The sequence below is a fragment of the Ovis canadensis genome, chromosome 1 (assembly GCF_042477335.2).
Source record: "Ovis canadensis isolate MfBH-ARS-UI-01 breed Bighorn chromosome 1, ARS-UI_OviCan_v2, whole genome shotgun sequence".
Lineage (NCBI taxonomy): Eukaryota > Metazoa > Chordata > Mammalia > Artiodactyla > Bovidae > Ovis > Ovis canadensis.
In genome coordinates this window covers 249,202,923-249,324,818 of record NC_091245.1, presented here as the reverse complement: position 1 = coordinate 249,324,818, position 121,896 = coordinate 249,202,923, and the positions used below count along the sequence as shown (strand labels likewise).

Sequence of the window (121,896 nt, the reverse complement as noted above, 5' to 3'; positions counted from 1 at the left end):
GAGTACGTCAAGGCTGTATATTGTCACCCAGCTTATTTAACTTCTATGCAGAATGCATCATGAGAAACGCTGGACTGGAAGAAACACAAGCTGGAATCAAGATTGCCAGGAGAAATATCAATAACCTCAGATATGCAGATGATACCACTCTTATGGCAGAAAGTGAAGAGGAACTAAAAAGCCTCTTGATGAAAGTGAAAGAGGAGAGTGAAAAGTTTGGCTTAAAGCTCAGCATTCAGAAAACAGAGATCATGGCATCTGGTCCCATCACTTCATGGGAAATAGATGGGGAAACAGTGGAAACAGTGTCAGCCTTTATTTTTTTGGGCTCCAAAATCACTGCAGATGGTGATTGCAGCCATGAAATTAAAAGATGCTTACTCCTTGGAAGAAAAGTTATGACCAACCTAGATAGCATATTCAAAAGCAGAGACATTACTTTTCCAACAAAGGTCCGTCTAGTCAAGGCTATGGTTTTTCCTGTGGTCATGTATGGATGTGAGAGTTGGACTGTGAAGAAGGCTGAGCACCGAAGAATTGATGCTTTTGAACTGTGGTGGAGAAGACTCTTGAGAGTCCCTTGGACTGCAAGGAGATCCAACCAGTCCATTCTGAAGATCAGCTCTGGGATTTCTTTGGAAGGAATGATGCTAAAGCTGGAACTCCAGTACTTTGGCCACCTCATGTGAAGAGTTGACTCATTGGAAAAGACTCTGATGCTGGGAGGGACTGGGGGCAGGAGGAGAAGGGAACGACAGAGGATGAGATGGCTGGATAGCATCACTGATTCGATGGACGTGAGTCTGAGTGAACTCCGGGAGTTGGTGATGGACAGGGAGGCCTGGCGTGCTGCGATTCATGGGGTTGCAAAGAGTCAGACACGACTGAGCGACTGAAATGAACTGAACTGAACTGAACACATATATTTGGAATCTAGAAGAATGATACTGAAGAACTTATTTACAGGGCAGCAATGTAGAAACCGACATAGAGAATAGACTTATGGACATGGGGAGAGGGGAGGAGAGGGTGAGATGTATGGAAAGAGTAACATGGAAACTTATGTTTCCATATGTAAAATAGATAGCCAACAGGAATTTGCTGTATGGCTCAGGAAACTCAAACAGGGGCTCTGTATCAACCTAGAGGGGTGGAATGGGGAGGGAGGTTCAAAAGAGAGGGGGTATATGTATACTTATGGCTGATTCATGTTGAGGTTTGACAGAAAACAACAAAATTCTGTAAAGCAACTATCCTTCAATAAAAAATTTTTTTTAATTGTTTAAAAAAAAAGACAAATCATTGCCATCTATTATTAACCACAAATCCCATCAATGGTTCTAAGTCTTCTGTCAGAGATGTCAGTGGTATAAGTAGTCTGGATTTCTTTTTACCTCATTGTGACTCCAACCTGCTCTCAGAAACCTATGGAGATATTTCCACTGGTTGTGAAGGAAGCTAATGGCTGCAAGCCTGCTACCTGTGGTACACCAATAAGAAGTTTCTGTAAGAAATGCTAAAATGTTTAGTAATTGCTCCCAAGGTCCCACAGCATGCATTCTTGAAAGGTAGTGAGCTGTCTAGAGAAGGATGGAATCTATCAGGATTCCACAGTTAAATCCTGGCTGCTAGCAGCTGCCCTGTGCCCTCTGTGGGTTGAGAGGGCTTTTCTAGAAGGTGGCACTGGCTCGGGAAGCCGCCATCAGCTCTTCCAGTTCACCCACTTCCGCAGCTGGTGAATTCCCTGGTTGGTGTTGTCTAGTTGTTAAGTTGAGTCCGACTCTGCAATCCCTTGAACTAGAGCCCTCCAGGCTCTTCGGCCCGTGGAAATTCCAGCAAGAATACTGGAGTGGGTTGCCATTTCCTCCTCCAGTGATCTTCCCTACCCAGGGATCAAGCCTGTGTCGACCCACATCTCCTGCATTGGCAGGCGGATTCTTTACATCTGAGCCACCAGGGACGACACCCTGAATTCCCTGGTACTGATGGTCATCCCACCGGGAGAGTTTAGGAATGATCCCTGACCCTCAAACTAGCCCACATTCATTGCTTTCTTGTGCTCCCCTAGCTGTCCAAGCAGGATTCTTCCTTTTGAATTTCCATTTTCTGCTCTTGGAGTGTCTGGTCACGTCTAGGGCTGGGAGTTATTATTTTTACCCAAAGGAGTATATTCCCTTACTTCTAAAACATTGCTTCAGCTATGGGGGACCTTATGACCCAAGTCGGTGTTTATCCCTGGTATGCTTTTTACCTTCTTCGGATAGGTACAGTTATTTCCTCTTCTGCAGTTCCCGGCCAACAACCTCCTGAGGCTGGTTGCCACACCCCTGGCAGGTACGGCTGTGTTTTAAGTAGCTCTGTACACGACGGGAGCCCTTTTATAGTTCTTCCTCTCCTGGGTGAGTATAGATTTTTTAAAGGCAGTGACAGAATGCATCTCAATAGATAAACCCTGACCCAGTTAACTAGGGATGAACAAAATAGCGCTGGGAGGAGCTCTTCTAATTTCTGTGCTTCTAATTCAGGTCCTACAAAATGACTAATTATGATTTAGGCTAGGGAAACAAAGGCTGAACTCTGCAAGATGAGAGTTTTCCTTTGGGGCAGAGAAGACCTCTTCTAGTGGCAGGAAGGGCACTGGGTTTGAACTTAGGACTTCTAAGCTTGATTGCCTGTTCTGTCTTTTGGGAGGTGTGTGCTCTGGACAAGTTACTAAATATACCCGAGCTTCCATTTCTATTACAAAGTGAAGGACCTGAACGCGATTCCTGAGGGACATCGTTCCAGCTCTCAATTCTCTGGTTCTGCAGAAAAGAATTTTAGTCTGTTTACAGGACTGAATCCAACTGGTTCCTGTCGTCCTTGGACTGCTCTTTTGGTGGTGGTGGTTTAGTCGTTAAGTCGTGTCCGACTCTTGCGATCCCATGGACTGTAGCCTGTCAGGCTCCTCTGTCCATGGGATTCTCCAGGCAAGAATACTGGAGTGGGTTACCATTCCCTTCTCCACGGGATCTTCCTGATCCAGGAATTGAACCCGGGTCTCCTGCATTTCGGGCTGATGATTTACCAACTGAGCTATGAGGGATGCCCCTTGATACAAGGACAACTTTACAGGTAAATATCAGGGAATATCCTTTTCATAGTGTTACACTTTTTAATGAAAAATTTTAATGGCAGTTATATAATCATTTAAAAATATTTTATTAAGCACTGGTTTTAAAAATGCGAGAGAAGAATATAACACCTCAGAGCAAATGCTTGAAGGTAAAACAAATATCACTATAAATATTGCACGTATAAAAATCTCTTTTTTACATCTTCACACAACTCATTTCTAAAATATCCTTTTACAGAGATACATAAATAAACTGCTTCCAAACTGTCAACGCTTGATACATTTAGTCTCATCACCCCACTGAGTCTGCAGGCTTCCAATCAGATATCTGCTCCTCTTACGTGCAAGCAACAGAACTTCCATCAGCAACACCTGAGCTCTCCTACCTACATCCTGTGAAGAGTAAATCTCTCTGAAAGCTCAATATTTCAGGTTATAAATTTTCTTTTCCTACTGAGAAAAAAAAGATCTTTCAAAGGCAGTGACAGAATGCAGCTTAAATGGACACAGTGTTAACATTGCTTGTTCTTCAGGGCGTCCAGGAGCTTCTGATTCTTGGTCTTGAACATCATGATAAAGCTGTTAGGCATGATCTTGCCTCGCCCATCTTCACCCACTTGACCCATAATTATGTAATTTAAACCTAAAAGAAAATGTAAGATTAATTTTTTTCTCTGTGTGTGTTGGTTTGAAACAAGACTATAACTTACCTCCAGATAAATGTTTTACAAATGGTGTAATTAGATATTTGTTCTTTCTAGCATAAAATCTTGCTTAAGGCTCTCATTGAAAAAAAAAAATCTAACTTTGACAGAATAGAATGTTCCTGCTCTGGTTACATTAAGAAACTGGATGGAATGATTAGACCCAGTCAGGTCCAGCTCTGCATAAGGTCTAGTATTTACTGAGTGTCCTCTACAAACACTATTCCCATGAAAAGCTCTCCTTCCTCAAGGGGCTGTCTTCAGAAGGCCCCTCCTGGTCCCACTAGGCTTCTGGATCTCCCCAGGCATTTGGAAACTATTGATCCATTGTCTTCCATTGTTGTCTTGAACTTTTTATTAAACCCTCCAACATTTATATTATGCAAGTTTCTGAGGGCATGGTTGGACCATATACTTCTTTACATTCTTTTAGTCCCTAAAAAGATATGTACTAAAAAGTACTTTTATCGTTGTACTATTTTTTTATATATCTGTGTGTCTGGCTAAGGTAAGTAAGCCTAGACTGGAGCCCACACTGAGGTATGTCGGGTTCAACTCTGAAGATTTACATTGCTTCAGAAAAACGTATGTGTTACCACCTCCTTTATTCTCCCTCTCCCCCTGTGTGTCATAAGAGACATTTCCCCCCTGTATAAGCCTTCCTCTGTGGTCCGCCACTATAATCGTAGTGGTCCTGAACCTGTGAAGGCTCGGCAGGCTGGCCGGGCAGATGCCACTGCAAGAGAGATGACAGTAGGTATGAGATCTGATGAGATGAGATCTGACAGTATCCAGTATCTGACAGTATCCAGACCTGGATTATTTGCTGTTCCGGATACTTCTGGAAAGAAAGTGTTACCTTTTACAGAGCCTTTACTATCCCTTCTTAAGAGTCAATGGAATTATTATTTGGAATTTATGTGGTTTACATGCATATTTGTTCTCATCTCTGATTATTTCTTCAAGAAACTACGTTTTAGAGCATAATTTCTGAGCAACAGCATATGAAAGTTGTACTATGTTGCTTTTTCAACAAACTATAAGGTGATGTTGGTCTTATTTTTCTGATGTTCACTTTTCTTAGTAGTGAGGTACAATGTTACTGTATTAATTCATTATTTATTCTTGATTATATCCTTTCTACATTTTGCTTTGAAGTTACCAATTATTTTCTGTTCAGAAATCAAGTCCTTAATACTACTTAAATATTATCAACCTCTTATCCATTGTGTTTTCAAAAATTACTCTCCCATTTTATTTATCATGTTTGTTTGCATTTTAATCTAGTTTACAGTGTTATATGAAGCTCTGAAGATCAAATCTGTTATGATAAAACTGATGAAAATTTTCCTTTCTGGCATTTTCCATTTTATTGTAGAAAGATTTTCTCACAATATATAAATTTTTTCAAAAATACAGTCGATGTGAGGCTGCTGGCCTCTTGACTTTTCTGAACAATCTGAATTCATAGTAAAGCTTTCTTAATGTGGATATCTGTATTTCTGTATGTGTGGTAAAGGTTTGGCTTCTTTTGATTGTGGAAGAGGTTTGTAATAAGACTGAGAAAAGGAACAAGCTGATGTCGGATGGGAAGTCATGGTTCATCACACAGCGGAGCGCCAGGCATTACTGCCATTCCAAAGAAAGAGAGCTGTGTATATGCTGTTGATGGAAAGCTGTCCACACATACATCATGTGGAGGGAAGGTTGAGCAGAATATGTGTAGAAAGATCCCATTTGTCTACATGTGTATGTACATTTTTACACGGACAGAACCTTCTGGAAGGAGCTTTTCACTGTGCCTCTGGGGAAAGGGAAAGGGCTTCCCTTTTTATTTTAAATCCTTCTCTACTTAGTTGGCACTAGTGGCAAAGACCGCCTGCCGATGCAGGAGACATCAGAGATGTGGGTTCAACCCCTGGGTTGGGAAGATCGCCTGGAGGAGGGCATGGCAACCCACTCCAGTATTCTTGCCTAGAGAATCTCCAGGGACAGAGGAGCCTGGTGGGCTATATAGTCCACAGGGTCACAGAGAGTCAGACACAACTAAAGCGACTAAGCGTGCACTACTTATTTAACTTTTTCAAAAACCACAGAACATACATTACTTTTATATACCTGTTTTAAAAAATTACGTGCCTCTGGCTCTAGGGTAACTTTCCTCTTCCTAAAATTTATCTTAATAAACTCACTCTCACCCATGAATTTAATAATCTCATATCTACAGATGAGCCCCAGATCTTTTATTCTAGCCCATAGATACCTCTCTCTTCTGAACACCAGCTCTGAATTTCCTGTTCCTTTTTTAAAAAAATGTTTTTATTTGGCTGTACTGGGTCTTAGTTGCTGCTCATGGGATCTTCAATCGTCACTGAGGTATGTGAACTCTTAACTACAGCATGTGGGATCTAGTTCCCTGAACCAGGAATTGAACTCGGGCCCCTTCCATTGGGAGTGTAGAGTCTTATTAGCCACTGGACCACCAGGGAAGTCCTTGAATTTCCTATTCCTTGATAGATATTTTCCTCTACACATAGTAGTGGTACTTTAAGTGCAGTAACTGAAAATCTCTTTCTCCTGAACCTCTTTCTTTGTCTGTTCCCTATTGATCCAACTTCAAATGCTTCTTGAACTCACTGACCATTTCCATTATCCTGTCTTCTTCCACAAGTTACAGGAACTGAGACTGGAGCCCAGTTCTGCCTGACTCCAAAGGCCCTCCTTCTCCATCAGAAGTGGGCAATACATGAGCCACGACTTGACTTCTCTAGACCAGCCATGGCATGGAAAGATCCATGACTTGCTTGGAGAGGCTCTCCTTTCCCCTTCTCTGCCCTTGAGCTCCCCCGGAAGAAAGCCGGGAGTTTTCTTGCTGCTCACCTCTTCTGAGGAGTGGGCACTGCTTGCAGACCACAATGACCTTGGCGCTCATGTTCTTGCCGGCCTGCTGAATTGCCAGATTGCCCTCTTTATAAATGTTGATGATCGAGACCGTGGCATGCAGACTCCCACCTCGAGGGATGGTGGTGATGACAGTGCCGGCCAAGACTGCAAAAGAAAACATTTTTAAAATCATAGGACAGTGAAGACCAATGTAAGCGAACTGAAAATAGTTGTATTGATACATTCCACTAACTTTCAGACGGGAAACATTTTAATGTTAGAAAGAAGGGCTTAATAAGAGTCATTAAATTTAATTCTGTATATCTGTCATCAAAATACAGGTTGAAAAACAGGAGTCATGGGGTACCACTGTATATTACCCTAGCTGTTAGGTATTGAAAAAAACTAAAATAACTACCAAACTGCAGTCAGTTGCTGAGACAGAGACTTGTTTCAATGTTTTATCCAACTTGTGGATCAATTACCAAATGTGGTAATTGCACCTCTGCTTGTTAATACTCAACAGGACCGTGTAACTTTAAGGCAGTGCCATAATAAGAAGTTGCATGATGGAGGTTTGAGCCATAAAGATCTGAGTCCTTGTGTCTGTGTGGGTGAGCACTTACCTTTCTGTATCTCCCCCTGGTTCCTCTCTTTTTATTTATTTATTTGGCCGAAGCTGGGTCTTAGTTGCCACATGCAGGATCTTAGTTCCTTGACCAGGGATCGAACCCAAGCCCCCTACATGGGGAGCTTGGAGTCTTAGCCACTGGACTTCTGGGGAAGTCCCTCTGGGTCTTTCATATTCTCTTTCTTATCCATCCTTTTTATCTCAATGAACAAGTCAAAGTATAGAACTGAGGTATAACTTTAAACATTTCCTTGGTTAGAAAAAATTAGCAAAATTCCATTGCTTTTCATTACGTAACTCTCTCTTCTTACCATGTAACACTCAGAGAAGAGTCTTCCGAGCCATGTAAAGAAAGACACAGTGTTTCACAAAGGCATGCTTCAGGCATTTTTTTAAGAGGGCGTATTTCATGTGATGCAGGACTTGGACTGAATGACTTTTTGATAATCCTGTCTTTATCCAGAAAACCAACTGCAGCCCCCAGTCATTGTGAAATCAAAACTTGCCCCTAAAGGGATTTCCTTGGTGGTCCAGTGGTTAAGACTCCATGCTTCCACTGCAGGGGGCATAGGTTCGATCCCTGGTCAGGGAACTGAGATACTGCATGCTGCATGATGTGGCCAATTAAAAACAAAAACAAAACCCTGCCCCTAAAAGAGTGTTACCAAGGCTGCTTAGGAACCAACAGGCCTCCTGTGATAGTATTGGGTCATTTTGCCGTGTAAGTCACAATGGAATGGATGGAGTTTTGGACTTAATAATATTACCCCTTCAGGATAAAGTGAAAACTCACTGCTTATGTGGTGTGCAAAGCTCATCACATCAGAATTCTTATTACGCCTTACTTTGATTCCCAGTGATGAGTGATTCTCTGCAAAATGTCAGTCGGCAGTGGAGTGGAATCGGATAGCTCTGAAGGACTGGGAGGAAGATTTCCTTAAGCACCTGTTACAGGAGATCACACTGGATGTGGGAACAATGACACCTGGTGCTACTAGTCTTCATTTTCATGCCAGTTATTTGCATTTTGGCATGCAAACTCCAGATACATTTAGGGCCCTAGTTTTTTTTACTGGCGTATAGTTGCTTTGGGGGCATCCCAGGTGGCTCAGTGCTGAACAATGTGCCTGCCAATGCAGGAGATACAGGAAACTCAGGTTCGATTCCTGGGTTGGGAAGATCCCCTGGAGTAGGAAATGGCAACCCACTCCAGTATACTTGTCTGGGAAATCCCATGGACAGAGGAACCTGATGGGCTCCACTCTGTGGGCTCACAAAGAACTGGACACGACTGAGCTGCTGAGCATGCAGTTACTTTATAATGGGGTACAACAAATTGAATTAGCTATGTGTTTGTGTGTGTGTGTATGTACACTCAATCATGTCTGACTCTTTGCGACTCCATGGACTGTAGCCCACTAGGCTCCTCTGTTCATGGAATGTTCCAGGCATGAATACTAGAGTGGGTTGCCATTTCCTCCTTCAGGGCATCTTACCGACTCAGGGATTGAACCCATGTCTCTTACATCTCCTGCACTGGCAGGCAAATTCGTTACCAAATGCACCACCTGGGAAACCCCAAATTAGCTATACGTATACATATATTCCCTCCTTCTAGAGGGCCCTCGATTCTTTACTGTCCTCACATCTTTACCACAATATGGTCAATCTGGGCTGCAGTTATCATTTGAAGGCATAAGGAAAAGCAAGCAAAGCTTCTTCTGGGAGGCCCTCTGTGTTAGGTAACCTATTTAGGCTGTAGCAACTTTCTTTTCCTGATAAGACTTTTCTTCCATATTCCTTTCAAACATAAGCAACATAATTCAACTTGGGATCATTTGCTCTTAAGCAGTTTTCACAGAATGTGCAAGATTTTTAAAAAAATTTTATTTATTTGATGCAGGATGCAGGATGCTTGGGGCTGGTGCAAGATTTTTTTAATTGGAAAAAAACTCTTTAGGAATTCTGATTCATTAGGTAATATCTGCCTGATATCTTCCAGTTTATAAGAGTTTCCAAATGGATTTCAGATTTCCAAGTTTTAATTTCATCCTCTGGAGGGACACTGCAGAGGAAATATTTGAATTTCTTCTGAGAGAGGCCAGCTTGTTTCTGATTTATTTAAGTTGAATTACAGATGTGTGAAAAAATACTCAGTACATGAAAACTGTGAGAAAAAAACAGGATGCAGGGTTTTTTTTCCTGGGGTGGGGGAAACACTGGGCTATACAGAATACACAGAACAGCAGTGTCATGTACCAGAGGTCAAATTATTAAGTTTTAAGTTTATGTGAAAAACGTGTATTTTCTGCTCACATTTTTCTCAGTTGTGAACTCTAACACTTCGAACAGTGCAACACACCTTAGTGTGGAGGAAAATATTTTCCTGGGTAGATGCAGAGTGTAACTGACCCTCTACCATCCCATTCATGGCAGTTCCTTTGAGATTAAGCGTGCAGTTTCGGGTTTCTGACTGAAGAGGAAAGACGGTTTTCTTTCTTACCGAAGTTGCTTGAGCAATAATTGCTCTCCAGAGTCCCCGACCGTCCACACTTCTGCTGACACAGGGCCACGGTGGGCTTTAAACCTTCATTCCAAGAAGAAATACATAAGATTCAGGAAAATGAATGCATATATAATTGGTGTTTAGGTCTGAATCAGTCAATTTAAAATTCTCATTTATTTCTCTGAGCCCCCAATCTGTCACTGCAATGAAATAATTAAAGAACCTGCAAAGGATATTCCTCATGTTACCAACTTCTACTCTTAATTTCCTCAGGGTAACTCAATGCCCTCTACTGAGCTTTAAACCTGAGATCAAAGATAACCCGAATTTAGCCCTATTCTCTTCTTCCTTTATATATAACTAATGCTGTATCCAAAAATAGATACAGTCTCATGTGCCCTGCTTACCAAAAACCCAGAACAACAAATAAGAACACAGGAAATATAGGTTAACTCTTCACTTCACCAAAGGAACCTTATGGGGTTCCCCTGTGAGTGGAGGGAGTTTTCTTGGTGCATTTGAAATTCACAATTATCCAAATGTTAGCATCACAGGTTTTGGGGAACAATGCTCATGTGATGAAGTGTGCTGTATCTGTACTCAGATGCAACTCATCACTAAAACATTTCGAGCCTGTCATTGCCTGTAAGGATCTTAAGAACTGAGAAGTAGGCAAATTTAAAAGTACAGCTAAATAGATAAACATAGTAGTTCTCAATTGGGGGTGATTTCTCCCACTAGGTGATATTTGTTAAACTCTGGAAATATTGTTGGCAGTCACAACTAGGGGATGATACCAGCATCTAGCATGTAGATAATCGGTGATGCTGCTCAACATTTCACAGTGAACAGGACAGCCCCCAACAACAAAGAATTATCTGGCCAAAAATGTAATTAGTGCCAAGGTTGGAAAGCTGTGATATGATGATAATATTTAATCCTTATGAAATGAAATGAAAATATTTAATCCTCATTTTCATCATTAAAAATGTTTCCAAAAGAGGTGGCAAGAATACACGGAAGAACTGTACAAAAAAGACCTTCAAGACCCAGATAATCATGATGGTGTGATCACTAATCTAGAGCCAGACATCTTGGAATGTGAAGTCAAGTGGGCCTTAGGAAGCATCACTATGAACAAAGCTAGTGGAGGTGATGGAATTCCAGTTGAGCTGTTTCAAATCCTGAAAGATGATACTGTGAAAGTGCTGCACTCAATATGCCAGCAAATTTGGAAAACTCAGCAGTGGCCACAGGACTGGAAAAGCTCAGTTTTCATTCCAATTCCAAAGAAAGGCAATGCCAAAGAATTCTCAAACTACCGCACAATTGCACTCATCTCACATGCTAGTAAAGTAATGCTCAAAATTCTCCAAGCCAGACTTCAGCAATACGTGAACAGTGAACTCCCTGATGTTCAAGCTGGTTTTCGAAAAGGCAGAGGAACCAGAGATCAAATTGCCAACATCTGCTGGATCATGGAAAAAGCAAGAGAGTTCCAGAAAAACATCTATTTCTGCTTTATTGACTATGCCAAAGCCTTTGACTGTGTGGATCACAAGAAACTGCGGAAAATTCTGAAAGAGATGGGCATACCAGACCACCTAACCTGCCTCTTGAGAAATCTGTATGCAGGTCAGGAAGCAACAGTTAGAACTGGACATGGAACAACAGACTGGTTCCAAATAGGAAAAGGAGTATGTCAAGGCTGTATGTTGTCACCCTACTTATTTAACTTCTATGCAGAGTGCATCATGAGAAACGCTGGACTGGAAGAAACACAAGCTGGAATCAAGATTGCTGGGAGAAATATCAATAACCTCAGATATGCAGATGACACCACCCTTATGGCAGAAAGTGAAGAGGAGCTAAAAAGCCTCTTGATGAAAGTGAAAGAGGAGAGTGAAATAGTTGGCTTAAAGCTCAGCATTCAGAAAACGAAGATCATGGCATCTGGTCCCATCACTTCAGTAGAAACAGTGTCAGACTTTATTTTGGAGGGCTCCAAAATCACTGCAGATGGTGACTACAGCCATGAAATTAAAAGACGCTTACTCCTTGGAAGAAAAGTTATGACCAACCTAGAGAGCATATTCAAAAGCAGAGACATTACTTTGCCGACTAAGGTCCATCTAGTCAAGGCTATGGTTTTTCCAGTGGTCATGTATGGATGTGAGAATTGGACTGTGAAGAAGGCTGAGCACCGAAGAATTGATGCTTTTGAACTGTGGTGTTGGAGAAGACTCTTGAGAGTCCCTTGGACTGCAAGGAGATCCAACCAGTCCATTCTGAAGGAGATCAACCCTGGGATTTCTTTGGAAGGAATGATGCTAAAGCTGAAGCTCCAGTACTTTGGACACCTCATGCGAAGAGTTGACTCACTGGAAAAGACTCTGATGCTGGGAAGGATTGGGGGCAGGAGGAGAAGGGGACGACCCAGGATGAGATGGCTGGATGGCATCACGGACTCGATGGACGTGAGTCTGAGTGAGCTCTGGGAGTTGATGATGGACAGGGAGGCCTGGTGTGCTGCGATTCATGGGGTTGCGAAGAGTCGGACACGACTGAGTGACTGAACTGAACTGAACTGAAAAACATTTGGTAATGATTCCCTTATATGCGGCAACATGTTAGGAAGAACTAAACAGAACCACTATCATAGAGCTGTACATATTGGGTAAGAATTTGCCCTTCTAATATATTCTGCTAACCCTTCTGTGAATTTACTCTTAATTTGTATCCCTGCTTATCTCCAAAAGGATCTAAAGTGTATTACAATATTAAAATATACACAGTTTAATGTTAAAATATACATGATAGCATATATATATGTATATTATAGAGAAAGAGCTCAGAAAGCATTTAGAGGGAATATTGCTCTAAAAGTTGGGGACCTAAATTTATCTAATTCACTGAGTCCAAAGCTAAGTGCCTTAGGGGTTCTCCTTAGAGCATCTTCTTATGTGGACCACTTGGAACCAGCTCCTTCTCGGCCTCAGGACATTAGTCTGGAGGTTGGGTGGGTGGCCCACCTGGACACTCTTCATCTTCCTGTCTGCTCTGTGCTGCCCTGCACACTCAAGCGTGGCACGGGGTTTTCAGCTTTCCTCTTCACGTGCTCCCTCAAGCATCTCAGTGGGTCCTCCCTCCTTGGGGACGATTGCTCTCTGGCTGTAGCCTCAACACCCCCTGCCTCTCAGATGTTCCCTCTGGTCCATCTTCGCCCCTCAGTCCCAAGCTCACGTGTCCTTCTGCTGAAGTCTCATCACCAATCTCTCATCCTTCATCCAACAGAACCTCCTCTCCTTTCAGTTCAGTTCAGTCGCTCAGTCTTTCTGTCTTTAGAGGTTCAATACACTGACCCCTCTCCTATTTCTCACTCCATTGCCCTGGCCCATCTTAATTCCTTAGCTTCTCCACGTAGTTTTCATGGTCCATTAGTTCAGTCACTTTCTTAACAACACTTACACTCCTGTTCTGCTCTGCCCTCTGCCCTTTAGAAGTCCGGTAGGAGACTCTTTTCTCTTTCTGTGTCTGCTCACAGACAGCTGAGAACACAGACAGACCCTCATCCAAGTGACAAACTGCCCCACAACCCCCAGGGCGCCTACCTCCCTTCTTGTTCTCAGGGGGTGACCTTGCCTATTTTCTGGTGAGAACAAAGATCACGGAACAAAATGTCCTCCACCAGACCTCTGAGCTGTCTCCATCTGTTCCCTCACTTCCTTCCTCCTCTAAGAGAGGAGGCTGCCTACCTCTGGCCTAAGGTCTGTCCTGCACGCCCTCTGGAGGCCAGCCCCTGCCATCTTTGTGGAAATTTCCTCCTCACTTATTCCCTTGCTCCGCCCTTCTGTTTTCCCTCTTTGCAAGCTGCTTCCCCTTAGCTTTACCACGTTCAAACACTCAGGCTCTCTACCTCCCTTCCTCAGGGCTGAACCCTCAGACTGAGTTGCTGGACGTGGTGTTCATTTCCTTGCCACGCTCCACATGCCCCCTCGCCCTTGTCCAGCTTCTACCTGAACCACTCGGCTCACACAACCCCTGCCAGGGTGTCCGGCAGCCTCCACATCACGAAATCAGATGGTACCATTCTATCCCTGCTCTTGTTTAAAGTCTCGTCAACATCTGAGTGAGGTGAATTCTCAACATTAAGTGAGAATCTAATCCTGAACTTTGCTTAAATCCACCAACAGCTTCCTCCACACTTAGGATAAAATCCCAAATACTTAGAGCATAAGGAGCAAGGTGGTAGAGCCCAAAGATGAAGCTAGAAGGAGAGGCCCCAGGGACAAAGTGTGAAGGAGATTGGCCCCTGCGCTGTCCTCTGGTCTGGCCGCTGGCCACAGGAGGCTTTTTAAATTTAATAAAGTTAAAAATTCAGATCTTTAGTTGCACTAATCACATTTCAAGCATCTAAATGTGGCCACCGTATTGGAAGGCATAGGCGTTGACAACAAATTCTGTGGGGGAAAGACACAGTCTGCGATGTTGGGGGTCAGGGGAAGGGGCAGGGCATGCTGTGGGGAGTTAAGATAGAGGAAGTCAAGGGAACTCTAGGAGTGTGGCTACAGATGCTGTGGCCCAGGCTTGAGAAAACAGGTGGAGAAGCAGAAATGAGACAGAAATGTGACAGAAATGAGTTAAATCTGATATATTTTCATTTCAATGTCTAGCAGTTGCAAACCTGTAGGAGATAATTAAAAATTCATGTTTGCAACTTCAGAGAAAGTTTAGGATGGATATAAAAGCTGGAGAACCACATGGGTGTAGACAGATGATTCACTGGAAAGAGTAAGGACACCAAGGTCCACTGAGAGAACTGGAGAAATATTGCTGCGATGTGCAGCAGTACACTTCCGGGCCACAAGGTGGCACACTTGTAGAGTGCTCAGAAAAATTAGCCCTTCTGGAAGTGCCTGTACTCAGGACAGCCCTCTCTGCGAACTGGCAGAAAATGGTGGGCAATAAAGCTGGGCTAATTTCAGCCCAGTTCATGTCTTAACCTTAGATTCCCCCTTCCCACTTTTTTCTCCTCCCTTTTAGATTTTTGAGATCTGAGGCCTGAAATGCTGGAGGGCTGTGCTGACAGGGTGTAGAGACAAGAAACAGGATGCTCTGTTGCCCTTGGACTTCTGAGGTCATACCCAGACCAGAGGTCCCCAACTGGTGTCTACAATACATAGAATATTTTTTGTTTGATTTACTCCAGTTTGAAAAAAATAATATATTTTGTATGGCACATTTTGGATCATACCCCTCCTTACAACAAAGTCCAAATACTGGCAGAAATGAAAACAGGCAGGAATCAGAGCCCTGAAATTTTAACCCAAAATACTACAGTTCTATGTAATAAAAAGGAAAACATGATTTTATAAATGCCAAGAAAGAAAAATTAGGCTTGTTATGATCTCTACTTATAATAGGGTTCCTAGTATTTTTAAGTGACCATAATTTTCTTGGATAACATTTTAAAATTATCTTATAAGCATTCTTATATCTTATACTTTTCTTTCATTCATGGAATCATATTATTCTCTTATGTAAGTTTTTGTCTTATTTAACTTACTTTAGTTTCAATTATTTTCCTCTTAATCAGGTTTTTCCCCCCTCACTTCAGAATAATTTTTCTTATACTCCTTAAGTCTGAGTAGAAATTTCAAAGCAGGCTTACTTGTAGTCGCTGGAAAGGTGGTGGTTACAGGCAGTGCAGTTGTTGTCGGCAATTTTTTGGGCCTGAATTTATAGTGACCAATAAATCCATCTGCAGTTAAACTTAAATCTGATAAAAACTGAATGAGAAGTTCGTTTCTCTCAGATACAATTGGCCTAAAAGGGAAAAAAAGTGTTTTAAAAATGCATATATATATATATATATAGATAGATAGATAGATTTAAAAGTGTAAGGGACACCTCTGAAATGTAGAACTAACTTTCCTTTAATTTCCAACAATAGATTACTGTCTGTTTAAACCGAAAAGTTAAAAGACTTAAAAAGATGACATTCTTAACCTGCTCAATATTCATGCAAATAGCTGACATTTACTGAACGTTTGCTCAGTTAGGCACTGTGCTTTTTGCAAACTGTTGAATTGTGCTTTCACAACCATGTATTATCCCCTTTTTATGGAACAGGTGACTGAAGATCAGCGAGTTCAAGTGATTTGCCCAAGGCCCTCTGCTTGTGTGTAGGAGAGTCAGGATTTGAACCCAGGACCAGGTGCCACTGGGGACAATGTAAACACTGAAGCTGCAGCTGGTGCTTCATAAGCGCTTTAGGGTCTGGTCTGACTCAGCAACCGCACAGCCTCTTTGAACTAAGACTCAGTTCCGGCTGGCCTGGGGAGCTAGGGATTGCTGGCCATGGGGAATCAGATGGAGAAACCTGGTGAACAAATTTCCACACCTTGTGAAGACACTATGAAAGGGATCATCTTAGCGAGGTGGTCACCTAGGGATAAGAAAGCCACGCAGAATTTAATGGGACTTTCATTTCATTGTTAGTAAGAGTTCTCATGCGTGCCTGAAATGGAAACCTTTCTGTTTATAATCTGGGTAGCAAAATGCTCTTAAGGAGAAAGAGAAAGTGATTGTTTTGGTGGTCACGAACAACCTCATTAAGAATCTAATTTTAAAGCAATCTTAGGGGCGTGCTGGTTAGTTGGTACTAAAGATTTAGTGGCGATAATTACTGAGGCTCAGAAGCTCCCTTACTTAAATCTTAGGGGATAACTATGTTATAAAAGATGGTAGTTTCATCTGATCTTTTGCTATTGTTATTTAAACAATGGTTTAAAAATGCTGTTTGGCTAATTTCATTTTAAAACTAATTCAGAAGTGGAAAAAATTAGTTATTTAACCAAATTAATTGGTGGCTTGTCTAAACTCCTTTTTTGAGGCATCTTCTCAGCCGAACCACTTCTTAGGCATCTTGGACAATAAATAAATGAGGCAACTCTTGTTTTCCTTCACCTATCAGCTACTTTGAGTTGGAAGCGTGGAGGGGAAGGTAGATCTAGGTTTGACCACCAGGGAGAAACAGGGCAGGGTCTTCTCTGTCCTGAAGGTTATTGCCTTCCGAGCCAAGGGATGAACCAAACCTAAGAACGAGCTCTGACACCTCCCTTTTGCCTTCCAGTCACAAAAATGGGACCAAGGTCATTTAAATAATGCTTCTGAGCATCAAGCCACAAACGCGAATATTTAATCCTGCTTCTGAAAATATTCCATGAAATAAACACAGCGTGCATGAAACACAGTTCTCAACTACAATTACAAATAAGACATGCTAACCTTGTTTAGATGATAAAATTACAAAAAGCACTTCTTGCAAGCAGCAAAGAAAACCTGAAGATCCAACCAAGCCAGCCTTATGGGCACGATGTTATAATTATAGTGATCATTCACTGCCTCTTGTATGAACTAATCTTGGAAGCACTATACTGGAAGCTGGATTTTCTCAAGGAAGAGTATTTTTGTCACCAAGACATATTTCAGCTGTGCTGCTACTGAGCTTTAGTATGAATGTGACAGAACTGCAGTGCCATAAATGTACTGAGGGCCAAGTGTTGCATTTGCAAATTAACGTTGCGAATCACTCGAAAGGCAAGGGGATATCTCATGTGTGCCCACTCCCCACTAGCAAATCCCAGGACTGGATGAAGGATGCTGACTGCTGTCTTACAGAACTGGCTATGAGAACAGTCTGCAGCCAACCAACCACCATATTTCTTGACCCACCTCCTCGTCTTCATCTCTACCACCCTTCCCTACCTCCTTGTCTTGACCTGGACCACTGCCACAGTCTCCCCCTTGCTCTTGTCTAGGAGGGGGTTCTAGGGGCACCAGTCCGGTCATTTTCCCCACCCGCACGGGGAGGGCCCCCATGTCTGCACGATGTGGAGTCCAACTCCACTCTCAGCCTCCTCTCTCTCTCCCACTCAAGGTGTAGGCTCCAGAACAGCACCCATCTCCTCTGTGTATCTTTACAACCAAACTCTGCTTGGAACGAATCCTCTTTTCTGTATCTAACTTCCACTCTTCCTGCAAGACTCAGCTTCAAGAAGCATAATTTCCCCCAATCTCCCCACTACTTGTCCCTACTGGACCAAAGGACTCCTTGTCAGAAATCCACCCAAGACTTTTCATTACCAATTTACCTGTCTGCCTTGTTTCCACCCCTCCTGCTACTCACCTCCGTATCTTTTATTAATCTTGGAGTTCCAGGTCCCTAACATCATGCCCACCACATGGCTGGGGTATATATAGTACCATCTGAACTGAACTGAATCCAATGGTACTGATACTGCGTTGAATCAGGCACAGGGATGCTGGTGATGTCCTGCCAGTCACAACACCCCTCCTCCTAGTCACACATCTAACAGGGGAAAAGTTCCCCAAATGGGTTTTCTCACTTTCTGTACTGCCCCACCCCAGAAGTACTCTGACTGTGGGGAGACAGTCCTCTGGTCCACGTGCTAGTTGGTGGGCAGGCAGTCCAGCTCTTCCAGGCAAACTTCTCAGGAGGCCAGGGATGCTCAACAGCGCCCCCATCGCCTCCACCCACCCTCAGTGGAGGCAACCACTACCCTGAGTTTGTGCTCCTTCTTTCCCTTCCTTTATCTACAGATTTACTTATATAAGCTATGGTTTGTCCAGTAGTTATATGGATGTGAGAGCTGGACCATAAAGAAGGCTGAGTGTCAAAGAATTGATGCTTTTGAACTGCAATGTTGGAGAAGACTCTTGAGAGTCCCTTGGACAGCAAGGAGATCAAACTAGTCAATCCTAAAGGAAATCAACCCTGGATATTCATTGGAAGGACTGATGCTGAAGCTCCAATACTTTGGCCCCCTGATGTGAAAAGCCGACTTGTTGCAAGAGACTCTGATCCTGGAAAAGTCTGAGGGCAGGAGGAGAAGGGGGGTGACAGAGGAGGAGATGGTTGGATGGCATCACTGACTCAATGGATGTGAGTTTGAGAAAACTCTGGGTGATCGTGAAGGACATGGAAGCCTGGTGTGCTGCAGTTCATGGGGCCGCAGAGTCGGACACGACTGAGTGGCTGAACAGCAACGGTCTGTATCATGAATCCATATAACCTACAGGTTTGTATGCTTTTAAACTTCATATAAATGAAAGCGTATAGTGTGTCTTTTTCTGGTTTTTTTTTTTTTCCTCACCCTCAACATTACAACTGTGAGATTTATCCACTATGTTCATAGCTATAGCGTGTGAACTGCAACAGAATCTGACTATTCTCTTGCTGATAAACTGTTTACTCTCCCTCCGGAACAAACAACATTAAAGAGAACACTTTTATGTCCTGTGACGCACGAGGACAAAAGCGTCGTTAGTGGACACACCAGAAGGTTAGGGTATACACTCTACACCAGGTTAAAGGATACAAGCTCGTGCTCAGTTTTAGTAGATCTTGCCAAACTGATTTCCAAAGTGACTGTACCAATTTACATTCTTCTCAAAGATGTATTCACTGTGCAGCTTTCTTCTTCTGGGAATGCCTTTTCATGTCCTTTGCCCATTTTTCTTAATGAGTTGTTCCTTTTTCCTTATTCACTTTTAAGAATTTCTTGATATGTTCTGGAACCTAGACCTAGGTCTTTGTCAAGTATATCGAATATTTTACAAACATCTGTTTCGGTTTTGTGCCTTCTCTTTCTCTCCCTTTAAGGTGTGTTTTGATGAGCAGAAATTCTCATTTAAACTTCTCATTTAAGTTCCACCTGTAACCCACCTGTAATTGGCTTTTGTGTGACATAGATATGAACACAATTCATGTCCCCATGGAAGCAAAAATGGTCCCTGCCTCCATTCTCAACAGGACCAACCTCTGGCTGCTGACCTGTGGGACTCGAATGTGCCCACTCTGCAGAGACACGTGGGTGTGTTTCTGGCTTCTCTGGTGTTTTCATTAGTCAATTTTTCTACCTCTCTGTTAAAACCACACTGGCTTAATTACAACAGCTTTCTGACCTTGTTCCATCGTGGTAGGTTAAATCTTCCTGCCAGGTCTTCTCCTTCAGAACTGTTCCCTGATCAGGGATCAAACTGCTGTGGTGCCTGCACTGGGACCGTGGAGTCTTAACGACTGGACCACCAGCGAAGTCCTGAAGTGTTCTCTATTTATCCATTAGACCAAGCCTGTTGGTTTACAACCTTCATTTCTACTTTTTTTAAAGAGGTTACCTCAATTTACCATCCATACTTACTTCGGCATATTATAAAGTTTCACAATATCTTCACCCGATTCTCAAACAATACAGAGACCTGAGAATCCTTCAACTCTATATCCAATATCTTTGCTCAGTGCTGGTTCCTGCATTTCAGTCTTTTTATTCTGTGGTCATTACCTTCCTGCCTGATTTAAAGTTATAATGCAGTTTCTTCAGTTTGGATTTGTTGGTAGTAAACTGTCTCAGCTCTTATTCAACTAAAAATGTCTGTATTTCACCCACATTCACAAAAGAGAAGGTTTTCTGGGTAATTAATTCTAGAGTGTCAGACTTTATTTTTGGGGGCTCCAAAATCACTGCAGTTGGTGACTGCAGCCATGAAATTAAAAGACGCTTACTCCTTGGAAGAAAAGTTATGACCAACTTAGATAGTCTATTCAAAAGCAGAGACATTACTTTGCCGACTAAGGTCCGTCTAGGCAAGGCTATGGTTTTTCCTGTGGTCATGTATGAATGTGAGAGTTGGACTGTGAAGAAGGCTGAGTGCCGAAGAATTGATGCTTTTGAACTGTGGTGTTGGAGAAGACTCTTGAGAGTCCCTTGGACTGCAAGGAGATCCAACTAGTCCATTCTGAAGGAGATTAGCTCTGGGATTTCTTTGGAAGGAATGATGCTGAAGCTGAAAAACTCCAGTACTTTGGCCACCTCATGCGAAGAGCTGACTCATTGGAAAAGACTCTGCTGCTGGGAGGGATTGGGAGCAGGAGGAGAAAGGGACGACCGAGGATGAGATGGCTGGATGGCATCACGAACTCAATGGACGTGAGTCTGAGTGAGCTTCGGGAGATGGTGATGGACAGGGAGGCCTGGCGTGCTGCGATTCATGGGGTCGCAAAGAGTCAGACATGACTGAGCGACTGAACTGAACTAATTCTAGAGTGACAGTTATTTTGTGTTAGCATTTTGAAAATATTTTTCTAAGATCTAACTTTCATTGTTGCTACAGAGAAGTCAGTTGTTAGGCTCTTTGTGATAATCTGTCTTTTCTTCCTGGATGTTTTTAACATCCTTCTTTGCTTTTTTGTGGTTTTACTATAATACATGCAGGCATGGATCTATTAAAATATATATTGCTTAGGCTTTATTGACTTCTCATATTTGATCATTGATATCTCTCCTCCATTTTGGAAATTGCTCAGCTAGTATTTCTTCAAACATTAAATTTCCTACATTCTGTATTTTTTCTTATGGAACCTTGGTTAATGTATATTAGGTTCCTTCACTTTAGCTTCTATAAATCTTAACCTCTTTTTCATATTTTCCATCTGTCTCTTTGAGCCATGTTCCAGGTAATCACTTCGTGCCTATTTCTCATCTTAAATCCTTTCTTGAACTATGTCATATCAACTATTTAACATATGTATTAATGTTCTTGTTTAAATTATTATATATCTCAGTTCTGGAAATTCTGTTAGACTCTTTGTTAAATCTATTTGATCATTTCTAAAAGTCTCTTGGTTCTTACTCATTTTCAACAGTCTGTACCTTAAAGGCTCTAAGTAATATATTTTACATGAATTTCTTTGCACATGCTTATTTTACATTCTGTATCTCATAATTTTACTATATTTTACTATATATAGTAATTATGTAGTTAATATTTAATTAATATATTTAATTTATATTTAATATAAAATTAAAATATGTATGTTTTAATTTTACTATATTTTTACTGATTACTATAATCAGGCCTCTGTAGGTCTGATTATAGCTTGTTTCTGCTGCTGATGGTTTATGTTGGCTTTTTCTTCATGTTTCATGATTTTTTTGATTAGTACTTGTATTTCTTGAAACTTTATTTATAGGAATTCTTAAAGCCTATGTTAAGATGCATTCTTTCAGCGAGGATTTGTGTTTTCCTCTGTCATACCATGTGGGCACTCACAACTTGGAAATTCTTTAAGTTTCTGACTGCATTTTTTGGGGAATAGTCAGGTAGTGTAAATTATAACCTCAAATCCACATGTGGACTGGTTTTTGGTTAAGAATTCCCATCAGAGACTATTTTTCCTTTCTTTCACCAGAAGCCAAGGCCAAAACCAGCCAATTTTCCTTATTATCTCCCTTGGGGTGGGGGTAAAGAAAATTAATTCAACCACATTGGTGTCACATAGCCATCTCCAAAGCCAAATCTGTGTATAGTAATTCTGAAAGTAATGGCAACCCACTCCAGTATTCTTCCCTAGAAAATCCCATGGACAGAGGAGCCTGGGGGGGGCGCTACAGTCCATGGGGCCACAAAGAGTCAGACATGACTGAGCGACTGATTACATACACGCTTAAATTACTACTAACTTGTGCATATTCAAATTCTTAATATTATCAAACTTAATAAATATAAATGAATCTAAACTGGAAAGTAACTTGGGACTTTCCTAGTGGTCCACTGGCTAAGACACCATGTTCCCGATGCCTGGGGGGTCGAGGGAGAGGGGGAGGGTTTGATCCATGGCCAGAGAACTAGATTCCACAGGCTGCAACTAGGAGTTCGAATGCCACAACTGAAACCCGGCACAGCCAAAGAAATAAAAATAAATTTAAAAAAAAGAAAGAAAATGCTGTGCTTTAATTCTAATGTGCCTATGGGAAATCACAGAAATTCACTAAGATCAAGTGATGCAGATACTCTCATTAGGTTGAAGAACAGGGTAAGAAAGACTTTTTTTTAAGAAAGACTTTTTTGTTTAGAAAGACTATTTAAATTAGCACAATGGTGATTTGCAGGCAAGCAGTAGTCATTTAAACTGATACCTTTACCAGTATTGTATGCGAAGGTGTGATATGTAGTTTAGTCGCTAAGTCATGTCCAACTCTTGTGACCCCATGGACTACAGCCCACCAGGCCCCTCTGTCCATGGGATTCTCCAGGTAAGAATACTGGAGTTGGTTGCCATGCCCTCCTCCAGGGGATCTTCCCAACCCAGGGATCGAACCCAGGTCTCCTGGATTGCATGTGAATTTTTTACAGTCTGAGCTACTAGGGCTTATTCAACGAGAATTTGGGCAACCATGTGAGGAAGCATAAAGCTCCCAAAGGTCCAGGACAGGCCTCTGATCAGGTAAAATCATCTGCATCCAGCTAGCCTAAGCTTCCAGGTTTCCTCACCTGGATTCTCAATAAACAGCCCCCAAATTTTTCCTTGGAATTTTCCTCATTCTGCTATGACACTGGAGCTCCCCTCGCAGGGCAGTGAGGTTTCCAGGTCTCTGGCTCAGCATCTGCGCCTGGGGCATCACCAACTCTGCTTCTGTGTATCTATTCAGCTGCCCAGGCCTCTCTGCTGCTGCTGCTGCTGCTAAGTCGCTTCAGTCATGTCTGACTCTATGCGACCCCATAGATGGCAGCCTCTCTCTTGTTAACGCTGCCTTGCTCTCTGGGTTGGCTATTCTTTGTGTTGTTGCTGTATGGGACTCCACTGGGAAGGAACCCAAGAATCTGTGAACAAAACAACACAACATCTTCCAGAAAATACAATATAATTGGGCAATTTTAGGGGACGTCCCTGGTGGTCCCATGGTTAAGACTCCCCCTTGCAATGCAGGGGACTTGGGTTCAATCTCTGGTTGGGAAACTAAGATCCCACAAGCGGCAGAGCAACTAACCCCATACGCCCCAACTACTGAGTCTGTGTGCCACAACTACTGAAGCGCACTTGCCACAACTAGAGAGTCCGTGTGTACAACAGAACAAAGATCCCGCGTGCTGCAACAAAGACCTGACGTAGCCGAATACAGAAAGACATGCTTAACAAATATATTAAAAAATAATCAGGCAATTTTATAAGAAACAAGTTTAGAGCCCCTAAAATAAAACAGGTGCTACTTACGCAGGGGGGCTGTCGCCACAATACTTTCCAATTCTTTCAGCGTCGTTGATCTCCCCACCGTTAAACACAGCCACGTAATCGTACCGGCAGTAGTTATCACGCTCAACATCAAATTTCTCAAACTTTAATTCTATAAGCTTTAGTGAAAGCACAACATTAGAAGGGTCAAAGGGGTAGTGCAGAATAACCTCAAACAGAATTCTTCCTCTCCTCAGGTTTGTAAGGGTACTGTGTTTTTCCTTCCTAAAAAAAAATGTATTTACCTTGTTTAAATTTTTTCTTATCGTTTTCAAACTTCTTCTTTAGTTAACAACATATTCTCTTGCTTTCATTTTTAATTATTTCAAAAGATCACTTTAAGCCCAGATCAACCCTAGTTAGGATCTTTTTTTACTGTTTTTTTAAATTGTGGTAAAAGTCCCATAATATAAAATGTACAATTTTAATCACGCTTCCCTGATAGCTCAGTTGGTAAAGAACCCACCTGCAATGCAGGAGACCCTGGTTTGATTCCTGGTTCGGGACGATCTGCTGGAGAAGGGAAAGGCTACCCACTCCAATATTCTGGCCTGGAGAATTCCATGGACATATAGTGGCACTTACATTCACGTTGTTGTTCAACTCTCACCGTCATCCATCTCCTGAATATTTCACCTTCCTAAATTGAAACTCTGTCCCCATTAAACTCCAAGTCCCCATTCTTCCTCCCCCACCGCTAGCCCCTGGCATCTACCAATATACTTTCTGACTCTATAATTTGATTATTCTAGGTGCCTCGTATAAGTGGAGTAAAACAGTATCTGTCTGCACTTACAGAATCCCATGGACAGAAGAGCCTGGTGGGCTATAGACCACAGGGTCGCAAAGAGCCAGACACGACTCAGTGATTAAACAACAACTGTATATTAGAATGCATTTTTAAGGTTACCGATTTAGGATCTTAAACATGGGAACTCTGTTCACTTACAGCTAAGAAAGTACAGAAACACTACATAATCCTAGCAATCTGTATTAAGACTTAAATTGGGTTTGTATTGGAGTGGAAATTGGGGCTATATACCAGCTTCATTCTTCTCTAGAGGAAAACTAATAGAAATAAAAAGTATTACCTACAATGTCCCCCGAAGTAGTGTATGTTGGGATGTGGTGCTTGTGTTCGTGTTTGGTTGTCTGAGATGGGTGGACACAGCAGTTCTACCTCAAGGGAAGGAGACTAATATTCCCATCACATGCAAAGAACTCAAATTCTTCAGGACCAGAGGTTCAGGGAGGTGGGAACTGACTCTGATGTCTTCTGGAAGTATGTTTTTAAGACTGTATCTGCCAAGCACAGTGTGCTTGGTGATCTGGTTGATTTTTGAAGAGGCTGCATAGAAGCATGAATGCACAAAGTCAGTGTTAGATTTCTGAAGTTTTTTACTTTTTTTTGGCACTGGTACCAACAATAGTGTCCTAAAATACTCAAGTCAATAGGAAGTTTTGATTTAAAAGCAATCATTCCCCTTATAAAAGCAGATCTTTCGAGAGTACCTCTACCGTATGAATCAAAGGAAGTCTCACTGGGTTCATAAATACCCATGGCACCCAGAGACTGGTCCCTATTCTTCCAGGGTGGGCAGGCAACCCTCCCTAATGCTTACGGAAGATAATAGGTGTTAACTCATGTTAGGACAGTCACGATGCTATTAGCCGTTAGCTAGCGAAGACTTGGACAGTAATGTGGGTGAAGTTGTAACACCAGTGACATCACAAAGAGACATAAAAGTGAAGTTTGGTTTTGAACATGATTGCTGCATATCCACACATTTATCCACTTTTCAAAAGCACTGGGAAAGGGTGAATAATAGCTTATTCATACTCAACACTGCTTTAAGTTACATTAAAATATTTCCCCTTTGGGCCCTGTAACTTTTCATTGGTCAGAAATAAAATGCATTCCAGGTTACTAAAAAATTGGCTGAACTTTTTCTACTTAGAAATTGGTTACAAATTTTGGGAGAGAAAATAAAAATAAGGAGGATAAAGTGGAAAGCTATGATTTTTTTAAAAGATGTCTTTTAATAGAAGAAAATGCCCAAAAATTTACATAGAAATTACTTGACTTAATTTTCTCATATTATTTTTCTCATTTGGACAGTTTCCACTGATTTCAGACACTACAACTATGACTAGAGACTCAATTGGCTAAAGCCAAAAATTAAATAAATTAAATCTAAACGTAATTTAAATAAAGAGAAAAACTTGGGGAAAAGATGCTAAATTGTAATCTGCAAGTATAATTAAATGAAAGTCACTTAATCTAACATATTTACAAATGACACAAAGAGGAAAAATGATCAATACAATCTCAAGAATTACATAATAGCTTAAATGTTGGATAAATTTAATTTTTAAATGTTATATTAAACTATAAAATGTTCAATAGATTTACAGAATCCTTTATTATCAAATAAATGAGTAAATTTTTCATTTAAACATAAAACTGAGTTTTAGGATCATGATCAAAGTATGTGTGTGTGTGTGTGCACTCAAATTACTGACTTGCATAGTATATTTGCCTGAATAATTTCCACTAAGGAAATGAATATATGGCAAATAGTATTTGTGTAAACAAAAGATCAAGTTAGAAAAAATTTTTTTAACAATATCGTAATATTCACCATACCGTGTTTGGATTAAAGTCTATAATATTTCCCATAATAATAATTTTTAAAAGTTATTTTCAAAATTCTATAGCAAAGAGTTGGTTTATTCTCATGCTAAGTTCTGTCCTGAAATTAATATCTGAAAGTGGTCCCCAGAAAGAGTAAAAATTTATATAACCACAAACTAGTAAACACTGGAAAACTAGATCTCTGTTGATTGTTTTAGAGCAATGAATAGTTTTGTGGGGAACCTGCACAAATTTTAAACAACAACCAAAAGAAGAAAAAGAAAAAGCACCATGGAGCACAGCAGTTTTCATGTCAGAGACCTTGTTCTTAGAAAAGATGATGTGATGTGCTTGCACTGGCTTGGCTGAAGTGAAGCATTCTGGCTGTTCTGGATTTGGCGATTTGGAGGGCTGTTACCAGGACATGATGCTCTGTGAGCAGATGGTAACCTGAGGTGTACATAAACTTGGGGCTTTGCTGTCCTCCTGCAGTTGGTCACTGCTGCTCATAAACCCGTGCTTATAACACCTTCCACAGTGTTTAAACAACCTCATGTGGGATTTGCAGGCTGTTTGTATTTTAAACCTGTTGAAAATTGTAATTCTCTAATGGGAAGTTAAATCCATGACTTTGCAAGTCAAAGAGCACAAAGGCAGCTTTAACCTGGGTCTCTGCGTGAAGAAATGCTGTGTCCAGCAGGGCCTTCCTCGCCTGTTATCTTTAACAGTCCACACTGGGCAATTCACACATGCATACTTTCTTCATGTTTTCAGGGAACCTCACCTGATTCTTCGGGGCTACGATGTGCCACACACAAGCGACTCCTGCCGGGTAATCACGGTCTGGCCAGTTGGGGGTTTTGAAAGAGCCGGAAGGTCTTTCAAGGAGGCCTCCACAATACTGATCACCTGAAGTTATTAAAAATGAAAAAAAGTCCACGTGTATGGCAATGCAACCATATGGAAATAGGAACTCGGAATATTGATAGTATAACAAAGGCAGTAGCAGATGCTCTTAGTTCTTCCCTTAAAAATGGTTGTACAGTCTCCTTTAAACACACACACACATACGCACACACAGAATGATCTCGAGGTTACCTGACAGATCACACCAGCATAAGACAGTGAAGGAGAGAAATGAGGGCTTAGACTCTTTTCTTTTCCCCATTTTTTGGATGAGACAAAACATTTGGGCTGTTACTCATTCAAACACCATGAAGGCTCAACCAAATCTATACATTTAAGAACTCAAGGCAGAGGTATTTATTAATAAGGCTAAAATTCAGGTCCATGGACAAAGTCTGAATGAGTTATTATAGACAACTCTTATTACGAGTAAACTGTTTATAAATCTTTCACAATTTTCAGGAATAATTTTGTCAAAACAATATATGTTTATAACACTGTCAGCGATACAGAAGAGCATTAAAGGTAGGATTGATTTCTAGATGGGCCTGATATCGGGCAAGCTCTCTCCTGGTCTGAGAAAAGTGACTGCTTCAGAAAAGTCTGCCGGATTAACAGGCACAGGTGTCGCGTTGGGGTGGCTCCGCGCCTCACAGCTAACCATGCCGCTGTACTTGGTGCCGGGCATGCGCACTTCTGCTCTGAATGACGTCAGAACAGAACCAGGATGGCTAGCCCCCAGGAGCCTCAGAAGGGGCAGTTGGCGGCGCCCTCACACCACATAGCACAGGCCTGCATGGTTCGACAGGGGCTGTGCTGCTTCACCCTGCGTCCCTCTGCTGCCCTCTGTCCCCAACCCTCGGTTCCTCCCTCGCCTGCACACTGAGATGGCCTTGTGTTGGGGGATGAGACCACCCCCCACCCATTCCTCTGTCTCTCCCACCCCAGAGCCTAACCTAACGTAGAGCCCAGACTCAGCCGTGCTGAAGGGTCTCCCTTTAGGCACAAATCTCATTATTTCACTAGGAGGTTCCGGAAGTTTCACCAGAGCCGGACTCAGCAGTAGTTCTGATAGTGAGGGTACTAAGGATGAAGGTTTGGTTTCAAACTTGGTTTTCAAGAGAATATTCTGCAATGCTAGCTTCCTGGCCTGTGCAAATATTAGCCTCACTTCCCTGGGACTGAACTGGGTTTCCTGGACACATCTAGACTCTTAGCAAAGCTGCTTATTCCCTGTGGGGGGTGGGGAGGTATTGAATTTGGGGTAAGATTCCCTCAAATCCCACCACTTAAAACTAGCCACAATAAGTATGTGACAAACGCATTTCAGATATCTCTATGCATATGAACCAAAGGGTTAATTGAAATAATTTTAGAAAGATATTTCAAAACAAGTTTTAATTTAATTTTACTTGGATTTAACCAACAAAGAAAAACTGAAACTAATTCATATACTTTAACAAAATATTTGACACAGAAGCTAATCATTCTTAAAAAGATTCTTTAAATTGAAGACAATGTATTATAAAAATTGAGGTTGGAATAACTTCTACAACTTTTTGTTTATGGAAAACTCCAAGCATATGCAAAGCAAACAGACAATATAATGAATCTCTATGTATTCGTCCAGTTTCAACAAGTATCATCATTCTACTATTCTTTTTTTAAATGTCCTTTTATTTTTATTTATCCTTTTTGGCCATGCTGTGTGGCATGGGGACCCTTGCTTCCCCAGCCAGGGATTGAATCCAGGCCCCTGCACTGGGAGTGTGTGGAGTCTTAACCACTGGACCACCAGGGAAATCCCATCATTCTACTATTCTATCAATATAGCTAGCCAATGCCCACCACTTGCACTATGATTATTATTATTACTTTATAGGTTTGAGGGAGGTAAATTCGATACTTTGAAATGCACAAGTCTTAGCTGTAAAAAATTGAAAAATGGTTACACCTGTGTGAGCCACACTCCTACGATGTATGTATCCAAAATTTCTGTATCCTTCACTAGTCAATTTGCTGGATCTCCACATCACTTTTCTGAAAGATTCCACTGTAGATTAGTTTTATTCTAGAGCTTCATATAAATGGAATCATATGGTGTTCCTTTTCTGTGTTTGACTTCTCTTGCCTGGCACAATGTCTGAGATGCATTGCTGTGTGTATCGGTAGCTTGTTCCTTGACATTGCTGAGTAGTAGTCTGGGGTGTGGAAACAACAATTTGTTCACCCATTCTCCCGTTGATATCCATTTGGGTTGCTTCCAGTCTGGGCTACTGTGAATGAAGATGTTATGAACATTTTTGTACAAATCTCTTGGTGGACTTGTATTTTCATTTCTCTTATATAAATACCCAGGAATGCAATTGCTGGGCCAAGAGTAGATGTAGATGTTTAACTTCTTAAGAAACTACCAAAATATTTCCCCAAGTGGTTTTACTATTTTATGCCTCTCAAGGGATGAGAACTTTGGCTGCATCACATCTTTGCCACCATTAAGTGTTGTCAGTTTGTTTTTTTTTAACCCAACCTGGTGGGTATGTAACGGTATCTCATTGTGTTTTTAATTTGCATTTCCCTGTTAACTAATGACACTGAACAATTTTTCATGCACTTATGAATCATTTGTGTATCTTCTTCTGGAAAGTAAAAGTTCAACTGTTTGCCCATTTTTATATTTATTGGGATCTTTATCTTTTTACTGTTGAGTTATATAAGTTCTTCATATATTCTGAATACAAGTCTGTTATGAGGTATTTTTGCAAATGTTTTTCCTATTCTTTAGGCTATCTATATAAAATTATCTTTTTATAAGCATTAGTTTTCACTTTAATGAAGTTTGCATGGTACATATTTTTCCATCCTTTTATGTTTAGCCTGTTTTGTCTTCATATTTCAAGTGCTTTTTTGTAGACAATATGGTTGGGCTTTGCTTTTTAACCCATTCTAATACTTACTGTCTTCTAATTGGAGTACTTAATCCTCTATATTTAATGTATTTATTGATATGCTTGGATTGAGTGTGCCAATTACTATTTTGTTCTATTTGTCACACCTTTCTCTTGTTCCATCTCTTCTTCCTTTCCTGCCCTCTTTGTGGCAGTTAAATAATTCTGGTATTTATTTTAATCTTTTGGCTTTTGGTTAACACAAAAAAGGCATTTTTAATGGATTCTCTAGGGACTGCAATATGCGTCTCTAACTTATCACAGCCTTTTAGGGTTAACAGAATGTTTCTTCATGTGTTGTATATTTCCACTTGCTTCTCCATCCTTTGTCCCATTGTTGTTATATGTATTATATCATATATTATACTTGCCACAATACGCACGTAGGCTTTTTGTTTTGTTTTGAACAGACAGATGGTAAAGAAATGAAGAGAAAAAAATAAAATAACACATAGTCTGCTATATTTACCATTTCCAGTGGCCTTCAATCCTTCTATTACCTTTTGGTTACCCTGAGGGGCCACTTCCCTTCAATTTAAGAAACTTCCTTCAATATTTCTTGTGACATGGTTGTTTATCTGAAAATGTCTTTATTTCACTTTCATTTTTAAAGTCTGGTTATAGAATTCTGGGTTGATGCTGTTCCACTGCCTTCTGGCCTCCACTGTTTCTGATTAAAAGAAAGCCATCCTTCATACCATTGTTTTTCTATATGTAATTTGGGTTTTATCTGATTGATTTTAAGATTTTCTCTTTATCTTCTGATTTCTTTAATCATGATGTGTCCAGGTATGGCTTCATTTTCTACACATCTCATTTGGGGTTTGTTGACCTTCCTAGCTCTGTAAATTGATCTTCTTCACTAAATTTGGGTGGCTCCAAGCCATTATTTCTTGAGATTCCTTTTTTCTGCACTTTTGTCACTCTCTTTTTCCTCTGGGACACAAGTTACATATATGTTAGACCACCTGAGATTGTCTCACTAGTCTCCAAGGCTGTCATTTTTTCCTCTTTTTCCTACTGGGTCTTCAGATTGAATCAGTTCTAATCAAAACCACTGCATTTTTCTTCTACCATCTCCAATCTACTTGTAAGTCCCTCAGATAAATTTCAGAATTCCATAGTCTCTATCTTTCAGCTCTAGCATTACCATTGTATTCTTTTCTGAGACTCTCAGTTTGTTTTTTTACACATATATTTTCCTTTAAGTCTTTAAACAAATGTATAATAGCCGCTTTAAAATGCTTGTCTGCTAATGGTAACCCCTGGGCTAGCTGCAGGTCAGTTTATTTACTTATCTTTGGCCGTGCTGGCCTTTGTCGCTGCACTGGCTTTGCTCTTGTTGTGGTGAGCAGGGTTGTGGTGAGCGGGGGCTACTCTCTAGTTGCGGTGTGCCGGCTTCTCACCGTGGTAACTTCTCTCGTTGCTGAGCACAGGCTGTAGGGTGCATGGGCTTCAGTAGTTACGGCACGTGGGCTCGGTAACTGTAACTCCTGGGCTCTAGAGCACAGGCTCAACAGTTGTGGTGCATAGGCTTAGCTGCTTTATAGCATGTGGGATCTCCCCAGATCAGGGATTAAACCTGTATCTCTTGCGTTGGCAAGCTGATTCTTTATCACTGAGCCACCAGGGAAGCCCTGGGGGTCAATTTTTATTGACTCCTTTTTCTGTTGTATAGAGACACACTTTCCTGGTTTCATCATATGACTAGATACTGGACATTATGAATACAATATAAAGTATATACATGTGTATATGTATATATGCATACATTATGTATATGTGTATACATTATGATACACTATAAAGTCTCTAGATTCTACTGTGTTCCAATGAAAAGTGATTTTTGTTCTGGGAGGCATTCAACTTGGCTAGATCCAAGCTCGAAGTCTGTCACCCTGCTAATGGGCAGCAGCTGTATCTTGGATCGGTTTCTTCATATTCCAGATGATGCTTTTGTGCCAGGCCACCTGGGCTCTCCCCCATATATGCAGAGTTTAGCTGTTAGCCAAAGATTTGGGTGGATTTTATATGTATATTTTGTGCCTCAGTTCTTCAGAAGCTCCCAGCCAGGATTTCCTCCCAAGTGTTCTGGCTGCTCTGTCAGCCCCAGATTCTGTACTCTAATATCTCAAGGCTGAGCTACAGTCCAAGGCAAGAAAAGATTAGGCAGTGCCTTTAGGCAAAAGGCTGCAGATCTTGGCCATTGCAGCTGTCTTCCAAGGACGGAGGTTTCTACCCTTGGGAGATCACATGTACTGATGTGAAACTACTCCAACTTGTAGGGCGAAGCAAAAAGAAAAAGCTGTGAAACAATATGAAAGCATGATCCCACTTATACATTTTAAAAGTTATTGCAAAAGTACAAACTAATAAGTAAGTGCACAAACCACGTATGGGACCCACCAGCCATGCATGGCTGTTTCTAAGAGGGGATTACCATGGGGCGAAAAGTCTCTATATATATGCAAGGTTTCACATTTTTTACTCCATGAATTTCTACATTTGAATTTTATAAGAATATATATGGGCTTTAAACAAATACTGATTTTTGTATATGGTTTATCTCAGAATACATGAATATAATTCCCTGTGCCATACAGTGGGACTTGTTGTTTAACCATTCTATATGTAACAGTCTGCATCTGCTAACCCCAAACGCCCAGTCCATCCCTGCCCATTGGCAAGACTGATTTTTTTTAATGGTCTCTTGATGGTTTGGTGGGCTCAGAGGTAAAAAATCTGCCTGCAATGCCAGAGACCAGGTTCAATCCCTGGGTAGGGAAGACCCTTTGGAGAAGGGAATGGCAACCCACTTCAGTATTCTTGCCTGGGGAATTCCATGGACAGAGAAGCATGGTGGGCTATAGTCCACGGGGTCGCAAAGAGTCGAATATGACTGAGTAACTAACACTTTGATGATTTGGTGGTATTTATTAGCTCTCTGTTTGAGAAGAATTGCTCTTAAACTTTGGATTAAGTGCCTAGAACAGTGCCTGACATAAAGGAGGCATTCAGTAACTATGGGCCCTTATTATTGCTGTAATGTGGGAACAATACCTCTTTCATTTGGTTCCGCAGCAGAGAACATGGCCATGAAACCATTCCCAGCTGTGTTGGCGTCGGAAATCATCTGCACCATCATCTTGTTGCTGCTGGACACGAGGGCTCCAGGCCGGAACGTGCCGCAGAAGCGCCCGATGCGCTGGCCGTTGGCGTGGCCATTGTACACATCCACAAAGTCATAACGACACAGGTTGTCACTCTCCAGGTCTATGAATCGGAAATTGAGAACTACCACTTTTCCCTCCGGAACCTGCCAAGAAAACGGCCAAGGAGAAAACTGTGTCATGGAAGTGGCGTCTGAAGCCTTCATGTCTAAGCCAGTTACTGAAATGAGCAGAGAAAAGTTTAATACCCCAGATCATGCTTTTTCCCTTCAACTCTGAATGAGGCCACAAAAGGCATTCTACCATAATGCGTTCCCAGTAAAAGATGAGCATTTATTATCTTTTCACAAATTCCACAATTATCTAGGGTACATGAGCTTATTCTTAGGGAGTCTGTCTCAAAGTTGCAAACTATTGGATCAGTCTTACTTTTGAAAATTAATTATTAACTTGTTTGGCTGCACTAGGTCTTAGTAGCAGCATGCGTTTTGGGGATTTTTTTTAGTTGCAGCATGCGAACTCTTAGTTGAGGCATGTGCGATCTAGTTGCCTGCCCAGGGATCAAACCTGGGCCCCCTGCATTGGTAGCACAGAGTCTTAGCCCAACACCACGAGGGAAGTTCCAGGATCAGTCTTATTAATTTATAAATCATAGCTTACAAAGAATACCAGGCCCAACTGGATCTTAGCACACATCTCACATCTGCACATTCTAAAGCACAATGGCACTCAGACATAGTGCTCAGCAGAGATACATTTGAAATGTCAATTCTTACAAATAATACAATAGGACAATCTCAAGACATAGAATGTTTCTGTGAAAGTCAAACTCAAAGGGTGATTTGGCAACTGTGTAGGTAATTTATAGATAATTAACTTTGGGTCCTCAAGAGGCCAGATCAATTATCTACACTGATTATATTGATTAATTGTTGAATCAGCTCTTCTCAAAGTCACTAAGTTTTTGTTTTCCAGGTGAAAACGATATACTAGGCAGCCTTGAAACATAATACACTGATGAAAAAGATGCGTTTTCACCTTCTCCACTTTCTCATAAGACTTTTTCACCATAATTTCCTCCTCCCTCCTTGTTCCCTGACTAAGTAGAGAAAAATGGCTACAAAAGTATTTGGCAGGATTCTTACAAAAGCCCCATTTATTTCACACTATCTTTTAATTTCTTCATACAAGCTGTTTAGTCATAAAGTCTTGATAAGATTTGTTTCACACTCGATAGCATAAGAATTTCATTCTGTAAAAACCTACAGATGACAAAGATCAGTGATTTAAAAACAGCAAAGATACACAAGCAACACTGTTCGCTTCATCTTAATTAACCATCTCAGACTTAAGGATCAAAGGACGCCATCACATAAATGTGGCTTCCCCATGTTGCTAAGCTCCTCATACTGGTAAGTGACATGAATTTTTTTTTCCTATAATAAGAAGTGTGTCAGTGCCACTTGCCTTTTTTAATCAAACACATAACACCCAATGGAGAAACTATAACCCAGTAATCACAAGAAGGGGGATATTTTAGCTTTACCATCGTTGCATTCTAATTGCTGGAGGCTTATCTTAAGTATGAACATCAGAAGCTCTAAAGCCACAGTCTAAGAAGCTGACAGCAGAAAACACAATTTAATTTTTAAACATTCTCACTGAGATATTTGTTGCAGAATGTCCTTGGTTTTGTTTTGTTTTGTTGCATACAGTCTCTCTTTATCCCATGATCAGAAAATTATTACAATGTGATGCCACATCTGCTACCTTGACTATAGGCAAGCTCTCCATGAATCACTGAAAAATTCCCAGTTAAGAAAAACATTTGGAACTAAATTAATTTGGATTGTCCTTGAGTGAATAATGACTATTTGCGTAAATGTATAAACCCTATGGAGGGCAATTCAAAGCTATGATACTCATCCACCCACAGAGTGAGTGTAGATTAAAAAGGAAAGAGGTCTAAGGATGGAGTCCTGGGGCATTCCAATGTCATCGTGTCTCCAAGATGAAGCCAAACCACCAAAGGGACTGAGTCAGTAAGTAGGAGGCAACCAGAAGGAGGATGTGGTGCCCAGAAGCCAGACGAAGAGAGTGCGTCAAGCAGGAAAGGCTGATTGGCTGAATCAGGCGCTGCTGTTTAGTCAGTAAGATGATGACTGAGATAAGACCACTAGGTTTAGCAACCGGAGGTCACTGGTGACTCTGACATGACTGTTTTGCTGAAGCAGTAGGGATGAAGCCTGAGAAGAGAAGGATCAAGAGAAAATGGAGTGAGAGAAATTGGTGCAAATGAATACAGACAAGTCTTTCAAGGAGTTTAGCTGGAAAGATGAACAGAGTAAAAAGGCTGTAACTAGAAGGGGATGTGCGGTCAAGACAGGATATTAAATGGGCTGAATTAAGGCATGCTTGCTTGCCAGTGGGAATAATCCCGTAGAGAGGGCAAAACTGATGAAGTAAAAGAGAGGGAGAGTTGATTGAGCAATGCCATTAGCAGGCCGGGGAGAGCTGATCTAAGATACCGTGGAGCACGGATGGTCTGCCCAGTGAGAGGAAGGCAGGCAGATGCAGGGAGGTTGGTACACGAGGTTGTGGTGGCATGTGAAACTTTTCTTCTGATCACTTTGCTTTTCTCAGTGAAATAGAGTATGAGGTCATGAGCAGCAAAAGAGTGGATATGGGAGGAGATACTGGGAGTTTGAGAACAGATGAATAGGTGTGTAACAGATTAGGGAAGTGTAACAGGGCTGTCATGAGTGCTGAGGGTCCACTGGAAATAAATGAATTAAAAGTGAGTCCTCTCTACCGTATGATCCAGCAGTTCCACTCCTGGGTACATATTTGAGAAAAACAAAACCAGTAATTCAAAGACACCTGCACCCCAGTGTTCATAACACCATTATTTACAAAAGTTAAGATACTGAAGCAGCCTACGTGTTCATCAACAGATGAATGGATAAAGATGTGGCACATATATACAATGAAATATTACTCATAAGAGAATGCAATTTTGCCATTTGCAACAACATGGATGGACTTGGACTCTGGGATTCCCTGGTGGCTCAGACAGTAAAGAATCCTCCTGCAATGTAGGAGACCTTGGTTCAATCCCTGCGTGGGGAAGATCCCCTGGAGGAGGGCACGGCAACCCACTCCACTATTCTTGCCTGGAGAATCCCCATGGACAGAGGCCTGGCAGGCTACAGTCCATGGGGTCACAAAGAGTCAGACATGACTGAGCGACTAAGCACAGCACAGGATGGACTTGGAGAGTATTCAGGTCAGTTCAGTCGCTCAGTCGTGTCCAACTCTTTGCAACCCCATGAATCTCAGCTCGCCAGCCCTCCCTGTCCATCACCAACTCCTGGAGTTCACTCAAACTCATGTCCATCAAGTCGGTGATGCTGTCCAGCCATCTCATCCTCTGTCATCCCCTTCTCCTCCTGCCCCCAACCCCTCCCAGCATGAGAGTCTTTTCCAATGAGTCAACTCTTTGCATGAGGTGGCCAGAGAACTGGAGTTTCAGCTTTAGCATCATTCCTTCCAAAGAAATCCCAGGGCTGATCTTCAGAATGGACTGGTTGGATCTCCTTGCAGTCTAAGGGGCTCTCAAGAGTCTTCTCCAACACCACAGTTCAAAAGCATCAATTCTTCGGCGCCCAGCTTTCTTCACAGTCCAACTCTCATATCCATACATGACCACTGGAAAAACCATAGCCTTGACTAGACGGACCTTTGTTGGAGAGTATTAGGCTAAGTGAAAAAATTTAGACAGAGAAAGACAAATACTGTATGATATCACTTAAGTGTGGAATCTGTAAAGTACAACAAACTAGTGAATATCAAAAAGAAGCAGGTTAACAGATACAGAGAACGAGTCAGTAGGGAGAGGGCAGGGAGGAAAGGGAGCAGAGGAGGAAAGTAAAAACTATTATGTACAAAATCAACAAGACCTGGGTTAGATTCCTGGATTGGGAAGATCCCCTGGAGGAGGGAAAGGCTACCCACTCCACTATTCTGTCCTGGGGAATTCCATGAACATCATAGTCCTTGGGGTCGCAAAGAGTTGGACACGACTAAGTGACTTTCACTTTCACAAAATAAGCTACAAGGATATAGTGTACGACACAGGGGATATAGTCAATAATTTATAATGTTAATAACTATAAGTGGAGTGTAGCCTTTAAAAGTTGTGCATCACTATGTTGCATCCGAATAACTTACATAATCTTGTACATAAACTATATCTCGTTTAAAAGGAAACAAGTGAGTCCGCTGGGGAGTCTCTTTCTCCCCAGCCATGTTCAGCTCCCTAGGTGGAGGTCCAGAGTGGGCAGAGTTGAAGTAAAGCAGTGTTGTGGGTGGAGGTTGGGGAGGTGGAGGGATATTTGCCAAGTTAGGACGATGAAGGGAGAGAGGACATAGGCGGGGGAATGACCACAGTGGTGGGCTACGGAATCCACGCTGGGTTATAAGGACACAAGTCAGGACTCAGTGGGGTGAGGACAGTTGTTCTTGTTGTGACTCTGTTCAGTGGCTCAGTCATGTCAAACTCTTGGCGACCCCATGGACTGCAGCACGCCAGGCTTCCCTGTCCTTCACCATCTCCAAGAGCTTGCTCAGACTCATGTCCATGGAGTCAGTGATGCCATCCAGCCATCTCACCCTCTGTCGTCCCCTTCTCCCCCTGCCTTCAATCTTTCCCAGCATCAGGGTCTTTCTAATGAGTTGGCTCTTTGTATCAGTTGGCCAAAGTATTGGAACTTCAGCTTCAGCGTCAGTCCTTCCAATGAATATTCAGGACTGATTTCCTTTAGGACTGACTGGTTTGATTACCTTGCTGTTCAAGAGACTCTCAAGAGTCTTCTCCAACACCACAGTTCAAAAGCATCAATTCTTTGGTGCTCAGCCTTCTTTATGGTCCAACTCTCACATCCATACATGACTACTGGGAAAACCATAGCTTTGACTTGCCAGATCTTTGTTGCCAAAGTAATGTCTCTGCTTTTTAATATGCTGTCTAAGTCAGTCACACCTTTTCTTCCTAGGAACAAGCGTCTTTTAATATCATAGCTGCAGTCACCATCTGCAGTAATTTTGGAGCCCAAGAAAATAAAGTCTGTCGATTGTGGTGGAGGCAAGGATAATGACAATGGATGTGGGTGACTAAGAAGCGATGGAGGAGGGAAGCTAAAAGACCCAAAGGGATCATCTACACAGATGTTGAAATGACTGTCAATAATGACAAGTCTGGTGCTGAAAACAGTGACCATAAGCCAGGGCCTAAAGTTTATAAGAAACGAGGAAGGCTGTCCTGAAGTCTTCCAGTGACTGCAACATGGAGGGACCCAGGACACGATAGTCTTGTTTCACTGGTGATTTCTCAGTTCTCTGTCACTGAGAAAATACCGTGACTGCAGTGAGGCTGTTGAAACGGAACCCAAGCTTTGGAAATTCATTCCCTATGGGATAAATCATTTCTTCTCCAATGTTCTTTACTTGGTCTGGATGCAATGAAAAGTTGAAGCTTCTCTGAGAATGAGACACAAATATATTGGTAATAGAAAATGGGCTACATTGTGTAACTCTGAACACAAAATCCAACAACCCTAACAAAAATTCTTTGGAGGGAAGATTTCAGGGGAGACTGGTATTCACTGTGGGTCTCCTGGAACTAGATAAATGCCATCTTGCACTGAAGGCCAAGAGAAATTCTGTTGCAAGTGAGATGCACGCTGCAGTGAACCCCTCACTATAGCACAACACTGTTCATCTTTATATGAGGAACCAAGATTGATGCCCTGTGATATGAACTCTGCTAAGAGTTCCTGGATTATCATTCGAAAGGATTTTGGAAAGCATCTTCTCTGAAGATGACCTTCCACTTCAAGAATCTATAGTCTGTACCCTTGGTTTTTCTTTGTAAGGAGTATAAAAAAATATTGAAACATACATAAAGTAATATACACTTGGATACCAACAAGCCAGAATTGATTATTGTTAACATTCTTTAAAGTCTCTTCCAATAAAGTAAATAAATAATTTCAGATGAAATAGCTTTCTTTGTCCTCATGTACAGCCTTATTCCTCTGCCTTTCTCAGAAGCAAACACTCACAAATTTAGTGAGTTTCCTTCCATGCTATTCAAAAAGCTAAGTTAATATACCTGTTATGTATCCATGCAAAATCCATAATTGTGTTTTTATGTCTGTTTTAAAAATGAATGAAACTGGGATAATGCTGTACATATCACTTTCCAACCTGGGAGTCCTTGAATTTTCTCAACGGTGAGGAAGAAGAGAAGCAGGAGAAATTAAAACAACAGGGACTTGGTAAGCTATTTCTTCTGCCTAGAGCACTTTTCCACTTCTGCCCTTCTCTTACTCAGGCTCAGGGTCTCAGTTTCAAGGTCACCTCTTCCTGGAGGTGCATCCAGACCCCTCCCATGTCCTCCTCTCAAGATGGGCTCTGCCCACAGGTCTCCGAGCCCTGGAAGGCTCAACTCACTTACTTGGCCCCTGTCTGTTTTCCCTGAAAGATGGAGTTCTAGAAGGTAAGGATCCCCATGCCTTGTTCACTGTTGCATTCCCAGCTTCTGGACAATCCATGGCCCCAAGCAGCTGTATCATAAAGATTTACTTAATGAATGAATCCATCAAGAGCTAAATGGACATTAAGTTCTTTGCACAAATCCTGGACAAGGTACCTCCTGGGTGGCTCTGCCTCTTTGAGTTTTAACATCTCATACCCCATCCAGCAGCAAAAATCTAGAAGGCCTCTCTCTTTTCTAGGTCATTCTTTAAAAAAAAAAAAAAGAAGAAGAAGACATATCCTTGGGGAAACTATCTTTCAAATCTCCTGTAAATGCTAACACAATGCAGAAACTCAATTAAGACACTTTCTTGGGGTAACATATTAGACAAGGCCACTGATTTGTGAGATCAAATTGACCGGGGGATAAATTATCTGCCTGTAGAAAAATAAATCTGTATTTGTGTTTTTCCCTATCAGCAGCTGAATCCTTCATCGGCCAAAGCCTGGCGCTGCAATAATGACCTCAGCTCACCCCACAGCGCCTGGGATGTCCTCACGGTCACAGGCAAGAGTGCCAAGTCGCTCAATGCCAATGCCAGGGCTGCTGCCAAAAAATGAACTGGGAATTGCATTCTAGGCTGGTTGTTTGTATTTTCAGGAAACTATAAGCAAGTGCAAATAGAAGTCAGCTTCTTTTGTGTGGAGGAGTAGATTTCTGCAGAAATGGGAACGCTCCTTTGTATCTACAGCTTTTCTTTCCCCAAAACACCGTTTACTAATTTAAGCAAAAAAAAATCTGTTTCTAAAGCCTGAGATTTTAAAAAGCCCTTGTTTTTCATTCCTTTTTATGACTAATACCAAGCTTCCCAGGTGGCTCAGTGGTAAAGAATCTGCCTGCTGATGCAGGAGCTGCAGGAGACATGGGTTTGATCCCTGGGTCAGGAAGAACCCCTGGCAACCCACTCCAGTATGGGAATTCCAAGGACAGAGGAGCCTGGTGGGCTACAGTCCACAGGGTGACAAAGAGTCAGACACGACTGAGGATGTACGCACATATGTACTATATATCTTTATCCATTCATCTGTCAATGGACATTAGGTTGCCTCTCTGTCCAAGCTCCTGGGGCAGGAACTGGCAACCCACTCCAGTGGGTGGACTCTAGTCACTGAGTGACTAGCACACGCACACGTCCCGGCTCCATGTGCTGGCAGGCTATACTCCATGGGGTTGCAGAGTCAGATACAACTTAGTAACTGAATGAACCGAATGAACTGTGAGAACACTGGGGTACATGTGTCTTTTTGAATTAAGGTTTGCATAGGTTGCTTAGCTCAGTGTTCTGTGATGACCTAGAAGGGTGGGATGGTGGGGTGGGAGGGAGGCTGAAGTGGGAGGGGATATATGTATACATATAGCTGATTCACTTCGTTGTACAGCAGAAACTAACTAAACATTGTAAAGCAATCACACTCTAATTTTAAAAAAGAGAAAAGCCCTTGTTTTAATCTAAGATTCTCCTGTTCCACAAACAGACCTTGGGGAAAGCGTGTTCTAAAACACTGACCACAGTTTATTTATGGAAAGTTCAAGAGGCATAGCAGCTCTGTTGTCAACTCATTTATATCCCCAAATGTAATCCAGGGCAATGTACATACAAATTATGTACAAATATTTGGCGATGCCTCAAGAAGGGGATAAATCCAAAGCTTCAAGATCTTATTCATGTATATTCTGTGTCTATGTAAATACTCTTTTGAAAGATTGAACTGTATAAGCATTTGGAAACCAGAACACACATTTTGATTCATGGAAACAACATGTGATGTTTAGAAAAGAAATTTTTTTGGCTGGGGATTGAAAAAAAACAACTCTATTTACCTGCATGTTTAAAAGGAGGGTGGAAACCCCCAACTACCTCAAGCCCAGGCCATGAGAATCAGTCGAAATGGAATGATACGCCTTTTTTGAAAACTGTCCAAAAGCTTTCCCATTGAGGTAGGAATAGAATCCTCACTGTACCTACAGTCACACACCTGGGTAGTGTGTATTAGGTGCCAGATATTTTTCTAAGCACTTTACTCATATTATTCCATTTAATAACAGCAAACCTATGAAGGTGATGTTAGCCCCATTTTATAGTTTACAGGTAAGGAAACTGAGGCACAGAGAGGGAAAGGCCTCGTATAATATCCCTGACTCTCCGGCCTCATCTTTCTCTGTCATGCAACAATCTGGCTGTTCAAGGAACCCCCCAAGCTGGTTTGCCACCTCAAGGCCTTTGCACAGTCAGGCCCCTCTGCTCAGCACACTCTCCTCCCTGATATTCACACATCTGCCTCTACCTACCCTATCATTTAACACTCAGCTCAAGTGTCATCTTTCCAGAGGGGCCTCTCCTGAGCCCTTCAGTTGCTTTAGATCATGTCATCCACATAACCATGCTATTTCTTTATAGATTTTCAACTGTCTCTCCACCAGAATGTACAATCAAGAGACCAGAGCTTGTCCACAGCTAGTCCAATACCTGGCTATTACAGGAGTTCAAAAAGTAACTATTGAATAAATGACTGAGATCCTTATAATCTTTTTTTAAAGAAATTTTATTTATTTATTTTGCTGTGCTGGGTCATAGTTGGGACACGTGCGATCTAGTTCCCTGACCAGGGATCAAAGCCAGGCCTCCTGTATCGGAAGCGTGGAGTCTTAGTCACAGGGCTACCAGGGAAGTCCGCAAACACTCCTAATCTTAATTTTTTAAAAACAAAGCAGACCACAGCTCCTATAACTAGCACATTAAGTTTATGTAACAATGTACATTAACTAATGGGCTTCCTTGGTGGCTCAGTGGTAAAGAATCTACTGACGCAGGAGACGTGAGTTCAATCCTGGGTCAGGAAGATGCCCTGGAAGAGGAAATGGCAACTCACTCCAGTCTTCTTGCCTGGGAAATCCCATGGACAGAGGAGTCTGGCGGGCTACAGTCCACGGGGTGGCACAGAGTTGGACACAACTTGGTGACTAAAAATCGACAACAAACAGGTACAAGGCAAGTGGCAGTGGCGCACTTCTGAAAAGGAAGAAACTGCCTGGAGTGGTTGTGATGACTTAGAGGCACCCAGCAAGTCAGCAGCAGAGGCCAGGTCTCCTGACTCCTTCCCGGCTATGTTTCCCATGGCCTGATACAGGCAGAGGCTGAGGAGGTGCTTACGATCTCAAGTCCTCTCCCCAGCCCCACAGGAAGCTGACATGTCCCAGCCTGCACTGCGGTTAGGTAAGGCCAGATGCCTGGGTCCTGATCAGTGGGATGTAGTGAGGGAAGTCAGGTACCCGTGTTGAGGCCTAGCCATAAATGTCTCTGCCCAATCCTTTCAGAGTTCTCTTTTGGCTCTAAGGAGGAAACTCAACAGAGGAAACAGGAAGGTTCTAGGAGAAGGCAGAGTCACACAGGAGTTAATGCTCAAAAGAGCTGTCCAGGACAGTCATCCAACAGCACTGGACTGTGTCATAAGCGAGAAATCACCATCTGTTCAGACTCACAGACACAGAGTGCTTCACGACGGCGCTGGTGGTAAAGAATCCACCTGCCAATGCAGGAGATGCAAAAGATGCAGGTTCGATTTCTGGGTCAGGAAAATCCCCTGGAGGAGGAAATGGCAACCCACTCCAGTATTCTTGCCTGGAAGTCCCATGGACGGAGGAGCCTGGCGCCCTACAGTCCATACGGTCACACAGAGTCGGACGTGACTGAAGCGACTTAGCGTGCACACACAGACCCAGAGGAGGCTGCCAGAGGGAGGGAAGGATTGGGAGTTAGGGACGAGCAGATGCAAACTCTTCCAAATAGAATGGATAAATAACATGGTCCTACTGTATTGCATACCTGTTATTTACCTGGGCCAAACTATGGTGGAGGTAATGAAGATAATGGTGACCTCCTTCAAAAGATCCCATGCATGCACTGCTACACTCAGTGCCCCCAACTCTGCAGCAGGCCACCACCAACCCATGCCTCCGCTGGAAACTCCTGGACACTCACAGGAGTGAGTGAGTCTTCACACCCCAGATAATCATGATGGTGTGATCACTCACCTAGAGCCAGACATCCTGGAATGTGAAGTCAAGTGGGCCTTAGGAAGCATCACTACAAACAAAGCTAGTGGAGGTGATGGAATTCCATATATTTCAAATCCTAAAGATGATGCTGTAAAAGTGCTGCACTCAATATGCCAGCAAATTTGGAAAACTCAGCAGTGGCCATGGGACTAGAAAAGGTCAGTTTTCACTCCAATCCCAAAGAAAGGCAATGCCAAAGAGTTCTCAAACTACCACACAATTGCCGTCATCTCACACACTAGTAAAGTAATGCTCAAAATTCTCCAAACCAGGCTTCAGCAATACATGAACCATGAACTTCCAGATGTTCAAGCTGGTTTTAGAGGAACCAGAGATCACATTGCCAACATCTGCTGGATCATGGAAAAAGCAAGAGAGTTCCAGAAAAACATCTATTTCTACTTTATTGACTATGCCAAAGCCTTTGACTGTGGATCACAATAAACTGTGGAAAATTCTTTAAGAGATGGGAATACCAGACCACCTGACCTGCCTCTTGAGAAATCTGTATGCAGGTCAGGAAGCAACAGTTAGAACTGGACATGGAACAACAGACTGGTTCCAAATAGGGAAAGGAGTATGTCAAGGCTATATATTGTCACTTTGCTTATTTAACTTATATGCAGAGTACATCATGAGCAACGCTAGGCTGGATGAAGCACAGCTGGGATCAAGATTGCTGGGAGAAATATCAATAACCTCAGATATGCAGATGACACCACCCTTATGGCAGAAAGTGAAGAGGAACTAAAAAGCCTCTTGATGAAAGTGAAAGAGGAGAGTGAAAAAGTTGACTTAAATCTCAACATTCGGAAAACTAAGATCATGGCACTTGGTCCCATCACTTCATGGGAAATAGATGGGGAAACAGTGGAAACAGTGAGAGACTTTATTTTTGGGGGCTCCAAAATCACTGCAGATGGTGACTGCAGCCATGAAATTAAAAGATGCTTAGAAACTAAAAAGCCTCTTGATGAAAGTGAAAGACGAGAGTGAAAAAGTTGACTTAAATCTCCATTCAGAAAACTAAGACCATGGCACCTGGTTCCATCACTTCATGGGAAATAGATGGGGAAACAGTGGAAACAGTGAGAGACTTTATATTTTGGGGCTCCAAAATCACTGCAGATGGTGACTGCAGCCATGAAATTAAAAGATGCTTACTACTTGGTAGGAAGGTTATGACCAACCTAGACAGCATATTCAAAAGTGGAGACATTACTTTGCCAACAAAGGTCCGTCTAGTCAAGGCTATGGTTTTTCCAGTAGTCATGTATGGATGTGAGAGTTGGACTACAGAGAAAGCTGAGCGCCAAAGAATTGATGCTTTTGAACTGTGGTGCTGGAGAAGACTCTTGAGAGTCCCTTGGACTTCAAGGAGATCCAACCAGTCCATCCTTAAGGAGATCAGTCCTGAGGGTTCATTGGAAGGACTGATGTTGAAGCTGAAACTCCAATACTTTGGCCACCTCATGCGAAGAGTTGACTCATTGGAAAAGACTCTGATTCAGGGAAAGATTGAAGGTGGGAGAAGAAGGGAACAACAGAGGATGAGATGGTTGGATGGCATCACCGACTCAATGGACATGAGATTGGGTAAAATCGGGGAGTTGGCGATGGACAGGGAGGCCTTGCCTGCTGCAGTCCATGGGGTCGCAAAGAGTTGGACATGGCTGAGCGACTGAATTGAACTGTATAGCACAGGGAACTATATTATATATCCTGTAATTAACCCATAATGGAAAAGAATATGAAAGAGAATGTATATATATGAATAACTGAATCACTTTGCTGTACAGCAGAAATGAACACAACATTGCAAATCAACTATACCTGAATAAAATAATTTTTTTTAAGAAATTACCATTTGTTGTGCTAGGCCACTGAGATTTGGGGGACTTGGGGTACAGCTTTGCACTTTAGGTTAATTATCCTGACATAAGTCAGTTGTCCTGACCAAGCAGTTCGGTGACAGGCAACTGGAGAGATGTCTTTGTTGTTTTTTGGTGCCTGTCAAGGCTATGGTTTTTCCAGTGGTCATGTATGGATGTGAGAGTTGGACTGTGAAGAAGGCTGAGCACCGAAGAATTGATGCTTTTAAACTGTGGTGTTGGAGAAGACTCTTGAGAGTCCCTTGGACTGCAAGGAGATCCAACCAGTCCATTCTGAAGGAGATCAGCCCTGGGATTTCTTGGAAGGAATGATGCTAAAGCTGAAACTCCAGTACTTTGGCCACCTCATGCGAAGAGTTGACTCACTGGAAAAGACTCTGATGCTGGGAGGGATTGGGGGCAGGAGGAGAAGGGGACGACAGAGGATGAGATGGCTGGATGGCATCACGGACTTGATGGACGTGAGTCTGAGTGAACTCCGGGAGTTGATGATGGACAGGGAGGCCTGGTGTGCTGCCATTCATGGGGTCGCAAAGAGTCGGACATGACTGAGCGACTGACCTGAACTGAAGTTCTATACAAATCAACATTATAACATGGCCAGCGAAAAACTGGGCACAGTCTCAGGTTGTGTGACTGGTGAGAGAGGGGACAGACAATTTGGAGCAATCAGGAAAGTGAGTGAATTCAGCAGGCGCCACTGAGGTAGGTACGTGCTGTAAATTCAGCGGCTCCTGCAAAGTCTAACTGGCACCACCATCATGAGCCCACGATGCCTTTACCTGTGGCTGGGCAGTGAAGGTGAGAAGAGGGTCAGCAGCCAGTGGGACTGCTCCAGCTGGGAAAAGAAATGGATTTAACGACTGAAGACTTGGCTTAGTCCGCAAGGGAAAATTCTGGTGGGAAAAACTTGAAGAAGCAATAAGGCAGAACCCAGGGCAACAGGATCTGAGGAAATTCCAGTCAGGATGGGGAGACAGGCAACTGGGCAACGAGCTGCTGGTTTAGGTTTTGCTTGGGATAGAAGAAAGAGTCAGGTATAAATGCAGAGTATTCCTTTTTTTTAAAATTCTGAATGAAGTTATTTTATTTTATTTTTTATTGAATTATAATTGATTTACAAAGTTGTGTTAGTTTCTGGTATACAGCAATGCGATCCAGTTATATATATATATATATAAAATATATATAAATATATATAAATAAAACAGTTATTTATATACATATATGTGTGTGTGTATATGTATCTGGGAGTTGGTGATGGACAGGGAAGCCTGGTGTGCTACAGTCCATGGGGTCACAAAGAACCGGACATGACTGAGCAACTGAACTGAACTGAACTGAACTGAACTGGTATATATATGTGTGCATGTGTGCACGTGTGTGTGTGTGTGTTTGTGTGTGTGTGTTAGTCATTCAGTCGTGTCTGACTCTTTGCAACCCTATAGACTGTAGCTCATCAGGCTCCTCTGTCCATGGAATTCTCCAGGCAAGAATACTAGAGTGTTTTGCCATTCCCTTCTCCAGGGAGACATATATATACATATCCTGTTTCAGATTCTTTTCCATTATAGGTTATTATAAAATATGGACTATAGTTCTCTGTGCTATACAGTACATTCTTATTGTTTACTCTCTATATAGTAGAGTGTATATGTTAATCCCAAATTCCTATATTCCTCTCCCCCTTCCCCTTTGATAACAAAGAATTTGTTTTCTACGTCTGTGGATCTATTTCTGTTTTGCATGTCAGTTCATTTGTATCTCTTTTTTTAAGATTCCACATTTTGTCTGATTTACTTCACTTAGTGTGATAATCTGAAGGTTATTCATGTTGCTGCAAATGGCACTATTTCCTCCCTTTTTTATCTCTGAGTAGTATCCACTCCAGTACTCTTGCCTGGAAAATCCCATGGATGGAGGAGCCTGGTAGGCTGCAGTCCATGGGGTTGCAAAGAGTCAGACATGACTGAGCGACTTCACTTTCACTAGTATCTCACTATATATCTACCACATGTCCTTTATCGATTCATCTGTCAATGGACACTGAGGTTGCTTCCATACCTTGGTGGTTGTAAATAATGCTGCAATGAACACTAGGGTGCATGTATCATTTCGAATTACAGTTTCTCCCAATATATACCCAGGAATGGCACCCCACTCCAGCACTCTTGCCTGGAAAATCCCATGGACAGAAGAGCCTGGTGGGCTGCAGTCCATGGGGTCGCGAAGAGTCGGACATGACTGAGTGACTTCACTTTCACTTTTCACTTTCATGCATTGGAGAAGGAAATGGCAACCCACTCCAGTGTTCTTGCCTGGAGAATCCCAGGGACGGGGGAGCCTGGTGGGCTGCCGTCTATGGGGTCGCACAGAGTTGGACATGACTGAAGCGACTTAGCAGCAGCAGCAGCAGCATGGTAGCTCTATTTTCAGTTTTTTAAGGAAACTCCCTACTGCTCACATCTCTTCACACTGGGGCCTTGTCTGCTTTTCCTGTGGCTCATGACATCACTAGTACCCTACTGTGGATGTAAGTGATGACAAATCTGAGCAAGTTAGGCAATTCATCATCACCTTTCTTGAGAACTGGAAATTCATTACTTAATTTTTCACTAAATACAAGCTGCCTTTTTGGCCATTTGTTCCTGAAAGGATTTACTGCAAAATAAAAAAAATCATTACCCAACAATAAAATAAAAAATCACTACCATACAATAAAATAAAGATTTATAAAACAAAGAGCTGTAGATTTATACCAAGCAATAAATAACAAAACCATTCTAGCAAGAGCACTCAGACTATTTTAAACAGAACAGCTCAGCCTTTGTTTCCCAGCACACATTTCATGGACAATGAATCTATACTTCCCATGTTGTCCATGGGACCAGCCCACTGGAAGCCTGGTGGCCTCATGTGTCACTGGTGCCATGTGGCTGCAGGGAGCAGAAGCATAAAATACTTATCCTTCCACCACCTAAGACTGAACACAGTGGCTGAAGTCGAAGCTATCTGATGTGATCACTGTGTGTCCTGAATACTGCCCTTGAGAGGTCTTAGCTGTGTTGGGAAAAAATAGACAAGTTCTCACGATTTGTCTTTCTCATCTAACCACAAGTTTAAGAGAGAATTCTGCACACTGCATATGCGTAATATGTATTTCTAGACAAGATCTCGGCAGAAGATGGAACCACCAAGGGAAGCTCTACCAAACCCATCTTGGATTACTATAGCAACTCTTAGGAGTAATATGCCTTTTAAAACAATGAAAAATCCACAACAAATAGTAAACTACATGAGATGCCCTGAATGACAGGTACACATCAGAATGGTCTAGGACAAATGAGGACATCTGGCTATCCTGGCCTCAGGGCATCTGGGTCCTTCCTCTAAAGCTTGAAGCTGTCTCATTAAAAACCACAGGTTGAGAGACTCCCCTCATGATCTGGTGGCTAGGATGCTACAATTCCACTATAGGGGCCTGGGTTCAATTCCTGGTTGGGGACCTAAGATCCTGCAGGCCAAATGGCATGGCCAAAATAAAAGTAAAAATTTAAAAATTTAGAAAAAGGATTTCCCTGATGGTCCAGTGGTTAAGACTCCATACTCCCACATTGCAGGGAGCATAGGTTCGACCCCTGGTTGGGGAAGTTCTACAGGCCACCACGGTATCAGTTCAGTTCAGTTGCTCAGTCGTGTCCGACTCTTTGCGACCCCATGAATCGCAGCACACCAGGACTCCCTGTCCATCACCAACTCCCGGAGTTCACTCAGACTCACATCCATTGAGTCCGTGATGCCATCCTGCCATCTCATCCTTTGTCGTCCCCTTCTCCTCCTGCCCCCAATCCCTCCCAGCATCAGAGTCTTTTCCAATGAGTCAACTCTTCACATGAGGTGGCCAGAGTACTGGAGTTCCAGCTTTAGCATCATTCCTTCCAAAGAAATCCCAGGGCTGATCTCCTTGCAGTCCAAGGGACTCTCAAGAGTCTTCTCCAACACCATAGGTATCAGGAAGCCATTCTTTCACCCTTTTATCCATTCAGCAGCTCTTCATTTAGTCAACCTATGGTTTTTATTTTACTTATGTATTTATTTATGTATTTATTTATTTACTTATTTATGTGTGTATGTTTTTATTTATTTATGTACTTACATAAATAGATTTATACCAACACACATAAATAAATACATACATACATTAAAAAATATACAAGTAAAATAAAAACCATAGGTTGACTAAATGAAGAGCTGCTGAATGGATAAAAGGGTGAAAGAATGGCTTCCTGATACCTCGAGAATGGAGTCCAAACTCCTTAGAATGTGTGAGGCCCACCCTTCTGACACTCTACCCATCCTCGAACATACCCAGCCTCTTTCCGTTTCCACCTCTATGAAACCACGTGTGCATCCCCTGCCTGGAATCCTTTCTTCCTGTCTCAGACTATCCACTGCCACCCTGATCCCAAATTCTGGGCCAAGCGGCACCTTTCTAGGAACCCAGCAGCCTCCCAGTCCTCCACCAATGCCCACACTCAGGGGGATGTTATCTTCCCTCTTTCTGCTCCGGGAGCCCACTCATCTACTGTTCTCCCTGCTCTCTTGGTAGATCCCTCAGCATCTACGGGGCCCACAGGGTGTGGGGTGTTCTCTGCCTCCAGAAGGACTGTGAACCTTCCACAGACAGGACTGTTTCATTTTGATTCATCTGTGTCTGAGTCTGAACCCACGGGCAGCTGGAGGCCAGGTATCAAAAAAAGTACAGTGAAAGTTTGTTAGGTAGGAGATAGATGGCTCCTGGGTTGGACAGCTGGTGTTTGTCAAGTGGATTAAAACCGAAGCTTTGTTTTCACCCAGACACTCCAAGGACAAAGCTAGTGGCAGAAACTGAGCTCTGCAGAAGTAGAGAGATAAGATGACCACTCCTGGGCTCAAGGAAAACGTCCCCGTCTGCACACGTGCAGGAAGGTTCCTTGGGGGTCAAAAGGGAGGGGGCACCACCCTGTAAGAAGTGTGGGCTTGCACCCACAGGCCTCTGCAATAATAGACTCCATCTTAGCAAAATATTGCATATGCATGTTGGGGAGGGTCCTAGAACAGGTCAGGTGTGGGAAAAGAAATGAGACAATTGGCCAAGGTAAACAAAGACCCGGGCTTCCCTGATAGATCAGTTGGTAAAGAAAATCTGCCTGCAATGCAGGAGACCCTGGTTCGATTCCTGGGTCGGGAAGATCAGCTGGAGAAGGGATAGGCGACCCCACTCCAATATTCTTGGGCTTCCCTTGTGGCTCAGCTGGTAAAGAATCCGCCAGCAAAGCAGGAGACCTGGGTTCAATCCCTGGGTTGGGAAGAACCCCTGGAGAAGGGAACAGCTATCCACTCCAGTATTCTGGCCTGGAGAATTCCATGGACTGAATAGTCCGTGGGGTCTCAAAGAATTGAACACAACTGAGCGACTTTCACTTTCAAACAAAGACCTGGAAGAACTATATAAGTGATTTAAATCACCTCTTTTCTGTGCTCCTCTTTCAGGGCACACACACACCTCTCTGGGTGTGTATTTCTGCCTAGCTTCTGTCTTAAATAATAAACTGCTTCTCTGTGTGCTCTCCCATACCTTGTCCTGTTTTTACAACTTTTGCCTCCTTGAAACATTTCCTGCTTTCAAAGGGAGGACCCCTTTGCTTCTAGCCTCTAGCCTGGGGTGATCTAGTGGGTAGAACTCCTGGTTTTCATCCAGGCCACCCAGGTTCAATCATGGGCAGAGAACTATGATCTCTCTTCAGGACAGCTCACTGCTCTCTCCAAGATCATTAGAACGGAGATGGGGAACAGTTTCCAATCTTCACTTCAGTCTCAGATCTGTGAACGGTTTGGGGAATTTCTATGCCATTTGATTATTTGTTCTGCAAATCAACAAGTATTTGTCAAATACCAGCTGCTGGCACAGCATCATACATCAGGCTGGAGAAAACAGACTCCGAGGTTCCCTGTGACCCGACAGTGCCTCCCTGGAGCAAGCTGTGCACGCTAAGTCGCTAAAGTCGTGTCAGACTTTTTGCCACCCCATGGACTATCGCCTGCCAGGCTACTCTGTCCACAGGGTTTGTTACTGTCTGAGCCACCAGGGAAGTTGCTTGGAGTAAGTTAGGGCTTCACTAAGACATGTGAGAGAAGTTTTCCTTGACCTCAGGAGAGAGAAGTTGATTTGTAAGAGCACCCATCCCAAGCTGGCTGCTTTGTTATACTTTCTCAATCTGCATGGGATTCCCAGGTGGCACTAGCAGTGAAGAATCTGCCTGCCAATGCCAGAGATGCAAGAGACTTGGGTTGGATCCCTGGGTCAGGAAGATCCCCTGGAGGAGGGCATAGCAATCACTCCGGTATTCTTACCTGGAGAATCCCATGGACAGAGGACCCTGGCAGGGCTACAATCGCAGAGTCGGACACGACTGAAGCAACTGAGCATAAACATATATACTGCTGCTCTGGGCCTCAGTTTCCTCATCTACAGAGTCCATGGGGTCGCAAAGGGTTGGACATGCCTTAGCACACACGCACTCTCAATCTGAATATAATGGATTATGACTCTTTACAGTAAGGATATTCATTGCTTCTTCTTAGCTGTGTTTCAGCAGACTGCAGGTAGGTCACAGAGATTAAAGCTAGCCAATTTTTTCATGCCTTCAAAATATGGAACAAGGTACTTAAGTCATTTCAGGATATGTTTTCAATTCTCTAGAAGCTGTCAACACAAGTTAATCCAGAATGGGATAAACATGATTGGTGGAGATTCTTGGAGAAAATCGTTTCTACCCTAAGCCACTGTTTCATGTTTTCTGAGAGCGAAGCTTAATGGTGATGGATACAAAAGCCAGGGTTGTTCTTTGCTAGTGAGGGGCCTTTCTGTCATACAGTACCTGGGGTTTCCTCCTTAAGAACATGTGGGTGTAATTTTTTTTGAAAGCTTTTATAGGACAGCATTGATTTTTATGCAGTGACCTAAGGAAAAAATTCTGAAATATTTTCAGGAACATAATTTTGTAATCTGTGATTTCATCTGAGAAATCTGTAACGGCCCAGGAATACAAAATTCTACTATTTTACGAGGAGTGAAACAGAAAGCCCTTCCCTTCTGGGATGAGAGAAGTCACAGGAAGGTAATAAACACATTTCAAGCAGAACAGATGCAAATGTGAGCATCCAATGTTCTCCTCAAGGAGTAAGAAATGGGGTTCACGTGGCCGCATTAGGTTGTTACAAGAAAGAACTCAAGTTGTTTTTAAAACTAATTCCTGGACTTCCCTAGTGGTCCAGTGGTTAAGAATCTACCTGCCAATGCAGGGGACACGAGTTTGATCTCTGGTCCCAGAAGATTCCATATGCCTCAGGGCATCTAAGCCCATGAGCCACAACTACCAAGCCCAACCAAGTTCTAGAGCCCTGCGCTCCACAACAAGAGAAGCGACCACACCCCAGCTGGAGAGGAGCCCCTACTCGCCGCTACTGGAGAAAGCCCATGCAGCTTTCTGAAGACCCAGTGCAGCCAAAAATGAATAAATTTTAAAATAAAAATAAAAATGTAATAAACCTGATTCCTTTATCCAAAAAAAATTCATGCTATTTTATAATTTAAAATAGCACTACAAGACTTTAATGGAAAATAACAGCCCTGACTCTCTTCCGATCCCTGATGTCCACTACTCAGGGACAACCAAATTAACTCTTTGTCTGTTTTATCTGGCCTTTACCTCCTACTTTTTAACAAAATGCTTGTGTTGCTATTTCTTGACTTATCCTTTGAAAACTTCATCTCTTTACTCACTACTTTGCCCCTGTTCCTTCATCAAGAAGTGAAAGTGTTAGTAGCTCAGTTGTGTCTGACTCTGTGTGACCCCATGGACTGTAGCCCACCAGGCTCCTCTGTGCACGGGATTCTCCAGGCTAGAATACTGGAGTCGGTCTCCATTCCCTCCTCCAGGGGATCTTCCCAACCCAGGGAATGAATCCAGGTTTCCCTCACTGCAGGCAGATTCTTTACCGTCTGAGCCACCAGAGAATCCAATCATCAAAATTCTGGTTAAATCAATATTTAGAATTTTCAGTATTATGACCACATACATATTACTCACTGCTGAACTAAGTTGTTACAGTTCTTGTATAATTTTTTGTTTTTCTTAGGTTAATAAGTTGCCTTGTTCCTTAAGTGTCCTTTGTTTGCCTCGTGCCTGTCACTCAAACCCCGCACACAATAATGGGCAGGCACTTCCCTGGTGGCTCAGACGGTAAAGCGTCTGTTTACAGTGCAGGAGACCTGCGTTCGATCCCTGGGTCGGGAAGATTCCCTGGAGAAGGAAATGGCAACCCACTCCAGTACTCTTGCCTAGAAAATCCCATGGACAGAGGAGCCTGGAGCAGGCTACTGTCCATGGGGTCGCAAAGAGTCGGACACGACTGAGCGACCTCACTTCACTGGTGTCCTATCAATTCCATTTTCCTCTTGGAAACAATGATTCTGGAAGCTTCTACCTCCCTGTCCTCTCTTTCCAGTCTGGACTGGCTGCTGAACAGCAGCGAGGCTGGGATTTCCTTTTATCATCAACTCAGGAAATCCCCACAGGGCTCCTATGTCTCCTTTCTTGTTTTCCTTATTCTCTCATTGTGCTGGAGCTCGCCCTCCTATAGTCCTCTTACAAAGGGTACACAGAGATGAAAAGTCTCAGATCTTGCATTTCTGGAAACACCTTAATTCTGTGCTCACATTTGTCTGCCAGCTTGGCAGGGTATAGAATTGTAGCTTAAAATACTTCTCATCAGAATTTTAAAGGCACTGTTCACCACTGTCTTCTAGGTTCCAGTAAGTTAACATTCCTTTCTCTTTCTACGTGATTCCCCATCCTCCAGAAAGGATTTTCTCATCTGTGTTTAACAAAGATGTGCCTTGGTGTTTATCTTTTTCCATTCATTGTGCTGAGTATTATTTCTTTGATAGTTTCTTCCCCTTCATATTCTGTGTTTTTTTTTTTTTTCCTAGAACTCATCTTGGTCATACAGGGGTTCAATAATTTTCTTTTCTCTGCAATATCCTACCTCTTCTCCTTTTGTTCTACTTTTTGAGAGTGTTCAGGTTTATCTTCTAGCTTCTCTATTGATTTTTTTCATTTCTACCAAGTTATTAATTTCCAAGAGCATTTTGCTTATCTTCTTGTTTCTTTTTCTAAGTATCCTATTCTTATTCTACAATAATCTTTTTGACCTCTCTGAGATAACAATATTCATTTTGAAATTTTCTTCTGCCCTCTGTACTGTCTGTTTCTTTGGAGTTTCTGGTTTTTGTCTGTTTGGGGCTCCACTCTTTCAGGTAAGAGGTTTTCCTCAAATATCTAGGGAGCTTCAGCTGTCTATTCATATTCAGAACTGGGGCCAGGCTGACAGAAAGCCCTGTGGCAGGACTGATCACCACAGTGTGGCTGAGGACATACTGGCTTTTTCCTTGAGTCTCCCAAAAGTCAGTGTCTGGAGGGCCTTCCTTTGGGGCCATTCATTTTCTCTGAGATTCTTCAATGCCTTGCCCAAAGGGTAAGGACCTTGCTATAGCTTTCATGAAAAGAGCAGAGAGTAAGGGGATCAGGAGGGCCCCCCCCTTTCCATACGCAGACTTTAATTACCCAGTTTTCAGTGCCACACCTCGGCCTGACCCCTTCTGCTGGGCCTGCAGTTCCCAGGTCCAGAGTCCCTCTGCTTCCTGAAGAAGCAGCCCTACCATGATGGAGGCAACAGGCAGGGGAGGCGCCCCATGCTGCAGGGAGTGGGGAGGGAACTGAGGTGGTTAATTGCTCTTATGTGTGCATGTTAAGTTTCTTCAGTCGTGTCCAACTCTGTGCAACCCCATGGACTGTAGCTCCCCAGGCCTCTCTGTCCATGGAATTCTCCAGACAAGAATATAGGAGTGGGTTGCCATGCCCGCCTCCAGGGGATCTTCCCAATCCAGGGATCGAATCCAGGGATCCCAATCCTGCGTCTCTAATGTCTCCTGCATTGGCAGGCGGGTTCTGTACCATTAGCACCACCTGCTACTGCTGCTGCGTCGTTTCAGTCGTGTCCGACTCTGTGCAGCCCCATAGACGGCAGCCCACCAGGCTCCCCCATCCCTGGGATTCTTCAGGCAAGAAGCCCAATCACTTTTAAAACACTTTCAACTATAACTCCAGTTTTTAACCTCCCCTCCTCTGCTGTCTTCCAAGAAATCTGGCACCTCCAGTTCCTTTCAGGGATTCTGTGGCACAAATCAGCTTGCTCTGCTGTGGCTCTGTCCCCCTCCCCTCTGGCAGATACACAATATTCATTCTCTCTCCTTTGCTAATTCAGTTACCACTGATCATCTGCTTTCTTACCCTCCAAAATTTTGTCAGTATCTCTCATCTACTGTTAGTTCCATTCCAGTGCCCTTTGTCCTTGTGGGTTTAAAGTTTTAAATTTCCTTACCGTAATTTTTGTGGGATCTTGAGAGAAGTCAGAAATAAACACAAGCATTTAATCTATCATGCTTAACCAAAAGTCACTAAGGTGATTTTTATAAAGACTAACATTTATCTTATCCCTTTCCTTTTTTGAGTGCTTCCCTGGTGGCTCAGATGGTAAAAAATCTGCCTGCAATGCGTGAGACCTGGGTTTTATCCCTGGGTTAGGAAGATCCCCTGGAGAAGGGGAAGGCTACCCACTCCAGTATTCTGGCCTGGAGAATTCCATGAACTGTATAGACCAAGGGTTCACAAAGAGTCGGACACAACTGAGCGACTTTAACTCTGTCACTTTTCCTTACTGATAAATATCTCTCTTCCTCCTTCCTTCCCTCATTCCTTTTTCTTCCTTCCTTCCTTCCTTTCTTTCTCTGTATCATAGATAAAGATAAGTTTCAAGCATGTTCAATAGAATATAATAAGAATGATAACACTGTATTCTAGGTTATTTGTAAGACTATGCTATGTATAACATTATAAAATTATGTATAAGAATACACTTAAAAACAAAAGCCAGATTCTATTAAGCACTTGGAATAATGCTTCTTCTATTCTATTAAGCATTATTCTTAAATACCAAGAACAATGCTAAATGCTATGGAGGACTCAAAAGAACTAAAAGACAGCTATGTTATCATTTTTAATGGCTTTATTCTAGTGTATGTCTATACTACAGTTTATAGAAACAATCACATCTTTTTCTCCCTTTAGTATGTTTCACGGGGCTTCCCTGGTGGCTCAGGCAGTAAAGTATTTGCCTGTAGTGCAAGAGACCCAGGTTTGATCCCTGGGTCAGGAAGATCCCCTGGAGAAGGAAATGGCAACCCACTCCAGTATTCTTGCCTGGAGAATCCCAGGGACAGAGGAGCCTGGAGGGCTACAGTCTGGGTTGAAAAGGGTCGGACACAACTGTGTGATTAACACATGCCAATATGTTTCTAATTTTTCATTACTATATGATCACAACTATGTAAGTCTTCTTGTGTTTAAGGGAATATTTCTGTAGGATGAATTCCTAGAAATGGCTCGGTCAAGTTAAGGAGTATGGGCATTTTAGATGATTACAAAATATACCCAACAAAAATGCATAGTCTCATATTTCACACCCTCAGCTACACTGATGCAATCAAGACATACCAATCTGGTAGGCAAAAAATGACATTCCACTGTTGATTAATTTTACAATGGGCATCTGGAGGGGACACCTAGGTTCACTTAAGGTGGTAGAGATGAAAGGGAGAATGGCAGGGAAAAGAAACTTCTCTAAAGATGACCTCGAGGTTTCAGGCCCACAGGTACCATCCGCATTGGAACAGTGAGACAGAGAGAAAGCTTTTGTTTTGTTTTAGAGGAAAGCAGGATGGACGGAGAGAGGGTGTCACAAGTTTGCTTTTGAACATGACAAGTATAATATATCAGAGGTATAATTTCAGTATCAAAAGGCAGTTGGAATGATGGTTGGAGGGAGGGGAATGATTTTAAAAGGTGTCGTTCTCTCAGGAAAGAGGACATGGAAAACTTTTTTACAAGAGAAAACAGTCTGAGGCCAGAGATGACTCTTACTCTAGCCACATGTCTCCCAAATGTGAAGCCACAAGGTGAGGGTAAGAGAGGAGGGTGTGTGCGGGGCTGAGAGATGCCAGGAGCCACAACCCAAAGGCCATGTCCTTGGTACGCGGTTAGGAGCGTAAACAGAGGCAGCTTCTCCGTTATTTCCACTACTGTCTTCCCAAGACCAACAACCTCGCTAACTCTGCTCATAAATTCTCCTCCCCTCTGAGCCCCACTCCCCAAGGAAGCTTTTCAAAAAACATAAATGAAATTACAAACACAAGTGGATAGACGAACATGCTTTTTAAGAAAAACCTCAGGACTCTCAGAGGAGAGTTTAGTCAGCAGGAGAAAAGACACTGAATCCTTTTGCTCAGATGGTGTGACATTTAAATTAAATGTTCTGTGACAACAGCACATTTAGGGAAAATCACAAAAAGAAGGCACTCGTGGATGGGAAGAAGAAAATTGGAGAGAAGCTGAGAACGAACTCAGTAGTCCAGACGGCGTGTAATTGGCACAGATGGTTTGAAAAGTCACGGCAGGGCGGAGGTCATCAAACACGGCCTGGCATGGGGTCCTGCCCCGCCTCTGCTCTGTCCCCTGTCTGTTCTTGTTTCTGCAACTGCAAACCTTGGTCTTATTCATAAAATGGAAAAAAAAAAATTTCACCCTTTCCTCAAAGCTCTTGGCCGCCTAGAGGGATGGCTGATATCGAGGTGAGGTGTTATCGTGTGGGTTTTTCATTCAAGAAAATGATTCTTGAAACTAGAGCCCTGTAGTGCCAGACAGCGGTTCTGCTTTTATTAGTCCCACTAGGACACAGGTGTCAGGTAGGGTTTTAGTGTTTCTTTAGTATCTCAGACCCCATTCCAATTCTGAAAACGTAAAAAAAAAACAAACAAGAAACTTCACTGAGGTAAAACTTACAAACCATACAACTGATTCCTCTTAAGGATACATGAGGTAAAACTTGCAAACCATACAACTGATTCATCTCAATGATTTTTAGGAGATATTTAGAGTTGGGCAGTCATCATCACAATGCAATTTTTATACGTGAATTTATTTTTACTTCTAAATTAAATTTTTTTTGGCTGCACCATGCATCTTGCAGGATCTTAATTCCTAGACCAGGCACTGAACACAGGCCATGGCAGTGAAAGCACTGAACGCTAACCACCAGACCCCAGGAACTCCCTCTTGATCCGATTTTCTAACATTGTCATCCCTTCAAAAAGATCCCTCAAGCCCGTTCAGTTATTCCTCAATTCCATGCCCAGCCTCGGACAACCACTAAACTACTTCCTATCTCTATAAATTTGCTTTTTTGGATATTTCATATCAATGGAATCATACAACATGTGGTCCTTTGCATCTGGCTTCTTTCACGTAGCATGGTGTCTTTGAAGTTCATGCATGTTGTAGCATGGACTTCATTAGCACTTCATTCCCTTTTATGGGCAAGTAAATTTCATTGTGTGACATACCAGGTATTATTTATCCATTCATCAGTTGGTGGATATTTGAGAGGTATTTACTTCTTGGCTATTGTTCATAGTGCTTTCATAAACATCTTTGTGCAAAGTTTATGTAGATGTGTGCACCTAAGAGTGCAACTGCTGGGTCATTTAGTAAATGTTTAACTTTAAAAGAATCTGTTTTGCAAAGTGGCTGTAGTATTTTCCATTCCTACCATCTGTATACAAGAGTTACAATTCTTCCACATCCTCAAGAACATTTGTTAAAATCATCTGTTTTTTGATGATAATTATCCTAGTGGAAGTGAAGTGATAGCTCATTGTGGTTTAGGGTTGTATTTCCCTAGTGACTAATGATGCTGAACATATCTTCATGTATTTATTGACCATTCATATATCTTCTTTGGTAAAATGTGTATTCAAATGTTTTGCCTGTTTTTCTAAATTGTTAACTCTAAAATAGTTTCAAATTTCAAACAGAAAGCATCAAAACTTAATGTGTAATAAAGATGAGCATCTGAGTCAAACTGTAAAACCTGATTTCACACATCGATTTCATGATAAGAGGAGAGTGCAAGGCACCCCTAACAAGTTTGGTTGATGAAGTTATCACACAGAAAATGACAGTGAGTTGACAACAGTACCTTTTAAAGAATGTGTTTGTTAGGAACACTGGATTCTCATTTTAATTTCTCAGTCATCAACAGTTTCTACAAAACATGTTGAAAAACTGAACTGGAAATCCACACAGAAAAATACGAACCTTGACTCCCACCTTACAATCTCACAAAATTAATTAGAGATGGATCGTAGACATAAACGTAAAAGCTAAATCTATAATACTTCTAAAAGAAAATATAGAAGAATATCTTTAGAACTCTGGGTAGCAAGAAAGCACTAACTATAAGAGTAAAAACTGATAAACTGGACTTCAAAAAATCTTCAGTTTTTGGTCATAAAATGAGAAGATAAGCCACAGATGGTAAAAAAATATTTGCAATACATGTATCTAACAAAGAACTTATATCCAGAATAAATAAGGAATTCCTACCATAGGAAATAGATGGGGAAACAGTGGAAATAGTGTCAGACTTTATTTTTTGGGGCTCCAAAATCACTGCAGATGGTGACTGCAGCCATGAAATTAAAAGACACTTACTCCTTGGAAGAAAAGTTATGACCAACCTAGATAGCATATTGAAGAGCAGAGACATTACTTTGCCAACAAAGGTCCGTCTAGTCAAGGCTATGGTTTTCCCTGTGGTCATGCATGGATGTGAGAGTTGGACTGTGAAGAAAGCTGAGCGCCAAAGAATTGATGCTTTTGAACTGTGGTGTTGGAGAAGACTCTTGAGAGTCCCTTGGACTGCAAGGAGATCCAACCAGTCCATTCTGAAGGAGATCAACCCTGGGATTTCTTTGGAAGGAATGATGCTAAAGCTGAAACTCCAATACTTTGGCCACCTCATGCAAAGAGTTGACTCATTGGAAAAGACTCTGATGCTGGGAAGGATTGGGGTCAGGAGGAGAAGGGGACAACAGAGGATGAGATGGCTGGATGGCATCACTGACTCGATGGACATGGGTCTGAGTGAACTCCGGGAGTTGGTGATGGACAGGGAGGCCTGGCGTGCTGCGATTCATGGGGTCTCAAAGAGTCGGACACGACTGAGCAACTGAGCTGAACTGAACTATCTTATAATTAATAGTATTTTCACATAAACAAGAGGCGTGATTACAAACTGTGCCAATGATAAAAACAAAGTTCTACTGTATAGCACAGGGAACTATATTTAGTATCCTATGATTAAGCCATAATGGAAAAGAATGTAAAAAATAATATATATATATATGACTCACTTTGCTGTATAGCAAAAATTAACACAACATTGTAAATCATTACACTTTCACAAAAAAAGTGTACCAATACATTTTATAATAGTCCCAGAGGCAGTCAGTTTTATTTTTCATTCTTGTCTCTAAAAGTTAGAAAATACTAAGAATCATAGGGTGTCAAGAAAGGCAGTGAGCATTTCCTGGCTCTGTCAGAAAGTTCTGGTGAGTCAAATCAAATCAGGATCCAGAATAACAGAGTGACTTCTCATTATAAATGACAGGGTTCTGTAAAATGTCAGATTGATGGGTTTATCACACTCCAGGCCTAGAAAGCTGTTTCAATTTGGGCAGGAGCAGTGAATGGGTTCCTGATTCTGTCTATGATAACATTTAGCTCTAGAAAGTATTTTTTCATGTTCTGCTGCAGCATTTGGGTGTGGTTAGAAAATATGTCTATTATTAAGTTATTGATTTATGTCTCTGAAAAGTGAAGGAAAACATCCAGTGTTGGGAATATGCCAAATTCTCAGCAACTACAACCTGTGTACCCCAATTCAATCTCAAAAGGTTCTAATTCCTAATTTTTAATGTAAAATACTGACATTATGGATCTGAATAATAGGTTTACTCCAGGCAAGAAATAAGATTTATTGCAGTCATACACCAGAGCAAGTCATTTGAAGTAAAAGAAATGTCTTTATTATCATTCTCAGTGAAGCAAAGCTATTTTTTTTAACTCTATATGCCACTTCATTTCAAAAACTTGTATGAGCACACTTATCTTCAGCTGCCAGACACCTAAGCATATCCTTTACTGCAGCCAGTCCCTTGAACTGCAAGTTTTAAAGACAGGAGCTCGCTGATATCATGTGATAATTTTTGTATTTTCCTTATTTTCCTAAAGCACTGATTCAGTAGGAAGCCAACTGTTAACTGCCACCTGTTCTCTTTCCGAGTTAAGCAGTATTTGGAAGGACATTTTGGTGTGGGGTCTGATGTACACTTCAGCTTAACATGTTGAACACCACCCCTGATCACCCCGGCAAATCTGCTCCATCCCACCTTCCCTGCCACACTTGGTCTCACCCTTCCGGTATGCTCAGGCCAGTAACTTTGAAGCCATCCTCGGCTCCTTCCTGTCTCTTCCACCCCACATTCTGTCCATCAACAATTCTTATTGGCTCTACTTTAAAGTATATCCAGAAACTAATAAGCTCTCCCCTACCCCTCTGTGGCTTTCATGCTGGTCCAAGCATCATGACTTCTTGCCTAAATTGTAGAAAGAGCCACCTAACCAACCTCCCCTCTTCCATCCCTGCCACACCCCCCATGCTCTGCTCTTAACACAGCATCCAGGGATCTATTACAAACACTGGTCATGTTGTGTCACTGCTCCCCCAGAGCTCGGCACTGGCTCTGGATGGTTAGTTTCAGCTTGGCTGGCCTGTAGCACCCAGTGATTCAATCTCACACAATTAGATTCTAACTGAATCTAATTAATTAGATTCAATTAATCTAGGTGTTGCCGTGAAGGTATTTCACAGATGTGTTCACATCTACAATCACCTTGTTTTTTTTTTTAAATTAATCTCTTTATTTATTTATCTGATTGTGTTGGGTCTTAGTTGTGGCATGCTGGATCTTTCCATGCGGCTAATAGATTCTCTAGTTGTGGTGCTCAGGTTCCGTAGTGGTGGCATGAGGGCTGAGCTGCCTTGCAGCATGTGAGATCTTAATTCCCAGTCCAGGGATTGAACTTGAGTCCCCTACAAAGTGGATTCTTTACCACTGAAGTTCCTACAATCACTTCATTTTAAATAAAGATTATCTTGATAATGTGAAAGGGCCTCATCTAATCAGCTGAAGAGCCTTAAGAGCAAAACTGAGGTTTTCTTGAGGTAAAGAGAGAACTCTGCTTCAGGACTGCAACATCTTCGACCTCGACTGACAAATGCTAGCCTGCTGACCTGCACTACAAATTTCAGATTGGCCAGCCTCCACAATCACATAAGTTGATTCCTTGAAACAAATCTCTTTACATATGTACTTCTGTGGCACCTGCCAATGCAGGAGACACAAGACTCGGGTTTGATCCCTGGATGGGGAGATCCCCTGAAGGAGGAAATGGCAACCCACTTCAGGATTCTTGCCTGAAAAATTCCATGGACAGGGAGCCTGGCAGGCTACAGTCCATAACATCGCAGAGTTGGACATGACTGAGCGACTGAGCAGGCACACGCATGTGTTGGTATATGTGTGTATGTATACGTGTGTATATATTTATATGTACGTATGTATATATGAGGGCTTCCCCTGGTAACTCAGCTGGTAAAGAATCCACCTGCAATGCAGGAGATCCCAGTTCGATTCCTGAGTTGGGAAGGTCCCCTGGAGAAGGGATAGGCTACCCACTCCAGTGTTCTTGGGCTTCCCTGGTGGCTCAGATGATAAAAAAAAATCCGCCTGCAATACAGGAGACCTGAGTTTGATCACTAGGTTGGGAAGATCTCCTGGAAGAGGGCAGGGCAACTGACTCCAGTATTCTTGCCTGGAGAATCCCCATGGACAGAGGAGCCTGGCAGGCTGTGTGTGGTCCAGGGGGTTGCATGGACGAATGAGCTACCAAGCACAGCACAGCACAAGTATACATGGATGTATATACGTATGTGTGCATGCTAAGTCACTTCAATCATGTCCAACTCTTTGCAACCCTATGGACTGTAGCCCACCAGGGTCCTCTTTCCATGGGATTTTCCTGGCAAGAATACTGGAGTGGGTTGGCATTTACTTCTCCAGAGGATCTTTCCAACCCAAGGATAGAACCCTCGTCTCCTGTGTCTCCTGCATTGCAGATTCCTTACCCACTGAGCTAACTGGGAAGCCCGTATATACATATACATGTTGCATATTTATATGCACATATGCATATGTTTGTATGTGTGTACATGTTTATCTAGCTCCTACTGGTCCTGTTTCCCTGGAGACTGCTGATGCAGGTTCCCCATGTCCAATGCCTTCCATTGGCCCCTCTGGATCCATTCTCTTCCCATCTCCACCCTACTCCCCTTCCTGGATGGTTGATCTGGATCCGTGTATCAACCATTGTCTTCAGGGTGCTGGAGCCATGGGAAGCCCCAACAGGAAACTGAAAATAGGAAGAGTGAGATGGGGATGTTAACTTCCCTGGTTCTTTCTGAGGTCATCGTGGGTTGACTCCTGTGTTCTAATAATGTCTCCCTCCTCCAGGCTTCCCTTAGCTTTCTAAACATCTTTGTAAACAACACCCACCCTCCATCATCATAATCTTTTGAATGTGCTGTTTTCTATGGAGACTCTGATTGATAAGACTACCTTGCTCACACTGGTCTCCAGGCCTTATATGATCTCCTGGTGGCTCAGATGGTAAAGAATCCACCTGCATTGTGGGAGACCTGGGTTGGGAAGATCCCCTGGAGAAGGAAAGGGCAATCCACGCCAGTATTCTTGCCTGGAGAATTCCATGGACAGAGGAGCCTGGAAGGCTACAGTCCATGGGATCACAAAGAGTCAGACACGACTGAGCAACTTTCACACTTTCACTTCCTTGTCTGAACTCAGGATCTGCTTCTCTTCGTTTGGTTCACACCACAGGCCTCTTCACTGCTCCCAGCACATGCCAGGCATGCAAAGCTCCTCGAGGGCAAGAAGCTCTGTCTGCAAGGTTCCTTGACATATCCCTGGTCCTCAAACAGTGCCTGGAACACAGTTGTTGTTGTTTAGTTGCTCAGTTGTATATGACTCTGAGACCCCAAGGACTGTAGCCTGCCAGGCTCCTCCGCCCATGGAATTTTCCAGGCAAGAGTACTGAAGTGGGTTGCCATTTCCTTCTCTAGGAGATCTTTCCGACCCAGGGATCCAACCAGCATCTCCTGCATTGGCAGGTGGATTCTTATCACTGAGTCACCAGAGAAGCCCCCCTGGAACACAGTGCTCAGTAAATATTTTTTGCATAATTCAAATAAAATCATTTCATCAGTCTCCATACTAGCCTTGTTCCCTATTGTGTTCCTAACAGATGCTGCGTCTTGTGTCTTTATCATAGCTCACAAAATAACACCAAGTGGAAAGAAAAATCTTGTCTCTTGTTGCCTGGATTTGTAACAGAAGCCACCATGTCTGTTCCCCTCATAAAGGTCCCCAGGATCACTAAATACATATCTTAGGAAAGTGTGAAATCACTATTCACCCAGAAAGAAGTATCATCATCAACAAGATGACAATTTAACTGTTAATTCATCCTCACAAGACGCGAAGAATTCCCCTCAAATGACTTGTTTTTTTTCCCCAAAAGACGTATGGCGTAAATAGAATGAAATATGTAAATTTAAATATAACACTTAAGGTGTTGTGACTGGATGTTATAAACACTCATTCACCAAACAATTCTACAAATGTTAAAAATGATACTATAATCTAATCCATTTCATTCAGCTCTGTATCACTCACGTTTTTGTAAGACTGGCTGGCTTGAAAAGTCAACAACATTTTTCCCAAAGTGAACTAGCTAGTAGAATACACTCTTAACTTATATTAGCTGTTCATCGACTTCTCTGTTTTACTATTTACAGATTCCAATCCCAAATGGTTGCATGCGTAAAGCTGCAGCTTTGAAAGTCACCACGAATAGTGCAGCCTATACTTTGTACTGTCGCCTATACAAAATGAATACGTACATGAGTACACGTATCCTAACACTGCGCAGTGGAACAGAAGGCAAAGAAGAGCTTCACTCCATGATGCATCTAAGACTGCTCACCCATGCTGGCAAGGAAAGTAAACATTCAGAAATCAACATTCAATCCACAGGGTGTGTTGTTCGCTCATGTCACTGATAACGCAAACTGACTGGCAGTCACCCGGTACAATCATACAGTGACTTATAATGCACGAACCCCAGGGGAAGTGCAAACAGCACACATGTGTAACACAACTAGACACAAGGGAGGCTGGAGGAAGGGAACATTTCGTTCAGCAGCAGCATTCTGCAGATTATGAACATCTTCAGACTGTCTCCTTCCCCAGAGATCTTTGGCAATAAACAGATATTCTTCGGCAGGGATCTGTAGCTTCTGTGCTATTCTGCCTAAAATCAGGTTTGGTCATTGAATCTGTTCACTCATTCATTCACTCATTTATACATTCATTCTTTCACTCAGCTGCTACTACATGTGTCAAGCACTATGTTAACTACTAGGAGAACAGGAAACTAAAACAAGGATCTTGTCCTCAAGAGCTTTGCAGTTTAGTACAGAAGACAGATTAGTAAACAGATGACCAGTGATCAGTGCTGTAATACAGATATTCCCCAGATGCTATGGGGTCACAGAGGAAGTATATTCCAGTCTTCACTGCGGGACAGAGAGACAGCCAGGAATGTTAACCGGGAGCTCCTTTCTGACTTAGTAATTCTATGATTCATTTCTCTAATAAGAAATACAGCTTCATTATTTTCAGATATATAAATAGCTAAGATTTGTCTCTATAAATTGTCTCTACACCACTGTAATTCCTAAATACAATGATGCAAGTAATGAAATAATATATGTATTGCTAAGATTTATATGGATAAATACATATAAGACTTATGGAGAATAATAAAGCAAGTTCATTAAAACTGTAACTCACAATTATAATAATAAAAACAAGTATGTTAGACAGCTCTTAGGGTAGCTGCCTGACTTCTGATAAACCTCTTGCTCTAAAAATTTTTTTTCAGCTACATATATGCATCCCCCAAACAATACATGCTTAGCTGTAATCCCTAAAAACAATGGTGCAGGTTCATATTAATGTGATGACTGTGCCAGAATCCCCTCTAAAATCTCAGTTGTTTTGGAGTATCCCAAAGGGATATCTACACAGGCCCACAAAGCAGTCTGGCTCCCTAGTGATAGTATTCACAGGTCTTTCTTCTCTTACTGCTGGAAAATAAGTTGCGTGTGTGCGTGCTCAGTTACCAAGTGTCTGACTCTGCAATCCCATGAACTGTAGCCCGCCAGGCTCTTCTGTCTGCGGGATTTTCCAGGCAAGAATACTGAAGTGGGTTTCTATTTCCTTCTCCAGGAAAAAAAAAAAAACTGATGGCTCCTGAAAAAGCTGAGAATTACCACATGATCCTGCAATTCCACTCCTAGGAGTATGCCCAAAGGGATTAAAAGCAGGAACTCAAACAGCCACTTGTACATCCATCTTCGCTGCAGCATTATTCAAAATTGCCAAAAGGTGGAAGTAACCCAAGTGTCCCTTCACAGACAAATGGATAAACAGAACGTTCCTGGTGACTGATGTGCCATCCAAGTTCCCTGAACAGGCCGATAAAGAGGAAGCCTCTATCTATTTCAAGGGTGCTATCTCCTGATGCTCCTAAGATTCTGCACTCCCCCAACCTCCAAAGGTTGCAGAAACTTGTGAGCTGGGATGATGAGAACACCTACCTCCCATTCTGCATCCCACTGAGTCACCTGGGACCCAAGGCAACACTACTCACAAAAACCGACCCTTAAGCTCCACCCTCCCTATCTTCTAAAGCAGCTTTCTAAAGTAAACACCAAACAACTTAAACAAACATAAATAGACAAAGAAGCAAACCAAATCCACTACTCTCTCCATAGGAGCTAACCTTAATTCGTGAGTAAGGCCTTTATACTCATAATCATCTGGAAGATATTTCGTATTCACAAAGGACAAGAAACCTCAGAAGTTGCTGAATGCCACATACCAAGTCATCTGCATTCAGAGCAGTGATGACCTCGCCATTTCTTCAGGGAACATCAGTGGGGAAATGCTTTGCATCATTCAGGTTTCAGTTCAAATGTCACGTCATCAGCATCAATCTCTATTCTTTTACTGTCTTCATGGTACCCACTCCCATCCAACAATCAGTGATCTATTTTATTGTCTCTCTTTCCCTCCAGAAAGGAAACACCATCAATGCAAGAACCTTCAGTACTGTATCTTCAGAATATAAAACAAGGCTTGACACATACTAAGCATTCAGTAATTATTTCCTGACTGAATAATATCTTTGTTTTAGTATTTACCACATGGTAACAGTATTTCAGTATTTACCACTGTTCTTAACACTGTACGTGCAATAGCTAACTTAATGTTCAAAGGGATCCTATGAGGTAGGGAGTATTAGTAGCCATAGTTTATAGATAAGGAAACTGGGGCATGGAGGAAACTAACAAATTCCAAACTCAACCTCATACAGCTAGTAAGTTACAACCCCAAAATTTGATGACTTGAAACAACAATGTACTCGTTTCTTTTAATAATAAATTTTATTTATTATTATTTTATAGTAGATCCTTGTTGGTTATCTATTTTAAATGTAACCAGTGTGTTGTTATCATTTAGTTGCTAAGTCGTGTCTGATTCTTTGCAACCACATGGACTGTAGCTTTCCAGGCTCCTCCGTCCATAGGATTTCCCAGGCAAGAATACTGGAGTGGGTGGCCATTTCCTCCTCCAGAAGCTTTTCCAAATCCAGGGATCAAACCTGAATCTCCTACATTGGCAGGTGGATGCTTTCATGTACTCTCAATTCTTATGGTTTTGTGAACTCACTGGTCTCAGCTGGGTGGTTCTCGCTTGCATTATCTCATGCAGTTACTATCAGTTCTCCGTTAGGGCTTAAGTCATCTGAAGGCTTAAGTGGGCTGATCCTCCAAGATGGCTTTTCCACTCACATGTCTGACACCCTAGCTCAGAATACTGGAACAGCTGGCGGTTATCTGAGTGTGTTTCTCTCTCCATGAAGCCTCGCTACAGGGCTAGCTTGGGCTTCCTCACAGCATGGTCATCCTTACTAGGCAACTAGCTTGCCTCCAGAGTTCATATTTTAAGAGACTAAGACAAAAGCTTTAAGATTTCTTATGCCCTAACTCTGGAAGTCATGTAGTGTCACTTTTGCCTCATTCTATTTTTCCATCAGGTCAGTCAAGATTCAACATTTGGAGGGACTAGGAAAAGGCATGAATACCAGAAGGCGAGGTTATTTAAAGGTCATCATTGGAGATTCACCATCACAACTGTAGAGCTGGTGTTTGAACCCATGCAGTCTGGCTCCAGAAACTATACCCATGGAAGTGTCTCTATTAGGAATAATGAACAAATTCATTACTTAATTTGTAATAATGGGGACTATTCTGATGATCTGAGGCTCCAAAAGTGAATTAAAATCTCCATCTCTAAAGACAGAAAATTATTTCTAATTTTTAGCTGGCAATTACTTCTCTGCCTTTAACATCTTAGTTTTAAAAGTTAGAGGGTATTTTCATATGGAAGATGGTATGGAGATTCCTTTAAAAACTAGGAATAAAACCACCATATGACCCAGAAATCCCCCTCCCAGGCATGTACCCTGAGGAAACCAAAATTGAAAAAGACACATGTACCCCAATGTTCACTGCAGCACTATTTACAATAGCTAGAACATGGAAGCAACCTGGCCATTGACAGATGGATAAAGAAGTTTTGGTACACATAACCAATGGAATATTACTCAGCCATTAAAGGGACACATTTGAGTCAGTCCTAATGAGGTGGAAGGCCCTAGAGCCTACTATATAGAGTGAAGTAAGTCAGAAAGAGAAAGATAAATATCATATACTAACGCATATATATGGAATCTAGGACCATGGTACTGATGAATTTATTTGCAGGGCAGCAATGGAGAAACAGACATAGCAAACAGACTTATGGACATTGAGGAGAGGCGTGGAGAGAGTGAGATGTATGGAAACAGTAACACGAAACCTACATTACCATATGTAAAATAGATAGCCAATGGGAATTTGCTCTATGGCTCAGGAAACCCAAACAGCAGCTCTGTACCAACCTAGAGGGGTGGGATAGGAAGGGAGATGGGAGGAAGATTCAAGAGGGAGGGGATATATGTATATCTATGGAGGATTCATGCTGATGTTTGACAGAAAAAAACAAAATTCTGTAAAGTAATTATCCTTCAATTAAAAAAAAAAGTTAAAGGGCATTCTCAGGTAGTGTGGGATGGGGATGGTTGGTTGAGGGCCCATGCCTTGAGGAGAACCAGGGAAGGTTTGGAAGCGCTTCTGTTGACAAAGTCTTATGAAAGACCATATTTTAAGTGAAGAAAGGACATAGTAAGTAGGAATAGATATTTCCAGTGGGACCTAGCCATGCCCCAAAGGGATTACCATCCAGTTTGAAATGCATTGGCTTGCAGACAAATTCTACACAAACACCACACTTTTATGCCTTATTACAACCCTGGAAGAGAGGTTGAAAAAAAACACATTTATTGAGTACTTTCTTGCATCAAGCGCTGTGCCAAGGGCCTTTCATCTACTACCTCCTTCAATCCTCACACTACCCTTGAGGCAGGTCTGGCCATGATAGCCAACTTTGGAAAGTTCTGGAAACTGCATCACATTCCTAGCAAATGGCTGAACGATATTTCAGTATGACTTGCCAATGCCCTTTCTTCTAGTTACTGGATAATGCCATACTCAAAAAGTTCCACCATGAACCCTGTCACAATGTGCTACCGTGATTCATTTCCCGGACATCTCCCAGACGACTGACTCTTCCTTATTATCCCAAACTCTGTTCTGGGACATGGTTTTCCAATCATTACAGTCTCTGTGCCCAACCCAGCATCTGATCTCTGGTAGGTACTTTAATGTCATGAAGTATGATTTATTCACAGAAGATCAGTCATAGCCCAGGCTTTTAGGAAGTCTGGATCAGACCTCCATCAGACTCCCACTGACACAGGCCAAGACTTCAGACCTTTTGCTGCAGTGCCTGTACCTGGAAAAACATCACCTCCATCAACAAAATACAAAGAAATTTTAAGGGACTAAAAATAACTGCGCATGTGCCTTTGAGCTGTGCACATGTGCAGTTGGGGCAAATTCTGGACAACAAGATACAAAGAGACCAAATACACAACTGCCACTTCTGAAGAGCCAGGAGCAAAAACAGGGTGCTGTGAATGGCCCCTGCACTCAACACCACCTCAGGGGTGGGCCAGCCACCTCAGCCACCCCCCTGGCTCAACCCCAGGACACACCCCTACCCTCACCCCGTATGAGGAACCAGCTCACCCCTCCGCAGGGAATGAGCAAGGGAGCGTGTTACTTGTTTTCACTCCCCTCTGCTGCTGCAGGGGCCCCAGTGAAGCCTTGCCGGAATTTCTTGTCTGGCCTCTTATCAGTCTCCATCAATTAAGAAGGGCCAAGAACCCTGGTCAGTAACAATATCAACTCCTTTCTGGGAGCAGTAAACAGCAATCCAATCTCCATTGGCTTCCCCGTACTTCTTCTCAGCCTGGTCTATGGAACAGTCAGTCTGTGACTAAATGGTCTTCCCCTCCCTCCACACTTTGGCAAACACTATTTTATTATTTGTCATGCTCAGCAGTGTGTTGGAGAGGTGGTGAGAGAGAGGTCCTGCTTTAACTGCAACTCCCCACATTTCTATGGGTGCCCCATTTATTTTCAGATATTTATACTGGTTTTCCCACAGAAGGTAATGGCACCTTACTCCAGTACTCTTGCCTGGAAAATCCCATGGATGGAGGAGCCTGGTGGGCTGCAGTCCATGGGGTTGCTAAGAGTCAGACACGACTGAGCGACTTCACTTTCACTTTTCACTTTCATGCATTGGAGAAGGAAATGGCAACCCACTCCAGTGTTCTTGCCTGGAGAATCCCAGGGGCAGGGGAGCCTGGTGGGCTGCTGTCTATGGGGTCGCACAGAGTCGGACACGACTGAAGCGACTTAGCAGCAGCAGCAGCATACTGGTTTTGCAGAGACCTGACACACTGACTCTTATGATCTAAGAAATAATGTAAATGAAGAAAACCCTTCTATTCTCCCAAGTTCCTAGAGTAAGAAATTCAAGAGTACCCCCAAACTGCCATTGCCACTGCTGATAAAGTTGCTAAATTATAAGGGGTGGGTGTGTAAGTTCAAGGGCTTCCCCCGGGGCTCAGTCAGTAAAGAATCCGCCTGCAGTGCAGGAGACTCAGGTTCGGTCCCTGGGTCGGGAAGATCCCTTGGAGGAGGACAAGGCAACTCACTCTAGGAGAAATACCACTCCATGGCAACCCATTCCAATTGCAAGGAATCCACAAAAGTCTTGGAACAATTCAAATTTGCCTGTAATTCCATATCATAGATTGAACTCTGAGAAAGGGAACTCTGGGAAAGTAACTCCACCAGTCTTTTTAATAATAAAATATTTAGAATCACTTCTGAGTGTTTTACCTCTGTTAAATGCTTTCTCATTAGACAGCTTTTTAATAGAGAGTTTTAGATTGCTATATTTATGCTCTATTATAGCAATATTTCAGAAAAAATGACTTTTTGTCATTAATATATTATTAAAGAGAATCTTTTTTAGAAAAAATACCCAAAGAAGAGTTCATTTTCATGGTCTCTCATTTCCTTCTCTGCTCATTAAGCCCTTTCTAAGATATCTGCCTTCACCAAGCACTAAAAATACAGGCAGTACAAACAAGCACATTAATAAAACATCATGTTGTCAATCAACAAAAACATATTTGATTTCCATGTGAGACAGCAAAGAAAAACAAAACAAAAACAAGCAACAGAAGCCCTTAAGAGCAAACAGCAAAATAAACAAATTCAGAAAAATTGGACTGAGGCCTCAGTAGGAAAACGTCATCTACTTGGCTTATTTATTTAGGATCTGTATTCTTCCCTCCTTCTCACAAGGATGGAAGGCAGCAAGGAAAACGTTTTCATTCTTCCAGTGTTTTATCAACTGAAACCTCACTGGGACAATTTAAGGGTCATAAAGGGGCTTCCCAAATGGCTCAGTGGGTAAAGAATTCGTCTGCAATGCAGGAGATGCAGGTTCAATCCCTGGGTTGGGAAGATCCCCTGGAGAAGTCCATGGGAACCCACTCCAGTATTCTTCCCTGGGAAATCTTATGGGCAGAGGAGCCTGGCAGGTTACAGTCCAGGACACGACTGAGTCGGACACGACTGAGCAACTGAGCATGTGCCCGCGCACACACACACACACACATAAGAGTTGTAAGAATCACAAAGCTTCTGAATGACACTCTCCTAATTAAGAAACAAGCAGCTATGGCGCTCTTGTTCATATAATCAAGTTTGGGCATGAGACATTTCTGTTAACTGTACTCGTCTTTACTAAGGAATTTGATATAAATAATATTAAGTCAAGCACTGCGTTAAATTACTACTCAGGCAGCTGAAATAATGAAGCCTAGTCCAACCAATGTATATGTACATTAAGACAAACCCCACAGTTAAGACTGGAATTTAAATCTCTATTTAACTCTAAATCCTACATGGAGTTTAAAGCCAGGAAATATTTGTTGAAGGCCAAAATTCCATTCCCCTATCTGTCCTGCTGTGGTTATGCCAGGCAAATAATAATTACAGTAATTTTAGAACTCCTTGCTATAGCCTTCAGTATAATTAAGGGACTTAAATGTTGAGTTCCTGTCTAAATTCCCTATTTGTTTTCTCAAATTATATACCTAGTGCTAATCTTAATAAATAATCACTATATGTATCAATTTTCATGATATTCCATGTCCCACCCCTGCTTTATTTTCATGAAGCCATATGAAGGTTATTGGGAGGATGTATATCCCAATCAAATTTTCAGTCTATCATTTCTTTAAACTAAATGTGAATGCCATTTAAATTTAATCAGGCTTTTGGAGGATGTATTCCGTATGATGACTTTAACACACATTAGTAGTAACAAAATCCCCCCATGGTACAGGAATGCCTATACATCATTGTTTGTCAGGCATACTTAGAAATATCAAGGCATGTATTGTGAAATAGCCCTGTGCTATCAAACAAAGGGCATATAATAATTTCTCAAGTCTCAGAGCAGCATAGAGGGAAAATGAGTCATGGCATCTTTTACTCTTTGCGTGAGGCAAGAACTATTTTCATTTAAATCATCTAAAACCTTCAATAATTTTTAAAATCTCATAAGCCTTATTCCACATTATCAATACTTAAAACTATACTTACAGTGAGCAGCATAATTATTTACACAACAGAATTGCTATTGATTTTCTATTTTTAAGGTGTTTATTTTTTAAAAATGTTATACATTTATTTATTTTTGGCTGCACTGGGTCTTTGTTGCTGCATGGAGGCTTTCTCTAGTTGCAGCAAGCAGGAGCTACTCATTGTGGTGACTCCTCTTGTGAAGCACCGGTTCCAGGGCTCATGGGCTTCAGTCGTTGCAGTTCACAGGCTCTAGGGCTCGGGCTCAGTTGTGGCGGTGCATGGACTTGGTTGCCCCTCAGCATGTGGGATCTTCCCGGATCAAGGATTGAACTGGTGTTCCCTGCATTGGCAAGTGGACCAGTGGACCATCAGGGAAGTCCTTGATTTTCCTATCTAACTCCTCCTTGTTGTTGTTTAGTTGCTAAGTCGTGTTTGACTCTGGCAATTCCATGGACTGCAGCCCACCAGGCTCCTCTGTCCATGGGATTTCCCAGGCAAGAATAGTGGAGTGGGTTGCCATTTCCTTCTCCAGATCTTCCCAACCCAGGGATCGAACCCGGGTCTCCTGCATTGGCAGGTGGATTCTTTACCACTGAGCCACCAGGGAACCCTAACTACTCCCTACCAGATTATAAACTCCCTAAGGATATAAATTCCCTTTTTACTCCCAGGACCCCACCCAATGCTCAGTACACAGTAGATGCTCAACAAGCATTGAATGAATGCCTGTTTATTTATTACAGAAGGGCATAAGAGTGCATTTGTATCGCCAAGTTAGAATTGTGCTAGTCTTTTCATGCCATTTTCAGGGATATTTGTAAAGATACAAATGCTTTAGACCTCAGTTTCACCATTTGTGAAATGGACATAATAACATGTATCCACTGACATCATGGAATAGGATGCAGATGAAATAACTACATGTTATTATTTTAGATCCATGACCTACATAATAACTAGTATATTTAATTGCTGTTGAACAGAAGAAAAAAGGTAGTTATCAAAGTGACAGTACATATATTACTTGGGGAACCTGAAGATCTACATATGACAATTGACGCCTTTTTTCTTGTGTGAATTAGCTAAACAAGGAAAATTTTGCCACATACTTTCAGCTTAAATGGGACTGACTCTATTCATTGCTGTAATTCTCCTCCCATTTCTGGCATAGGTCTGTGACTTTTTGATCGTCCCACATTACTTACTTCAGAGTTAAAGGAACCTCCAGTACCAAATTTTAAACTGTTCAAATGTTAGCTGGTTTTTTTCCCAAGCCAGATTTCTGCCAAAAATAATAACTGAAACCTTCAATAATCTGCTCTCTAATTTCAGTGCCTTTAAAAAAATTGGAAATAAAGATGAGACATAAATCATAAATAAATGCCTTGCAATTTCAATGATGATTTATAACAACAGGACCACATACATGAATTATCTCATTTTTAAAAACTGTTTCTGTTAATGATGCCCACTTTTAAATGTAAGGACAGAATAATTTTCACTGACATCTGCCTGCCAACTGCTATTTCTTTAGATAATAACAGCAATTCAGATGCAATATTTAGTTTTAACGTCAGGAACCAATTTAAAATAAAGATTTCTACATACCTAGTAGAGGAGAGTTCCCAGAAGGTTCTAGGCTTCAAGTTTCCTCTAATTTGCATAGCGGCTATAAACAAAGGTTCAGCTGGTTCCACTTAGCTGGCCATGCCACATGCAGCCCAAGTCAGACTCTGAATAGAATTGCTTTCGCAAGGTGTGATTTTGCTACCTATGTATGCTCTTCTTATTTTAAAAAATTGTTTCAAATAATCACTATGAATTTCTAGTTCTACTATGAGATTGAAAAATGAACAAGTTATGGATGAGGCTATCACGGTTCAGAAGAACTGCTGATGTGCCAAGTTAGCAACGAATTTATCAGGAAACCACTAATAGAATGGTGATCTTTGTGTCTCTGGGATCAAGAAGTCAAGGTGCCTGTTGGGCTTTACCTCCCTTCCCACTCAGAGCCTGCGAAACATGTCATCCCAGGCTGCCCAGCCCGCCATGCTCGCATATCCCACATATTCATCTGTGTGTCTCCAGCACCTAGAACCATGCTTAGGGGGCGCTCTTTGTAAATGTGCCTTGCCAATGTAGCAGTAAGCTGTATCCCACTGGCTGTGCTCTTGTTGACAATGGTCTACTCTTTCTGACTTTTGGGCAGGGGCGGGGGGATCTCTGGCAGGACGTTCTCCAGCACAGTCCTGCCCCTCTGGGCATATGTGCCCACCACAAGGACCACTGTAATAGAGAGGTCCAGGTGGTGATATGTCAATAACTGGAGCTTCACTTTGTGTTGCCAGGCTTGATACAGGTGCAGTTACTATTAACAGTTCTTATCCTTCAATCACTTTGGATGACTTTTGCCTCAACCCAATCATGTCCTTCCAAGCCTGTTTAGAAGACCAGCCACCATTTTCTAAAAATTAGACATCCTTCAGCTGTCAAATCACACTTAACTCCTGACCACCCTATATATGCAGGCTTAGTATTTTATGCAGACGCTCCTTAGGTCACAGGAGTGAACATCATCTCATAAAGGAAACTAAGAAAACCTTAACCCCATCGCTGATAACAAAATATTTTAAAATTTATTAATCCTCAAATTCTCTGATTTGATCATTTTTTAGAACACACTCAGGAAAATTGATCTGAACATTTTTTAGAACACACTCAGCAAAATTAATTAGTAAAACCTAATACCAACTCATCTCACGCACTAGTAAAGTGATGCTTAAAATTCTCCAAGCCAGGCATCAGCAATACGTGAACCGTGAACTTCCAGATGTTCAAGCTGGTTTTAGAAAAGGCAGAGGAACCAGAGATCAAATTGCCAACATCCACTGCATCATGGAAAAAGCAAGAGAGTTCCAGAAAAACATCTATTTCTGCTTTATTGACTATGCCAAAGCCTTTGGCTGTGTGGATCACAATAAACTGTGGAAAATTCTTCAAGAGATGGGCATATGAGACCATCTGACCTGTCTCTTGAGAAACCTGTATGCAGGTCAGGAAGCAACAGTTAGAACTAGAACAACAGACTGGTTCCAAATAGGAAAAGGAGTACGTCAAGGCTGTATATTGTCACCCTGCTTATTTAACTTATATGCAGAGTACATCATGAGAAACACTTGGGCTGGATGAAGCACAAGCTGGAATCAAGACTGCCAGGAGAAATATCCATAACCTCAGATATGCAGATGACACCACCCTTATGGCAGAAAGTAAAGAGCCTCTTGGTGAAAGTGAAAGAGGAGAGTGAAAAAGTTGGCTTAAAGCTCAACATTCAGAAAACGAAGATCATGGCATCTGGTCCTATCACTTCATGGCAAATAGATGGGGAAACAGTGGAAACAGGGGCTGACTTTATTTTTCTGGGCTCCAAAATCACTGAAGATGGTGATTGCAGCCATGAAATTAAAAGACACTTACTCCCTGGAAGGAAAGTTATGACCAACCTAGACAGCATATTAAAAAGCAGAGACATTACTTTGTCAACAAAGGTCTGTCTAGTCAAGGCTATGGTTTTTCCAGTGGTCACATATGGATGTGAGAGTTGGACTATAAAGAAAGCTGAGTGCCAAAGAATTGATGCTTTTGAACTGTGATGTTGGAGAAGACTCTTGAGAGTCCCTTGGACTGCAAGGAGATCCAACCAGTCCATCCTAAAGGAAATCAGTCCTGAGGGGTCATTGGAAGGACTGATGTTGAAGCTGAAACTCCAATCTTTTGGCCACCTGATGCAAAGAGCTGACTCATTTGAAAAGACCCTGATGCTGGGAAAGATTGAGGGCAGGGGGAGAAGTGGACGACAGAGGATAAGATGGTTGGATGGCATCACCGACTCAATGGACATGGGTTTGGGTGACTCCGGGGGTTGGTGATGGATAGGGAAGCCTGGCATGCTGCGGTTCATGGGGTCACAAAGAGTCGGACATGACTGAGTGACTGAACTGAACTGAATACTAACTTCACTCTATACGCCAGGCTCTAGGTTCATCCACAACACTACGACTGACTCAATTTCTTTTGTTTTTAAGGCTGAGTAATATTCCAGTATATATATATATATATGTATATATATATATATATATATGTACACACGCACACACTACATCTTCTTTATCCATTCATCAGTGGACATCTAGGTTGCTTCCATGTCCTGGATATTGTAAGTAGTGCTGCAATGAACATTAGAGCACATGTGTCGTTTTGAGTTATGAGGGTCATACTGCATACATATGAAATCTAGAAAAACAGAACGGATAAACCAGACAACGGACATGTGAACACAGCAGGGAGGGAGACGGTGGGAAAAACTGAGAGAGTAGCACTGACATGTGTATGCTACCATGCGTAACACAGGGATCTAGCAGGAAGCTGCCGTGCAAAACAGGGAGCATAGCTCGGCACTCTGTGATGACCTAGAGGGGTGGGAAGTCTGATTGGGGCGGCTGGAAGGGAGGTCTAAGAGGGTGGGGATACAGCTAATTCACTTGCTATACAGCAGAAACGAACACAATGTTGTAAAGGAACTATATTCCAATTAAAAAAAAAAAAACAACCTTGAACATTATCTACAACAGCACCGTCCAAAAGAACTTTTTGTGATGATGGACATATTCATATTAAATACTGTCTAATATGGTGACTGTCATCTACATGTGGCCACTGAGCATTTGAAATATGACTGAGGAACTGGATTTTTTAAAAGTTTTATTTGGCCATGCTGGGTCTTAGTTGTGGCATGCAGGATCTTTAGTTGTGGCATCTGGAACCTAGTTCCCTGACCAAGTATGGAACCTGGATCCCCTGCATTGGGAGTGCAGAGTCTTAGCCACTGGACCACCAGAGAAGTTCCAAGGAACTGGATTTAAAATTTGTAACTTAAATTTAATTAAGTTTAAATTTAAATAGCCAGTGTTGATTGTGCATTTAGACAGTGCAGCTGTCCACAGAATAGCAATGAATTCTTTTAAGTACTATAATTTAAAGACAAATCTAAATTTCCACTCTGCAAATTGAACTTCCATATCAGAAAGTCCAATACAAATGGCTAGAAAGTTTGCTTGGGACCACTATCTAGCCTTCACCTTTCTCAAAGTATATAGACATTAACATCAGACTTTCCCCAACCCCCCACTGATAAGACACAGCTTGACGACAAGGATTTGATGGCGAAAGCCACCTTGCTGGGACACATCTTCAGTCTAGAAGAATGGACTGGGAGGCAAATGTGGGGTGAGAGGCGGGATATTTCTAGCTATGGGAACTTGAGTTTGAGGGCTACTCTGAGACTCTTCCATCTTGAGAGGTCTCTATGATATTGAATCACTAGTGGGATTTACTGACTGCAGGAGCTGGAAGGTAAACTGGATCCACTGGCTTTCAGAAAGCCTTTAATAGACTGCCTTGATTGAGGCTATACCAGAACACAGCCCTGTCTGGAGCAGGTGACAAGGAAGGGTCCAGAGAGAGCCTGGAGCATCAGGCCTCTTGGCTGGTACCACTCCACCCTTGCTGCATTCAGAACCTCTAAGACAACTGCATTAGGCAGAAGGCTCTATATTTCTTCATCTCCTTGGTAACTACCCTTGTCCATTCTACCACCTTCTCTCTCCTGGAGACCACAGAGCTTCCTAATTGGTCTCCTGGCTTCTACTCTTAGCTCCCTACAACTCATTTTCCACACAGCAGCCAGAATCATCTTTTCAAATCAAATCATCTCTGGACTTCCCTGACAGTCCAGGGGTTAAGATTTTGCCTTCCAATTCAAGTGTGCGAATTCAATCCCTGGTTAGGGAGCTGAGATCCCACATGCTGGGAGAATAAAAGACCAAAACATAAAACAGAAACGATATTATAACAAATTCAATAAAGACTTTAAAAATGGTCCACATCAAAGAAAAAAAATCTTAAAAAAAAAAAAATCAGATCATCTCACTCCTCTGCAAGATTCTCCAGTAGCTTCCTACTCTAAAAATTCAACCTCTTCACCATGGCCTGCAAGGCCCTGCTCACCTTTTTGACTTCTTCTCTAGTCATCCCCTTTGCTCATTCTGTTCCCAGCCACACTGATCTCCTGGCTGTTCTTCAGACAAGTCAAGCTTTTGTGAATCTCAGGGCCTTTGTACCAATGCTTGCTATTCCCTCTGCCTAAAATGCTCTTCCCCAGACCTTCACATGGCTGGCTCCTTATCATTCAGGCCTCAGTTCAAATGTCACCTCCTCAGAGTGGCCTTTCCTGATCACCTCATTCATTGCTCCTGCTATTCCACCACTACGTTATGTCTGTTTAGTTGTTTCGCAAATTTCTTGAGGAATATTAACATATTATAAAACTCACCATTTTAAACGCACTTTTAGTGAAAACACCAAGTTGTACCACCACCATAGGTCAGTTTTAGGCTATTTCCACCTTCTTGAGATCCCTCATGACCATTAACTGTTAATCCCCATACCTACCTGTCCCCTGCCGCAGGCAAGCACTAATCGATAATACTCTGTCTCTACGGATTTGCCTTTTCTGACTATTTCATGTAAGTGAATCATACAATTATCATCTAATACTCCACTGCTCTGTTTTATTTAATTATTATTATTATTTTTTAACTGTGCCATGCAGCTTGCAGAATCTTACTTCCCTGACCAGGGACTGAACCTGCACCCTCAGCAATGGAAGTATAGCATTCTAACCACTGAGCCATGAGGAAATTCCCTTATTTTATTTTGAAAATATTTTTTATCTTGGTAAAATATACATAACATAAAATGCACCCGTTTTCACCATTGTTGTAAGTGTATAGGTCAAGAGCATAAAGTACATTCACATTGCGGTGCACCCATCACCAACATCCATCTCCAGAACCTTCTCATCCCTCCCAACTGAACCTCTATATCCATTAAATACTAACCCCTTTCCTCTACTCCCCAGCCTGAGAAGACTACCATTCTACTTCCTGTCTCTGATTCTGACTACTCTTGGTGCCCCCATGTTAAAAGAATCATACAATATTTGTCCTTTTGTGACTGGTTTATTTCACTTAGCATAACGTCTTTGAGGTTTATCGATGTTATAGCACGTGTCAGAATTTCTTTAATAGTTAAAGCTGAATAATATTCCTCTGTATACCACATTTTGTTTGTCCATTAATCTGTAGATAGATACCTGGATTGCTTCTACCTTTTGGCTATTGTGGCCAAGAACATGGGCATATAAATATCTGTTCAAATTCCAGCTTTTACTTCTTTTCGGTATACACCCTGATGTGGAATTTCTGGATAATATAATTCTATGCTTAATTTCTTGAGAAAGTGTCCCATTGTTTTCCACAGCAGCTGCATAATTTTACACTCCTATCAGCAATGCACAAGGGTTCCAATGTCTCCACTTCTTTATCAACACTTGTTATTTTCTATTTTTTATAGTAGCCATCCTAATGGGTGTGAAGTAGTATCCACTTTATTTTTACAATTCATTCACCACTACTTATTTACTTATTTAAATGAGAAATATTTAAATATTTTCTTATTTACTTGTTTGTTTAAACATTAATTGCCTCATCTCTCCAAACTAGGATGCTAGCTGCATGAGGGCAAGGAGCTTGTTCACCATAACTCCAGTGGTATCCAAGACCCAACATACATTTGTTGAATGACTAATAGACCTTAGGGCTACAAGCTTCTACAAACTGTAGCCCAACCACCCTTCTCCTTCTTTTATCAACCCAGGGATACACTGAAGCTGCTAAGTCGCTTCAGTCGTGTCCAACTCTGTGCGACCCCATAGACGGCAGCCCACCAGGCTCCCCTGTCCCTGGGATTCTCCAGGCAAGAACACTGGAGTGGGTTACCATTTCCTTCTCCAATGCATGAAAGTGAAAAGTGAAAGTGAAGTCGCTCAGTCATCTCTGACTCTTCGCGACCCCGTGGACTGCAGCCTATCAGGCTCCTCCGTCCATGGGATTTTCCAGGCAAGAGTACTGGAGTGGAGTGCCATCGCCTTCTCTGACACAGAAGCTACGGAACTCCTTTTAGCTACTCTGACACATCAGAGAACCATGAGGAAGAACTGTAAAGATTTTTTACCAATGATGTAGTTCTTTTCCTTGTGAAATATGAAGAAAAGAATATACTGCCAGACTATAACCTTGAGAGCATCCACAGCCTTTGTGAATATTCTGCTAAGGATACAATTATAACCAGGAGAATGTGCTGGGCTCCTCTGGAAGATCTTGGTGCTACTCACATGCAAACATACAAGTGGCAGCTGCTTGAAATAGAATCAACCAGCTAAGAGTGAAAACTATAAAACTTTTCACTAGAAAAACAAATTGTGCCGTCCTTTCTTGTACATTACCTATGCTTTCTAAAAATAAATTTTTTTTCTAAAAAGGCTGGCATTTGTTACTCAACTTTTGAACATTAGTTCGGGCAGCCTAGGCAAACCACAAATAAATATGTCACAGAGACTGCCTGTCGTCTGCTTGTTTTCCCTTCTTTCCACAGTTGATAGAAGACGTTTATTCAAAAGAAGACTTCTGGATTTTAGCGGAGCTCACAGATTCCTGACAAGAAGCCTTCATTTCAGGGCTTCCTTGCAGCTAGTAGGGGCCACGTAATTAATAACTGGCAAATGTGATGTGAACATCGAGGTGCATGTAATTCTGCACAATATCCTTAAAGGGAGGATCTGCGCCCTTCTTCTCTTCCTTTTTGCTGGCTAGACCATGTATCTAACTGATGGCTGGAACTTGAGCACACATCTGAGAGGATACTGAGTTCCTAATGATTTGAAGCAGCCACACCAATTCTGGATTGTCTACCTCCAGATCCCTTCACGTAAGGGAGAACCAAGCTTCTGGTTTTTTGTTGCTCTAGTTGCTAAGTTGTGTCCGACTCTTCGCAACCCCATGGACTGTGGCACGCCAGGCTCCCCTGTCCACAGGATTTCCCAGACAAGAATACTGGCATGAGTCGCCATTCCCTTCTCCAGGGGATCTTCCCAACCCAAGGATCGAACCTGCATCTCCTGCATTCACAGGTGGATTCTTTACCATTGAGCCACCAGGGAAACCCAACCTGGTTGAGCTACTGTTACTTTGGATCCCTTTAACTGGGAGCTGACCTAGTCCTAACTCACATAGAATCTCCCCAACAAGATTATAGGAGAACTGAAGTACAAAAATTTCCTAAAGGTACATGACAACATTGATTGTTCCATCAAAGATGAGCTGCTTATAGCTGATGCCAAGCCCAGCTCAGCCAATATACTAAGTGGGTGGCAGTGATCTGCCATGTTGCCTGTGGGTCAGAAGGAAAGATGAGTCAATACCAGCAACAAAGGGTAACAGTGTTGGCTAATACTTAGTGAGCACTCATTATATCCCAGGCACTCAGCCCAAGAGCTTTATATGTACCATCTCATGTTGTCTTTACAACAATCTTGAGGTTTAAAGAAGATAAATCCATCACACAGCTTATGAGTAAAGAAATGTGGGCCCACCTACCTCACCTTTGCATTGTATCCATAGGCAGCATCCATTAATACTTCCCTCCCCCATACATAAGAATGGGGTAGTCAGGGCTCTCTAGAGCACTCTAGTTTGTCAAGGAGAACTTTCACTGGACACCCTCCTCTGTCCCACCAACACTAACAATGCCCCTAACACCCAAAACACTGGGCTAACCATGGAGTCTACTTGTCAGGCACAAGATGCCTCTCAGTCCCTAATTTCCTTGGATCATTTTTAACTCATAGCCATTTACTTACAACTGAAAAACAACTATAATGTGAAAACCAAGTTACATGTTTGTTTCAGAGCCTTATTTTACATTTATGCTAATATCAATATTTCGAGGGGCTTCCCTGGTGGCTCAGCAGTAAAGAATCTACCTGCAATGCAAGAGACCCGAGTTTCATTCCTCGGTCAGGAAGATCCCCTGGAGGAGGGCATGGCAATCCACTCCAGTATTCTTGCTGGAGAATCCCCACGGACAGAGGAGCCTGGCAGGGCTACAACTGAGTCGGACACAACTGAAGCAACTGAGCATGAACATTTATACCGCTGCTCTGGGCCTCAGTTTCCTCATCTATAATATGGGAATAATAGTACTTTCTCACAGGATCTCAAAGATTCGGTAAAATTATGCCTGTTAACTTCTGGCACACAGTAAGTGCTCAACAAGAGGTATCTACTTAAAAAAATCATAATTCATGGCTGACATTGAATGAAGCTTTCAGTGAACTAATGTTTCAATTATTAAACAACTTCCCTAAAATGAAAAATTACAGAAGATAACAGTCACTACTGTGCTAACTGGAGAGATGACTCAGTCTAGTTGACTAAATCCAGACTTATTTTTTTTAAGCTAGCTGTCTCTAAATCTGACTTCGTATCTTAACTTAACTTAATCTGTGCTATTACTAACCAGCCTGGGCATTCTGTTAGTTTTTGTCTGATATTTAGGCATTTCTCCCCCTGAAAGTGAAAGTAAAAGTTGCTCAGTCCTGTCTGACTTTTTTCGACCCCATGGACTATGGAATCCTTCATGCCAGAATACTGGAGTGGGTAGCCGTTCCCTTCTCCAGGGAATCTTCCCAACCCCGGCATCGAACCCTGGTTTCCCACATTGCAGGCAGATTCTTTACCAGCTGAGCCACAAGGGAAGCCCTTTTCCCCACTAAGTTATTATTATTCTCTATTTTTAGATTGCCTTTAGTGGTGGTTTTTAAAAAATATCCTTTCCCCCCAAATGCATTTGTGAGAACAATCATTTAATTTTTTTTAATATTTATTTGTCTATGCTAGGTCTTAGCTGCAGCATGCAGGATCTTGTGTTGTGGGATCCTTTTTAGCTGCAACATGCTTTTAGTTGCAGCATGTGGGACTTCCCCCACCAGGGCTCAAACCCTTGCCCTCTGCATTGGAAGCTCAGAGTCTTAGCCACTAGACCACCAGGGAAGTCCCTTTAGGGTGGTTTTAAGTCAGAGACATTAATAGGATTTTTTTTTCTTTTTCTTTTGCCTCACTGCCCTTCAATGGAAATAAAGTAGTCAGAGGTGAGTACTACCTTTGATTTTCTATCCACCACTGGAGACATTTATGAAAGGCACAAGCAATAAATAGCTCCTAAAAGTCTTTACAAGAGGCCTTTGCCTGAAAATAGCCTTCATTCTGAATCCATGAAATTCAGCTGAGTCCAACTGGGTTTTCAGAAAACACATCTGCTTTAAGAATTTATCCCTCCAAGCATTATCTCGAGCCCTTTCTAATTGTTAACACAGGACACCACCAGTTCTATTAAAAATCTCCCAAATAGTTGAGGCAAAGCCAACATTTCACTATTTCAGACATTTACCCCCAACCCAAATTCTGTCACCAGAGGAAAAAAGCAGCAGCTTTTAAAGTTTTCAGTATTCATTTTTGGAGAATAATCTTTTAAAAACTGCTTACTGTGATTTTCCAGGTACATTTGCTATTGGGAGGGTACACTCCAGGAAAACCTTCGCTGCCAATAAATCCAGACTCTCCGGTAAGAATGCCGCCACATGTGAAAACAGGTCTGGGAAAATAAGAGAGGAAAAGAAATCTGAAACAGAGCCTAACAATTCACTGTCAGTTTCAGAAAGATGTAGTTTATTAATAGGGATAAAATGAATACTATTAAGTGCCTGCATCATATAGGGAATTTGAAATACTTATCAGGGCTTAGACTATTTAAATTATGCCTAATAAAACATTCAGTCCAGCTACAATGATCTCCACCATAGTAACACTATAATAACAAGATCAATCTACCGATCTATCCATCCATCCATCCACCATCCATATGCAATCAAGTCCTTATCAAGTGATAAGATGTCACTGGAAAATGGTAAATAGAAAATGTAACTCAGGGGAGTGAGAGAGAAAGGGTGAGAGCTAGGCTCTGTGAAGTGCATGGTTTTAAAGATAGACAAGTAATTAGTTAATGTGGAAAAGTTTTAATTTCCTAGATTAAGAGAGATGCCTAATTCTCCCCGTTTTGGAAAACAGTTGGCCATTGGCAGAGCCTCCCACTGAAAAAGGAGGTTGATGGTGATGGAGGTGGAAAAGGAGATGCCAAAGTTGGCCATAGGACGAGTCCCCAGCCCAGGTCCTGGAGCCATCCAGCAGCTCAGAGGTTGGTGAAGAGTTAACTTTCCGAGAGCTGCTCCCGGGCGCCGGGCAACTCGGGCTTTTCCGTAGGCTTAAGCCTCTGGGCAAAGCGTCTCCAGGGAAGAAAACAGAAGTAAACCAAAGTTCACATATTTGGGCCCCAGTGCTTCTTTGCACCCATATAAAGCTGCGGGCAGAGGAGACCCAGGGCAGGTTAAGCCCCTACCACGTGGTGGCTGGCCAGCTGCAGGGCCGTCCAGCGGGCGAAACTAGGGGCGCAGGAGGGAGCCCCGACGACGGGCGCCGTACCGCGTCTCGGTGGCGCGTGGGTCCCCCGGCGCCCCAAAGTGGACCGGGTAAAGCAAAGCAGCGGGCGAGGGGAAGGAAGGGAGGAGGGGAGGGGTGCGGATGGGGGTCGCGTTACCTCTCCGAGAGCTGCGGCCGCGAGTGCTGGGCGGCAGCGACCAGCAGCAGGCAGAGCGGGGCCCAGGCGCCCGCGCCCCTCATGGCTGGTGAAGACGCTCGGGGCTCGCCCCACCCCGGCGCGCACAGCGGAGCACCGCGCTCTCCGCACCCGCCCGGGCTCCCGCCCCGGCGCGCCCCGCACCCCGGCTTCTCCCGCTCGCTTGCACGCGCCGCCGCAGGGCAGCCCAGGTAGCTGGGTGTGCGCGGCAGGCGGGGCCGGGGCGCTTTTCTAGAGGCGATTACGGTGCAGTCTGCTTCGCCGCTGGATGTCCCCTGAGGAGTTGCTCTGGCAGCCACAGGCCACTGCTGAATATCCCGTTTGTTCTCCAGCGGCGAGAGGGGGCGGCTCCCAGGCCGGAGCCTCCTCCTCTCTTGGGGCGGGCGGGCGGCTCCTCGCTGGCACCCCGAGACCCGCAGTCCCGGTCACATCCCGCCGGCAGGGGCGGTGAGGAGAAGGATGAAAGAGAACCCCCTGCCAAGTGGTACCCAAATGGGACTTGGTGCCTGGATCCACAGATGATGGGGGGTGGGGTGGCCTTGGTTTGCTTTAGGGGGTGTTTCTCTCTAGTTGCTTTTAAATAAAAAGTATTGACGCTTGCTGGTTGCTGGAAAACGTAGGGTTCCTCCTTCAAACACCCAGCTCCAAGGACAGAAAGGGGAAAATAAAAGAGGGATTCTATCATATTTTAACTCCTACCCTAATTCTCTTACTTTAAGCAAACACGGACCTACACACACACACACCGCTCCATACACACGTACAGTGTCAGTAGATTATTTTATGTATTTACTGGTGTGTGAGAATAGGGAGATAGTTTCTATTTGGGAGGGGGATTAGAAGTTAGAAAGGAGTTTTCAGCCATGCGATTTGTGACTGAATTATCATTATTGTGCCAAATATAAGACAAAATCCGGATCATCAGTTCTCACTATCCCCTGTTATGTTTTGAAAATAGTATTTCTTTGCCGGCATCTCTCTCTTTTTAAAAAGATATTTTCCAACAGTGTCTTTTTCTGTAGTATTAATTACTTAAGATTTATAGAGAATTTCTTTTTCCAAGAACAATTGCAGTCTTATGGAGTCAAGACTTTATTTCTTTTAATTAGTTTTAATTAAAAATAATTTTAAATATTTATTTTGCTAAGTGCTTCTCAATAACCATGGATTAGTAAAAGAAAAACAAGAATGGAATGGATTCACCGAGGTTTTTCAATGACCAGGTCCCCACAAAAGGGATATAGCTGAATTTAGATGCCTCCTTTTAGATGTTCCTCCTGCATTATTTTCACCATTCTAAGCAAAATAATAATAATAAGCATTAAGATAGTACTTACCAAGACTTCATTCCTAATAATGAACCTACAGTGTTAAGAACATAATTACTCCTGGCAAGGAAATAAACAAAAGTTGGCTACATAGAATAATCTTATTTTTAGAAAAGTGGATTCCAGGATTCAATAGTAGGAACCAGAATTTCCCTGTGAGGTTTAGATTTTCTTACTATTTTTGAAAAAGTGAAGGAAAAATACACCAAGAACTACAACTTTAAAAAAATTTTCTAAAGGCACCACACCCTGTGAGACATTTAAAAAAAAATGGATTACAGAATTTGGCAAACAACATTGCATCCTGAAACCGACACCATCAACCCAATAAAATTGTTTTAAAACAGCAAATAGGAAAATAAATGATTGTTTATTTTGCATATTTTTCAAGAGTACGCTATCCAATAGCATATGTGTTTTAGATGATATTTTATTGAAAAGTCGGAGTTTTAAATTATAGAGTGAAAATATTGCTCAACTCACTTTCTGGTAATGATTTGAAGTGATCATAGCCAGAAAATACTTCATTCTTAGGACTAAGCTAAGTTTTCAAATTTTTGAATTAAAAAACAAACTATTAAACATGACTAAGTAGATAGATAACTGTTAGAACATAAGTACTCAACAACTCTTTTCTTAATTTATGTGTTTATATAATGACTGTGTTTATTACTGTGTTTATATCCTCACTAAAAAAAGTTAGAGTTTCAGCACTGATAGTTCTGTTATTGTTGAGATATATAAAAAGACATGGATGTTACCATATGATTTTAGAAATTTACTAAGACCTCATGATTTGCTGTTAGAAATGCATATTTAACCTGGAGCTATAATTCTGACCAAAATTATAAACCTTTAATGTCCCGAGAAGTTTAATGTGTTAAAATTGAGACAGACCCAAGTGGACTCTGAAGCTTCATATAAGAACCTTCAGTGAGACTGATTTTTGGACTTCAGAGATGCAGTGTTGGTATAATGGTAGGTAGCCACAGAATTCCAGGCACTAGGAAAGGGGAAAGGTGGAAGGGACCAAACCCTGTGGATGCAGAGTGGTAGTTGAGGTGATCCTTGTTGTTCAAAGTGTATATTACCCAGCCTTTGCAGTAAACCAAATCGCACAGACTCAAAGTCATAAGAGTATGAGAATATTCACCAGTGGACTAACCACTAACAAAATCAGACCACACTCAAATGTATTTTATCAGCATAATATCAGCACCTGTGTGGACATAATATCAACACCTGTGTGTACATTTTGAAGAAAGTGGAGAAAACCACTAGACCATTCAGGTATGACCTAAATCAAATCCCTTATGACTATACAGTGGAAGTGAGAAATAGATTTAAGGGACTAGATCTGATAGACAGAGTGCCTGATGAACTATGGATGGAGGTTCGTGACATTGTACAGGAGACACGAATTAAGACCACCCCAAGAAAAAGAAATGCAAAAAAGCAAAATGGCTGTCTGAGGAGGGCTTACAAATAGCTGTGAAAAGAAGGGAAGTGAAAAGCAAAGGAGAAAAGGAAAGACATACCCATTTGAATGTAGAGTTCCAAAGAATAGCAAGGAGAGATAAGAAAGCCTTCCTCAGTAATCAATACAAAGAGGAAAACAATAGAATGGGAAATACTAGAGATCTCTTCAAGAAAATTAGAGATACCAAGGGAACATTTCATGCAAAGATGGGCTCGATAAAGGACAGAAATGGTATGGACCTGACAGAAACAGAAGATATTAAGATGAGGTGGCAAGAATATACAGAAGAACTGTACAAAAAAGATCTTCACGACCAAGATAATCACGATGGTGTGATCACTCACCTAGAGCCAGACATCGTGGAATGTGAAGTCAAGTGGGCCTTAGGAAGCATCACTACAAACAAAGCTAGTGGAGGTGATGGAATTCCAGTTGAGCTATTTCAAATCCCAAAGGATGACGCTGTAAAAGTGCTGCAAAGGCTGGGTAATACACACTTTGAACAAATTTGGAAAGCTCAGCAGTGGCCACAGGACCGGAAAAGGTCAGTTTTCATTCCAATCCCAAAGAAAGGCAATGCCAAAGAATGCTCAAACTACCACACAATTGCACTCATCTCACACACTAGTCGAGTAATGCTTAAAATTCTCCAAGCCAGGCTTCAGCAATACGTGAACCGTGAACTTCCTGATGTTCAAGCTGGATTTAGAAAAGGCAGAGGAACAAGAGCTCAAATTGCCAACATCCGCTGGATCATGGAAAAAGCAAGAGAGTTCCAGAAAAACATCTATTTCTGCTTTATTGACTATGCCAAAGCCTTTGACTGTGTGGATCACAATAAACTGTGGAAAATTCTTAACAGATGGGAATACCAGACCACCTGACCTGCCTCTTGAGAAACCTGTATGCAGGCCAGGAAGCAACAGTTAGAACTGGACATGGAACAACAGACTGGTTCCAAATAGGAAAAGGAGTACGTCAAGGCTGTATATTGTCACCCTACTTATTTAACTTATATGCAGAGTACATCATGAGAAATGCTGAGCTGGATGAAGCACAGCTGGAATCAAGATTGCCAGGAGAAATATCAATAACCTCAAATATGCAGATGACACCACCCTTATGGCAGAAAGTGAAGAAAAACTAAAAAGCCTCTTGATGAAAGTGAAAGAGGAGAGTGAAAAAGTTGACTTAAAGCTCAACATTCAGAAAATGAAGATCATAGCATCCGGTCCCATCACCTCATGGCACATAGATGGGTTAACAGTGGAAAGAGTGGCTGACTTTATTTTGGGGGCTCCAAAATCACTGCAGATGGTGATTGCAGCCAGGAAATTAAAAGATGCTTGCTCCTTGGAAGGAAAGTTATGACCAATCTAGACAGCATATTAAAAAGCAGAGACATTACTTTGCCAGTGAAGGCCCGTCTAGTCAAGGCTATGGTTTTTCCAGTGGTTATGTATGGATGTGAGAGTTGGACTATAAAGAAAGCTGAGTGCCGAAGAATTGATGCTTTTGAACTGTGGTGTTGGAGAAGACTCTTGAGAGTCCCTTGGACTGCAAGGAGATCCAACCAGTCCATCCTAAAGGGAATCAGTCCTTGGGTTTTCATTAGAAGGACTGATGCTGAAGCTGAAACTCCAATCCTTTGGCCACCTGATGCAAAGAGCTGACTCATTTGAAAAGACCCTGATGCTGGGAAAGATTGAGGGCAGGAGGAGAAGGGGACGACAGAGGATGAGATGGTTGGATGGCATCATCGACTCGATGGACATGGGTTTGGGTGCACTCTGTGAGTTGGTGATGGATAGGGAGGCCTGACGTGTTGTGGTTCATGGGGTTGCAAAGAGTTGGACACGACTGAGTGACTGAACTGAACTGAACTGTCTGAACTCAGTCGCTCAGTTGTGTCCGACCCTTTGCAACCCCGTGGACTTTAGCCTTCCTCTGTCCATGGCATTTTCCAGGCAAGAATACTGGAGCCGGTTGCCATTTCCTACTCCAGGGAATCTTCCAGACCCAGGGATCAAACACACTTCTCCTGTGTCTCCTGCATAATAGGTGGAATCTTTACCAGTGAGCCACCTGGGAAACTCCTTGTTGCTACTGCTGCTACCAAGTCGCTTCAGTTGTGTCCGACTCTGTGCAACCCCACAGACGGAAGCCTGGCAGGCTCCCCCATCCCTGGGATTCTCTAGGCAAGAATACTGGAGTGGGTTGCCATTTCCTTCTCCAGTGCATGAAAGTGAAAAGTGAAAGTGAAGTCGCTCAGTCGTGTCTGACTCTTCGAGACCCCATGGACTGCAGCCTACCAGGCTCCTCCATCCATGGGATTTTCCAGGCAAGAGTACTGGAGTAAGGTGCCATTGCCTCCTCCAGGGAAACTCCTTAGCTAGGCCCAATATGTCAGCATCTTTGTTAGTTAGTGCCTGGTCAGTTCATCAACCTTGCAAACATCTGAAAATGCAACATAAATACATCGCACATTTAATCCATGGTGCAATACTGATCTTGTAAAAGGTCCAGAATCCCACAAGATAGAAACAAGTGAGGTTGAAAGAAGTAGAGGGATGATGGACTTTCTTTGACAAATGAAAACCTAGAAGAATCACTCCAGTGAACAACTGAAGGAAAAAAGCTAAAGGTCTCCGACCGAAAAAAAAAAAAAAGATTTTTAATGCCAAAAATATTAGAGATGACCATGTGAACAATTAAAACTCCCTAAACTATTTTTTTCAAAAGTAATCTACTTTATGATTTTGTGAAAGTCAAAGGTGGAGGGAAGAATGTTTGTATCTTGCTCAAATGCATTTTCATAGGGAAAATTATTCTGAAAAATCCACATTTGATTCAGTATTTTGAGAACTGGCACATAGCTGCAAATATAGATGGAATTTGTTAAATACAAAATTTAATTTAAAATTTTTTAGTTTTGTTTTTGAAGGTAACATTCTAAGCACTTTTTCATTATCTGCTGTGAAAATTTGGAACTTGTTTTCAGTACATTTTAAGTGGCCTTTTAATCTCAGATATGACCATCTCTAATTACCCTGAAAGGCACCTGAACCACAATCCAGGGCTCTGCATCAGATTGAGGAGGAGAGGCCAAGAGAGGACATAATAGGGAGCTGGGTTCTATCCTCACATCCCTCCCATTTGTTCTCTTAGAGGACGAGCCGTATCTGGAACTCAGGTGTGCTCTGTGCTCCCTTGAACTCGACACTGCTCCAACTACAGCACATGAGTCTCAGGATTTATAAGTGCTCCAAATGTATAAAGAAAATGAAAAGTATATGGAAAGCAATGTGTAAGTTTTTTTTATGCAGCCCAAGTTAGTGACAATAATATGTTCAGGATGTTTGTTTCCATAACGCGTGTCATTCTTCAAAACTGTCACACCGGAATCTCCCTGTGTTCTTTTATCTAGGAAAATATAATAGTGTAGAGTTATGATATTAATACTTAAGTGATGAAATGCCTCTCCTGAATTCAGTTTTCTAGATACTATCAACATTCAGGAACAGTCTGTAATCTTTGAATTCTTGTGCACAGATACTCTGTTCTTGTGACCAAGGATTTTGGAAATTAAAAGTTCATTATTTTATTTATTTATTTTTTTTTTGATGAATAGTAGCCATACTATTCCTCCTAAAGAACAGAACATTGGAAGGGAATTGTACTGGTTAGTCTTCTTAGCTTCAAACAACTGAGTTTATTCTGGCTGGCTCAAGCAGTATAAGGAATGTATTTTAAAATAGAAGGTAGTTTATATTACCATTAAGAGAACTGGAGAAACTTATTTCAAGGCTATTTCCCCCAGAATAATAGGCAAAACCTTGCTTCAGAAATGGCCCCATGAGAAATCTGTTGACATTGCTGCCACCAAGGCTAAGCACTAAATGCAAGTGCTTCAACTTGTTGCCACTGCCACCTCTGTGAACAAAGCACATGGATTTCTGCCCAGTGAAATTCAGTCTCCAACACTCCTACCTCAAAGGCCAGACAGCTCTGCTGCCACCTACAGAATGAAAGCTCATCACGGACCCTCTTGTCTTGGATCTCTTGAATGAGTCTTCTGCAAGTGCATATGGTAATGTTCATGTCACGTGCCTGCATCTCAGCTGCAAGAAAAGCTAGGAGCTCAACTCTTTGTGCATGATAAGAATTGCATGTTGTATCAATTTCCCTCAATACTAAAAAGCTGCTGAAAAAATAATGACTGGCACAAATATGATTAATGTCCAAGACAAGGGAATATACAAAGTTCCATTAACCTGTCTCTACTGAGGAAATCTGATGTGAGAACAAACTCACTGGAAAGGACCTTGATGCTGGGAAAGATTGAAGGTGGGAGGAGAAGGAGACAACAGAGGACAAAATGGTTGGATGGCATCACCAACTCGATGGGCATGAGTTTGAGCAAGCTCTGGGAGTTGGTGATAGACAGGGAAGCCTGGCATGCCACAGTCTGTGGGGTTGCAAAGAGTCGGACATGACTGAGCAACTGAACTGATTGAGGAAGTTGGCTTCCAGGTGGTCTTTATGTAAACAGGTCCTGAAGAAACCTAATGTGTGTTGAATGAAACCAACTCCACTCATCTGCCCATTTGGGACAAAGAGGTCGGCAACATTTTCCTGGTTTGGAATGAAACTCTGTCCAATGGAAGCACTCCATGATAAATCATCACCATCGGCATCATCACCGTCATCATCGTCACCCTCTCTGACTTTCACTGAGCACTAATATTATGGCCTTGCCTTGTGGCTCAGCTGGTAAAGAATCCACCTGCAATGCGGGAGACCTGGGTTTGATCCCTGGGTTGGGAAGATCCCCTGGAGAAGGGAAAGGCTACCCACTCCAGTATTCTGGCCTGGAGAATTCCATGGACTGTATAGTCCATGACTATACACGACTGGACTGAGTGACGTTCACTTTCACTTTCAATATTATACACCAGAAACTGTGATATAAATGCTTTACAACAATATTTTGTTTAATTATCTCAAAAACCCTATATAGTGAAAATGATTATCACTATTTTTACAGGTGAAGATTCTGAGATTTATAGAGGTTAACCAATAAACCAAAACCTGCCATATATGAAAGAAGTGCTAGAATTTGAACTCACGTTGACTAGAAAGTCCAAGCTCTTGATCAACACTGCACACCAATTCAACAGAGCCTTGCAGGGGGTTCTAAGTTCAGTGTATATGGAGATGGTGCCTGGAGTTGATGGATATACACTGTATATATGCGCCCAGGAACACTGATTCCATTTTCAGTGTTTCTCCAGCCTCTGCCTCACCTGCCCGCCTTGGGGCGTGTGACCAAGGACTGTCCAATCAGAGAGCTCTCCCAGGACTCTTCTGTTGTTGTTTAGTGCTAAGTTGCCTCAGACTATTTGCAACCCCACAGACTGTAGCCCGCCAGGCTCCCCTGTCCACAGGGTTCTCCAAGAATAGTGGAGTGGGATGTCACTTCCTTCTCCAAGGGATCTTCCTGACCCAGGGATCAAACCTGCATCTCTTCTACTGGAGGTACTGGCAAAAAGCTTCTTCTACCCTCTGGAAGCAGCATGTAAGCAGATGTTATAGGAAAGAGGAGTGAGCCTGAGGTAAATGCTTCAGAGAAACAAGATATTCAATTTCCACATGAAGATGAACCTCCAAGAATTTGGAAAAGATTCTGGTGGAAACCCAAGATTCTACCACAGAATAAGGAGACTTGGTCATGAGAAAAGATAAAAGCACCAGTGTTAATCAAAAAACTAACTCGATCCTAAAAAGTCCTCAGTGAGTGGAACATTAATGATACGGAGGGCCATGAAGTAAAGAGTATAATTATCCACATGACCAAATCAAACCAAAACACCTCCGAATGATTTTATTAGGTTGACTTTTGGGGATAAACATTTGCCTAAAAGAATGATTATTATTAACTGTAGGTAAGAGGTTTCTTTTTATTCATTAGATATACATCCCATAATTAAGTTAAAAAAAGTCATTTGGATGCTTTTTGTAGCTAACTCATCCAGCTATCTCATCAGGACTCAACTTTACTCATAAGTCATGCCAAGATGGCGGCTGTCTTCAAGAAGGCAGTGCAGTGGAGTCACTTGGGGGAAAGTGATGGGACCCCAAAGATTAGAGGAATGCCACCATGATTGCCCACTAACAAGGAACCAGGAGTCTGGAACAAGAAATACCAGAGTACCACAGAGTATTAGCTCAGATCCCTTTGCCCTAGACCATCCTGAGGTCCTATGCCCTCCTCACTGATTCTCAAAGCTCAAGAGTTGGGTGTCAGACCCAACCCTAACCAGCACCAAGGAGCAAAAACTGAAACTCTCTCTTAAGCTATGTGGGTTTTCATCTTCGCTCACCATGTCTTCTTCTTTTTATTTTTTAAGACAAAATTTCCCTGAGTAAAAAGGAAATACATGCTCATGATATAAAATCTGGAACACATTTAAAAAGAGAAAGAAAAAAATCCCCATTAATGTTGCCACCCGAAGATGACACTGGTGTTCATTTTGTTCCCTGTCCTTTCTGATGTGCCTCTTCTACCATAAAACTGTATCCAGGGATTTGAAGAGTGTGTTTTCAATCCAAGTCCTTCTTTGATTTTGGGACAGTTACTAATAGAGAAAATCAATGATAATTTTCGAGTGTCATTACTGTAATGACAGGCTGAACATGACTTCCTAAGAGGAATGGTGGCTTATCTTTTTCTGTTTTAACTCCATTCACAAGTCACTTCCTGCTTACTCATCGCTCTTCTAAACTGCTGTTGGGAGAAACCAATTATAACCACAGGCAGAACTAGCAAATCTACGTCCATTCAATTGTCTTTTATTTGTCCCTCAAGGAAAAGATTCACATTCATTGCTCATTAAACATCTGGAATAAAAGAATTTGTGTTTGCAATCTGAACCTTGTTTGTTATGAGTTGCAAGATTGTTTAGGGGTTATTGCTTTTGAAAAAGTGAGGTAACTAGCTAAAAGCCATTATCTAAATAAATATTATATGTAAACAAAGACTGTAGAACTATGAGACTGAATCATTAAGACATTTTTTAGAGTGCTGTGAATTATGCAGTTTGTTTTCTTTTAAGCATTTCTGTAGAGATATTGCAATTTGAGAATGAATGAAAATTAAATAAAATTAAATTTAAGAATTTCTCTGAAAACTTTATATATAAAGAATTTATTAATATAAAATTATGTGTAAGAATTTATATGCAGTATAGTACGTGAATGTTTATATATAAATATGTATAAATTATGGCTATGAACACAGTTCTAAATCCATGCTGTTAATAAAACTAGCTTCAAGTATGTGTCCCAAGGCCTTTGACTTCAGAGTTCTAAAGACATTTTACGGTCTTGTAAATGCTTTTGAAATAATCCCAACGAAAACTTCATTTTTCCTAAGAAACGAGTTGAACTCTGAATATGTATTTTTTTCCACTAAGATAATTGCAAAAGAAGATATATGTAAGAAAATATCACTTTGCATAAATTTAAATAAACCCCAAAGGTTTGCACATCAACATATATTTATTGTGGATATTAAGTGGTTATTCATTTTAAAAATTTGCATGAGACTTGTTTGATGGAATTTAATAGGATTACAGCTCTTGACAGAGTCCAGAGCCTCTTCTCAGGGACACGGCAATTGCAACATCCTAACTGAGGGATGTTTGCCAGACGCTAATGACAGGAGTATCCTGGCTCTCTGTATAGAGCTAATTGCCCAAATGAGAAGTTGTACCAACAGAAGTGCTGTGTCTATGTCTGGAGCTGGCATTGTCTGTTTTCTCAATTGGTAATGTTTCCATTGGCAGTGTGGAGAGATTTTGTTCGTTTGTTTCATTTTCCTTTGAACTTTGTGCTTTATTTTTGGTAAACATTGAGAATTCTGAACAAAGTAATATATGAACATATATGTATAATATGCCCAGCATTTTCTGCACATGTACTGTTTATGCATATGTAGATAAGGATGCGGCTTGGAATGTGTATATACATCGTCCCTAGACAGTGCTGAGAATACAATAACACATTTTTACTCTTTGAAGTTCCCTTTTCTAAATGCCAAACTGACCAGCCTCTTCTGACTACATGTTTTTCCTTATAATGCTGCAGTTCTGATTCAATGGACATGAATTTGAGCAAACTCTGGGAGATGGTGAAGGACAGGGAAGCCTGGCGTGCTGCCGCCCTAGAGTTGCACAGAGTCAAACAAGACTTAGCGACTGACCAATAGCAACACAACGACAAAGTTCAATTAGATTTTTAAATCTCAGCTAATCCAAAATCTTCCCTTCCTCCCTCCCTCTCTTCCTTTCATAAGTTTTTGAGAGTCTCCTTTATATCAATTGCTGCACTAAGTCCTGGATATACAGTGTTGAATAGAGCAGACCCAGCTTGTATTCTCACCATTGAGAATGCCCTTCAAGGTTACTTCTCCTTGGTGAGTCAAGGGAACTAATCTCTTTCATTTTGTATGGTGTTGGTTTGGTCCTCTGGGAGGCAAACACTAGTACAGACTTAGGTGTCCAAGAAATGCCTGTGGGAGATAAAGGCAAGAGTAGATGGGGAGCCTCAGACTGCAATGCAGACTGGCACCTGTGAAAGGAGTTAGAGAAAGAAGTGGGGTTGGCTTGGAAGAACTTTGGGTAACAGTGCAGTCCTGAGTAAAAGCTGGGCCGCAGCATCAAGAAGCTCTCGCAAGGAGAGGAGACCTGGGTTGGGTAGGAGAGGGCCTGGCTCTAGTATTTCTGCCATTGACTGGGAATAGCCTGGTGGCCTTGGCATGCATCTTAGTAGATTCCTAAGTCAGACATGACTGAGCGACTTCCCTTTCACTTTTCACTTTCATGCATTGGAGAAGGAAATGGCAACCCACTCCAGTGTTCTTGCCTGGAGAATCCCAGGGACGGGGGAGCCTGGTGGGCTGCTGTCTATGGGGTCGCACAGAGTCAGACACGACTGAAGTGACTTAGCAGCAGTAGCAGTAGCAGCATGTCAGCTGGAGGCTACCAGCTAATGACAGTTCTTAACTCAGGTTCTCTCCTGAGGGACATCTGTATGGTATACTCCATGACTGCCACGTAGATAGATTTTAGGGTTTTATCCACAGATTGTACAGTATCTGCATGCTCAGTTGTGTCCAACTCTTTGCGACTCCATGGACTGTAGCTTTCCAGGCTCTTCTGTCCATGAAATTTTCCAGGCAAGAATAATGGGGTGGATTGCCATTTCCTTCTCCAGGGGGAATCTCCCTGACCCAGGGATCAAAACCGAGTCACCTGTGTCTCCTGTGTTGGCAGGCAGATTCTTCACCACTGCGCCACCTGGGAGAAGATCTTCAGAGGCAATTTTATTTTCAAGTTTTTGGAAGGCATAGGAGGACAGTGAGAGTGGAAGAAATATTTCACTGCTGCCCCCATGTAAGGACTGCTATATCAAGAATTTAACTGTCTGGCAACAAGGGACACAAGCAAGCACAGGGAACTATATTCAATATTCTGTGATTAAACCATAATGGAAAAGTATATGAAAAAAGATTATGTATCTATATATATATATGTATAACTGAGTCACTTTGCTGCACAGCAGAGATTTACACAATATTATAAATCAACTATATTCAATAAATTTTTAAAAAAGAATAAATAATATGAATAAAAATTTATACTATGAATTCACAGTGATGGTACAAAATTTGAAAGGTGAAATTTAACAAAAATAATTTTGTGTGAAAAAAAACTAATTTTGTAACACCCAAACTTTACTGTGTTCTTCTGTTTTAGGAGAGAGGTCTAGCGCCCTCCATGGTCCAACTCCACTGAAAGTGTTCAGTTCAGTTCAGTTCAGTCGCTCAGTCGTGTCCAACTCTTTGTGACCCCATAAATTGCAGCACCTCAGGCCTCCCTGTCCATCACCGATTCCCGGAGTTCACTCAGACTCACGTCCATCAAGTCAGTGATGCCATCCAGCCATCTCATCCTCTGTCGTCCCCTTCTCCTCCTGCCCCCAATCCCTCCCAGCATCAGAGTCTTTTCCAATGAGTCAACTCTTCGCATGAGGTGGCCAAAGTACTGGAGTTTCAACTTTAGCATCATTCCTTCCAAAGAAATCCCAGAGCTGATCTCCTTCAGAATGGATTGGCTGGATCTCCTTGCAGTCCAAGGGACTCTCAAGAGTCTTCTCCAATACCACAGTTCAAAAGCATCAATATAGGACTATTTGTAATGATGCATTTCTTTGGATGTCTAAGGCTCCAAATCCTTTTTTCACTCTTGCACAATAGACACTTACCAGCAGTAAGGTATAAAAGTAGGCACACAGCAGGCATCCTATATTGCCTGTCTCTTCTAGACTGCTTGTGTTACCTACAAATCTAGGACGTCCAGCCCTGCAGTTCTAGGACATCTTGGATTGCCTTTCCTCTTCTCTTAAAGAAAATAAAGCCAAAACCACACCATCCCATGCCGCCATCACCACCAAAAGACTTGTAGTTGAGGAAAAGAAAGACAAAGTTTAAAAATGGATTATCTCCAGAATAATTATACTCTAATGCATTTCCATTGGACCCTCCTCCAGCTTGCCATCTCATCAGGTAGTTCTAGTGGGTCTGAAAACATAGGCAGCCCAAAGGATTTTAACTGATAGTATAGCAAGCCAACAACTCTCCATCTCCAAAATGATTATCACCAAGAAAAAATTGAATGCCAGCAGTCAACTGAATTCTTCAGGGCAAGAACAAATAACTGAATAGTAAGTGTCCAGATGGGTACTATTTCAGATGAAGACATGGTGGTTGGACTTTTTTTTTTCAATCTCTGCTAAAAGCACTAAAGAAACAGGAGAAACTTGCGTCTTAGTTTCCAAAAAGGGAAACACGAGAACATTAGGCACAATGAGAAGGTGGTTAGGAGATTCTCGCTATTGCTACTCCTCAACATTTTTGTGGTTGGATCTACACTTGTCCAAAATACCAGCTCCCTACATTAATTTTAAAGCATAGCTATGATGTCTTTAATGTTCTGAGAAACAGTAAATTAAAACATAATTTAGCTGAGTATCCAGATGTGTGCTATTCAATGACAGCCACCAGTCACGTGACTATTTAAATTTAAATTAAACTTATATCAATTGAAATCTAAAAATTCAGTTCCACAGTTGTACATTTCACATTTTGAGTCTCCAGGAGCCACAGCTATGGGGCAGCATTGATCTAGATGACTGGTTAGATTTTAAATAAATTGGCCTGGTCTACAAGATAGTCAAACAGCTTCTCACTTGCAAGTGTTTAAATAGTGTGTCTGCCTTTAGCAAATGCTTATAACTTATCTCTCTTACTATGAGAACTCCCCTCCTTGCTTACCTTCCACTCTCTTCTTTCTTGCCCTTCCTTTCATTGATTCTTTTGTTATCTGGTGTGAAGACCAGTTGCTCCCAAACACTCTCAGCAGGTTTAGCCTGTCTCTCCCATCCCTGGTGTTTAAAGCCCAGGGGAAAAGTTAGACTTTAAATCAGTTAGAATTTCAACATAACCAACTGGAGATTTGTACCCTTCCTCTTGAAAATGAGCTTTATCAACAGGTTAAATTCAAATTGTTAGAATTAAACAAAATCATATTATCTTAATCCTATGTATTATTTAGCCAAGTATAGATTTAAAAGAACTTACAATTAGATAAAAATGAAAAATATATTTGAAAGCTAGGGCAAACAGCTTTAATTATCTTTTCAGAGGAGTCTTTATTTATTTTTTAAATTTTACTTTATTTTACTTTACAATACTGTATTGGTTTTGCCATACATCAGCATGCGTCCACCACAGGTGTACACGTGTTCCCAATCCTGAGCCCCCCACCTACCTCCCTCCCCATACCATCTCTCTGTCTTTAGAAAAATCAATGGCCTCTCTGAAATTCTAAAAAGTTTTACAATATGTGAAACTTACAGTGTTTCAAAGAAATTAGAAATATTTTTATATTTACTTTGGTCAAATGTCACATATATAATTAGGGACACTAGGTCTATTGTTTAAATCATTAATAAAATCTTGCCAATCAAATCAGACACTTGTTTTGAATTTAATTGTGCAGCACATATGAATCCTCTAGTGACAGAACTAGATGTTATGAAAATGAAACTTTCTCGATTTTTCTAGAGATGAAATTATGCCGTCTCTCAAGCCCAGGTGGCACTAGCGGGAAAGAATCTGCCTGCCAGATTCCTCCTGCCTGCAGGAGCCTTAAGAGACTTGGATTTGATCTCTGGGTCGGGAAGATTCCCTGGAGAAGGGCATGGCAACCCACTCCAGTATTCTTGCCTGGAGAATCCCATGGACAGAGGGGTCTGGTGGGCTACAATTCATGGGGTCTCAAAGAGTGGGACATGACTGAAGCGACTTAACACACACAAAGCCCTAGAAGGCAGAAAGCCTCATCTTGCTTCTTGAGTCTAAACCCAAATCACTGCTAGTTTCTTCTCAGTTTATTCTGGGTAGTTACTCAGTGGTCATCATTCCCCTTCTCTTCCTCTTCTTTAAGGAGTGACCTCATTCATTCATTCATCAAATATTTATTGAGCTACCACTATTCAGCAGGAACCAGGCACTGGGGATATAATGCAAATAAGACAAAGTCATAGGACTCCCCAGATAGTTCAGTGGTTAAGAATCTGCCTTCCAATACTAGGGACATGGGTTGGATACCCGGTTGGGAAACTAAGATCCCACCTGCCCAGGGGCAACTAAGCCCTCACACCATAACAACTGAGCTCCGTGCATGTACCACAACTAGAGAGAAGCCATGTGCGCACAATAATTAAAAAAAAAAAAAAGACAAAGTCCTTCCCCTCAGAGAGCATGTGTTCCAGTGGGGAAGGAGGACAATAAGAAAGCAAACGAATAAATACATGAAAAATATTGACACTAGTACAAGCTCTAGAGAAAATTAAAACAGGATGTTGTGGTTGAAAGTCCTGGGTGAACAGGGAATCCTCACTGTGATAATATTTAAGCCAAGGCCTGAATAATAAGAAAGAACCAGGCTTGAGAAAGAGAAAAGAGCATTTGGGTGAAGGAAACAGGAGACACCAGCTCAAAGGTGAGAAAGAGCTTGGCTTCTAGTCTCCGAAGACTTCCATGAGCTCCAGCAGCAGCAAAGAGGATAGTATATCTCCTCCCTAACCCTGAGCAATGCATCTGGCTACCTCAGTAAGGGAGGGACTTGGGCAACCAGCAAAGTTTAGGAAAGAGAAGCTTATCTTAGACTTTCACCACACAAAAGTAAGCATTCTTTAATCAACTTGTGCACTTCTCCCCTTTCATTTTCTGTTCCTTGCATAACTTTTTTTTTTTCACTTTTAGTAGAAAATAGCCCAACTGGTAAAGAATCTGCTTGCAATGCAGGAGACCTGGGTTCAATCCCTGGGTTGGGAAGATCCCCTGGAGGAGGGCATGGCAACTAACTCCAGTATTCTTGCCTAGAGAATCCCCACAGACAGAGGAGCCAGACAGGCTGCAGTCCATGGGGTCACAAAAAGTTGGACATGACTGAGCGACAAAGAACAGCACAGTACAGAAATAATATTAAGAAAGTCTGGAGTTCGGTATAACATAATTTTTAAAGCAAGAGCCAAGATGATGCTTTTTCTTTCACAGGAGCATCATCTTTCTTGCAGGACCACACTAGCCAGTTGTCGCTCTTGCCTCAGTTGAGCACCAAAACGAGAAATAGGTATGGTGAAGTTCTTGGGAAACTTCTTTATGCCAATGTGATTTTTCAAAACATGTATCATAATTAAAGGGCCTCCCAGGTGGCTCAGTAGTAAAGAATCTGCATGCCAAGCAGGAGACATAAATGGCTGCTCACTCCAGTAGTCTTGCCTGGAGAATACCATGGACAGAGGAGTCTGGCGGGCTACAGTTCATGAGGTTGCAAACAGTCAGACACACACAAACACCACACACACACACAAACACACATTCTAATTAATATACATCTAATATCCTCCCTAAAGTCTTTAAATTATTATTTATTCCTTGAGGCTATGTCATCTGCCCACCTATTTGTATGTCCATACATCCATCCACCTGTTGGGCAGATTTCATCAAATATACAAGGGTCAGGTCCTTCTTGATCCAGTCCTGCTTAAACCCTTTCCTCTCTCCCCTCCTTTGGAATCCCTTTGGCCCTTTTTCCATGCTGTGCAGCTTGGCACTTTATGATGTATTGAATGCATTATCCATTCTGACCACTGCAATGGTGGCAAGAATTAGGGTAGATATTATTCCCATCTTGCTAATGAGGAAGCCAAGGCCTGGAGTATTGACATCTATGAGTGCTCTATTCTCTATTAAATATCTGTCTTTCTTTTTTAAATTATTTTTATTGAAGTATAGTTGATATACAGAGTTAGTTTTAGATGTATAACATAGTAATTCAATATTTCTATAGATTATATTCCATTCAAAGAAATACTAAATCACTATGTATCAGACACTAGCATAGTGTTGTTTGTCAATTACACTTCAAAAACATTTACAAAAGAGACAACATTTGTGGTAACCAGAAGTGGAAGGCAGCATAGGGAAAAGAATTGGATGAAGGCTGTGAAAAGGTACAAACTTCTAGTTAGAAGATAAATGAGTACCAAAGATGCCGTGTACAACATGTTAAATATATTAACACTGCTGTATGTTGTGTGTGAACATTTTGGAGAGAATGGGTACTGAAAGTTCTCATCACAAGAAAAAAATTTTTATGTTTCTTTACTTCTGTACTGTGAAATGGAATATTTCCTGCCATATCAATAAAGAAGGATGTCCCAGGCATCCGAGAAGCCAGCCCTCCAGATATGAATTTCTGAGCCCAGGAAGAACAATGCCTGCTATCTAACAGCAGTTGAGCTTCTACCACAAGCTGCCACCACTCCCTATGGTGAGCAAGGAGCTAAGAATATGAGTAATCAAACTGCAGGCTGCTGGCCCCAGATAGCTGAGATGCACGTGAAAGGAATGATTTCAGTAAGTCCAGACTCTTGCATCTTCCCTTACGTAGAAAAGCACTTAATTCCTTAAACTGAGATATCTGATTTTCCTTAATTAACAATAATCTTTCAGTGTTCAAACTACCTGCCCCTTGCTGCAAACTTCTGTATAAACTGACTCCTCCTCCTGCCTCTTTGGAGCAGCTCTCTCAGGGTCACTTGAGATGCTGTCTCCCAGGCTGAAGTCCTAAAAATTCCCACCAAGTAAAATGTGACTTTGAACTTCTAGGTTATGACTACATTTTAAAGTTTACAATACCTATGGGAGATGGTAACTGGACTTGTGATAATCACTTCATGGTGTATGTGGGTCAAATAATCATGCACTACAGCTTAAGCTTATACAGTATTACTAATCTTATGTAGATTATGTCTCAAAAAAACTGGAAGGAAAAAAAAAGCAATGGAGTAAATCTCTATGCACTGGTAAGAAACGATGATCAAGTTTTATATGTTTAAAAAGTAAGTTGTTAAATATTGTTATAATAGGATCCCGTTTGTGGAATAATATAGACGTCTCTGTATGTATCTACATGTACATATTTGTATACACACATATGTTTATATTTATCCATATGTATTTGTATATGCATGAAAAATCTGGAAAGTAAGCAACTGCACGAGGGACTTCTATGTTTACCTTACACTCTTCTGAATATATGAATTATTTATAATCAGAATATGGCAATTTTATAATTAAAGTTTTCTTTTACAATTAAAATAAATACTTTGTGCTAGGTGAAAAAAGTTATTATAAAATAATGTCTACAATTCTCTGTTCTGTAAATATATCCTTGTTACTTTGCCTGTGCTGTGCTCAGTCACATCTGACTCTTTGGGACCATGTGGACTGTAGCCCACCAGGCTCCTCTGTCCGTGGGATTCTCCAGGCAACAATACTATAGTGGGTTGCTATACCCTGCTCCAGGAGATCTTCCCTATCCAGTGACTGAATCCATGTCTCTTGTGTGGTAGGCGTATTCTTTACTGCTGAGCCACTGGGGAAGCCCATTGCTTTGCCTGTTTTCCCAAAATGTTAAACATACACCTTTGACCCAGAAATCCCATTCTTACATCTTTTCTCAAGAGAAATATAAATATATGTCTACAAAAAGACTTATACATGAACATTTATTGGCATTTTATTCATACTAGCTCAAAGGTAAAATAGCCCAGGTGTTTAACAATAGGAATGTAGATAAACAAACTGCAGTACATGCATGCAATGGAAAACTACTCAGTCACAAAAAGGAAGAAGCTTTTTTAATGCCTGCCAGAACATGGATGAATCTCAGAAATATTATGCTGAGCAAAAGAGGCCAGCCTAAAAGAGTACATAATACGATTCCATTTATGTGAAATTTTGAATCAGGCAAAACTAATCTGGAACAGCAAAAAGCATATGAGTGGTTTTCTGAGGCCAGAAATAGGGCTGGGTAGTGGATGAGTATTGGAGAAGGCGATGGCAGCCCACTCCAGCACTCTTCCTGGAAAATCCCACGGGCAGAGGGGCCTGGTAGGCTGCAGTCTGTGGGGTCACAAAGAGTCAGACACGACTGAGTGACTTCACTTTAACTTTTCACTTTCCTGCATTGGAGAAGGAAATGGCAACCCACTCCAGTGTTCTTGCCTGGAGAATCCCAGGGACGGGGGAGCCTGGTGGGCTACCATCTATGGGGTCGCACGGAGTCGGAGTCGGACACGACTGGAGTGACTTAGCAGCAGCAGCAGCAGCAGTGGATGAGTATCGATTACCAAGGGTGCAAGAGGACTTTTGGGGGAGGTGGAAATGTTCTATAGCTCAATTGTGGTGGTGGTTCCATAGGTATCTGCTTTTGTCACAACCCACTGAATTGTACACTTAAAATAGGTAGATTTTGTTGTATGAAATTTATATATCAATAAAAACTATATATATATATATATCTACCTATAAAATGTATATATGCGTGTGTGTGTTCTTAAATTCCCTTTCTTCTATATAAGAAGGTCAATGAAGATGTAGGGAACTATATGTAAGCCAGAAAGTTCCAGACAAGGAAGACACTGTACCAAGAATGAGCATGTTTCTTAGCTTAGAGGATAACATGCAATGAGCAGGTAGAAATAGTTTCCAAAATATAGGAGTGAGGCCACTGCACACACTGGAAATTCAGCTCCTGGGAGGGTAGGCTTCTAGCTGCTCTTCCTAAGCAGTGGCTCATAGATTCCAATAGAGCATAATAAAAAGTAAAAACCTGAGGTGGTAATACCTGTGGCCTGGCCTCATTAGGTCCCTGGGGAAGGGGGGATGGTGGGGGCAGGGGCAGCCCTGACTCCCCTGAGACTCCAGGGGCCTCTCTGGGACTGCAGCTGCTTGCTGGCTCCCCCTAGAGGTGGGGACTCTCTGGTGGGAATGAAGAGAAAGCCTTTCCCACAGTGTGGGCTCCAGAGAAGACAAGGCTCACAAGAGAGCTGACCAGAAACTGGTCCTCTTGGAGACTCTGACTTGGAGCTGCTCACCTGGGGCTCTGTGGTGGTGAATTGCTTGGTTCCAGGCTTCTGGTCTGAATGACACCAGGCAGCGGAGACTGGCAGGGCTGGAGCTGAAATGGACGCTTGTGGTCAACTCCCCATTCTTGCGCTCTTAGTGCCTGGATTGTCCTTCCCCACTCTTAGTCCAAGTTGTCCTGGCGAGGAGGCTCCACCCTGGCTCTCTGGGGAGAACAGTGACTCAGGCAGCAGTAAATCAGAGCTTCCCACTCCCCTGACCACAGCGAGCACTTCAGGGATGGGCATCTGACTGCTCCCTCCCCAGAGCCCATGGGTTGCCACGAAACATTTTTGCAGAATGAGACATTTCTGTGAAGAGTGAGATGTGGAGTCATTTTTGCTCTGAAGCTCAGAGCTGAGGGGATGTTGGGTCAGATCTGCTGCCACCATCTTGATACTACTGGAGCTATCTCAAAGGAAATCAGATGAGAGATAGAGAGCAGTACTAAAGACAGTGCTTGGGCCCAGAATCCCGCCATGATTGATGAGTCCATCCTGGGACTTTCTGTTTTCTCACTCAGTTCCCTAGCCAATTCCCTTCTTCTTTAAACCCACCGGTGTCAGGTTTTCTGTCTCATGCAACTGAAATGGAAAATTCCTGTTGCTTCCACTGCGTGGAGTTACCCCACCCCACCCCACCTCCGTCAACTGGCGAATATGTCCTTCTCTTTCAAGATTCACTTTATGCACCAACCACCTTCTAAGTCTTTTCTGGCTCCCCTGCCCAAGCTGAAACTTCCTTCATTTTCCTCCACTGTACTCCGTACACATTTGTATCAAAACACCTAAATTCCTTTAGAACCCTTACTCTTATCATTGGTGGCTCTCTCTCTACTAAGTTGTAAAGTTCTTAAGGACAGGAGCTGTCTATGCATTGGTTTTGTATCCTCAGAGTCTAGCCCAGTGTCTGACACATGGTAGGTATACGACTAGCATTTGTTACATGAATCAATGAATGGGGCAAGGATCTGTATCCAAGTTTTCCTATAAGTGATATGCACATCCTTGCAGCTGGACAGAGTGAAGTCATGGGGAATTTGGGGTTGACAGTGGAAAGAATCAATCTGTTCATCAGTCAGCCAGTCAGTCTATCCGAATCTTCTTAGGCATCACTCACAGCTGGAACTCCCAGGCAGACGAGTGACTCATGCTTGGAAATAGGAAACCCAAAGCCCCCTAATGCCCAGAACTGATTTTTGTGGCAACCTTTCCCCAATCCTGCTCTCTCTCAGGAGATCTGGGTGAGCAGTTCTGGAAAGCCAAGGGCAGAAAACCTGAGGGATGAGGTTGAACATGGAACAGTTTCTAAGTATTTGATAAATTCTTATTGATCAATTGAGTTTGTTTCCTCCAGGTACTTTTTTTATCTCCATTAATATGAGAAGCCCACTTAGGGTTATAAATATGACCAAAGGCAAGATAAAATGACATTAGTGGATATAAACAGAAAATGTTTGCAGCATCAGATGTTTTCTCAAAAGTATCCTCAACACAATACTATTAGTAAGTAGGTCTGATCACCTGTCATGTTGTGGACTGATCTTGTTGACTTTTTCTATCTCCCAAATGAGAAGGTCACCAACCCTAAGTTCCATCATCTATTAATATTAACTAGAAAACCTTGGGCAAGTCATTCAGCATATCAACGGTATAGCTTTATCACCTCCTCAATGGGACAATAAAATCCTCATCCTTACTTATTAATACATCTCATACTTGAAATGAGGATTAAATGAAAGGAGAGATGGAAACTGAAGTGAGCTTGCATGCCTTTCAAGTTCTGTATCCTTTAGTGCACAGGTTACAAACTGCATCTGTCTTGATTTTCTTGGTTGCAAGTGACAGAAAAACAACCCAATCAGCCTTAACTGAAAACAAGATGTTTTGGCCCTTGTAACTGATAAATCCTGAGACAGATCTGGGGTCCAGTGGCATCACTGGAACCCAGACACTGTCTCTCATCTCTGGTTATCTTCAGTGTTGGTTCAATTTCCGAATATTATGTGGTTAGAAGATGCTTTCAGGAGCAGCAGACCTCATTCAAGTATGTTGGGACAGAGTAATTATTCCCTAAGACTCCCAATAAAAACTTCATTGAGCTTTATGACTGGATCATATGCCCATCCCCAAACCAATCAGTGTGACCAAAAGAAATGTCATACTTTTTTTTCTGATTAGCAAGCCTGAGACACATGTCCATATGTTGAGCCAAGGATACAATCCACCCCATATTCATTCTATGAGCTGAGAGAAGAAGAGTTGGTGATCCCCCAACTCTTTCAAGGGAAATTTCAAGGGAAATTATACTGTGGTTATTAGTAGGGAGAATAGAAGCTACATGACAAAACAAATGTCAGTTACCCATAAATAACTCTTAAGACCTCAGGACACACAAGAGTGGTGATATTGGCTGGAGGCAGATGGAAGAGACAAAGAGGGTCACAAGAGCATACAAACTAGAATTTCTCTGGGTTTATCCCTCCCTGCTATGTGGGAACTTCAGAACCTCAGCTTCCTCCCAAATTATTTGGGGAATCCCTGGAGATTTTAGCGAGGAGTCCTGTGTACGTGTGGAACAGTTCTTCTGGGTATCGCTCAGGACCTGTAACCTCTTCCCCCTTTGCAGTGGCCTCCTGTGGTGTTTCCATGGCTGCTAAAGCCAAGGTACCCAAAGCACAGTGTCCAATGCCTTCAGAGACGGTGGAGGTGGTGCACGCTTTGCTGAAAGGACCAAACCCTTTAAAAAATGGCGTCTCCTCACTTCTCCAACAAGAACTCGGTGTGAAGACAATACCCTCCGCTCTCATTTCTGCCATTCAGGCCCTCTTACCTGACAGACAGGGGTCAGGGGTGCCCAGCCAACAAGTAAGCCAGAAGAAGGGGTTGGGGCACAGCTGTTAGTGGTTACAAAGCCAAGGAAATGAATCCATAGAGTCCAGGGAAATTCCTGGATGCAGTGCCTGGTTCAAGTCCCAGTCCAGAGCCCAAGTCCAGGGGAGGGGAACAGATAGTTGAGAAGCACCAAGGGGGAAAAATGAACTTGAGCTTGAGTTGATTGTCTGGTGAGTGTCCTCTCTCTCAGAGCTGCTGGCTGGGCCATGCTGTGCTTACTTGGCCACAGAGATTAGTCAAACCACCATGTGTGTTAGTAGTTAGCCTTTCCTGCAGTCCTCTGCCTGTCTGAGTCCCTGGGGGCTGGGCTGGCCATCAGTCGACAAGGTAAACTACAGAGAATCACGTCTCTCCTGCAGGAGTTGCTCACTGTTGCTCTTGGACCAGTGCCAGAGTTCCAACTCTTTATCCCTTGAGGGATGACCCATTCTTCATGCAAATTCTTGCCTGGGAAGGATGGCAGTGGTGGAGCTGACTGCCCTGCTGGTCCTCCAGGCAGTGGTCATTGCACATCATGACAACAACATCTAATACAAACGGAGAGCTTGCTATGTACTGGGCAGATTTAAGGGTTTTTCACTCTTTTAAAAAAGTCTGATTTATTAATTTATTATTTTTGGCTGTGCTGGATCTTGGTAGCTGTGTGAGCTTTTCTTCAGTTGCAGCGAGTGGAGGCTACTCTTTGCTGTGGTGTGCGGGCTTCTCATTGCTGTGGCTTCTCTTGTTGTGGAGCATGGGCCCCAGGGCAGGCAGGTTTCAGGACCTGTGGCTCCTGGGCTCTAGCGCATCGGCTCAATAGTTGTGGCACAAGGGCTTAGTTGCCCTGTGGCTTGTGGGACCTCCCAGACCAGGAATTGAACCCATGTCTCCTGCACTGGCAGGTAAATTCCTTACCACTGAGCTACTAGGGAAGCACGGCATTCCTTCTTAACAGCAATCTTCTGCTTTAGGAACTATTATTATCCAGTTTATAGATGAGGTCACTGAAGCAAAGAAATGTTTAGTAAATGTAACTGTACTTTGAGGCTGAATATTTGTCCATCTCAATCACTGTTGTGTTTCTTGTGCTCCATATAATGCCTGACGTAGAGGGGTTATCTGAGAAATACTTTCAAAATTGATGAATGTACAGGGTATGCTGTGGTGGGCTTCTCTGATCTCTCATTTGGGACCAAGGCAATCATTGCCCCAACTTCTAGGGTGTCAGCATGCTGGGGTGTCAGATGCTAAGGTCTCCCGATTGGCATATGTCTAGGAATTTTCCACAGGACAAGATTTACAACTGTTCCCCCAGAATGGCATCCAGTGGTAAGTCTATGTGGGAGTTAAAAAGACCAGTCCCAGTTTGGGAATATTCTGAGGGGCCATCCCAGTTCCCACTGAGGCTGGAGTCAGCTAGGTAGGCCTCTGTTGCATCTGTAGTGCAGTTCCGTCCCTCCTCTGCCCAGCCTTGCTTTCCTCACTTCTTTATAGGTATCACCGCTGTCTGGAAAATCCCATGGACAGAGGAGCCTGGTAGGCTTCGGTCCATGGGGTTGTGAAGAGTCGGACATGACTGAGCGACTTCCCTTTCACTTTTCACTTTCCTGCATTGGAGAAGGAAATGGCAACCCACTCCAGCGTTCTTGCCTGGAGAATCCCAGGGACGGGGGACCCTGGTGGACTGCCGTCTATGGGGTCACACAGAGTCGGACACGACTGAAGTGACTTAGCAGCAGCAGCAGCTGCTGACTAAACACCTTGGATCTGCCACCAGGATCTGCCACCTACTTGCAAGTCTCCATCTCAGGGTCTGTCTCTAGGCAATTTGACCCAAGGCAGATGGAACATGCTACTCACTCAGCCTTGTGGCTCTCACCTCAACAATCCTCTCTAGAGGCTGACTCTTCTTCTAGAACTATTTGAGGTGACATGACTATGGGCCGTTGCTGCAAAAACCTTTGCCTTCTTCACTGAAACCTCCAAAATTCAGGAAGATGCCACCCCTCATCATAGCTGCTCTTTCTAAACTGGACCCTTTGTTCAACCCTGATGGCCAGAGGTGGCTCTCTCATTCCAGTGCTCCAGGTCATAGTGATGGCTTAAGATACAAAGAAGAAGGCTTCTTCCCTTCAAAATTCTCTCAGGAGCTCCACCCCAGCTTCACAGTCCTGCCTATGAACCCTCCACGCTGGTGACCCTCTTGGATCAGACCATTTCCCAAGGCTTCAGTAACCAGCACCACTGTTCCCCAGTGAACCAATGGCCGTGAGTTCAGACTCCTCCTTCCTGGTGAATTCCTGCCAGGTGAATTCCCTTCTTGCTCTTCCTTTCCATCTGCCTATGGTCAGGGTCACATTATACACATCTGAACCACAAAATGGGTCCACTTTCTCCCCACAGATCCTCTGTAAGTTTGCCTGACTCTCCATTCTCCTTGCCTCTCCCCAGGATCTGCCAAGCTCTGAGGATATTGAATATATTAGAACTGGGAGGGAGGGTAAAGGTGGGAGGGATGTCTGCTTACTGAGATAAGATCCAGACAATGTCTCATTATATATGGCAGAGGAGTTAAGAAGTCAGACAAACCCAGCTTCTTTACATACATACCTGTAAAATGGGGACACTTCCCTAAGTTGTTAATATAACTGAATAAAGTCAGGTATGTGAAGCACTTGGCATTGTGCATGGCATGGAGTAAGTGTTCCATAGATGATGTTTGTGCCAAGTACTTGGTTTTTGTCTCTCTGCTCCACTTTGTGGGAGGGTAGTTGCTGCCCATAGCTGCTACAGGTATGATTTCTAATGTCTTCTTTTTACCTTTTTGGTCTCCTACTTAATAACGTTATACCTAGTTAACAAAAGTGAAAGTAGAGTCGCTCAGTTGTATCCAACTCTGCGACCCCATGGACTGTAGCCTACCAGGCTTCTCTGTCCATTGGATTTTCCAGGCAAGAGTACTGGAGTGGGTTGCCATTTCCTTCTCCAGGGGATCTTCCCAACCCAGGGATCAAACCCGGGTCTCCAGCATTGCAAACAGATGCTTTACTGTCTAAGCCACCAGCTTTTGTTTGTTTGTTTGCTTCGGCCTTGCCACGTGGCATGTGGGATCTTAGTTCCCAGACCAGGAGTTGAACCCACAGCTTCTACACTGGAAGTGTGGAACCTTAATCGCTGGACCACCAAGCAAGTCCTAAAGTGTTTGTTTGTTTTTTGTTTGTTTTTCATATTAAATTCTCACTTCTCAGATGACTGGTATGGTTTCTTGTCTCTTGACTGAGCCCTGATGGATATCACTGTTTTCCATTTTGTGAATGAGAAAACAGGAGTTCAAGTTGATTAAAGAATTTCCAAAGGTCACAGAGGGAGCTTGTGGCCACAGAGGTTGAGATGGTTGAATGGCATCACCAACTCAAAGGACGTGAGTTGGAGCAAACTCTGGGAAGTGAAGGACAGGGAAGCCTGGCATGCTTCAGTCCATGGGGTTGCAAAGAGCTGGACACGACTGAGTGACTGAACAACAAGCACAAGGTCACAGAGTGGTTCGACTGCATCGGCATATCCTGCATTATACAGTACAGCTGAGATAAGCCACGTTGCACCCGCTCCACGTCACCCTCAGGCTTTCATCCCTGTCTTGGCCGCAGCCAGTTGCATGATGGGAGGGACTCTTCCCATTACCCCGGGGGAGCTGAGGATAAAGCCCAGCTGCTGCACGGCTAACAATGGGACACTGCGTGCCTCCAAACGCTAGATTCCTCTCCACAATTCTCTATTTAAGAAAACTATTTTTTGACCTATTTCTAAATTTCTCATAAAGGGAAAAGGAATAAACAGTAAATCAGTTATAAAACATTTCAGTACTAGTGAATCTAAAAGGGTTCACTAAGGATTATAACATTATCTTGACCAAAACAGATTCTGTAGGCTTGACCCAGAATTTTGGGGAGAGGAAAAAAAATTCTCAAACCCAGCTATTTTAATTTCATTCTTATTTTTAAAAGTGTTTCTTGAAGCACTTTTTGATGGAGGACAAGTGGTCAGAGAGAAGAAAAGGAGTTAGGCCAAAAAAGAAATCTTTCCCATCAAACAAGGGTGGACAACTTATCTTTAAAAGATGAGGAACCAGCATTCTAATAGACTATCTGGGGAAAAAGCACAATGACATTACTGGGAATCTAGCCAAAGTGGGGACTATTACTGGATGTTTCTGACTTTGTTTAGAATATTCCTGGAACTCAATATCTTTATAATGACATAGAGATAGAAGCTTTTCCTAATATGAAGAATGCCACAGTCCATTAGCAGAAATTGAGCTATGTTTTAATTTTATTATAATGAATATCTGATTAGAATGGTACTCCAAAGAAAAACAAATGAGTTGTTAAGCAATTATTGTCAAGAAATAATGCGTAATGTTATTAGATGAATGGAAAAAGACCGACCTCAACATGTCTGTGAAAACAGAAAATACAGTCCAACTCCTGGATCACTACCTAGGAATGAGGGCAGGGTTCTCATTCCAGGCAGTGATAAGTTATTGGGCTTGATGTTTCTCTAATAGAAAAACAAAGTCATGTAAGCAAAGAGTCATTTTTACAAGTTTAAAAAACTAAGGACACCTAATTTTGTGTCATCATAAACAAATGTTCCTTGGAAATATAATTTTTTTGTATAAAAAATGGTTTTCAGAATCAGGCCAAGGAGCTGAACATTCAGAATTTATTAAATATTGAGTGTTGCCAGATAAAAGCCAAGAAAAGTGAATGTTTCTGCTATCTAGCTACTTCCTTTCTTTCCAGTATTCCAATATCTTGCTTTCTCAATGGCTGACTTTTATTTGGCTATTTCTTGGAGGTTTGTACTATTTATGCTATTTACTCATTACCAAATTTTTAAAAAGGAAAAAAATGGCAGAATCCACCAACTTTTCTACAAGTCAGAAAGGGCTTTCTAAAGCAGCATATTTTACAATTTTTCGTACAGCTGTTACTGAGGGCACTTTTAGAGTACTTCCTAAAATTGTTTTTCTCCATTCTTCAAGTCATCAAGGATAGCAGAGAGAACACGGCAACGTCAGTGTGCCATTTTGGATAAGATCACAAGCTCCAAGGGCCAAGAGATTTGGATTTGGAGTTTTGGTTCAGCCATTCACTAGCTATGTGACCTTTGTGTAGGTCACTTAACATTTCTGAGCCTTAATTTCCTCATTTACATAATGGAGTGCTGACAGTAGCCACCTCATAGGACTGATGAGTACAATAGATGATATGCCTGGCATATCATGAATCCCCTGGGAGTTGCTATCTAATGAAAATGCAGGGACCAAGGACAGGATCTGAATGAGGGTTATCTCTTGCCAGGGTATCAACTGTATATGATGAACACTTGCATAAAGTTCACTGAAGCTTTTACTCATCCATATTTGTTGAACTCCTACTATATAAAAAGAGTTTACAAAGCTAAGTAAGTAACAACCATGCCTTCTAGAAATTTAGTCAAGTGAAGTCATGAGTTGTTGCTCAATCACTAAGTGCTGTCCAACTCCTTGCGACCCCATGGACTGCAGCACGCCAGGCTTCCCTGTCCCTCACCATCTCCCTGAGCCTGCTCAAACCCATGTCCATTGATGCCAGGCAACCATCTCATGCTCTGTCACCCCCTTCTCCTGCCCTCAGTCTTTCCCAGCATCAGGGTCTTTTCCAGTGAGGCTACTCTCCACATTAGCTGGCCAAAGTTTTGGAGCTTCAGCTTCAGCATCAGTCCTTCCAGTGAATATTCAGGGTTGATTCCCTTTAGGATTGACTAGTTTGGTCTCCTTGCTGTCCTAGGGACTCTGAAGAGTCTTTCCAACACCACAAGTTGAAAGCATCAATTCTTCGGCGCTCAGCCTTCTTTATGGTCCAACTGTCACATCCATACATGACTACTGGAAAAACCATAGCTTTGATTACGTGAACCTCTGTTGGCAAAGTGATGTCTCTGCTTTTTAATACACCATCTAGGTTTGTCATAGCTTTTCTCCCAAGGAGCAAGCATCTTTTAATTTCATGGTATGGTCACCATCTGCAATGATTTTGGAGCATCCCAAATTAAAATCTGTCATTGTTTCCACTTTCCCCCCGTCTATTTGCCATGAAGTGATAGAACCGGATGCCATGATGTTAGTTTTTTGAATGTTGAGTTTTAAGCCTGTTTTTTCACTCTCCTCTTTCACCCTCATCGAGAGGCTCTTTAGCCCCTCTTCACTTTCTACCATTACAGTGGTAACACCTGCATATCTGAGGTTATTGATTTTTCTCACAGCACTCTTGATTTCAGCTTGAGCTTCATCCAGCCCAGCATTTCACATGTTGTACTCTGCATATAAGTTAAAAAAGCAGAGTGACAATATACAGCCTTGACTTACTGCTTTCCCAATTTTGAACCAGTCCTTTGTTCCATGTCCAATTCTGTTGCTTCTTGATCTGCATACAGGTTTCTCAGGAGGCAAGTAAGGTGGTCTGGTATTTCCATCTCTTTAAGAATTTTCCACAGCTTGTTGTGATCCACACAGTCAAGGGCTTTAGCATAGTCAATGAAGCAGAAGGCGATGAGGCATGATGGAAATATCCAAATAACTTAGGGACAGAAGAAAGAAGATCCCACTGTGTGGGTCAAGCAGTGAGCTCTGGAGAGTCTCAGGGTGGAGCATTGTGGGGTTCCCAAAAATGATACAGGTGGGTTGGATTGGACCAGGGGAGGTGACAGTAACATTTCAAGGGAGGAAATAATATAGAGCAAGAAAAAGAGGTGGCGACCTGGGCAGTTTATTCGGAGAACTACCCTGTTTGGCTGTAGCACTGGGTGACAGTGAAAGAATAGTAGAAAGGTGGAGCCAACCTTTGAACAGAGTTTTGTGTGTTTATCTGGTTGGTTGGTTTTGGTTTTAAATAGGTGATAATATGTAGCCACTGGTAGAACTCAAACATGCAAATATCTTTTACCTTCTTTTTCTCCTTTAGCTGGGTCCTATCACTTTCTTCTCTCTTTCACTCATAGTTCTTGAAAGTCTTGCCTAAATACTTCGAAAACCAGAAGCTTCTGAACCTTTGCAGCCTGACTTCTGTTCATCATTCTGCTTTGAGTGGCCTTATCGAGCATCTCCTAACATTCCTTTTTTTAAAATAGAAATTTATTTATTTTAATTGGAGGCTAATTACAATATTGTAGTGTTTTTGCCATACATTGACATGGATCTGCCACGGGCGTACATGTGTTCCCCATCCTGAACCCCCTCCCACCTCCTCCCGCCAATCCCATCCCTCTGGGTCATCCAGTGTTTATTGAATTATAGTTGATTTACAGTGTTGCATTAATTTCTGTTATAAAACAAAGTGATTCAGTTATATATCTGTGTGTGTGTGTTCTTACTCACACACACTTTGCAGCCAACTCTTTGTGACCCTATGGACTGTAGCCCATCAGGCTCCTTTGTCCATGGGATTCTCCAGGAAAGAATACTGGAGTGGGTTTCCATGCCCTCCTTCAGGGGATCTTCCCAACCCAGGGACTGAATCAGTGTCTCATGTCTCCTGCATTGGCAGGTGGATTCTTTACCATTAGCGCCACCATATATAATGTTCTTTTTCATATTCTTTTCCATTATCACAAGATACTGAACATAGTTCCCTGTGCTACCATAACATTTCTATTTATTTTTATTTTTGGCTGCACTGGGTCTTCGCTGCTTTTTGAGTCGGCTTCCTCTAGTTGCAGTGAGTGGGGGAGGCACTCTTTGTTGCAGTGCTTCAGCTTCTCACTGTGGTGTCTTCTTGTCGGGGAGCACAGGCTGGGCACTCGGACTTAAGTAGTTGCAGCTCTGGGCTCTGTAGTTGTGGCTCACAGGGTTTAAGGTACAGGTTCAATAGCTGTGGCTCACAGTTCTAGTTGCTCCGCATGTGGAATCTCCCTATACCAGGGATCAAACCCATGTCCCCTGCATTGGCAGGTGATTCTTATCCACTGCACCACTAGGAAGTCCCAGTAACATTCTGGATGCCCTTTGTAGTCCCTATCAGGTTGACACACTGGCCCTTCCTCCTGCACTGTCTTTGCTCGGCCTCCATAACACAGCTCCTCCCTGATCTTCATCCAGGATCTTGAGCTGCTCTTTCTCAGCTCCTTAGCAAGCTCATCTCCCTCTGCCCATCCTGAATTATCAGGACACCTGGGGATCTGATCACATGTCTCTTTCCTTCTTCTCCACATCTCTTCCTGAACTATCTCACCCTCCTCTTCAGTTCCACCTCTCACCACTTCCATGCTGAGCATGATACCCAGATACCCATCTTTGGTCCAGTGCTCTTTCCTGTGCTTCTGAACTGCACTTCCACTTACCATACCATACTCTACTTGGAGTTTCTTCAGGTGCCTTAAGCCCAGTGTGTCCATTAAACTCACTGGCTACCATATCCTGCAGTTTATCTTACTGAATGATGCTACAACCCACGCATTGCCTAAGCCAGAAATCCAGTGTCATCTGAGCCTCTTTCTTCTCCTTTACATCCCATTTCCAGCCACCAAGGCTTATTGCTTCTCTCTGAGCCTGTTCCTTGAACCCATCTACTTCCATTCATCCCCACTGCCATTCTCTTATATTCTCTGCTAATCCTAAATGGTCTTTCTTTTCCCTCCATCCATTCTCCATGTTGCAATCAGATTGGGAATTTTGTGGGGTTTTTTTGAGATGCAAATATTGTCCCCTTATTTAATCCCTCAATGGTATCCATTGCTCTTAAGGATAAGTCGCAGACTCATCACAGTTTACAGGCCATATAGTAAGATCTGCAGATATGACCCTGAAATGGCAAGTGGGCTTTACTCTAAGCGTGCTTATGGTTCTCATTACGTTTAGGATGCAGGCCAAATGCAGAAAATGCACCAGATCTTTGACTCCCTGGCTCCCATCTGCCTCTCTGGCTCATCCCTGGACTCATACACACACTGTCCTCCAGTCATCTTGAACCTCTTCCAGGTCCTGGACTGTGCCATAGTCTCCTCTGCACCTAGCTGTGCACCTGCTGCTTGCTCTGAGTAGAGCATTTGTCTTCCCTTCTGCACCTGGCACATCCTGCTTACTTTAAAAATGATGTTCCTTGGTCTCTTCCTCCAGGGAGCCTTCTGAGACTTTCAAGTCTAGGTTAGTGGCCACTACTCAGTGGAGAAGGAAATGGCAACCCACTCCAGTACCCTTGCCTGGAAAATCTCACAGAGGAGCCTGGTGGGCTGCAGTCCATGGGGTCAAAAAGAGTCGAGCATGACTGAGCGACTAACACACACTTACTCAGTGCTCCGATTTTTGTGTCGTCATTTTTGCTTGCTATGTGTTTATGTTTCTGTATTGTGATTCTCAACTCACTTGCCAGGTTCTTCATTTGGACTACCAGCGTGGTGTGGAAAGGACCAGGTCTATGTTACTCATTGCCATATTCTCAGCACCATTCACCAGTGTATGGCATGTAGTAGGCATGTTAGGTGAATGAATGTATGAATTCAACACAAGTTATTACTATAATAATAAAAAATTAGAAACAGCAGCTATTGAGAGGTGACAGGAGATTGAGATTGACATATATATGCTATTGATACTGTGTACAAAATAGATAACTAGTGAGAACCTACTGTATAGCTCAGGGAACGCTACGCAATGTTTTGTGGTGACCTAAATGAGAAGGAAATCCAAAAAAGAGGGGATATATGTGTATGTATAGCTGATTCACTTTGCTGTACAGAAACTAACACAACATTGTAAAGCAATTATACTCCAATAAAAATTAATTAGAAAAAGAAAAAACAGAAGCAATTTGAAACAGCTATATAAGACATTCAATTTTCTATGTAAAATGACTTTTTAGGTTTAAGGTTGCCTGGTGGGCAGCCATCTATGGGGTAGCACAGAGTTGGACACGACTGAAGCGACTTAGCAGTAGCAGCAGTAGCATGTACAACATATAAGTTTCACTAACTTCATAAAGACAAAGTAATTTAAAAAACCCCAAACAGCAGCTATTAAATATTATCATTCATTCATTCAAATCACTGTTTACTAAGGACTTATCATGTGCCAGGCACGGGGTTGAAAAACTGGTAATGAAAAAGCTACAGAAATATGAAAACATGTTTATAATGCAGCATAATGTAAAATAAACAAGCCAGAATACCAAACTGGGTGTACACTATGATTACAGCTCTATAAAATATGTAGGAGGCAGCCTGGTGTTATGCAGCGGTTTTAAAGGTTTTCTATTTTTAGTTAAAGGCTTTTTGTCCAAATGAAATTGGAGAAGCCCCAAAATATAAAGCAGAAAAAAGCAAAGATTTTCTGCTGGAGGTAGGGGATAGGAGCCAGAGCCTTCCCACACTTTCCTCCACCTCTCTCCTCTCTGCCCCCAAACCCCCACCACCACTCCCAAGCCGGAAGGCAGCCACTGTGGCATGTTCAGAGAGGATTATTTGAAAATCCCCAGAATAGACTTCTGGTTAAACATTGCTGTTTAAAAGCATACACTTTTCTTTGATCCCTTCCCAAACACCACTAAAATGACAACAAACAAGTCAAAATGGCCCAAGTCCACAAGGACAGAGGGAAGGAGTGAATAGTTAGCGTCAACTTTGTGGGGAATAGGGACAGGGTCTGGCTGAGTGGTAACTAACCTTGCAGAGCTGAGAAGCCAAAACACAGTTTCTGCAGATGAGAAACAGTTAAGAAGGAAGCCAGTTAATGACACCACACTTCAGAAAGGCCCTAGGATTGAGGGGCACAGATTCTTCTGAAGGTAGGAGGTGGGGCTGCAAACAAGAGGCTCATGGAAAGTCTTTTGAAGGAACAGTCAGATCCCCAAGTTTCTCCTCTCAGCAGACAAATGAATATCTTTCTCCCAGCCCAGCAACCGGGTTTGCTCTTTGGGTACAGTGACCCAGAGGAGCCTCTAGATTCAGCGATATGGACCAGCCAAGGATGTGCAGAGACACCTTGCTGAGAGAAGAGAATGAACTGACTGGTCTAGGGTGGGACATGCAAGTCACATTGGGTCAACCGAGTCCACCCTTGACATTTTTACATTCTGAAGCTGAGAGAGAAAAGCAGAGTTAGAAGAGAAGGATGAAGTGAAACACAGATGAGAGAGATTGTGTGTGTGTGTGTCTGTGTGTCTGTGTGTCTGTGTGTCTGTGTGTCTGTGTAGGCTCTGTTTCTAGTCCTAGTGGCTACTGGCTTTGACTGGTTCCTATAACCAACTCTTCCTTCAATTCTGCAAAGCATCCAGGATCCTTCTATCTTATTTTGCTTTTTGTCTTTGTCATTATTGTTAGCTGCTAAGCTGTGGCTGACCTTTTGCGACAC

General features: G+C 42.3%; 1 protein-coding gene across 1 annotated transcript; it reads right to left on the bottom strand.

The window, feature by feature from the left end:
- Positions 1–3,182: 3,182 nt before the first annotated feature.
- On the bottom strand, positions 3,183–87,890 carry PCOLCE2 (procollagen C-endopeptidase enhancer 2). The gene is made up of 9 exons (XM_069563310.1): positions 87,192–87,890; positions 86,084–86,192; positions 33,484–33,739; positions 27,354–27,478; positions 23,917–24,053; positions 15,511–15,665; positions 9,837–9,920; positions 6,700–6,867; positions 3,183–3,758 (listed from the first exon to the last, which is right to left on the bottom strand). Exons 1-9 carry the CDS (start codon positions 87,272–87,274, stop codon positions 3,628–3,630), a joined length of 1,248 nt encoding a protein of 415 aa, XP_069419411.1. The 5' UTR covers positions 87,275–87,890; the 3' UTR covers positions 3,183–3,627.
- Between the last annotated feature and the right edge of the window lie 34,006 nt (positions 87,891–121,896).

Coding starts and splice junctions, on each gene's coding strand:
- PCOLCE2 (XM_069563310.1), bottom strand. CDS start 87,274: ATGAGGGGCGCGGGCGCCTGGGCCCCGCTCTGCCTGCTGCTGGTCGCT. Junction 33,740..86,083: donor AATGTACCTGGAAAATCACA/GTAAGCAGTTTT, acceptor TTTTCTTGGCAG/GTTCCGGAGGGAAAAGTGGT. Junction 9,921..15,510: donor CACCTTTCCAGCGACTACAA/GTAAGCCTGCTT, acceptor CTTGGAATGAAG/GTTTAAAGCCCACCGTGGCC.